At 32.1% G+C, this 144,179-nt stretch overlaps 6 protein-coding genes across 10 annotated transcripts in view; 3 read left to right on the top strand and 3 right to left on the bottom strand.

Annotated features, from left to right (window-relative positions):
* The window catches only part of LOC124365838 (cytochrome c oxidase assembly protein COX16 homolog, mitochondrial), a 7,379-nt gene extending 4,513 nt beyond the window's left edge, over positions 1–2,866 (top strand). Inside the window, exon 3 of the mRNA XM_046821893.1 lies at positions 1,653–2,866. Within this exon, the coding sequence (XP_046677849.1) occupies positions 1,653–1,718 (66 nt within the window). The 3' untranslated portion in view covers positions 1,719–2,866. The remainder of the gene's footprint in view (positions 1–1,652) is intronic.
* LOC124365836 (arrestin domain-containing protein 17-like) overlaps positions 1–38,462 on the bottom strand; it is a 39,556-nt gene extending 1,094 nt beyond the window's left edge. The window contains exons 1-7 of one of the 3 annotated variants that reach the window (XM_046821891.1): positions 38,073–38,462; positions 33,536–33,691; positions 30,574–30,782; positions 28,459–28,641; positions 27,753–27,941; positions 21,012–21,219; positions 14,897–14,981 (exon numbers count right to left, since the gene is read on the bottom strand). In XM_046821891.1, coding sequence (XP_046677847.1) covers positions 14,938–14,981; positions 21,012–21,219; positions 27,753–27,941; positions 28,459–28,641; positions 30,574–30,782; positions 33,536–33,691; positions 38,073–38,187 — 1,104 coding nt within the window. In that variant the 5' untranslated portion in view covers positions 38,188–38,462 and the 3' untranslated portion in view covers positions 14,897–14,937. Of the gene's footprint in view, positions 1–12,523; positions 14,982–19,700; positions 20,118–21,011; positions 21,220–27,752; positions 27,942–28,458; positions 28,642–30,573; positions 30,783–33,535; positions 33,692–38,072 lie in introns of those variants that run through there. The other 2 variants (XM_046821890.1, XM_046821889.1) reach the window with 2 other exon arrangements.
* Positions 38,463–38,557: 95 nt separating this feature from the next.
* LOC124365837 (phosphomevalonate kinase) lies at positions 38,558–53,967 on the top strand. The gene is made up of 4 exons (XM_046821892.1): positions 38,558–38,970; positions 43,374–43,576; positions 45,768–45,914; positions 49,295–53,967. Exons 1-4 carry the CDS (start codon positions 38,894–38,896, stop codon positions 49,438–49,440), a joined length of 573 nt encoding a protein of 190 aa, XP_046677848.1. The 5' UTR covers positions 38,558–38,893; the 3' UTR covers positions 49,441–53,967.
* A 4,649-nt stretch (positions 53,968–58,616) lies between these two features.
* Positions 58,617–99,423, bottom strand: LOC124365835. Its single transcript, XM_046821888.1, has 3 exons — positions 99,118–99,423; positions 70,183–70,340; positions 58,617–67,906 (listed from the first exon to the last, which is right to left on the bottom strand). The coding sequence occupies exons 1-3, from the start codon at positions 99,185–99,187 to the stop codon at positions 67,766–67,768; spliced, it is 369 nt and encodes a 122-aa protein (XP_046677844.1). The 5' UTR covers positions 99,188–99,423; the 3' UTR covers positions 58,617–67,765.
* On the bottom strand, positions 74,738–110,357 carry LOC124365834. Of its 2 annotated transcripts, XM_046821886.1 has the most exons (4): positions 109,289–110,357; positions 93,374–93,451; positions 89,631–89,782; positions 74,738–85,358 (listed from the first exon to the last, which is right to left on the bottom strand). In XM_046821886.1, the coding sequence occupies exons 1-4, from the start codon at positions 109,428–109,430 to the stop codon at positions 85,197–85,199; spliced, it is 534 nt and encodes a 177-aa protein (XP_046677842.1). In that variant the 5' UTR covers positions 109,431–110,357; the 3' UTR covers positions 74,738–85,196. The 2 variants fall into 2 exon arrangements, with proteins under 2 accessions (XP_046677842.1, XP_046677843.1); XM_046821887.1 differs by lacking the exon at positions 93,374–93,451 and having other exon boundaries at positions 109,289–110,350.
* LOC124365833 (centrosome-associated zinc finger protein CP190) lies at positions 100,871–138,246 on the top strand. Of its 2 annotated transcripts, none has more exons than XM_046821885.1 (8): positions 100,871–101,202; positions 113,316–113,501; positions 114,864–114,985; positions 117,409–117,517; positions 123,918–124,105; positions 125,804–125,869; positions 130,142–130,355; positions 134,631–138,246. In XM_046821885.1, the coding sequence occupies exons 2-8, from the start codon at positions 113,361–113,363 to the stop codon at positions 136,731–136,733; spliced, it is 2,943 nt and encodes a 980-aa protein (XP_046677841.1). In that variant the 5' UTR covers positions 100,871–101,202; positions 113,316–113,360; the 3' UTR covers positions 136,734–138,246. The 2 variants fall into 2 exon arrangements, with proteins under 2 accessions (XP_046677841.1, XP_046677840.1); XM_046821884.1 differs by having other exon boundaries at positions 113,310–113,501.
* The last annotated feature ends 5,933 nt before the right edge of the window (positions 138,247–144,179 follow it).

The raw sequence follows: 144,179 nt of genomic DNA, 5'->3' as shown, positions 1-144,179 counted from the left end.
AATGCACTAAAGAAATCAGTTATTTTTAAACATGTTAAGTTTTTAAAGATATCTGAGAAGATGTCATGGATGATGCAGATATGACTGATCTCCTGCGTTAATGTAAACATTGATCATATGCAGTCCATTATAATTACTGATCACCGAAAAACTGAGTGTATGATTGCTGATGAACTTGATTTATGTACACCAGGGCTGCCCAACCTACGGCCCGCGGGCCGAATCCGGCCCGCGAGTCAGTTTTATGTGGCCCGCCTTGTTGCCAAAACAACCAAATTTGTTTATAAGCATTTGAAATATTAAATAAATACAAATTTTGAGAACCAAGCAGTCCAGCCGATTTCACGTAGAACGAGCCGTATTCATTTGGTGGAGTATGAGTGTTGAAAGAAGTAAAGTAGCTGCAGACAGATTTCACTGACTACGGTGGTGGCTGCCGGCTGGCGAATAGAGCGCGCGTAAAGCACGGCACAGCGCGCGGTGCGGCGACGTAACCCCTACCCAACTCAAGGTCACCACTCGCCACGTAATTTGTATGTCCTAGTATCCTAGTAGGATTAATTAAAATCAATGTATTCAATTTATTGGTGACCTTTTTATTGTTCCCTCAGAATTAGAGCAAACATCCAAAAGTCTGGGTTTATATTTATTTCTACTAAAAGTACCTAAACACATAATATATTATAAACCTTTACCTAACAACTAATAAATAATAAGAAATTACAATAATCAGGTAACAAGGGCCAAATAACCTTAAAACTCATATTTTGCACAAGATTTCTGGAACAAACCCCGGGCAATACGTTTTGTATGGGGTTCCAAATTCCCTGGGATGTTGGCCCGCCTGGCCATAAAGGCTTTACAATGTGGCCCTTGGGTAAAAAAGGTTGGGCACCCCTGATGTACACTAAATCCTAATTGAACATTTGGGTTTGAATAACTCTGTGCTTAAGTTGCTGGAAAAAATTTGATCTGACTGAAAAATTCAGTTAAAAACCATGTTGGATTCCTATATGGAGTGGTGATCTTTGGATATAAAAAATTATTTCACAAGTATGGCCTTGAACTAAAATGACAAAACAAGGAATAAAAATAAAAAAGTGAACCACAAAAATAAATAAAAAATCAAAGTCATGCTCCTGGTTTTCTTTGACGTGCAAGATTTTGTTCACAAGTATCCCTTGAAAGACCAACAGTAAATGCTGCCTTCGATGTCTTGGTTATGAAGTACTTGAGAGATGGTGTGATGTTCAACGAATTTTGGCTCAAAGGAAAGGATGGATCTTTCACCAGTACAATACACCTGTACATTCAGCTTTGATTGTTTGCAAGTTACTGGCAAAACATCCAAACATCCATCTTTGATTATCCTCCTAATTTGCCAGATCACACATCAAACAACCTTTTCCTTTTCCAAAATGGTGATGAGAGGACAATGGGAAGATGTGGAAACACAAAAGGTATGGTAGAAGTGCATAACAACAAATGGTGAAATTATAACATTTAGTTGAAATTTTATAAAATAAAGGTTTAATGGCCTCAGTTTTTGTATTTATTGGATAGACCTCAATTTATTTTTATGAAAATTCCAGTAGGATATTTTATTTATAGAAAGAGTTTGAAGTTTTCTGATTACAACCCATAATTTTCAGCTTGACATTGACAACTGGACCAACATCAGAGGGCCTCGGCCATGGGAGGAGCAGAAGAAACAGTAGCCTAGTGCTCAATATTAAAAGGTCATTTGTAAACTACAGTAGTAAAATAAAAATAAATATTCATTTTACATCTTGAGAAGATGAAAAAATATGTTTGATTCAGACATACAGGAAGATGGAGATTTGACTTGTGAACCTAAACCGAAGAAGAAAAAGCTAACGAAACCACAAGACTCAGAAGTTATTCACTCATCTCTTGGTTATAGTTCATTTAAAGTGCCACCTCTTGTAGAATACAAGTCAATAGATGGCTATTGTGAAACTAAGCCAGGAATATCTCTGTCAGTATCTTCCGACAGTGCTATCAATGCGCCTTCTACTTCTGGTCTTAATAATTTACAAAGCATTAGCAGCCCAGTAGTTTTTAAAAGTCCAAAGACACTAGCAATAAAAAGAGTGCCCCACTCTTCTGAGTCGAAACCTTTTATGTTCTTCTCTGTTGAAGATTTGTCACTGGTGAAAAGTTTAAAGCATTGGACCAATACTAAAGTGTGTCCTGTCGGTCTTGTGATGTATAACTGCACAGACCAACAATGTTATTTGCAGAGTGTTATGGAGAAGGGGCAGTGGAGTATATTGTTGGACACTTCATTGTTACTGGAAATCCCAAATCTCGAAACACTACTGCAAATCTTCGGTACGTTAGAAGTTATCAATGGATTATCCAGAGTCAAGGTGAACTTTTACAGGAACCTCGGATCTGTTGATTTACCCTTGTTTGTTGAGTCGTACAAGCTGATGCAAAAATATGTACCTGATTTTGTTGAGACTATTGAGTGTGAGAAAGAAGCCAACTTGGACAATTCAGAATTTATAGAAACCACCAGTGAAATCAAATTAAATGACACCTTGGATGATTATAGTTTCTCTAACATCTTATAGAGAAATTGTATCTATGTAAATCTCAAAAGCTGTGTTGAATGGCAAATTAAATACTTATTATTTTATTCTTTTCCACACAATGTTTTAAGTTTCTTAATGGCAGTGAATTCTGAAAGTCATAATCTTAGAGCGATACTTTTGTCAAGATCAATCCAACTAAATTTGACTTAAGTCACATAGAGTCAAATTTAATCTTCTGGATGTGATTTGTGGTAGTACCAAATGTATTTTTATATTGTCATTGTAAATAAACATGTTATCAAATATAAGTTTGTATATTTATAACCTCTTGCTTAGTGACAATATCTATTCCTGCAAATAAATCCTTTTTACGGATTTGATTTTGTCCCTTCTAGCTGTGATTTTATATAGCCACAAAGATTTTATATAAAATTTTAAATAAATTCCTTATACGCCTGAATATATTCCAAATGGATTGAGATATCGATGTACAATCTTCACCATACTTATAAGAATACTTTTTTTGGAGGATAAAAAACATTCTGTACCCCTTCAAAGGGGGATAACTTTACATTTCCAAATTGTAGTCATTTTAAAGATCTATTCAATAGACACACAGTGACATGAATAAAACTTCAACGCAAAAGTTATTGGCAAATAACCCCTTACATTGCCACCTAGAAAAAGGCATCTCTTACCAAACCTATGCACACCACAAAAATTAGATACTATGTAAAGGGATAATCTGGGCACCTCAAAATCTTAATGAAAGATATCACGATGCAATTTGTTGCCAAATGGAAGACATTGACATCAGTTATTGATCATCAGATACTAGTTTTTTTAAATCAGTTGTATGTATTTCCATATCAATGTTCCTAGACTCCCCTATAGCTGTATATTGATAGAATTGGCCCTCATGCATTGTTTAGAATGTGATTTAATTTGATAATGAAGGTTACAAAACAGTAGTAGAACTATGAATGAAAATGTATGGGTAACCATCTAGACTAACCGAAGTGGAAAACTGATCAAACACTGATATTTTTCTGTTACTAATGGCTTCCCAGAGTAGGTCAGAAAAGAGATGGTTTATAGCACAAGATAGGTCATGCCCATAATGTAGTGAAACAAGGGTGTGTTCTTGTATATGTGGGTGGAGTCACTGGCAGTGATATTAGCATATCTGAATGTTACAATGTACAGAACTACCCCATTCCAAGCTATGACTAATTAGTACAATTTTAAAGAATCAAGTTTGTTAAATTCAATATAAAACTAATATTAAATATTCACAGGGTGTTCACAAAAGGATGTCACAAACTTCTGTGAGTGATAGTATTTATCATTTCAAATAAAAAATGTCTACATATATATATATATATATATATATATATATATATATATATATATATATATATATATATATATATATATATATATATATAGGCTAAGACACACAACATAGGCTAAGAAATGTCTTGTTTAGCCACCAGCCACCTATTCACATTTTTTATAAAAAAATTATCTCTAAAACTAGTTAACATGTTGTGTTATTTTCTTTAATATTTTCTAAATTGCATAACCTGGAAGAAGCATACATTTTGTCTTTTGATAGGTATCAGCTACACATTAGTAGAATATTACAAAATACCAACTATTTTTCAATTTTCTTAAATTTAATAAAAAAAAAAAATTATAACTAATTATTATTAATTAATTACTGTATTAATTAAATAGTAATTATTATAATGTATTTATTTATTGTTATTAATGAATTATTTATAATAATTAATTTTATTATTATTATTATTTTATTAATTATTATTTTATTTAATTATTATCCAGCAGTACTCTTTCCAATGAAATCCGTCTACGCATATACAACCACAATCACTTTTAACGATACACTTGTACAAGCGGAAGCAACAATCAACTAATACCTCTCAACTGTAACATGTTTGGCACTTCTGGCTTGTGCAACCGTATCTTTCAGATAACATTTTTTTAATTGATACAAAAAAGACAGGAACATAAAACTGCTCATAACAATAAATCCTTTTTATTTTAAACAAGCACAATACATATTAATATTAAAGGCACAAAATGCAAGTCTCTTTAATGGTTAGTATACAAAAATAACAAAACAGATCAATTAATATTGAATATCATTCTCGCCACTTATTAGTTATTGCTTACATTTGAATTTATTCAATGATATAAATGAAGGAGATTCTATTTAATTAATGATAGTTTGTCATTGATAAATAACTTAAATATTACATTTAGAAAGCATTTTCAACTGTCAGTAAAACTATCCAAAACAGGAACTTTAACTGGACGAATGATCTTATAGTTTAACATATTTTGTTATCAATATACATGAGCATCATCTGAATTTGAATGGTTTCCATACTTTATAACTCTACAGAGAGCAAACGGTAAATAAATGAATTAATATATAAGTGACAAATTCTATAATGGTAATGTATAATACAATTATCTAACAATCAGCACCACTTTTACAAAATCAGTCAAGTCTAGTCATATAGTTTACATTACAAGATATCATAACATAACATTTTCTTGTTCAAAGAGAATTACTTCTATTAAATCATACATAAAAACATAGCCTAATATCAGTGTGGATCAAGGATAATAAAAATTCAAACATTGGTGACAGCATGAAAATGGTAAATTCTTCTGATTAAAAAATTTTACACTTAGTATAAATTTGACTGAGACAAATGTGTTTTTAAACTGGAACATGACAACAATTCCTAGTTTAGGAGCAACCTCCACCATGTTTAATTACACTGGCCTGACATTTATCTTAAAATAAGTTATAATAAGCTTTTACCTGAACACAGTGGAGGAAGCAAGACCATTACTCTGTCACCATTGATAGAAGAACCCAGTAATCATTTTATACTAATAACTTTTGCTGGTCCAAAAACGATTAATAAATTAATACATAGATTGAATGAAAATTGACTCAATTTACTATGGTAGTTGCTCTGTGAAAATTATAACGGGTATTATGTTGAAAAATAAGAATCCATTTACTTTAATTAATTTTAAGTAGACTTCAACCTTGTGACTTAGTTCTTTTGTAAAAATAATAACTTACATACTCCAGTAAATGTTTAAACTGTTTTTAGTATGACAAGAACAGTAAAATTGTAAAAATTGGTTCGAAATATAAGTCTAAATTCATGATTTAATTTTATAACAATGCAAATTTCTAAGATGTGTGGATTCCTAGTTTAAGTGTATTAAGTTTAAAAAGCACTAAACAATATCCAAGACTGAAAAGCTATGCTTGGTGGCACTTTCTATCTACTTTACGTTTTAATTTGGAATGTTGAATGTTGCATGAACAACGAGACCGCAGCCTGAAACTTTTCCAACTTTCATTTCAAGGGCTCTTTGCAAGACTTGAAGTGATGTTGTGAACAAATTCATTGTTTGACATTTCCTTTTGCTAGCGTGACTGATTTATTTCTTAATGGAAACTCCTCTATCGATTTCACAAAATCTAGATGGTGTTCGTTTACATCCTTTTAAACATATTTAAGATGCCTCCATTGATTGAGTATTCCACCGACTGTGAAATACATGCTGTTGTTAATTGTTTTAGTTGCGCTAAAAGCGTAAAACCAGTTTAAAAAAATTGTTATAAAAAGTTTGCTTGTAGTTTTATACATTAAAATGTTACTTAAAAAAGTACACCTTGTAAATTTCAAGTTGGCTCTCTCCTGGAACATTATAAAAAGATAGTGAAAGTGCAGTTTATAAAAATAAACTTTTTGAGGAATTTGATGAAAAATTAAACAATTGCCTAGAAGTTGCCAGTAACAAATTCTAAGATAACTAGATCCACTACCACAGAAGTGTATGAAATGGGACCAAAACACAAAAATCACAGTTTCATCGTGTTGATTGTGGACAATTATTATTTCCACAGTAATTGAGTGGAAAGTTGTAAAAGCACCATCGTGAGTAAGATAGTGATAGTATGGTATCACAACAACAATTTTATTGTGCAATCTAATTTGTTGCCTTAAAACAATACATAACAATCCATGAACATAGAACATTGATATTATTAGGAAATTGAATCAACAGATAATATGTCTTTGTGCGGGTATTATTAAAACAGGTAAATATAATTAATACACATTGTTAAACTCATCTATAACCCAATATTATGCATATTCTATACTGTAAGACATCCAGACCCAGAGGTATCATAAGTGATCATAGTAACATCATACTTTATCGCTCTGTGAAAACACCCTTCTCAATCCACTCTGTTGTACACTGAAAATGTCACTACGTGCAACAGTGGGTAAGTGATTTGTTACAATCAATATATTGTACGTGTTAGAACAAATAATTGACTAGTACTTTCATCTTCCATTCCTAACTTGGTTATAATGTGCCGTTTTTGGGGGCACGAGCACCATTTATCTGGAGAACAAATTAAATCTGTTTAATATTGAGTAATTCAAATTGTAGAAAGTACAAACTGTATCTTACAACATTGTAACTGGTGAAGTTAGATCATTATTTACTCTGTCATTCTTGAGTGATTAGCTACCGATTGGAAAATAGGATAACAACAGAGTCAACAGAATATAGTAACTATTATACATAATACATTTAGGAAAATGTTTGTACAGATGAAGCAACATAGTGATGATCTCTCTCTGCTCCTATCATGGCTTAACTGATCATCATCTGGACCTAGGAGTCATGCTTTTTTTCCACCGCACAAAAATATTATACAGCACCAAATTCAGCAGGGAAAGTAAAGGTTATTAAGCGACAAAAATAATTTACTTCACTGTAAATATTGTAACGATTTCAGAAATATTACACATTTCCCTACTATGAGGAAGAGTGACACTCACCATAAAGTGTGTACGCAATCAACACAGTAACTAAAAATGAAATGAAGAAAAATGTGTAATACAAAGTTGTATTTAGAACTAGTTATTCAATGTGGAATATGATAATTAGAAATGATTCAGCATCAGTTCAAAAGTGGATTTATTACTTGATAGAGAGCTGAAGAGTGAGAGAGAGGACCTTAAAATGTAGAAATATACTATTTAATAAATTTATATCGACAGCATGAAATAATATTAACCCTTCGACTGCCATTCAACAGATATCTGTTGTTTATTTTCAAATGCTAAATGCTTAAATTTAAATGCTAATCAATGGATATCCACTTTTAAAAACTTTTTTTTACCAGGTACTTATCCCTTTTTTTTAGAAACGTATTATAACAACTTTGGTTTTTGTTTTTACTAACCATAAAAAATAAAAACCTTTGTTTATTGTAAATAAACTGATACCAAATATAGTTAGGTTTACAGTTTATAACAATTTATAAAAATTAATGTGTTTTTGATCATGAAACCCACGCTTTTTATATTACTTCCAGTTTTAGTGCTAAAACTAATTTATTTTCCCAAAGACATCCAAACTATACATTTTCTGAAACTAGGCTAAATTTGTCACCTATAGGCTATCTTTGAGTTTGGAATATATATATACTTAACAATATTTTCCAGGCACATCTCTCACCCTTTTTAACATGTAAAAAAGAAAAATAATTTCCTCACTCACCATAAAAAACTCAAATGAAAATATTTACCCTAGTTACTTATTACCATTGTATTACACTATGCATTGTGAACAAAAGGATACCAATTACACTTAAAAAAAATTTTTTTACAGCTTTTAGAAAGAAACCTTGCAAAACTGGAAAAACTGCTTAGATTTAAGAAAAATACCAAGGGCAGTCGGAGGGTTAAAAGTACAAAGGTTATTTCAAAGTCAACAATAAAACAATCAGTCATCCTTTACATCTTGATAACATACCTACAATATATGTGGATAAATAGTATTATTTATTTATATCAACAATTTTAAATTAAATACAGGGAAATCACAGATATAAACATAACTGGTAAGTACAAGATTAAGAAAACAGGGAAGTTCAGTCGGTACCAGAGTATTGTGGGTGTTCAACACTCTACGTGGCAAAACTATCCGTTATAATACGTGCCAAACCCTTTAGTAAATTATTATCATTAATACTTTTAATACTTGACTTACATCCTAATAATATTATCACTCCTTAGCTTCAGATTTAACAACAATAAACATAAAATTTAAACAATAAATAATAACTAGAATGTGGTAACATAATAACAATTGTCTAAATTACTGAAAAATACATTTGTCCATAAAAACGTACAACGTTATATTTAAAGCTGCAATAGTTTAGTAAACCGTATATTATAATGATTATAGTTTCAAGTAATGGGTTGTTCTCTGAAAATGCATGTCACAATTTATTATCTACCTTACTTAAAAAATTACTTATATAATTTTTAAATTCAAGATCCATGAGATAATACATAAATCTACTTAAATACAGATGATAAATGCACTAAACAAAATTATATGTATAGAGTTTTATTGGAGTTTAACTTTCAATATTTAAAAACTCATTCAGGAATGTTTTTGTATGTAATATTTACATTTGGTGCTTTAAAGTATGGTACTAGTATGTCACTTGAGAATGCGTTTTGACGTAATCAGAAAATCTTGTGATCAACAGATGTATTACTCAATTTGGTTATCAAAATATGGCACAGCAATATTTATACAAATCAAAAAGAAAGGTTTCAAGAAATCAAATTAGTAACAATGCTTTGAATCGATTTTTGTATTGAACAGATGATGGCAGCTACTGTAATTTGTCCTTTGTGTTGTTCATGTTTAATTGCCAAACCTTATATTTACAGTGTTTATTATAACAAAATGTAAAATTTATATTTTGACAGCGTAAACCTGACACCTAATTTCTGAGAACTAAAATTGTTCATACTACAAATGTTTACTACATTACTTAATTGAAATAAATCCCTTTACTTTATTTACTACCAAACGTATTTGCTGTGAAATAAAAATTGTTTAATTCTTTCCGTGTCATGCCATTTTATCTATTCCTGTGTGAACAGTGATGTGCCAATTTATTGAAAAACATATTTTTAAGAAAATTGTCACTGTACCATTGTTTTTAAAGATATCTGTAAATTTTCAATTTTCACTAATATGAAGAATAAACTGGACTAAAAAAATTATAAAACCAAAATTCTTTCACAATACCAAAATAGTTATACGAATATACAATTTATAATCTTTTCAATGCCATTATTGTAAAGAGAAGAAAAACCTCTACAAAATAAAAATATCTTGTTTTGTTCACATTTTCCAAAAAATTTAAATTTTAAAGGAAGAAACAAAATGTTACATTTTGTTGCTAGATAAAAAAAATTAATACACAAGTAATAATTTTTGGAATGTCTCCCAGTGATATAATTTTAAGCTACAACATTTTAACCAAAATGCTTCTAAAGTATACAAAATGTATATAATTTATTAATCATTGCAACTCACATTTAACTACAGAAAAGAAAACACCCTTGAGAAGACAATTGCAGGCCTAACTTCAACTTAAAAAAAGATAAAAAAAATCTTGCTCAGATTCTTTGATTATTTGGTTAATTTGTTGTTACTAATTGTCTATACCATAATGAAAACAAAATATTTCACTTGCAAAACAATGACAGAATGTTATATTACATTTGGATAATTTACCACCAACTACAATAACCATGGACACCGCCCAAAACAAAACAAACATCACAAAAAATAAGTGGCATATTGTATTGTGTGGTGTACCAGCTAGAGACAGGGAAAGAGTTAGACACAGGAGTGAAAATTTAGGAAAAAATAAAGAGGAATACATACTACAATAAATATGTAGTATGAATGTCACAGCAATCCTTGGTACTAAACGTTAAGTTTGAATTATTTTTAGAAAATTTAGATTATGTTACATAATACATTATTAATAAATAATGTAGGAAAGTAGGTTGTAGGGCAGTAAATAAAACATGAACAAATATAAAAATGTTGATTGGCACTGGTCATCTAGGCTACTAATAAATGTTTGATAATGCAAAAAACTCTTTTGGTCATTTGATACTTTAAGGTACTACATTTTTAGAGAACTACCCACACATGAACATCTGACATTAATTAATCTAACATATATCTTAGTTTTTAATAAAAGGCTTCAAATGTGTGTATATAACTGACAGGATAAGGGAAATTGACAACATGAATAAACTAGTTAAACATAAATGTTGTGTGTCAGCATCTTTCTTCCTTCATTTTAGAAATATTTTTGATTGTTACTAAAATCTTACCGACATAAATTCAAATATACTATAAAACAAGCCACAAATTACATACAACCATATTTGTTCTAATTCAATACAGTGTTTGCACAATACTAAAAGATACCACAATAGTGTTGAGAAAAAACATACTTTAAAAGAAACTAAACGTAATGATTGGAAGTAAAAGTGTTACAACAATTTTAAACTAACTTTAAAACGTATTAAAGATCCATTATAATGGTTTTAACTTAAAGAAGATAACATATAAAATTGTTAAAAAAATAAAACAGTTCTAGCAAAAATTATAATTGCATAAAATGTGTAAAACTTATATTTATGACTGAAAATCATTATTAAAATAACAAAACATACACATTAATTAGTATAAAGCACTGCATTAGTATGATTAGATTACTCCCACTAAATATAATTATAAAACACAACAAACCAAACATGCAAACCATATAAAATATTTATACACATTTGTGCTAAAAGATAAATATAAGTGTATAAAAATGAGTATTACTACTAATTTACTATCATAGATTAAAGAGTTTTGATTAAATATATATTAATAAGACAGTAAATTGTATAATATCACTGTGAGAAAGCTCATAGAAAGTCTAATATAACTAGAGTCATATAATTGGACTATACTGAGTTATCATATAATAAGAAGAACTATATAAAAAAACAATAATTAATTTCTCAGCTTTGGATTACAGAGTTTGATGAAAATATTCTTTCCTTAGTACTTTGTCATTTTAACATACTAAACTGAAAAATGGAAGGTTTTTCAGTAACCACTACTATAATATTTTATTTCAATACAACTACCTACTCAATAAATATTTAATGAATATAACTTAATCCATATATTGGTGTTAAAATACCATATTCCTTTGGTTTGAATAAAATAATTCTAGGGGTGAAATCATGATAATGGCAATATGAAAGAATATATACTTTCACTACATATCAGCTGAGTGCAGAATGTGTTCACAAAGTGTGTCACAAAACATCCTTAATATAGAGCTAAATTTCCTGTTCTTCAAACATAAAAAAGGAACATAACACAGATTTGAAAATTTTAATGAAAGTATTTTCATCCAAAACTTTTATTTAAATCTTTACCTCAACATTTACAGCTATAGTCAACTCTCGATTTTCCGAGGGCGGATCAACCGTGTTGCAGATTAATTGGAATAACAATATTTGGGGACAATAAAAAATTAATTGTACAGTCAATGCAAATTAAAACCAATTGTGCATCATTTTTAGCCTATTTAATTTCTCTTTTATTTAAATTGAGTTTTAATAACAATAATCATAAATCTATATATATATATATATATATATATATATATAGATATATATATATATAAATGAAAGTTTGTGTGTTTGTCCTTTATAGAATCGTAAACTATTTGTCTGATCATTATGAAAATTTGTATGTATAAAAATGTAGTTTTCCATGGAGAAGGTTTATATATTATGCCCATTGATCTAACTCACCACCAGGCGGTGCTGCAAAAGATACAAGTTTTAAAGTGCCTGCACGTAAAAAACTGCAATTACAAAACAATTACGTATACTAAATAGCCAAACACTATTTGAAGGCGCTAATTTATTATGTATATTTATCTTTAAAATCATTTTCTGATTGAACTTAAAGCTTAAGTGTTAGACCGCTTTGTAATAAAGTACATGTACATTTACAGTAGTTATAAACATACACTTTTGAGAGATTTTCTTGATCGTGGCAACAAGGCAAACTCTACATCAGCGTTGGAAATATAATTCACTTGAACCAGTAGTGCTTACAAGGGCAAAGGTCAAGAAAAGCGTGCGAAGCCGCGGGAAACAGCTAGTATTAAATAAAGAACGTCATGCAGCATATATAAAGAGCAGTCGTAATAACAACAAACAGACAGACACATATACCCTGTAAACTGGCTGCTGTGTCCATCTGTCCACTAGGATTAAGTGTTTTGATTGCTTCTATTTTTAGACTCCCACCTATGTTTCCCTGGAACATCCTACACCCCACATATTATTTAATTTATATTGTCGGAAACTGTTGCTGTTAGTCTTTTTCATGGGTGATCACACCAGTAATCGATTGTTTACATCAAATAAGAGGTGTTTGTAAGATTGCTGTTAATACAGTATTATCCTTTCATTCTGTGTTCTCTTTGGATAATATAAATTATACAGTATTGTAATAGATGGAAAAAAGAGGAAAGTTGTTCTCTCAATCCAACAACAAATTGAAATTGTCGAGAAAATATAAAAGGGAGAAGTGTAAAAATAGTAGCTCAAGAATACAGGATCGGTGAACAAACTGCTGAAGACATAAAAAAAAATTATCTTTTACAGTTTGCATGTTTGTGAAATAATTACCCCAAAACGTCACAGCAATAATTCAACTGATGGACCAAGGTGTAATTGAAAGTGTCAAGCGGAATCATCGCTCAAGCATTTTGATGAAATTCATTAATATTTAAAAAATGTCTAAGCCTCCTAGATGCCGTATATGAATCTGCTGCCACTTTGGACAAAATGAAAGCTTCCACAATAGCAAAATCGTGATATTTCTGAGCATGACAAATTTGCTGGCTATAATAACGATGCAATAACATCCTCAACATCTTTGGCCCAGCTAGCTAATAGTGTTCCAGGTGGAGAAAATGTTGTCAAAGCTAATGTCAGTGGATGGTAAAATATTGGCAAAGCTTGCCGACCTTTGAAAGTGTTGAAGATGATGAAATTGTGATACATGCACAGAGAATTGTTGATAGTGAAAGTGATAGGGTAGGGTGTTAGGAGGATTTCCTGGATGAGCCCAAGGTGAGCAAGGAGCAGGGATAAATCACATTGAGTGTTTGCTAGATTATTTGGAGGGGCAGGACGACAGTTTGCTTTGTGATAAACTGTTTTTACAGAAGTTACATTTGACAACAATAAGGAAGGAAGCTGCCGCAGAAACGATGATCGATTTTTTCCAACAAGTTAATACGTAATCACAACTCATCCATTAAATTGTAAATATTGTACCTTGTTTAATAATTTTCATGGGTATAACATTTTGTAACTGGTTTTATTCTCAATGAAATAGACGATATAAATGGATTACAAATGCTCGTATTAGGCAAGTTTACCCAAAAACCAATTTATTTAGCAACTAATTACTTACTAGTTCAGCATTTTTAATGACTCCCTTTGTTTTAACCATGTTTTTGTGTTAAGCTGTTGATTACAACGGATAATCGAGAGTTGACTATTTATTTTAGGATAAAATTGAAAACAGCTTTTTTAAACCTCCATTTATTACAAAGCAGAAAGATTAAAGCTGTGTTAAAGATTTAAATATATGAGACCATCACAGCAAAGTAAAGACGGAAGATTGGGTAATATTAATAATTCATTTATTATTTTGATGTTGTAAATGGACTAACTATCAGTTACAATGTTTCTTTAAAATCAGTCTCTTCTTTGCTTTTATATTTTAACAGTTTTCTCATAATTCACAAGTGCTGTCATTTCCATAACGACCCATTTAGTCATTTCGGAACATGAAATGAAGTTATAAGCAAAGTTTTATTTATTACAAGTTAGCATCTGTGATACATTATAGCACACTCCATTTAAGATGATGTGGTTTATAACAGTGTTAAGTGTTCATGTGGAAAGTAACTTTTCAATTTTGACATCTTTCCATTAACCTGGAGTTTCAAGAACTAGTGTTAAAATACTTAAAAGAAATATACTTGTGTTGAAAAATATCTAATGTGTGTTTGAATATAGAAATGTATTTTTTATCTTTTAGTACCTATTAACTTTTATGTTTTAAAGTCTTTCTTATAACATTTATACACTATTTTTTTTATACATTAGCATGCAGAACCTGTATACCGTTTAGAACAAGAGGGAAAAGATACACAGCACTTGAAAACCTAAGGAGGAGGATGAATTTATAAGTTTCTAAAGAAACAAAAAAATCCACGAAAACGATCGATTTGTAGTAGATTACAACTATAGTAGACAATGAAGTGACCACCTTACAATATTGGCAGGGCGCAGGTTACTATGGGACTACAAGCAGTTTACTTTGGCTGAGGCTCCACTGGAGAGGCATCTGGCACTGGAGCTGGAAATGAATAATATATTGTGAATATTCAAATGTTCACTGTTTGGACAGGTTGGTGTAGCTATTTTTGTTAAGTTACAGTAAATTTACCCTTTAATTTGAATGTCCTGGACTTAAACATGTTTTGCACAGGAAAACTTTTTGAGGTAACTGAAATTGACATTCCAAAGTTAAATACAATTGTAGTATCTGGGGGAATGAAAACATAAATTTATTCAGAGAAATTAAATTTTAATACTGATCTTTAAATTTTAAAGATTTAATACTGAAGAAAACTATGCAAAATAAGGCAATTACAATTAAATAATAGTTTTTAAAATCAATTTTTTTTAAGTTTCTCTGTAAATAGTTATGTTTTTACTACGTATTTAACAAATTAATTGTACGTTAAACATCAAAAAATTGTTTATCGAAAGCTCTTTTTGTGTTTTACATAGTACATCTTAAACAATACGAGAGATACAGTTATGGAATTAACTTTATTCAATTTTTCATGTCAAAAACCATTAGAAAAACTGCATTCGTCTCTAAATCCCTCTTCCCAAACTCCCAGCAAATGATCATTTATCCTTGGGTACTAAATTTTGGGTGAAATGTTTTGTTGGCCATTACTCAGTAACATTTCCGGACCTATCTTTTATGAACTTGTTTAATTATTTTTTATAGTACAATAAGCTCATAAAGTGCTGGTAACACTACCTGAATCACCTTGTATATTTGCTTAAATTACCTAAGTTAAGTGCTTGAACAATTTTTATCTGTGGAGAGTTAAATATCAATATATTAGACAGTGGAAACAAAACACATTATTTTTTAAATTCTATGAGGTCAATTGACTGTTTGTTGTTTAAATGACAAGCCTACAATAGGGCTTACTTGCATTGATAACATATTAAGCAATACTCGAAACATTTGTATATCTGTTGAAGTAGTAAAATCCCTTCTCTCGGATCATGAAGGATTGATGTTGACAGCTGAGTATACTTGAGTATACTTCTATATAGAGCAATAAAATAATTGTGTGAATGGAACTTTCTCTTATAGGCTACTGAATGATGACTGTTTACTTAGTCTTATGTATAGGTTATATAAGTTAGATTGGGTTAGATTGGCTGCAAGAATTAAACCAATTTAATGAAGGTTGAACAAGTTACAGACTATTTTATTAGTACAGTAACTGATAATTTTAATGAGTTTTGTCCAATATTAACTAACTCTAGAAACTGCAATGATCAACATGTCTTGATTAAATAAATGATTCAACTCTTTTCTTGGTGATTTAAGAAGTTTAGTTCTACTGCTTTATGATAAATCCAAAAAAGACATAACATATAAATTGAAGTATAAAACTATTAAAGACTAAAAACTTATTATAAACGGCAAATCAAATGAGCTAAATTTCAAGCCAATGAACAATTTATTATAGAAGCTAATAAAAAATGCAAAACAGCCTGGATTATCATAAACCGTGAATATGTTCGCAAAATTAAAAGAAGCTCTGAAGAAGCTCCTCTGTCACCAGATACATTAAATAAACATTTAGCAAATATAGATACTAATAACCTAAATGTAAACAAAAGCGATTGAAATGAAATAATACTTGTATGAAATCAAATCTAGTTTAAGTTATGTAGGTGTCTTTCCTTTCCATTGGACTCCTGTATCACCACATGAGGTTTTTAAGTTTGTTTTACAGTTAAGTAATTCTAAGTCCGAAGATATTTACGGCATCTTCAACTATGTAATTAAGAAGGAAACAGGATTTTTGCGGAAATTTGCCATCGTTCAATGAAACAATAAATCAGTAACACTACGTTTCTGGTATGTAATTAAGTTTTTAATTGATGTACTTCAAGTCACTCTACCTTATCTGTTTAATGGAATGTGTAATGAGGGTGTCTATCCTAACTGTCTGAAATTTTTGGTAATTGTAACTATCCATAAAAAAGGTGATGACATGTACCCAAGTAATTATTCTCCCACAGCTTTAGTACCAGTTATTTCTAAGATATTTGAAGGACTTATTAAGAATCAATTTAGTAACCACTTTACTGTAAACAATTTGTTAATTCCTGCACAATTTGGCTTTAGACCAGGCCTATCTACAGTAAAAGCTGTTGAAGATGTTGTTAATTATGTACTAAATGCGTTTGAATATAGGAAAAATATTTGTGGAGTTCTTTTAGACTTAAGCAAGGCTTTTAATATGGTTTCACGTGATATCTTGATTGAGAAATTAAGATCCTATGGTATCTGGGGGCACTGAACTAGACCTATTGCTATCTTATTTGTCAAACAGAAAATAACTTGTAAAACTTGAGGAACTCAGATCTAATCCTTTGGAGGTTAAACTGTGGGTTCCACAAGGCTCTGTCTTGGGATCCTTTCTCTTTATTGTATATATAAATGATTTGCCTGTTTTTATAACTATTAAAAGCATTCTTTATGCAGACGATATAATTCTCCTGTTAGCTCACAGAAGTTTAGCTGTTATCAATCAATTGAAGAAACCTGCACTTGAAAGATACTCATTAGCACTGTTAGAGACACAGGTTCACTATGGAATAGTGCTTGGAGGGAGGGGGGGGGGGTCGTCTTCCAACACCAAGCTAGTTTAAAAGCATAAGACTTCAAAAAGTGTTCAAGAGCCATAGATATGTTAAAATTACGTTGTTTAATGGCTTACATTTATATACAAAAGAACAAAAATTGGCCGAGTTCAAGATAAGATTACCTAAATTTCTAATCATGACTGCACCTTATCCCATTGAGGAATTCTATATACAAATAGGTAATATTATGTAAGTTGTTTTACATTACACTGTCTTATATTAGGTTTATGTTGTGTATATACCAGCAATGGCCGACAATATTTCTTTGGGCTTCCTACAAGATACTTCTTTGCCAATCACTTTGCCTGTTTTAGTTGGGATCTTTAATCAATCTCTACATTCTACACATATTTATAAATACCATAAGATTCATTAATTATATTGGCAATGTACCGAAACTTACTAATCAACATCAACACAAATATCAGAGACTAAACTATAAATTCCAAACTAATTATGGACGCACATTTAAAACAGTCTCTATACCTGCCACTCATTGTCAAAGTTATGTTAGTTAAGACTCTTGTGTTTCCCCATTTCAACTATTGTGGAATGACTGTTGAGCTGCCGAATAAGATTCAGCGAGCTGAAAACTAATGTATTAGATCTATTTTCAATCTTGGACGTGCTGAACACATTTCTCCATAGTTCCAACAATTATCTCTCCTGAAGCTTGTACAGCTTCGTGAATACCACATCCTCACTCTTTTACACTTAATCTTTAAATTAAAGTCTTTTAGTTACTTGTCCGACAATTTTAGTTTTATACCTGATATCAGTGGTTGACTCTCATGTCGACGAGCCTCTCTATTTGTTATATCTATCTAGTGTCCATAAATTTTTAATAGGTCGTTAAGCTTGCTGTTTATGGAACTCAGTCTCTGACAATATCAGTAATAACGATAGCCGTGCTTGCTTCGGGGCGATGTTCATGGAAGTGGTTGCAGGTCATGTAGGAGTGGTGGTTGATGGTGCCTGAGAGGTGGATGTGGGTGTGTGGTGTGAATGGTTGAACGAATAAGGTGTCACATTATTAATACTAAATTTGATTGACAATTTGATTAGATAATCTGAATGCATTTAGGTTTGTATTGTAATGTGTTTTGTATTTATGTTATTTCAGTATATATAGCGTAGTTTATAATGTCCTTATATATTGTTTAATATAATTGTAAGTATGATCTATAATTATTAAGGAATGTTATTGGTATTGTTTATATTTTTTCATATTATCTTGAGGCTGAGTGGAAGAGAGGGCTAAAACAGCCTGAACCTTGCCTCAAAAAAATTAAGACATATTTCATTTTCATTTATTATACTGTGTTGACTACACCTATTGTAGCTTAGTGGTTAATAAACGATTTGATTTGATTTGCATACAGTGCGAATCATGACTAGCTTAAATTCTCAATGCACTTAAAGAGACGCTTTCAGGAATTGGGCACACTATGAAGTGGTGTCTATTTACGTCACTGAGGCAATTCAAAAGGAAATCTTTCGAAGAACAGCTATATCCACAATCATGAAACAAGAATGACACTGACTTCAATTTGCCAGCCTACAGATTGGTTCTATTTGCAAAGAAGTAATTTTGTGCAGACTGGTGCCATGGTTTACAACATGCTGCCAGGAGAACTCAAAGAGTCTTGACTTTCAGGATTTGAAGAAGAAAATGTTCCACTGGCTAGTGGAAAGAACTGTTTATATGCATGAAAGAGTTTAACACAACTAATAAAAGTCCATGAATGTTTTAAATTTTAAATGCAAATAATGTAGTGACGCTATATCTGTTCTTACTGTGAATTTGCTTCTATAACTTCTACTTACTTACTCTCAGTTATAAAAATATACTTTTATTAAATTGTTTGAATATTATGTCCAACAATATTAGTGTCATGTCCTCTTTTACTTAACTAAGATATAAAGAGGCGAGAAGTGATCTGAAAAGATCTAATTTATACTAACCACACCTATAATATACAAACTACATTATAAATCACTGCAAATATAGCACCTCCAGTTAAAAGTGTAATTTTCTTCATTTTTTCTACATCTTAAATACTTCATAACTAATAGGGGAATAGATAATAAATAAACATAATCCACAATTACTTTACTAAATTTATTTACTATAATCATAATTGTACAAATGACACAAATAACTAAATAATGGTGCCCCACACCTCTACTCAGTATCGACCACACAGGAACAAATACCCCCCCACACATTAAGCGCAGCGTGCTCTGTATTGTAAAAACCAACCGTTTTGTGATACGGAAAGGTACAACAATCTATGTACAAGTAGGAGACAAACACATTTTACTTATATGGCAAGGTAAAATACTTTCATTAAATGACATTTACTCCAGTTGAGAAGGTATTCAAATGTACAAGGGGCGTGCATGTTACAAAGCGAACACATTTTCCCAAACACTTCCCTGAGATTCATATTGGCGAAGATTGTCTATCGGAACTCAGGATCAGCCTGTGGAAGTTCCTCATAAGATGAGTTCCCTCTGCGACCTTCAGCAGGAAAAAATGACATTTACTTTTCTAATCTCTTTTGCATTAAATATTGAAGAATTAGGATTTATTTTATAAACACGATGAAAAGGTTAAGCAGTAGGAAGTTATAACTTCCTTAACTTTATGACAGAACACATAATTCCACTATTTAATACGTATTACACTATTAAGTTGAATACAAATGAACCTCTATCATTCTACTACTTGACCTCATAGGTTACAACCTGTACAATGAATGACCTCTGTTCCATACCAATACGATTTAATTAATCGATTTATATATGAATGTTACATAGCCTTTTGACATAATGTCACTGACCAGAAATAAGGAGGTTATACAGAACTATAACTTGTATCTTGTGAGATTAATCACAGGGCTGGAAATAGAGGTACAAGACCAATATGATCATCGTTTTGCAACCTAAAGGCTTTGTCAATAAATTTCATAAAGCAAAATAGTTACCAACTGAAGAAAATACGTTGATTTCCATTGTTGGAGTTGTTCTCAACTGACACAACAAAAAAGTATTGTAGCTATAGCAATAAATCGACTCTTCTTGCCTGCTACACTCAGACACTGATATAATGAAACATACTTTGCACTACTATTAGTCAGATGGTTATAATTCTATGCAGTACAGTCACTCTCTGTAGGATGGATTGAGTTACAATATCAGTCAGTTGCTGAGTGTTCAAAAACTAAAATTTATTAAATGCTGTTATTAATTTGTGACTTTGCTTTTATGATAGTACAAGTAAAAAACTACAACAAATGTAAAATTGTTATATGTTATTATTGGATTATAAGGAATTATCAACAAAATATCAGAATTCAACTAAATTTTTGTAAACAATCTAATGTAACACTAAATGAGGCTAATATGTACTTACGAAGCACTGGATACATGTTGCCCTCTGTAGGGCCTGGGTTAACGTCAAAGCCTATCCCAGGCTGCTGAGCCCCAGGCTGCGGAGAAGGGGCTGAAGGGGGGGCAGCGGGGCTTGCTGCTGTGGGTGTCTGGTATACTGGCACTGTTCCCAGAAAGATAGGAACCTCACCGTAGAGGTTTGAGTGACAACCGCTCACTGCTGCTGTCACCTTCAACAATAACAATAAATTATCATTCACGAGAATATCAAACTTAAAGTCCGAATTATCTGTTTACTTGGAAACAAGATTCTTATTATCCGCTCACAGGCCTACTGAGACATGAATAACAATAATAAGAAAATTCAATTTCTCAAATTCATACAGAATAGAATACTAATCTACCTTACTTTTTTTGTTAGATCAGAAAACATGATTCCACTTTCAGCAATTAACTCACTAGGACAGAAGTGAGAGACGATAAAGCGAGGATAAGACCTCAGGATCGTACCATCCACAGAAGCTTCTATCTAAAAATTTATTAACAAAATATTGTGTTATAAAATGGTATTGAAAATTAATAATGTTCTGTATATTATCAGAAAAAAGGACTAGGTAGAATATTTTATACTATAGTTACTGGTAAATAAAAAATTTTGTTTATACAGAACTGTATGTTATGTATTACCGTTTATTTGAAACAAAGTGGTAGCAATTTTAAACCTCAGTTTACAGCTATGAAAATATAATAAAAAATGAAGTTCTGGGATAGGCCAAGCTTAGCAACACATTTTTAACCCATCTAACCCAATCTGAATTTTCCCCTTATTTAACTCTTTTTTAACTGTATGAACAATAAAAAGTATTAAATGCCCTAAAAAATACATGTATCAAACAAAACACGTAGACGTCTATTTTGACTGACTAGCACTAACTATGTAGCTGCTGTCCGTCAATCAGCTGTTTCATTAATATTTGCATGATATATGCAAGGCCTGGCTGAGTATAACACTGGGAACCATTTGGTTCTACCCACATCTAGTGTTAACCTTTACTGTACCTGAAGTGTGTACGAACAATTGATGATGGAGCACTGGTCCAGGTTACATGGTGGCATTACCGGCACAGCCAGCTGTTGAGTATAACACTGAGAACCATATGGTTCTACCACATCTAGTGTTAACTTTACTGTACCTGAAGTGTGTAGGAACAATTGATGATGGAGCACTGGTCCAGGTTACATGAGTGGCATTACCAGCACAGCCAGCTACTGGGTATGACACTGGGAACCATTTTGGTTCTACCACATCTAGTGTTAACTTTACTGTACCTGAAGTGTGTAGAGGAACAATTGATGATGGAGCACTGGTCCAGGTTACATGGTGCATTACCGGCACAGCCAGCTGTTGAGTATGACACTGGGAACTATTTGGTTCTACCCCCATCTAGTGTTAACTTTACTGTACCTGAAGTGTGTAGGAACAATTGATGATGGAGCACTGTCCAGGTTACGTGGTGGCATTACCGGCACAGCCAACTGTTGAGTATAACACTGGGAACAATTTGGTTCTACCACATCTAGTTTTAACTTTACTGTACCTGAAGTGTGTAGGAACAATTGATGATGGGAGCACTGGTCCAGGTTACGTGGTGGCATTACCGGCACAGCCAGCTACTGGGTATGACACTGGGAACCATTTGGTTCTACCTCATCTAGTGTTAAACTTTACTGTACCTGAAGTGTGTAGGAACAATTGATGATGGAGCACTGGTCCAGGTTACATGGCGGCATTACCAGCCACAGCCAGCTACTGGGTTATGACACTGGGAACCATTTGGTTCTACCACATCTAGTGTTAACTTTACTGTACCTGAAGTGTGTAGGAACAGTTGATGATGGAGCACTGGTCCAGGTTACATGGGTGACATTACCCACCGGCACAGCCAGCTGTTGAGTATGACACTGGGAAACTATTTGGTTCTACCCCATCGAGTGTTAACTTTACTGCACCTGAAGTGTGTAGGAACAATTGATGATGGAGCACTGGTCCAGGTTACGTGGTGGCATTACCGGCACAGCCAACTGTTGAGTATAACACTGGGAACAATTTGGTTCTACCACATCTAGTGTTAACTTTACTGTACCTGAAGTGTGTAGGAACAGTTGATGATGGAGCACTGGTCCAGGTTACATGGTGGCATTACCGGCACAGGCCAGCTACTGAGTATGACACTGGGAACCATTTGGTTCTACCCCATCTAGTGTTAAACTTTACTGTACCTGAAGTGTGTAGGAACAATTGATGATGGAGCACTCTGATGTGTTGTCTGCTAGTCGTAACTTGGAAATTTCAGGACCTTCCACGGCCCCTGGCTTCTAGCAATACAATGCCAGTCAGAAGGGAAAAAAACGTTCTCAAGAAGGCTGTGGAGCTTACCAATCGGGAAAAAATGAACTCGCCGAAGGGGCTACATGATGAAATTGTACAGCCTTTCTCTGTGCAAGGTAATTCTGCATCAAGTTCTGCTGTCTCTGCCTCTGTCATACCGGCTAACGCGATCAACTTGGATGGGGACAATGAAAATGAAACCGTGAATCAGGGTGTAAATAATGACTTTATTGAGGTTAGGTCCAAGAAATATAAGAAACAACAGCGTAGATCTGAGGGAAAAAAATCAATGTTTATTACGGGACGTTGCTGTGGTGTCTAATGATAAAATTGAAAGTTGTAGAAAAAACGTAAACATATGTTTGTATCTAGATTTGCTGAAGACGTGGAATGTGATGCTTTGAGACAGTATTTGAATGACTATGCTGTTTGTAACTATGAGGTTATTAAACTGAAGAATAGGTATCCTGGGTACAGTTCTTTTAAAGTTGGAGTGCCCTATCCCTTTGGGATAAAATGTATAATCCGGACTTCTGGCCTACAGGGAACGTATGTAAGCAAGTTTAGATTCTCTCGTAAAAGTTCTTTAGTGGAACCCTCTTTTTTAGAATCAGGACAGTTAACGAACCCGGGGTTATAGTCACCCAATCCTCAGTCGGCCTAGTTAATTGTCATAGGCCTAGTTTAATTGTGGTAGTGAGTGCCGCTACTCAGGTGGTTGAATCACGTTCTGAGACTGTGCTTGCGCATATTAACATGCAATGTATAAAGAACAAGGTGAAATTTACTTGAAGTTTTTAACAGTCGCATACTTTGTGACGTTCTTTGTGTCAATGAACACTGGTGCATAGAAGACGAAATACAACTTTATACACCTATGGACTATCTACTTGCGGCTAGCTTCTGTAGATCTACTCCATATGGCGGAGCTGCAATTTTTGTAAGAAGTTCATTTAAATATTCTTTTTCTGTTGTAAATATTGATTCGTTCTGTGAAGAGAAACAATTTGAAGCAGTTATGATCTCTTTTAGTGTTATTAATTTGTTGATTTTATCTGTTTATCGCAACACCTGACTCTTGTATTGTAACTTTTACTGATAGATTGTCTCAACTTCTTGAATTTGTCTGCAATAGTCCTAAGTTCTTTAAATATAAGGTCGTTATCGTTGGGGACATAAATACTGACCCCAATAGGAGTACCTTAAATACAGTTAAGTTTCTTAATGCACTAAAATCTTATGATTGTTTTTGTCTTAATCTGTCTCCCACCAGGCTGGAGTCTTGTCTGGATAATTTCATTTCCAATCTCATATACCCTTCTTTCACCCTTCTTCATATACATGTAAAACTGTTCAACCTCACATCTCCGATCACCTTGGTTTGTTGTTGAATATTGATTTATCTTATTTGTCACCGTGTACCGCTTTACCAGTGATAAGTGTGAGAAAAATGTGTATAGTTTTAGAGTTTTAAATGATGTTTAGTATTAATAGATTTAAGTACAGATAGGGTAACATTGACTGGTCTGAAGTGATAGTTTCAAATGACCTTGAAGTGGCTTTTGATTGTTTCATGCAGGTCCTTCAACATAATTTTAATGATTGTTGTCCTACTAAAACTAAAGTGGCCAAAAATACTGTAAATAATAATCGCAAACTTAAAAACTGGTATACTCCTGTTTTTAAAGCAGATTAGGCTATTTTTAGATATTAGTCATAGTAGATGTAAGAGCAATCCTGCCTTATGTGAAATCCACAGAAGGGTTAAGAAGTTCTATAGGGGAAACAAATAGATCTAGCTAAGAAAAATGCCAACGATGCTTATATCGTGGAATCACGTAACCTCTGTAAAGCTGCCTGGAATGTCATTAATCTGGAAACAGGAGGGCGTACACCTAAGAAAAACTTACAGACAGAGCTTCCTATATCTGCTAGTGATTTCAATGATTTTTTTGTAAATATTTCTAATAATGTAAAAGGTAATAATGCCGTTAACTTGAATTTAGCTGGTGCCATCGATATCTTAGAGTCTAGTGTTATAAAGAATCCTCAATTATTGCCATTTAAATGGAATTTTGTGAATTCTGATGATGTTTTTAAAACTGTTACTGGGCTCAGTAATTCAAAATCTGAAGATATTTTTGGTCTTTCCAACTTTGTGTTAAAGAAAATAATAGATGTAATCTTGTATCCCCTCACTTTTCTTATTAATTGGATACTCGCAGTGTGTTGGTGTTTTCCCACATTGTTTGAAACTTACTCTAACTGTGCCTGTATATAAAAAAGGGGGATACATCTAATATTAGTAATTATCGACCTATAGCGCTGGTTCCTGTTGTATCTAAAGTGGTCAAAAGTATCATTAAGTCTCAGATGGAATGTTATTTTGAGCAGAATCATCTGCTTCTCATCTGCCCAATTTGGTTTTAGAGAAAATCTGTCTACTGTTAAGGCTGTTGAAAGTGTTTGTATCCTTTATCTTGAATAGCTTTGAAAATAGTGAGGAAGCCAGCACTTTATTACTAGATCTAAGCAAAGCTTTCGATACTGGTGCCCCATCAGGTATTGCTTGAGAAATTGAGCTACTATGGTTTTGGAGGCAACGAGTTGTCACTGTTGTCCTCATATCTTTTAGATAGATCCCAGTTGGTCAAAGTTGGTGATCAAAGATTCTGATCTTAGAAGGGTTGAAAGTGGGGTTCCCCAGGGTTCTGTCCTGGGTCCCTTTCTGTTTATAGTTTTTATAAACGACCTTCCCAATTTTGTACCTAATAAGAGTGTTCTTTATGCCGACGACACCACACTAATGTGTTCTAATAAGCTATCTGACATTAATTCTGTAGTAATAAATTATATGAGGGAAAGGTCTTACCTCTGGTTTGATGCCAACTGCCTATATGTTAACGAGGATAAGACGGAGCATATTGTTTTTAGTTTTAAGGAAATACTCTGACAATAAAATCAATAAAGTTACTGGGAATTAATTTAGATTCTAGGCTTACTTGGAGAAGTCATACTGATGCTCTTTGTTCTCGCCTGTCTCGAGTGATTTTTTTACTGAAAAGACTTAAAATTTGTACTAGCTCAACCATAGTTCCTAAGGCATATTTTGCGTTGTTTCATTCCCACCTTTTGTATGGTGCCCTACTTTGGGGCAATTCAAGTGGTGCCAAGGAGGTTTTTTTATGTCAAAAGACGGCCTTACGTACAGTTTTTGATGTCAGTACTGTGATTCTTGGTAGGCCTATTTTTGTAGAACACGGTATACTTAACTTTGCCGTGTATTTTTATCTTTCAATGTTTGGTATATGTAAAGGAAAATCTAGATGTTTTTAACCTGAGAAGTGTCGCTCATAATTATAATACAAGGTACCAAGATCTTCTAGATTTAAAGATATGTTAGACTCACCAAAACCCAACAAATGTATTTGTATATTTGGGAAAAAAGCTCTTCAATAAGTTACCATTAGTAGGCTGTAGAGATATTACGTGTAAAGTTTTTAAAAATGTTGTTTTAAGATGGCTTAAGAAAAAAGCTTTTTTATTCTGTTGATGAGATGTTATCAGGCAGTATTGACATTGTATTTTAATTTAGTTTTTTATGTTTTCTGACATGTACTTATGACCATAAGTGCTAAAGCTAGTATTATCTAATTTCTAACTTTGTCATGGCATTTGTAATGTGGGAAAAAACAATGATACTTGATTTCTTGACACTGGGGCCATTTGGTTTACCACATCTAGTGGACGACCTGAAAAAGGAGCAGAGGCATTACTTGACACTGGGAACCATTTTGGTTCTACCACATCTAGTGTTAACTTTTACTGTACCTGAAGTGTGTAGGAACAGTTGATGATGGGAGCACTGGTCCAGGTTACATGGTGGCATTACCGGCACGGCCAGCTGCTGAGTATGACACTAGGGAACCATTTGGTTCTACCACATCTAGTGTTAACTTTACTGTACCTGAAAGTGTGTAGGAACAATTCATAATGGAGCACTGGTCCAGGTTACATGATGGCATTACCGGCACGGCCAGCTACTGAGTATGACACTAGGAAACCATTTGGTTCTACCACATCTAGTGTTAACTTTAACTGTACCTGAAGTGTGTAGGAACAATTCATATATGGAGCACTGGTCCAGGTTACATGATGGCATTACCGGCACGGCCAACTACTGGGTATGTCACTGGGAACCATTTGGTTTCTACCACATCTAGTGTTAACTTTACTGCACCTGAAGTGTGTAGGAACAATTCATAATGGAGCACTGGTCCAGGTTACATGATGGCATTACCGGCACGGCCAACTACTGGGTATGACACTGGGAACCATTTGGTTCTACCACATCTAGTGTTAACTTTACTGTACCTGAAGTGTGTAGGAACAGTTGATGATGGAGCACTGGTCCAGGTTACATGGTGGCATTACCGGCACGGCCAGCTGCTGGGTATAACATTGGGAACCATTTGGTTCCACTGCGTCTAGCGTTAACTTTACGATCTCCACTTTGTCCTCTCGTTCTTTGTTTTTGGGCTCTCGAGCTTTCCATTTAAGCACCTGCAAATTATCATCTTATTAAAGAAATGCCACAGTAACGTTATAAATATTAATACGTTCAATAATATATAATGTGATAAAACTCTGTTCTTTCAAAATGCTAAAGTCTAATTGAAGGCAAGAAAATCTTTTGGCCATCTAGATAGTAAAAAAATTAAAGATGCTGAACTACCGTTACTTATTGAATGTATAATAAATAGTGTTTTGCTTGTTTCAATTCTTCTGATTAACTCAATTTCTATTAAATTTAAATGTTCTTCCTTAATTTATATTTACCTCATTCTACCATGTATGTTTGAACTTTTTCAATTATTGTGACCTTTCCAAGTCCTTCTTCCTTGAATTGTTTGTCTTGTTTTTGAAGCAGAACTTATCTATATATGGATATGTTATTTCCTTTCACTATTTGTAGTTTCCGATGCAATTCCAAACATAAGAAAAAACCCAGTCACTTTGATAGATCATATATATATATATATATATATATATATATATATATATATGAGAGTAGACATACCTTCTCGAGTTTGACGATAACATTGTCAACACGCACATTGCTGGCATTGTCAACCTCCAGGGTGACAGGAATGTTCTGACCAGGGACAAAACCGGAGTATGGCATGTTGATGACAACAGCCAGAGGCCCAGACTTGCACCAGCAGCAACAGAAGTACTTCTCCAACTCCAGCTTCACCGGCTCCTGGAACACAAGTCATCTGGATTACTTTAAGCATAGAAAATTTGCCTTTATAAAATAATGTTGTTTACATTCTCACATATTACAACATGGGGAGGGCTAGAGCCGCCATCTCGGTATTAAAAATTTCCTACATTCAGCTATGGTAGCGTGTGTCCCTCCTACATTGATCTTTTTGACGTGTTGAAGTGTCTTCTACAATAGAAAATCCCACCATTTGGGACGTGTTTTGTGATGATTATGTTTAAATCATTCTTAGGTTAAAAAAAGCTATTAGGATTTGAAATTCGAGAATCAATTTAAAAAAAATTCGGAATCGAATTCATAAATTGTGGATTTGCCCCTCAATATCACAAACCCATTGAAATCTATCTGTAACTTTATGATAAGACTGGAATAAAGATGAGTGAAAGCCGAGCAAGGCAATAGTGTATTGATTTAAAAAAAGGCCATACCATTGTTCACAGTTATGACCATCATGACATGTAACTTATGAATTAGTGATGAAAATCAACTAAAATCCGTGAAATCATACTAGGACTATTTATCTTTTGGAATAGAAAACAATTTATTACCAGATTGAGTTTCAGAGACTCATGTGAAAAGTTGTTTAAAGGACTCAATATACATACTCTTCCTTGTCATTTTACATATTGGAAACAATATTATTTTGCAGGAGTAGCCAGAGGGACTTGGATGGGCTGGTACATGTGTATTCGCTTAGAAATCCCTATGCATCGTCTTAGCCAATTTGAGCAAAGACTGTTGATTGAGCAATTTACTATGGATTGAGACTGAACAAACCTTTTCCGGCACAAATGAAAGAAGAACATAACTATAATAGCTTTAAAAGACTTTTAATAGGATCCCCTTATATCCCCAAATATGCTATTCTGTTAGTAAGTACCTAAATTAAAAGCCCAGTAACAGTACCTAATCATTTTTATGTTAATATTTTATATTGGAAAAAATAATGTTTGTACATTAGACTTTTATTAACTGTTTTTGGTATGTACTGAAATGACATTTATCAATGACAAATTGAGTGTTTACAATAGCACTGCTACAAATAATTGTAAACCAATTTGATAATAAACGTATTTGGTAGTATTTTGGACAAGGGTGGTGAATTTCCCCAAGACCTGATAGGTTGTTTTCGGCGGTTTGTGGAACTGCTGAAATAATAGACTGATAGGCTTCACGGTGTGCTTCCGTTTTATTTAATTTATTATTAATTTATTTTAAAAATTACATCAAAGGTATCGATTTTATAGTAACTGAAGCAAGTAAACTGTGAAACAAAAAGGTAGTCGCTACTACACCAAGCTGCACGACGGTGTAAACCAGTAATTGAAATCAACAGATTTTTACAGAAACAGTATTGAAAAAGTTGTTGCATCGTGTGATAACTTCCATTATTTAAGAGGTGATTATAAGGAAAGAAATTTTAAAAATATACACTTCTAAAATGTAAATAATAAAATTTAATTTTTTAATTAGCTTCTTTTTTATTTCATAATATTTCTGAACATCCATTGTTCTTTTAAACAATAATTCAGTTAAAAATTGGCTAAATTAACAAATTATTGATAACAGAAGTGTCCTAGTAGCATTATTAAACACGTTGAAAGCATATGACTTATTCCACTTGAATCTTAAAATATTTTATTCAAAAGCCATATGTATGCATTCATGGAGCTACCAGAATCTTAATTAGGTTCTTGTTGACTTACTTATTATTTACTTTGCAGCACTTCAAATACAAGTATTGAAAGTTTTTTTACATAATAATACCTTTAAATTTCTGTGGATGGCTGTACTTCTAAAATAGTTTTGAAACCTTGAAAATTAAAATTTTGTACATAAATATTTTTTATACTAGTATATTTATCGTACTGGAATATAGGCAACTACTTAGAACCTCAAAAAGCTCACCTTCGCCTTAACATTGTAGTTGAGATCTACAGGAGTAACGACAGTGAAAACTTTTTCACAATTCTGATCAAACTTCCACGGACGATCAAGCGTGGCCCTCACTGTGTAGCGGATGTTGCCGTGCTCACCCTCAAATGATGAGGGCAGAAGAGGTGGTAGGGTCGTACTGAACGGGTAAACATGGTCTCCTGGCGGTATTTCAATTTCACCTGTCGTTAAATATCACATAAATATGTGAGTTATACGGTTATACTTTTATTGTAAGCTATATTTGGAGTCACGAAAATATGATTCTTTGACTTAAAGAAAAACTTATGTACAGTCTGGGGAAAAATTATTGTTATACAGTCAGTTGATTATTATATAAATTACCTATATTTCTATTGAACTGCACAAATTGCCCATAACTGATTACCAAAGGAAGTAAATAAAATAAGAGATAAGAAGGCTATTGTTATTTATAACATATCTCGCTTAAAACTCATGTAGTGTGATTGTACATTTAGTACAATCTTATCACTATATAAGCTGGAATATATACAGGATCTCCAATAAAGAATGCCGCAAATTTGAATGGCCATTACATAAAAATTGTTCAAGATAACTAAACAATTATTAAAACATCAAATTGAAGAGAAAAGAACAAATTTTGTTTTCATACCGTAATACGTTTGTTTCTAAGTGAACTCTATTTGTTGCTCTTCAGATATCAAAACAGTATTTGAGATTTCTTGCAAAGTGTTATGTAGCATCTCTGGTGTACAGTAGAGATCGCTTTCGAAAATCACCCATGCAGCATAAACAATGTTCTTTACATAACCTCACAAGAAAACGTCCAAAGGGGTCAAATCCATACTTCTTGGAGTATAAGGAATGTGCGCACCCCTGCCTATCCAACCTTCTAGAAACCTGTTCTCAAGTGTGTCATACATTTCCTGTAGGTAATGAGGCCCCGACCTCATCAGGTTGGCGGGTTTAATCTGATGTCTTAACTGAATATTGTAGGTGTAAAGTCTCAATGTTTTATGAATATCATCATGAACTGTCAATTTGGGTATGTTTAACTGATGACTTCGTTGGACAATCGATCATCTGGCGAATTTTGAACTCGATACATAACTCAAAACCAACGCTGCACACTATTTCAATTCTGCATTCCAAAGAACACACTATGCCTTCTCTTGCGCTCTAAACATTGTAATCGCGACTGGCACCAGGCGTATCAGTCACAATAGCGGACTGCCACTGCGCGTGCCAAGGTCAACATTTTCTCTCATGCTCTCCCAAACTTAGTTATTTCAACTTCAACTTGACGTTTAAATAGTTTAGCTACCTTGACTAGTTTTTTTAATAACGGCCATTCAAAATTCCAGCGTTCTTTTTCGGAGATTCTGTTTATTCATAAAATATGTAAAACTATTAGCCAATTAGTATAAATAAGTAAGCCCACTTATTTCAAAAATAAACTGAAAACAATCTAGTAGCCTATTTTATTTTATATTTGGGTTACAAATCCCGTCTGCAAAATATACTACATTTAGGTCATTTGGCTCTCTGTATTTTAGGCACATCTCAAAAACACTAAAAAAAATACAATTCTATGTATCAAGACATGCAAATCTCAGTACATAAGATGCCTCTAATGTAAGTTTAAAATCTACCGCCCTCAACAAAACTCACCTTCAGGCAACACCTTCCTGCTAATTTTTACATATGAACCTTCAATACATTCTAAACATTATCTTAAATTCCTCATCGTCTGCTCTTTCCACTTCTGATTACGTCCTCAAAACATTCAAACCTTGACTTGAAGAGAGTCCAGGAATGGCTCTGAAGCAATAGGGATACTCTCTTTTTGCGAGTTCATCTGCATTTTCTTGTATCCCTTTATCTTCTGAGACCCAAAACAAACCTTAACCATTTTTGGGTACCCATAACATATAGATAATGTCAAGTAGACACTGGTCGTGAACTCGCACATTGGGTTTATATACTAGTACATTCCAATCAAACTTGTCCTTCTACATTGGAGTGAAGTGGCGTGAGTTGTCAAAGTTTTTAGAGTAAAATTAAATTAGAAATATTGCAAGAACCGTCATTTTATCTATGAACACAATATTAACCCTTGCAGCAGTGTATAAGTAAGTGAATGTATAAATAGACTATAAAGCTAAATAATTTGTAATGTGGTCAAATAAAAAAATATTGATTGCAGTTTCTTTTGTTAAATAAAACAATAAATAAGCGTTGAGAAAATATACAGTAAGTTTCTTGGTTTGTTAATTAATGAGTGCTAATCTAAAGTTAGACAGCAACTATATGGCGCTTTAAAGTTTAAACAATATTTAAAAAAATTTGAAGGTATTTTTTTTATACAGAATATTTGACAAAACTGGTTTTATTGGGGTTAAAACCTCAACATAACATAACAAAATATCTCTAGAACTAACCATGAGAGGAATTTGCCTATTGAGTATGAAATCAATATCGACCTTTGAATGTATTAGATTATGAACAGTATAATAAATAGTAGTACTGATATTGTGGTTTACATAGAGAAAATTTATATAAAAAACACAGAAATACATTACAACAGTGTAAAAACTTTTTAATGGTTCAACCTATAAAAATACAACTGTGCACATCAGTTTAGGATCTGTTGTCAAAATTGTTTATGCCAACTTGAGAGAAGTCGCATTTCATCAAGATCTTTCAAGTTAAATTTTGCAGACCATTATTTTCCTAATTTAGGCCCTTAAAACAAAATGCAACATGACATGTTTATATGGGAAATTTCCACTAATGGAACTTCTTAATGAATGTCTCTGAAGAGGTTATCAATGGCACAAGAGGATCGTTTTAGGTTGCAAATAAATGTGCAATTTTTAATAAGTTGTACAATAGAAGAGAAGTTATTGAGCTGTTCCGATACTTGTCAACATCATTGTATACGATAACTCACTGTTGGGGCCTCCAGCAAGATTGTACTTGTTAGAGAAGTACTCTTCTGTGGCTGTGAAGGTGACGGTTTCATTGCCAGTGTTGCCGTCATTTCGCCTTACACTCTCAGTCTCACTCCATGAAGTTTTGGCCACTCCAAGAAATTGTATTATTATAGCTGAAAATCAAAATCAACTTAAAAGCAGTTAAGGTAATTCTTTCAACAAAATGAAAATTAGCAGGTGTAATATTTTTCTAAAAGTTTTGTAACTAAAATTTGTTTTATTACTACTAATAAGCAATAATAAAACCAACTTTGGCCTAGACCTACATATCAGAGAAACTACAATATTTATAGCTTGTCCAGACAGCAGTGAGCAACCGCTTTTGTGAAACGGAGAATAGGATTCTCCCAAGAGTTAAACTCACAACTTGAAGCCACTAGAAACAAATCCTGTCACTTTTAAGAGGAATCTCACTTAATTTCTTGATATTCATGGTCACTTTTGACTACAGTATAATGAGCGGCCACCAACACAATCGGATGATTATGAATTTTAAATCTCAGTACTTTTGAATACGACATTTAATCTATAAATAATTATAATTAATCATTGCCACCTTTCTTTATTTAGACCAGTGACATCATTACCAGCTATTATCGTTTATGTAGAAGGTTATTGACAAGAACAATGATGATGAATATGCAAATATTGGCTCAAAAGTTTGTATAAAGAAAAAATCTTTCAAAACTGTTCTTAGATGTATCTTGCAGAATATATTTATTGATGAGAAATTATGATTATTGGTGGTGATCTATTCGAGTATTTATCAAATGCTATCAAACATGTCTACCCTGTGAAGTAATAGTTAGTACTACGCGCCTCAAGAATATTTTAAATACAGTTTAATTATATTGTACAATTTAAAAAAAAACTAATTTCTTTTACATATAAAAATATAGCTTCTCAATATTAACATTTTTAAAGTCTAAAACTTAATTCAATTCCACATCATTGTTCAAAATTTATTCAAAGTAAAAACGTATTTGGAAATAAATTTCAAATTAAAATCATGTGTTCCGTTTTTGACTAATGGCGGCAAGAACAGTGATGTACGTGTCCTCTTTGTTTCACAAGCAGTCACGTTTATCCTTGAAAATAAATAAGGTAAGTAAATGTTATTCTTTTCTTGTAATTATATATTATATTTTAATTTGTAAAGTATGTTAATATTTATACATTAATTTTTAAGAGTGAAAACTAGCCAAACCATATTGTTCTTTGAAATATTTATAACGTTATTTGGTCAGAAATTTTGCATTCAGATCTTTGGATGGTCATGAATATCAATGATTCCATATCATTCAATAATCATTATCCGATTGTGTTGAGGCCGCTTATTATACTGCAGCCCCACTTTCAAATTTTTCATAATTCAGTTACTTCATGGTTATACTACGGTTTTACATTAAAAATTATTGTAATTAATAAGTTGAAATTATACGGCAAGTTAAATAAGTTGTTATATCACATTATTCTTTGGATCAAAAGCAATTGAAACATTCAATAAAAACAACTTAACTAGTGGGGTAGGGTACGATAAGCGGACCCGGTTTTTTATATCGAAGAATATAATCATCGATACCTAATATTCGCATATCGAATCATAGACTATCAATTGATATAAAAGTAATAACAATAATATGTTTTAAATTAAAATGTGAATTTAATGATGTAACAAATAATAAATGAACATGAGCAAAATCAGGGAAACTCATAACTTTAACTAAATGAAACAGAACAAGAACAATCAAACAGCAAAACCATAAATAATTAAGAAATGATAACAAACATTGGGAATAGAAAATAAATTAGAACAAAAAAATAATTATAATAGGAAACGGAAATTTGTTGAACTATCTACATGTCTTCGCCTGGGTAGCAATTTTTTACAGCTTTTAAGAAATGATTGAATGCATCCTCTTCAGAAAACCGTACCTCTCTTCTATATAAATATTCACAGAGGTGATCTGCGAGAAGGTCGGCTGGGATACCACTTCTTAGACTACGTTTTACGGCTCTCCACGAACTTTCAACTGTCTGAGTGTTGGCACCAGTTGCTGGGTTTAAAAAGTTTTCACTATGGTTCACAGTAAAATGGACAAAACCACAATCACTTAATCCAAAATATGCTTTCCACATATCTGTAACTATGGTTGTTCCAGGCTGCACGTGTTTTAGTACGAGAGGAATGAGAGTTTTTGCATCTCGTTTGTTTTCAGGACAAATCTCTATCCTATATCTACCCCCACGTTTTTGTCCTTCCGGTATAGTTTCTATTAAACCTAGAATCCAGGTTCCTTCTACCAACCTCCCTTTGTTATTTTTACGTTTACCAATTTTACACTCATCAATTTCCACCACCACTCCAGGACCTCCAAGCTTTTCTTCCCTATTAAACTTATCATCTATCCAAACAAAACACACTTCCCTGCAAAACGACAGCCAGTCATATATCGTACTTCTAGATGGACTGTGTAAATCAGAACTACACTCAAGAATTAAAAAATCGTAATTTGTCTGATTTCTGGAAAATAAGTACATTAAAGTCACAATATTGCGCAGTCCGAACTTTGACCCTTCAAAAAAACTATTTTTCAGTGCGTTTTTACTAAAGTTGTGTCCACCATTACCTTCTTTTTTGCATCTGAAGACGACCATGTTAGCTCCTCTGACAGTTACATTTGTTACCTTTCCACAAATATCACATAATGGATTCTTAGGTACTAACCCAACATTCTGAAGCCATAAAAAACATGTTTTATCGTCTTTTAAAGCAATTTCGTGAAGCTTCCTAAGATTGACAGCCATTTTTAATACACAATGTTACTTATGTGAAATTTAAAATATTACCTTAATTAATTGTATTATTTGAAAGTGTTTACAGCTGTTCATATAGATTATTTAACCCTTTTACTGCCGACGTCCGATATGTCGGACGTCGGCATTTTTGCCGAAAACGCCAACGTCCGATATGTCGGACGTCTGTTTTTTTTATTGTTACTGGCTACTGTTATGTTCAAATGCCGAAATATTCGGTATTTTGGTTGTTTAGGAGCAAAGGATAATGAAAGAAGCCATTTGAAGAACTTTGGATTTCTATTTTCGTTGTCTTTGACTAGAATTGACAAACTACCTAGACAGCTGTCAAAACCAGTTGATCGGGTTATGTTACTGAAATCTTCGTTCATTGTTGTTTACAATGTCATCGAAAGTTTTTTGAAGTGTTACTTTTGTTGATCAAGGATAAAATGAGTAAAAGAGTTACATCTAACTCTCCTGTGAGTGAGGGAACAATAATTAACAGTCTAATCGATGGTGGTGTACAAGTGCAAGACGAACTGAGTGACAATTTCCTTCAGAATTTATCAGATTCAGATGCCGAGAACGAATCTGATATTAGTGTTAGGGCTATTGATGACAATCAAAGTGATGTGGATGACACTGATGACGATCCTGACTTTATCTTACCATCAGATAATGAGGAGTTATTAGATAGTGAGGGGGGATGTGGCACAGATAAGTTTACCTTCAACTTCCACTGGTAGGCCTAGAGGAGGCCTACCAGTTTTGGGAAAATCCTCATAGTGCAGCTATGTTTCAAGGTAGCACCTTCAAATTTGGTATATGTTCTAAGCAATTGCTCTAGTTTATAATGATATAATGTTCATAATTTTAGTATAATTTTAAAAATAAATTATCAGATGCCAAACACAATTTTTATTTTTTTATTTATTTTTTATTTACATCATTTTTTAAATTAAATAATGAGTTTGTTTCAAATTAAAATGTCTTTTTATTATTTAAAAAACAGCATTTAAATGCGTGTAAATAAAATAAAAATTCATGCAAATCTAATGAAAAATAAAAAAGATACAGCATTTTTTGTAAATGAATGCATGACAGCGATTTTCCTCCTTGGCAATTTTGACTGGTACAATAAAAAAATGGCCGGCAGTAAAAGGGTTAAGTTAATTGTTAAAAATAATTAATCAGTATCGATTGATTATATCGATGGTTATGATTAAGTAATATCGTTTGCCAATTTCGATATAAAAAACCGGGTTCGCTTATTGGACCCTACCCAACTAGTGTAAGCCACTTATTAAAGTCTATTCAATAGATTAAAAAAGCTATAAATAACTTATTGTAAACTATGATTGAATGTTTTTGTATTTGATAGTTTAGGTATTTCTGATCGATAATTTGGTACTCTGATTTGGTTGTAGTGGTGGCAGCTTACTACACTGCAGCCACAGTTTATTAAATGATGGATTTAGTGATGCAATATAGTTTATTAATATTGGATTTTTTAAACAAGTTCACTTTTAATACTCAACTGTCCCATATATAACCAATAGACAGCATAATATACCAGTAGTATGCAAGTAGCTTAGTGTTCTACTTACTATACTATTCATTTTATACCACAGCATAGGCCTATATAAAAATATAATCTTATGTAGGATACACTTTTTTACATAAATCTTAACTTACCTCTAATTTTTTTAGGTTTATCCAGAGTAAATTGAAGTTTACCAGTTACATTTGTGCCAGCATAATATGCACCTGTGGGGCTGTCTAAAACTATTTGAAAGTTTGTTAGACCCATGATTTTGCAATTCAATTATTAAAACTACAAGAAAATAAGAACCAATCTAAATTAAAAACTTGAAACAAGATTTAACTGTACAAGTCAAAAATATCCTAATCAGATCTAATTGTACTTAGTAATGTATGTGAGAGAACTGACCCCCTTACTTAGGCTCTTACAATCATGTCTAAATATAAATACTGCATCACCACTTCGCTTCGCATTCGTTTTCATCCATGAGAAAGGGGTGTGGCGTATTCTAACCTATAAACTAAAACACCACACACATCTACAGTCAAGAATCATATGGTGAACAAAAAACAGAACATGAACTGATGGAAATCAGCTGATTTGCTAAAAACAGCTGTTGAAATTTGCTTCAGTTTTTTATGGAGAGTAGATTAAGCATATCGGCTTAGCAGAGTCTCAGCTGTTTAGCTGTAGAGTTTGCGTATTTACATTTCTTTCTGCAATTTGTTTGTTTGGTTAGTAGTTTAGTTTATTAAAAGTTAGGAAGTGACAAAGCTCGTGTCATATTGAAAAAAAATTGAAGTTTCTCTTGTATTATAATTAACGATCTTTGTGATACATCAGTGGAGTGACATTATTGAAGCAGTGAAACTTATGTTAGATCAGTTGATATGTTTTATAACTGATGTGGTTGAGGTTATGTCGTCATAAACACTATACATTTAGTTAGTTGATCAATCTAGTCGTGAATAAAATGCCTAATTTGATTTTACTTTTTAGTGGAAAACGAAAATCTGGAAAGGATACAGTAACAGATTTATTGTTTGATAGGTAATTTTTATCATCATTAAACTAAATCTAACCTACTCCTACTGATAGTAGCCTACCTATGTAACCATTTTCAAATGTTACAGAAGCTTGAAATTTGGCATGCCTCTAATGTTATGGCTTACCCACTAGTCGACTACCTGTTTGTTCGAAGTCTGCCCAAAGTAGGAATAGACTATCGGCCTACACTCGTTATTCGATTGCTATTATCGAATGGTTCACTTTTTTTTTATCCGAAAGATAATTCGATATTACAATTTATTTAACTCAGCATATGATTTCAACTTATTAGTTATACTTATATAGTAATTTTAATATAAACAATAAACAACAAGAAGTACTAACTAATATTTGGAGACTTTGAAAAAGGCGATGAATATGAGGAAAATATATAAGATATTTCTCACAAGTGACGAGATGTGTTTAAGTAGTTTCAACATGTGGGTTTGGCTCCTTGGAACACATGGGGAGAATTCTTTCCTCCATTTCACAAAAGCGATTACTTATTGATATCAAGCTGGGCAAGTTATAAATATTGTAAGGTTTATTTGATATCTACAGGCTAGGCCATACTTGGTTTTGTAATGTTATTGTAAAAGTTATGTATTTAAAATTGTAATGTACAAGATTTTTCTTGTTACGGTAATTTCTTATAACTTATTGTGTACGATTTTAACATACATCGAAGTTGGATAATGTATCAAATTTTTCGATAATAGCATTCGAATAAAGAGTATAGGCCGTTTATTAAAGTCTCCCCCAAAGTAGTTGACTAGTCCATTGATTTGACTAGTCGTAGTTGAACCACTAGTTATTATTAATATGAGTTAGTTCACTATTTCAATATAATGTAGCGTTTTGCTAGAGTTTATGCTTGTAACAATGACAACTATTAAATTTATTCGACTGACTACTAGTTATTTATACATTAAAGTAAACATGTAAATTTGTTCATTTACTAGTAACAAAAAGCTTCAGTTATCACAACAGTAAAGTGTAAACTAATTGACTAGTTTAATTCAGTATAAATTTAGTTGTTAATTTTTCTACATAACAAAGATAATTAACCTTTATACTTTTAGTATAACTTAGGTATTTTAAAGAAAATGCTCAAGTTTTATAACATTGTACTTGTATTTTTCAGTGTTAGATTACAAAATTCCTTTGTACTTACTTTACAGTAGGTTACATCATTGTTTGAATTATATTATTTTTATTTCATATTAGAATGTAAAAACGATATTTTATTAACAATTTTTGGGACAAGTGTATTCCTTCTATCATTTGCTACTTGTCCGGCAATCGGAAAAAGTTTCTCAGAATGGACTGGACGTTGCTGGCAAACATATTCATTTTTTGCAAGTATTATATGTCTGAAATTACATTTTTAAATTTCTCACAATAAAGGAGAGGGTTTGTTGATCTACCAGCTAAAGATAGTTCCAAATAGTGTCGAACTGTAAGAGCACTGATGAAGTTGAAGATTGATTTTATAATGATATAGTTACGTAGGATAATACGCTTCAAGAAGGATGAAACTCCAGTGTCTGGAACTAAAGTACCAAACCAACTGATGACTAGAATTATCATTGGCAACAGTAGACTTCTTTTCATGTCAAGACAAGAAAAACTTGTCGATTAGTGTAGTCAGTGTTTGAATGTAGTCAGCTAATCACTAGTCTGTTGTAAAAAGTAGTCAAGTCCCATCACTACATGCCTCTAGTTTTCTGAAATTCACTAGAGGACAAATTGCCAAAACTCTCAATATAGACATTTGGGTATGACAATTACTCTCTATGTTATTCATTGTAGAAAATATTTTTCAGACAAATTCTTGAGTTAATGTAGCCTATCTATGCTATAATGTAGAAAAACACAGTATCTGTGTGTGTGTGTGTTTTACTCAAATCACGTAAAAACTACTGGACTGATTGTACTGAAATTTTACATGGATATTCATAGGATCACTGGTAAGCATACAAGTCTATTCATATTCCAAAAATCTCTCTGGGCCACGTCTCACTGTTTTCTAAAGTTGTGAAAAATCCAGTAAGGAATACAAAATTTGTTTGCTGTAAATGTTATTAATAACTGAAAAAACCTGTTAAAATGTAATCAACTGTTCTATGTAAACATTGTTTTATGACAACACAACCATATGTTAAATTAATTTAACTAATATTATGAATTTGTCTATATTTATAGCCTTGAAAAGAAATAATAAGCTTGACAGTAACAATACTTATTTGTTTCCTCTGTAATCACTGTAGAACATAAGAGTTTATCTAGTTACAAAAATTATACTATTAACTGTATGTTTTAGTAAATATTAAATATGCAGTGCTTGGTTAGTACTGTAATACAGATATCAACGATAAAGATACTATCTAACTTTTACTATAAATCTAAAGGCTGTTGTTAAATTAAAAAGCCCATCTTAGCTTTTTTTACATTAGTAGGCTTCTCAGACTGCTTATATTTACATATCATATCTTGATCAGGGCAAGTTTGTCCCCGGGGTGAAATCCTATGCCATTACCACTCCCAGGTCCTTCCATTTGATTCAGTGCAATGCCAGTGTTGTCAAAGGTAACTGGATGAGTGATCCTTCAACACGTGATGACGGCACTTTAGAGAATCATTCATATCCATAGCATTTAGTAGACACCTTGTCACTATCGTATCCAAAAATGTTTGTACATGGTGATAATCATGCAGACAAGCCACTTCAAGTGAAACCTTGATGTCATCTGGAAATTGCAGATATTTTGGAGATCACAATGACAATATCATTCAAAAAGAGATTTAACAGGAATGAAGCCAAGTGAGATCCTTGGGGCACACTGGACAAGACTGGAATCGGTCTAAAGTGTGCGTCAGCAAACCTGATTACCTGGAGTCATCGGCTAGCTAACTCCTTATCCAATGCAAAGTAGACTGAAAATGTGATATCCTTGAATTTAGATATCAAGATGTCATTGTTGATTCTGTTGAAAGCTTTAGAGAAGTCTAGTAGGATATAGTGTATATATATAATTTTGTTACATATAACAGAGGCAATAATACCAAGAGAGGTAAGTAAAGAACAAAACTTTAAAAAATGAAAATGAAATTAAAATCTTACCTGCTGAACCTAGCACTTTATTCATTTGAGGAATTTTTGGAAAGAAGGTAAATTTGGAGTTAACTATTATATATATATATATATATATATATTATTTGACAGTATTCTTATTATGTTTTACTTGACACTATTCTTGTACATGATGTGCATTTCACGAATAAAGACTTTTTGAATCTTGAATCAATAAGAATAAAATTTGTAGAAGTAGATTAATTCCATGCGTAAACCCATGTTGCTCCGTAGCAAACATCCCAGGTCAAACTCTAATCTTGAATATTTTTGTTAGAGCAAATTGTATCTATAAAGACATGTTATTAGAAACATCAGTTCGTTTTTCGGACTTGAATATAGATGCAACATGACATGCGGAAAGACACCATTCACCATTTTGATCAATATAAGAATTTTCCTGCATTTTAAGGAAATATTTATTTATGTGATAGCTGCACTTTTGAGCATTTAATATATTTTAATTTAGATTAGGTAACTTATGATGATGGCATTGTTCATGATACCATCATATGAACAAGGGGTATGGAGAAGAAAACATAATAGAGAAATCAGGGAGCTCTACAATAGTACGGATGTAATAGGAGAAATAAAGTGCAGAAGACTCCGTTGGGCAGGCCATGTTTTAAGAAGAGAAGAGGAGTGCAAACTGAGGAGGGTAATGTACGGTAACCCAGAAGGAAGACGGCCCCGTGGGAGACCGAAAGTGAGATGGTGGAACCAGGTGAAGGCTGATATGGAGAAGATGGGCGCTTCAGAGGAAGATGCAGAGGACCGTTCAAGATGGAGGAGCTTTGTTGGTGCGGCTAAATATCACCTGCGATATAAATGGCCCTGGGAGTAAGAGTAGGTAACTTAGCCTTTTATAGTAAAAGAGGTTTTGTAAATAACTCGTATGTCGACATCTTTGTAAAACACATAAAAGAAAGCTACTTTTTATGATAAGAATTTACATGTTGACTGCGACAGACACTCTAGTGCGCTTGCTGTCATATTAAAATACTTAATTAAATTACTCTGTAATCACTGGTAAACAATATAAATTCTTATGTGTTATATGCTGATAGAAATCCCTGCACATTTGTGTACATTTACATAGTGTGTGTGAGTAACACTAGCTTCATCAATGTTTCCTTGAAGCAACACAAAATTATAAATATTTAAGCAAAAAACAGTAAGCTGTTTCACTTTCTCTTGCTATTCATAATTGACTTTTTAATGCCCGATTTTCATGAATAATAATTTATAACATTAGTTATTTGTTCAATTACAGTGTTAAAGAAGAAGCAGTTTTAATTAAAGTCTCAGCCCCTATAAAATCTTACTTTTCCAAAGTTAAGGGGCTGGATTATGACCAGCTGATGGGCACAAGCAGCTATAAAGAACAGTATCGGTTGGAAATGATCAAATGGAGTGAACAAGTAAGAAAGTCTGATTATGGTTACTTCTGTCGAGCTGCTATTGAAATGACTTGTGGTAAGTCAGTGTTTTATGTCATCGGATTGTCTACATTCTTGTTTGAGCATTAAAGTTTTGTTTAAATTTACATAAGTTATAATATTTTAATGTATAATTAAAAAAGATTTACATATATGTTTAATGTTTTGTATTATTTAATTCGTTAAATGTCATCTTTTTTTTAGAGGTTAGTGACATAAAGCAACATTTTACATGGCTCATTTTGCAGATGCATTAGTTATAATTTTAATTTAACGAAATAATTTGGTATTTGTTTGTATCAGACCAGCATGGAATCCAAAAAACCTAATTAATATCAGTTACTTACATGGAACATGCTATATTTCTTGAGCCCACAGATCAGCAAATTATCCCTTTCACTGCCGATGTCCAATTTATGTGTTGTAATGTAATATCTACTTCAAATGCTGAAATATTCAATATTTTGGCCATTTAGGAACAATAGATAGTGAAAAATGCTACTAGAAGCATTTTGGATTTAGAATTTGATAGTCTTAAATTTATTCCATGTTCTGAATCTGGAATGTTTTCCAATTGTCCCAGTCATCGTAACATTTTTTTACCTGCACATTTTTATGTAATAAAATCTTGTGATCCAATTTATTATGTCTTATTTATATTTTAAATATAACATTAAAAATTAATTATCACTTGCCGAACACCTTTTGTATGGGCATGTGTGTGTGTGCGAGAGAGTTTTTTTATACAATTTTAACATTAAATTATGAATTTGCTTTATGTACATCATGTATTTTTATGTGTGAAATAAAAAACAAAAAATGTGTGAAATAGTATTGAAATCCAAGTCGGGTGAATAGCGTGTATGTTATAAGACGGGTTAACTGCTTATAACTGGTGTTACGGGCGGAATAATGGCGGGAGCCAAATGAAACTCAAGGAGGGATGGGAGAGGGAGGCACATGACCAACCATATGATATTCAGCCTTATTGTGTCCTTTCTGTGGCTCTCCCAATACTAATCCGGTTATTTCCTAGGCGCACTATAAACGGATTTACACAAAACTTCGATTATGGGATTTTTGGTCAAGAAACCCATACCTGATATCAGTTTACCCTCATTTTCCAGGTGGGAACAACAAACAAGAGGAAAAAATAGGTTATCCTTCGACCCTAGTAATTTTTGGGTGGATTTTAATAAAATTAGTATGAAAATTAGTATAAAATTAGTATGTAGGTTTTTCTGGTCAAGAAGCACAAATTTGAAATCGGCTTTTAAGAATGCCTACACATTTCTAAGATGGTGATGTCAAAATGGCAGAAAACAAAATATATTAGTGCTAGTTATGTCAAAGTTCATTAGGGTATATTTAAGTGCTGAGTGTGTGCCTATTTTTGGTATTACCAATCTATCAATAATTACATTTGCAAAAAATGATAAATGATGTTGTTCGTTGTTTAGTTAAGTATTTCCTTAGACTTCAGTAGCTACTATTGTAAGGCGAAGCATTGCCGAAGTCAAAGTTTGTAGACCTCTCTTAGCTATGCACCTCTGATTTAATATATATTAATAGTTTTTGTGATTGAAGCACAGCTGTTTAAAATATTAAGGACATAAAATACACAACAGTTTCTTAAAAGGACACTTCTGTCTGTTTACAGAACGATTCTGGCTTACTGTCCTTGGTCAAACATGTTCTTGGAAAGTATACATGAGCCCTTTGTTATAAAAATGCAATACAGTGTTTGCCCTTGTTTCTGAACCTTGTCACTGTATTTTCCTATTCTCTAGGTTTTTAGTGAAGGAACTATATGAATTTATGTCTTATCAGTATTGTATTCTTCATTACTGCAACACAGACTCACTATACTATTGATTGTTATCTCTGATTTTGTAAAAATTGTGCTCTGTCTCAAATGCTTAATTTGTAAGTCCAATGCAATTAACCTGATGTTATTGTGCTTTACTGTTTCTCAGGTTGTAGTCTCAGACCAAATAGCTTGTTGTGCTCAGAAATTGTGCAAGCTGTTTTTGTTATCATATATAACACCAATATAAATTAAATTATATTATTTCATAACACTGTCAATTTCCCGTTAAAACTTTAGAATATTTTTTAAAACCCTCCGAGTGAATTTCAACAGTTTAATTTTTGTGAAGATATCGATTTATTGCTATTTAGCAAAAAGTGAAAAAATTGTTAATGGATACCATTTTGTATCATTTCAGCGGAAAAGAAGCCTGTATGGATCGTAAGTGACATGCGTAGACGGACTGACTTACAATGGTTCCGAGACAACTACAAGCATATAATAACGGTCAGAGTTTGCTCAAGTGAAGGACAGAGAATAAAAAGGGGATGGGTGTTCACCCCTGGTGAGTCAATGTTACCGTCAGTCTAAAATGTAGGTCTACTAACTACGTTACCATGTACTATCTTGCTGATCTGGTCAGCAATGTGGTGTGTGCTACATTCCTTACAGTTTCATATTGAAAAAGCTATTATACCTGTGTATAGTATACTAAATAAGTATCAATTAACACTGTTCAATACTTTTTTTTCATCAGTAACTACATTTTTCAAGTGTTAACTCTAGTAGTAGCAATCATTATACTTTTGTTACTAAGTTGTTAAAAGATAAATCTTTATATATATATATATTTCTTGTGTTCGTGTGTATGTGACTGAAACGACTGGATCGATTTTGATGAAATTTCGTGTGTGTGTTGATGGGGATTTGGAAAATATCCGGTCAGAAGGACCAAAAATTATGTAGGAGATCCGGCTTGGCGGGCCTCAATTATGTTCGAAGGATCAATAAAATGTCTAATATTAAACTCATACTTCGATAGCTGAGCAGGTGGAGCCCATACGTTGATTTTCTAACAATAACTATTAGTCGAATGGGAAACATAAAAATAGGAAATGAGCTCACAAAACATAGTATTAGAAAAAAGGCACACAATTAAATCAAGAATACAGGTGTTAAAATGATTTTCGTTTTCTATTAAAAATGTCCAAAAATGTCCGAATTAGTTGAGGATTTTTAAATCTTGGTTGAGAAGAAAATTGTCTTTAGTTGCGAAGGACCATGATAAGAATGATGAAACACTGTTACCTTGCACCGTCCATTGTCTGATACCTCGACACAAATGAAGTTGGGTTGATTGCAGTTCGACCTGGGTTGCTTCCAAGGAACGTTGCACTGGTGGAGTCCTTGTTGTTGGATGAAGATTCCACCTTCACTTGACACTGTTTTCGGTTCACTCACAAACGCTGAGACAAAGTTACTTTTGGCTCGTTAACAAAATAATGTCCGGCAAGGGGACTGCTAATTGCCATAGAACGGCTTACGGTTCACAAAAGACAAGACAAGGGGGCACGACCCGAACTTAGTTAAAGCTGGTGTTGACGTACAACCTAGCTGTACGGAGTCTTTAGAAGAACTGGTTGGCTCGTTAACAAAATAATGTCCGGCAAGGGGACTGCTAATGGCCATAGAACGGCTTACAGTTCACAAGAGACAAGACAAGGGGGCACGGCCCGAACTTAGTTAAAGCTGGTGTTGACGTACAACCTAGCGAGACGGAGTCTTTAGAAGAACTGGAGAGATGCCTCGGGGGGCTTCTTGTCTGCGTCCTGGACGCCTGATTGGTCGACAGAAGTCACCTCATACCACGTGACAATCGGACCACTATAGATTTTGAATGCAGGCGGTGTGTGTGTGTGTGTACAAAGATAAGTGAAAATAGATGGCTTATAATTAAAATGGTATCGAACAATGTTGGGCAAAGAGCAGTTCTAAATAACATACAACATTTTGATTATTAGTAAAAAACTATATTAATGTGTAAGTTTGATTAATTATTATAACTAATATGAAAACCTAACAGGATTCGAGAATGGTTTAGATTTGGTCCGATTTAAATAGTTTATTTAATCAATTTTTTATTTATAAATTGATGTTGATGTTAGAGTTTTTTACATTGGATCCGGCAGACTGCGCTACGAAACGTAATACAAAGTGAAATGATACTTAACAACTGTTAATACTTCCAGCTGAAGTTTATCAAAGAGGTAAAAACATTTGTTTACATTTAAAATTTAAGAAAATATTGTATTATTGTAAACTGCGTGATCAGTAGTGTAATACAGATTGCATAGACGAAGGTATTGGCTAATTTTAAATTTAGATATCACCAATGGTTAATAAACTATCTAATGCAATGGCAATACTATTAAACGCTGTTATAAAAACCACCTCATTGTACAAAGCCATGAATATTAGATTAGATAATTGAATTTGGTTAGATCGAAGATAAATGAAAAGAGCCTTTATGATCAAAATTGGTTTTCGTCTATACATTTTCTTGATCTGAGCACAATGCAAACTCCACAATAATACTGGAAATATCTTAGACAGAAAATTAATTTCAACAGGCCGAATTTAATTCTTTATAACCAGATTAGCAAAAACCATGAAAGATAGAGGCAGGAAATATGGTACATACCTTCATAATAGGCCCAAGAGGCTCACGAAGGAACAACTATCAATTATTTCAGGAATGTTTAGAATATGACAGAAAAAGAATACGTGAATATAGTGTACTGTTTTTCAACGAGAAATTGTGTGTGAAGTCGCGGGCAACTGCTAGTCATACATAAAATATAAAATCTTACATAAGCCTAAAAATGGTTGTTTTGAACATTTTAAGACACAAAGGTCCACTACTAAAGCTACATGTCCAACTTCTCATAGAACCTACATATGTCAGAACCTAAGCTTCCTAAATAGCCTGTTATATCATCCACATTATGTCACATTCACTGTGTACTAAAATGTGTTCATCCAAATGTTGGTATCGATGAATACATAAGCTTTACACAATACAAAAATGCTGACAAATTGTGTGTTCTTATGTAAAAACTGTATAAGTTGAAAAATTTCTAGGATGTTTTTAGTTTCTAAGGATTATTAAATATTATAAATATTTGACACATCAAAAGTATTATATCCTATGGTTTTGTTTTTGATTTGTATGTTGCTATTCCCAATTTTTTATGAACTGATGTACGTCTTCTAAGAAGCAACCTTCAAGAAAGTGTTTTCATGTACCTGATGCTTTGTATTCATAACATAGCTATGGTGGGAAGAGTTGATTCAATGTGAATTTTGAGTTAAGCTCCAGTTCATCTTCCTCTCACAGCAGCATCTGAAATCTGATGCTGTTGCAGACTTAACTCCTGGAATCTGAACTTAATTTAAATTATTGGGGTTTTGGAGTTCGATCTTGTCTTTAAAGACTATTCTTTCATATTTACATTTGAAGCAAAATTGCATTGAAAATCATACCAAGTAGATTCATTATTTGTAACTCGATAAAGGTGCTTCGAAGTTATAGATTTTAATCTCCTAATTCACTATTAAAAATGGATGACTTGAAATAATAACAGAAATGCTAATATTTGTCATAATAATGTGTTATAAGAACAGAAAGACATTTCTAGAACAACAACATTGGCATCCTTCCCCCTTTTTTTGTATGTCAAATAAAAAGAATAACTTGCAAAAAAGCTATAGACTATGACAATGCTGTTAAACATGTAGTCCTGTGTCGTCTGGAGGAGGAGGAATACATCCACTGATATTGTTTTGGTCAAATAAGGGAGAACTTGGGCTAGCATGTAAAAGTTTCTGTATTTACCCAAATTAAGCTGATATAAAATTAAAAATTGATTTTTTTTTATGTTTCAGGGATTGATGATCAAGAAACTGAGTGTAATCTGGATTCAGTACAAGATTGGGACATAATTATTGAGAACAATGGCAGTCTCGATGATCTACAGCCAGATATCAAGAGACTCACTGAGATAATTAGAAAGGCTGCAGCGACAATCTAACATTGCTCTAAGACAAGAGACTAAATTATCGTAAAGATACAAATGAGGTTCTCAGGTCTTATAATCAGTGGTAATTATGGAAATTCAAGATGTGCCTTTTCTTCATCAGTTCATAGTAGTTTACTTAGTAGTAGTACTTTACTTAAGAAACGTGAAGATAAATCAACCAATACAGGTAGTTATATATTCTAATATAACCTTCACTGTTAAACATTAGTTTACTAAATTAACAGTGTGTGAACCTCACTTTTTAGTTTGAGCCAAGCCAAACTTTTTGCACAAACCGCTCATATATTTTTGGGCCGAGCTTAATTTTAATGTATTAAAAATAATATTGTGGTTGGTATATCAAATAGCATATTAAATAGAGTATGATCTATCTAAAATATCAATATTGCTGAAATCCACTTTTGTAGCTGGTAAGACATTGAAAATATTTTCCTGCTTGATAAATTAACAGCTATTTAGCTTATCTATAAAAATCTATTGCAGGAATTTACGAATAATTCAGAGTTTTGCACACGCTTTTACCAGGTAGTATCAGAAAGTTCCTGAACTAGGTCTTCCATTTGAGTTGATAAGACAAACACAGTGTTTTTTCCATGACTGAAATTTTTTTTATGTCCTCAACATTGTCCAAACAAAGACCTTTCATATGCATTTCCACTTTTGGAAAGAAAGAAAAGTCGAAAGGGGCTAAATCTGGCGAGTAAGCAGGATGTGGAATGGTAGTTATGTTGTTTTTGGTCAAAACTGTGTTGATTTCATGGAAGCGTGGGCTGGAGCGATGTCGTGATGGTACGGCTAGTTTTTGTGTTTCCACAAATCAGGCCTTTTTCAATGCTCATTTTCCCTTAAACGCCTCAGAACATCACAATAAAAATCGGAGTTCACTCTAACACCAGGTGGCACGAACTCATGATGGACAATGCCTTTAATGTCAAAAGAAACCATGAGCATTGCTTTTGTCTCACTTGTCTTGCTTTTATCGGTCTTGGTGATTGTGGACGTTTCCACACTAATAACTGCTGTTTTGTTTCTGAGTCATAACTATAGAAACAAATTTCATCATCAGTTAAGATCCTGGATATAAATGTGGGGTTTACTTTCAGATGTCTATTTGAATTCACTGCACACATCAACACGTCTGATCAACAGTTAAAAGCCGAGGAACAAATTTTGCAGCAACTCGACGCATGCCTAGATATTTGGTTAAAATTTCTTGATAGCTCCATAGCTAATACTGACATTACTACATAAGTCATTTATTGTCTGACAACAATTTTCATGAATGATGTGCAGAATTTTACCAACAATTTCATCTGTTTTGCTTCTGGAAGGCCGTTCTGAATCATCTTCAATTTAAGTTCTGCCAGTTTTGACGTGTATACCACTAAAAAAACTGTGTTCTGCTCAGTGAATGTTCTTGTAAAGCTCCTTGAAACATTTCAAATGTTTCCGTTAGCGATTTCTTAAGTTTAAAGCAAAGCTTGATGCAATTGCCATTGCTCCAATTTATCAGCCATCACAGAAGACGCTACATAATGATAACACAATAACAAAGCACAACTTTTAGACAAACCCTAACCACTCACAACCACGAAGCTCAGCACAATGATTTAGCACCTATTGCGGCAGGGCTACTGGCACGCCGGCTTGTACAGTCACGTTAAAAAAAATAGTAAGTTAGATCCGGGCACTTTCTGACACCACCTCGTAAAGTATTCAGTTTAGGTTGAAATGATTTTAAAAATCTTGACCTACTCAAACCTACATTAATTCTGCAACAGACATTCGAAATGACAGGAAAGAAAATAAAAATTGTTTCCACTACAATGTTTCCTTTTTATTTTTTAATAAAATGACAATATTTTGTCTTAATTATTTTTAAATAAATCCCAGGAGGGGTTAAGTTAACCAGAAACACTTATTGTATTTCAAGATATAGGAAAATGTACTTTTCTCAATATTTTTTGCCTAGCTCAGTATTAAAGTTCCTGTTTCTGGCTAAATTCCTAAACTATTAATGAGACAATGTGAATTAATTTTTATCAATGTTGTCAAATTAATAACTGATAAGTACATTTGATAAGTTTATTTGTAGGCTATCCAGAAAGTAACAGACGTTTTGAAATTTAAAAAATTAACAAAGTAAAAATATCAATTTTTATTATTTTTATTATTTACATCTTGTAAATTGATTCCCGGAACTTAATTTTTGCTTATATTCTATATTTTTTTGTGGCATGTTACCTCTCTTGCAAAAGAAAATTTTTAGAACTTTATATACAAAAATATATTTCAAAGGTAAAATTTTCAACTCCAAAAAAAGGGGACGTGAATGGACTGTCTTTCCTTTATTTAATATTAACCTAACTGTATGTTTTTGTTGAACATATATTGCATTCAGATAAGTATCGTATGTACTGCCCCAAAAGATAATTCCATAATCAATTCTGCTCTGAATCAATGAGAAATATAGCATACGCATAACTCTTTCATTACATAACTTCCTAAGAAAATAAAAATACCTTAAAATATTATTAATTTTGTTTTTCAAATGGTTTATGTGAATTTTCCAATTAACCTCGCTATCAACAAAAATTCCTAAATACTTTATATGCGTCACTCTATCAACTACAGCACAACTATTCCCGATACATACAGTTTGAACACCTAGACACTGACTTAGCACATTTGTAATAAACTTGATTTTCGAAGTAAATATCTTTTTTGAGGCTGAAATTTATATATTTAGTTTTTTCTACACTCAGCAGCATGTGATTCATAGTAAACCACCACTGAAGTGCTTCCAAATTATTTTCCATACTGGACCTTATACTGTTCCAACTAGATTCTGAATAGCAGAGAGCTGTGTCGTCAGCAAAAGAAGTAATTTTTCCTTGTAAACTACCATTGCATAAGTCATTTATGTAGACAATGAATAATATTGCTCTCAGGACAAATCCTTGGGGTACACCTTGCTTTATTATTCCAGAGTCACTTAATACAGAATTAACTCTTACACATTGCTTCCTATCTTCCAAGTAACTCTGAAACCATTTGTATGCAATTCCACGCACTCCACATTGATGTAATTTATCCAATACAATTTTATGATTCACTGTGTCAAAAGCTTTCGTTATTTCGAGGAAAAGACCACTAATACATTTACCCTCATTCAAACCATCATTCACATCTGTCATGAAATGCAACAGTGATCTCTGTATTCATACCAGATCTAAATCCAAATTGATTATTACTAAAAAAATTTGTTATTTCAAAAAATTTCAACAATTTTTGTTTCATTAGTTTTTCAAAGATTTTTGAGAAGCATGAAAGCAAAGATATAGGACGATAATTACTGCTGTTCAAATCAGAACCTTTTTTAAATATTGGTATTACTACTGCATTTTTTAACTGCGTTGGAAAGACTCCATTGTTGAAACTCAAATTAATTATGTACAACAAGACATCCATGATTTTGGGATAGATCTTCTTAATCGTGAAGGAACTAATTCCATCCAGACCCGGTGAAGTATTATTTTTAAGTGATTTAATAACGCTCATCAGCTCATGTGGTAGAACTGAATCAATAAAAATTGAATTTACTTGGTATACTTTTGTAAAGGAATTTTTATAATGCAGTAGAGGAAAATTTTTTAATTGAGGATCGTTTAAGTTTAGTTTACTCACTATATTTAAAAAGTAATCATTGAAATAGTTTGCAACAGAAAAAGGATCAGAAATCAATGTGTGATTCATGTCTAGTGTTATAGTCTGCTTGATTTGTTTAGCTTGACCAGTCACTTCTTTCAAAACTTTCCATGTGCCCTTGGAATTTCTATTGCAATTTTCAAACTTTCGTTTATAAAAATTAATTTTTTGCTCTTTTATGTATGTATGAAGTCTATTTCTAAATTTTAAGTAATAAATTTTCAATTTGGTATTGTTTGGGTGGTTCTTAACCAGTTTAAAAATATGGTTCCTTCTCTTAATTTTTGAACAAATAAAATTAGTAATCCACGGTTTTTAAAATTTATATTGATTTATCTGTCGTAATTCCACTCTACTTTGTATTGAGAAACTTTGTAAAGTTCCTAAAAACTCATCAAACGCCAAAGACGCATTTGCCTGATTATAGACAACAGACCAGTCTGCGCTATCCAATAGCTGATCGAGCCGAGCGTAATCAGTGTGGTAGCGGGGCGAGGACAGCACAGGCTCACCACCCTCTCCCCGCGCACAGCACACCTGCACGCCCACACAGACCATGGAGTGGTCTGTGATGTCCGCGTGTATCACAGACGCGTCTACAATAATCCTGTTCTTACTGGACACTCTCATATAAGCATGATTAATGCAACTTTCAGACTGTTCTGTAATTCGTGTTGGCTCCCGTATTAAACTCTCAAACCCGTTTATAGCCATCAGAGTTTTATAACTATCTACAGATGCACAGAAATTGTCCAATATATTTATATTAATGTCTCCAATAAGTAAAAAGTTTGCCATATTTTAAAATTACAATTTGACTTATTAAATTGGTTCCTCAACTCATCGATGAAAATATCAGCTGCATTAAACACAAACCTATATACAGCAAGTAAATAAAATGTTTCTTTACAAAAAACAAAAGATATCAATAACGCATCTGCCGATTGTAACTCAAATTGGACACAATCTACATTGTTGATTAAATCGTTAATATAAACCGCCACACCTCCAGCTCTATAATTATCATTACATTGAGTTATTAAATTATAATTTGGTATTTTATAAAAGTCAACTTCGTTTGTATTTATCCATGTTTCTGATAAGATGATAATATCAGGAAAGATACAATTTGCCTGTAATTCAGATATGAAAATGTCAAAATTCTGTCTCATACTTCTAACATTTTGATGAACAACTAAAATTTTATCGTTCATTAACTAAAGAAAACAATAAAAAAGACATTTTTTACAAAAAAAAATTAAGAAAAGTTAAATTAAAACAAAACTCATAGTTATAAATGCTACATAAAATCTATAAAGTAATAATTAAGTATTTCACAAACATTTATCTATAACTTTATCAAAATATACATGTATTTATAAATCCTTGCACATTATCATATTGTTCAATTAAGCAGTTAAATGAACATTTTATGATTTCTTTACAAAAATCTACACAATCTTTTAAAATGATTTCATTGTACTTTATTATAAGATAAAAATAATTCATATTTCTATATAAAATATTTGTTAAGTGTTATGAAAATACATATGAATAAATATATAGCCAAAATAAAATATTTGTTCCACATATAGTAATATAAAAATATATAAACAAAAATCATATACAAAGATAAATAAAAATTATAAGTATCCTTCTTTCGTTTTTAGGAAAATAAAAATTACAGTTTACTTAAGTCAGCTTGGCAAGTCACCTGAATTACATTGGTTCCATCATCTTTCCTTAAAAAGATTTGGCCCCCCTCACCCAGAGGTGCTTGAAGTTCTTTTCCCTCTTGATCTGCCACGCCGCCCCCCAGTAGCCGCCTCCTCGCCGGTGTCAGGGCCTCGTTGACGTACACCATTTGGTCCATGGGCATGTTCATGTGTCTGGTAGATAGGTTTCGCTTGACACGACGCTTCCTCATGAACTCCTCCTTGTCCATGCGCCTAACAAACTTGACAATGATGCCAGGCGGGGGGCCGCTGTGACCAACTTTGTTACCAAGACGATGACAGGCGTCAATCATGGAGTCCGTAACGGTTAGGTCCAGAGCTTTTCCCACTTCCTTCACAATGCTGACGACGTCTTCGTTTGGCTGCACCGGAATTCCCTGTATTTCTATGATATTTGCCCTGGAGTATTGTTCCATATCATCAATCCTCTGTTCAAGATCAGCGACCTTCTTATTTAAACTTTTGTTTTCTTGCACCAATTCATCAATTATTTTTAAGCATTTTTCCATAAACAAATGTTGCTGCTTCATATTTTTTGTATTTTCTTCAATTTTTTCAGTTAAGAATTCATAGAATTTGTTAAAAAATGTTTCTTGGGTTTTTTGGACTTCAGCTATTTCATCGATTTTTTTCATTATATCTTTGAGTGAAAGTTTCCCTTCCTGAGCTGCGGAGTCAAACCTCAAGCTCTTTCTTCGTCTCAAAACGTCTGTTACTTTCTGGACAGCCCTCGTAGGTAGTTTTTACCAATCATCTCTGGCTGTGTTATCGAAGCCTATTACTCAGGTTAATCACAAAGTTCTTGTTCCCTATGTGTCTTCAAGATATCTTGAGAATGAATTTAACTATAAAATTTAAGTATTGTGGAAACTCCATTTCTAGATAGACCATAATTATGTTAACATAATTAACAAAGTTGATCCAATATGAATTACCATAGTAAATCAAATAAAAGAATCCTGAAGTGTGCGTTAACTTTCATTAGCTAAAGCTGTTATGATAAGATGATAATTATTGGTTACTTTTCCAAGCAATGTAATGATTAATAACAACATTGAGAAAGGAAATTCTTCCTCTTTTGTTGCTAGAAACGTATTGGTTCTAATAGTAATACTTTTTATTTCATACATTTTCTAGTAAATGCTTACTACAGATATTTTCTCACTAACTAAGACACTCAGGTTTTAGAATTGAAAGTTCCTAGAACTCGCAAAATGATTGTGGAATGCTGGAAACAGGATGACCATTTTGACTTGATTTCTGATATTTCACCAGATCTTTCAATTTTTGTAGTTTCCAGGATCCTATCCCCTCCCCCTAGGTCAAGGGTATAACCTTTAACCTATCACAAAGTTATGTTTAGTTAAGTATAAATAAACTTTCAATGTTATTGTATTAAAACTTTACTGTGCTTTGTAATTGCCAACTTGACACATTATTATTAAGTTATTAGATAATAACATAGTTTTAAATATTTTTATACTTTGTTATAGTTGTGAAATCGTTTAATAAAGTTTGTTATCAATTCATGTAATTCGTAATTAATTATTTCATTCCTGATATATCACTCAGTTTTTTTACTTTACAACATCTAGACAAAAAATATTGTTTTCTAAATTAATAACTTAAGTAAAGTCAGAATGTCAGGGTCGTGTCTTTATTTCAGTATTAACAGGTACATGAGATTGAGAACAAGTGATTGTTGTATGATGATGAGAGAGAAATTTTCAGTGGCATCGTAGTCCAGTTGATGTAGGTAGAAATTGATTTGTAATCCTGCTTTAAATCATAGAAGTACTGGGAACAAGGTTAACCTGTCATAAATGCTAGGCACTAAAATTTGATTGCTGCAAATCTGATTGATTGATCGATGCACTTGATTGATACTTTCAAATGCACTTTTTATGCATTATGCAGCTTAATTAAAAGTGAGTATTGTGTAGTGATCCGTTTCACTTGTTCATGCATTACAAAATATTGTTTTCTAAATTGATAACTTAAGTGAAGTCAGAATCTAAGGGTCCTGTCTTTATTTCAGTATCAATTCGGTATGTCTTAGGGCATAAATGAAAAAAACACACAATTTAGCAAAACTTTAAGTTCATTTGAATCTCACTAAAAATCACACATATTAAGTGTGTAAAATCACGGAAATTAAGTGCGAAGTGGTGTTGTCCAAGACGCCAGTTTAACTTCGACTGACTGACTACAGACGAACAAAGTCTCTCTAAAATATATAGCTGTCAGAGGCTACAAGTTAAAAAAAAAATCATTCTGTGACGATCTGAATTACTAAATTGTGTTTAAAATGTTAACATTTATTTTATTTTATAATATTATAATGCCTTTTTTATTGAATTCGCTTTATCAAAATATTGCATTGAGATGCTTGTTTAAGCTTCTAGAACTTTCCATCTCATAAACATTCCTGTTATAAATTGTCAAATAATAAATATTAATAATTTTAAACACCATATAATTGTAATAACCTGCCGTGTCAGCAGCAGTAATCTGCTTTGCAAATGCTTATCGGTCCAGCAAACATTATGAGATATGAACCATTTTGCTATAACACATACTGCTTGGCAACAATTAATGTGATCATTAAAATTACAGAATCACTCACTTACAGAACAATCACTTAGAAGTTGCCTAATCAGCTGGCAGCTGGAAGCAGTTCATTAAACATACCAACAACAATACAAGAAGGTAATATGTTTTTTTATTTAAAACTCAAATGTCATTTCTGTGTCATAAAAATAAAAATGTTTGTTTTCCAAAGCAAAAGTATCCCCCATTACTTAGTTACATTTCAAATATAATAATTGTAGGTAAAACATGTTTTCCACCAAAAACACTCACTTATTATCATAGTGATGAAAACCACTATTTGTTTGAAAGACTTTTTCACACTACAAAGATGTACGTTATGCATAACAAAAGAGTTTTGCAGAGTTTCAACACTGCAAATTTGATTCGAAAACTACTTACATTTTACCTTGAAATAGACAAAAAAGGGTGTATCTCAATAAAGTAGCTTTTAAGAAGAACCAAAAAAATTTGGAAAAAGCATTTCTTGACACCTCAATTTCGAAACATCTGGAGAGCCAATGGCCATGTGGTCTAACATGTTTGACCATGGATCTGGGTTAAGAGATAACACAGGTTCAAATCTTGTCTGTGACTGTAGCACTTTTTACCATCGACTCCCCCTTATTCTGTTTCATCAGATCTTCTCATAGGCCAGTAGCCCATAAGAATGGGCAGAATACGACTTAACAGGATTAACCACTCCTTAAAATAAAGAAATCTTCAAAACAGAATGTGATAGAGTTACACTGTTTTGAGAGGACAAATGAAGCAATAGATCACGAAGGACCTAGCTCAACAATATGTTTTTGAGAGATAAGGTTATTGTTGTTATATTAGCGAATTTTAAGGGGCTACAGATATAAAGAACAATTGTTGATAGTAACAGCCACCATTTTAAAAACCAAACTAGTGCTGGTTTAATGTAAAGCTAACAAACACAGAATTTCAAAAATTTCGTTATATTACAATCTCATATTTTTTTCATTTTAATTTAAAAGGGTTTTTCAAAACTATTACATCTTATTCAGTATTGGTAAATTGACAGAAATCTGTAAAACGCCCAGTTCTTGTAATTCTCTACTAATAGACTTTACACAGACAAGCTATTAGGAAATAAAATAACAACATGGATTTAATATTTAATAATAACAATTTATTACAAAAACATAATTTACAATTTAACATTTGAGAGCTGGTAATGTCTTAGAGCAAACAGTAACGTTACAATGTCAGTCTAAAATTATGGTAACTTTATTGTTGTTACGGAAGTGAGACAGTCACCAAGTCAGCCACCCCAGGATGTGTTGTAAGGTGTATCCTAGCTCATACATTCCCTTAGGTCATATTTATATAACAATTTGGTAGCGTACCTAACCCTTTGAATGCCCTTGCTTTAAGCTATAGTTGTAGGCGTTTTTGATTAAAAAAATACCTGTCATCAAAGTAGTTTCAAATTTAAAAAAATTGTCAACATATTGAATGACTGTTTTAAAACTTGACTTTTATGTTTGTTACCACACATTTAAACGTACAAAGAAATTTAAATATGTTTTTCTTGTGAAATTTAAAGTCAAACAGCATGTTGTTTGAACTATAAGTAACTGCAATAGTCCCAACGTTTTCAACACGTTAACTATTTGAATTTGCACCAATGAGGTTTACTAAGTTATATATTGTATAATTTGGTAATCAAGTCTTTTTATCAAAACATTGTTTGTTTAATTTGTTATATTACACATTTAAATGTTTACTTAGCAGTCAAGTATTTTTCAAAATAAAATCACTACATAAGTTTAAAGATTTTGTAAAAAGTTTTAAATTAACATTTAAAAAGTCTTTTAAACTAAAAAAATTGAAACAGTACTTCAAAGAAATTAATAAATTTAGTTGTTTTTCAGAGCTAAACTCAACGGCTAAAATCTACTATAAAATAATAAACTTTAAAAAATAAAAATGTTACATCACATTCCTATTAAACCTATGAATTGTTCACTAATTAGTCCCGTAGTTCCAACATATTATGGAATAAAATGTGTAGCATCAAAAGAATTAAACAACATACCACACAGATTTATTGAACTTATGAATTTTGAATATGATTATGTGTATCACGTGATAACACAAAAAATAAACAACAAAACCTATGCAGTAGTTCATTGTTTCATTCACTGCATCTTCAATTTATCTATGAGCTCTAAATAATTATACTTTTACATTGTAAAATTAATGTAGCAATGAACATATTATTATAAAACGATGCTGTAACAAACTTCATAACTGTTGGTTTGATAACACCAACAAAGAAGTACAAATTCAGGGTGGCCGCTCAAAATCTTTCAAATTCCCAGTTTTCCCAGTCTAAAGTTTGATTATCTAGTCCATTTTCAAAATTAAATAAACAACTGCAATACTGTATTTAACTCTTACGCCATATGGAAAAACAAAGGTTTATCGTAACTAGCTGTATTTACAGGAAATGCCATGAAGCTAATGTGGTCTAGTAAATTTCGTCATTAGCAATATACGAGAAATTCAATGATGACTCATCACTACCACCTATTTTAAGCTTATTAGTTTTTATCTCTGTGTCCTTCAATGTGTCAATATAACATCATGTATATCTAATAACTTTCCTTTCTGTGATAATTGGAAAATACATGTATCCAATTTGGAAAAAATAAAGAGAATGAACAATTACCAACACAGTGCTACTGTGGGGCAGATTCCAGTCCAGCACTGCGGGTCAGAGGTCTACAGTCCACAAACTCTTGGTACAAGAGAACGTTTTGTCGGTACACAAGGTACTTTTAACTTTGACCTTTTGGGAAAAACAATCATAAGATGCCATGCTGCTTCAAAGGAATTCTCAGATATTCAGGGAAATTAAATACATTTTTAAAACTACAAGTCATATCCTCTACTTTCTTTTAAATAATAGAAATGGTAGCTTATAAAATGAGCTTTGAGAATATATTCCATGTATATAAAAATGTATGGATAAATAGAATATATCCTATTTACAAAAAAAAATGTATGGATATATATATATATATATATATATATATATATATATATATATATATATATATGAATATTTGTGTACAACTACACAAAGTTCGATGCATAGATAAACACATAACGCAGCTAAGGTAGTAAGTGTTGATTCAATGCGAATGTCAAGTTTAGCTCCAGTTTACCTTCCTCTTACGTGCAGCATTTGAAGGGATCTAAAAATAGTCAGCGACGAAGAACGAAGAAGCTCAAAACGAACTCTTTGCATCGTTTTGACATCAGAGACGAGAATATATTCCATATACAGTCATAATAATGTATGGATATAAAGAATATATTCTATTTACAAAAAAAATTTATGGATATATATATATATACAGTTCAATCTAGGTAAAGAGGTATTCTCATTGTCTCATCAATTGTGCGTAACAGAAAAACACGTGCCACTGATCCGCCGCCAATTCCAGACAATAAAGTTTTTAGTGTTATATCTTATGTAACATATAATGGTGGCAAATGTCTGAAATCCTGTTATCCTATCAAATCTTCCATCGTCAATAACAAACTTTAAACAAAGAATTCAATTTTGCTCCTGCTCTTCAGCCCTCAGCTCATTCTGTCATTGCTGTGCATCATGTTGGACCCAAACGCCCCCTTCTCGCCTTTACTTATTGTCGCAAACCCATTATTTTCTTCTCCAAAAGGTGTTGTTTCAGGTCTGGTAAAAATCCAACTAACATTCTGGTGTAATAAAAAAATCTCTTATCAAACAGATAAAAAATATTCACCAAACCAATCTCTGTCTGCTTATAGGGTGAACATATTGTATGCCTGCACAATCTGTCTAACAAAAATTTTTTCAAAATGATATTTTTTACTTAAGACAGTTGGACACTTCGTTCGGAGACAAATTTTGGTTACCGCATACAACTTAAACAGAAAAACACTGATTGTATTGTATCATGGCCACTAACGCTTTGCCATTTGTATAGTGGCCAAGGCCCAAGATGATCGGCTGTCGAATGGATTGTTACATGTTTAGGGGCTTGCCATGACAAAGAGGTAGAACTAACCAAGATAAACTCCACTACACTAGTGGAGGCAACCAGCATCAGATGGGACTCAGGAAAATATTATGTTGATCTTCATTCACAGTTTCACGAACCATGTCAATAAAATGCAGTGTGTTGAAATTGATCAGATCCTGATTCAAGGAGGTGTAAAATTGTTTCTTGATTTGTTCTTAGAAATAGAAAATTGTTTTTCAGTTCTACTGGAAGATTCCCAGCTTATTCCCGGTCCATTAACCCAAAAACTGGCAACTGTATTACCTCTATTAGCAGGCCAATTTTTCACGTTTGCAAGGGTATTTTATAAAATGAATACTGAAACTCATTTGATTATGCATTGCCATACATAATTTGTTCATAAAAGTCTGCATTTTTTCTATTTATATTTGTATAAGTAAACGTTTCAGTGTTTTTTTTTTTTTTGGAATATTGTAATTTTTTAAATATTGTTTTTGGTTTTAAATCATAAAATTTTACGTAATTGTCACCATTCTGATTCTAGAGCATATATTTTTATACAGTAAAGACGAGTTCATGGGGTCACTCATTTCTTGGCTTCATCAATATGGAACAAGACTGATCTAACGTTGGCAAATAGGTTGTATTAGTCCCCAGTAACTCTGTGGTTTTTATACCACAATCTGCTAGCCTGTCTGTTCTATTCACAATATTCTTTAGCATGTAGCTTTTGGAACAAGCTTCTGTATACATAAAGCCAGTAAGTTAACACGTTCAATGCTGACCTAGTTGTAATAAAACATGCTGTGCACTGTAGTATGTTTTTATTAGAGTAAGAGATTTAAACTATTTCTTTTGAAGGAAAACAACAAAGTTATGCAATTTTACCTTTTTTTAAAAAATAAAAAAAATAATAAAACCTGATGCTTAAATGCGTCATCAGCACACAGCATTAAATAATAAAATGCTTTGTGCTCTGTGCTGAAGACGCACTTACAGTCATGCTATCAAAACATCTTATCTCAACTGTTATTATTATTCCATTGTGATACTTTGCTGCTGTCTCACCTCTCTTCAGTTTTGTTCTACTTTTTTTGGAACATCAACTCTGTGTATTTGAAGAGTTCCTGTTATGTACGTACCCTTTCCAATAAGAGCTTTTGTCAATTCGATACTATTGTAAAAGTTATCTGCATATATTGAATGCCCTTTGTTGTGCCATTCATCCATCTAATAAATTATTACTTTCTTTGAATGCCCTTCACCAGAAAGTGTGTCCATAGCACCAGTTTAAACAGCAAACTTCATCATCAGGCCATTCGGTTCCCACAGAACATACAGCTTTATGCCACATTTATGTCTCTTGTTTTTTTATGTACTATTTGAACCCTAATCAACCCTTCCATAAAACCATATATTCATCTAAAGATAACTCTTTGCAAGGGGCATAAATACAGGACATTTTGTTATTGAAATAATCTAGAGTCGGTTGATTTTTTGCAATCGGTCATCTTGGTCTTCAGATGTTAATTGTAAACATCTCAATGTAACAAAAAACCTGTCTCTTGACATGTATTTGCCGAAACAGGTATGAAACAATTTGTCTTTTATCCAATACTGTTGGAGCTGAGGTAGCTTCATGATACCAGAGTAAAATAAAAGGCCAAGGAAAGTCTTCACACAACGTAATGTCTTCCCAATGATTAATTCATTATTTCGATTTTAGATTTCCGTTCAAAAAGACGTCAACCACAAACATTAGTCTCCCTGATAATGGCATGTAAGAAGCAACCGTCAATAATAAGTTGGAAATAATCTATTGTATTTTTACCAGGCAGTGGAACTATTAATCCTGTCTGTTGGCTAAACAAACATGTCTTCATCTGAGGAACTTCTTTCCACTGTAATTCAACACAAGTTTTTTCCTACTTTGTGTTGCCAGTTGCCTTGGTGGGGGTAGGGAAGTTCGAAAGGGTAGGGGAGTTTGTGGGGATAGGGGAGGTGTGGAATCTGCAATGGTTTGAAGGCCACTAGGACTGGGCAATTCATTTTCACCCAGACAGGATGAAACATTACTTATACTTAGTGACTTATCAAGGTCATCATTAAGGTCATTACTGATATCACTGTTACTGGACTCCGTATCACTAGGTCAACTGTCACCACTACTGTACTCATCAGAATCTGATTCATAATTTGCATACCTATCTATTTCACTAAGAGTTAGGCAATCGTGATTACAAAAATCTAATGGTTTCTTATCACTCATGTTTGAAATTACAAAACGAACTAAATAAGAAACAAAGGACACTTTATCATACAATAACCCCAATACGGCACTGGCATGAACCATTAACCTTGTAATGCCCCAGCCCAAATTTACACTAGTCGACATCAACTTGACCGTTTTAAACACACGTCTAAACCAGTCCCAGCGTGTAACCAGAGGCGGATCTTGGTGAGAGAACAGCCAGCTTTTTTTGACGCACTACATTAATTAAGGACACTTAACCCTACACCAAAAAATTACCAAAATTATTCCCTCAAACCCTAGCATTGGCATACGTTACATATTTTTAGTAAATTACCCCCCCCCCCCAGCGCAGCTCGTCAAACATCCTCCCCTGACCTATCCTAACAACCTACCCACTCATCATCATTATCCTATTGGTATCCAGAAAATAATTACTACAAACACCAAACCAATAAACCAACAACATATAACTATAATATACTCATCCCCTTCGAAAAACCATGCAGATAGCCAACAGGTCACCGGACACCGTCATGCTCTGGTTTCCACCTGGACGTGACTGCGATGACTGCCCCTGCACGACTACTACTCCGGACTCCCACTTCCACTCATTACCCCTGTCGACCTTATCTTTCCGCTGCCCTTTGCCCGACCTCTCTCTCTCTCTCTCTCTCTCTCTCTCTCTCTCTCTCTCTCTCTCTCTCTCTCTCTCTCTCACAACAACTCATCAGCTGCCCCCTGTTCACTGGGTTACCCCGCCAACATAAATAACCTGTGGTGAAAATCACCACAACCTCATCAAACTAAACACAGCACCAATGATTTAGCCATAAATGGGTGTGAGCGCAATGCCACTCTTATGCATCATCAGCAGCCGGCGAGGAACCTAGATGACACACTTAAGCGTCATCCACATTGAACATGTTAAAAGAGTTCATCAATAACATAAACCCCAGTTATAGTGGTCTGCCACTCTAATAGTAAAATGGAACTGCAATACTTGGCACTCAAAGAATTAATCATTCGTTTAATAAAGTTTTGCTATGAAATAAATTTGTTCTTAAATTTAAAATTACTATTTATTTTAGAACATTTATGGTTATTCTATGGAAAGTTATGGTTTATATTTGAACTGAGACAGTTTCAACTAAATACGCCCATTGGTAGAAACACTTACAAAATTGTGTAGTGATGAATCAGCATTACAGTATTGAACATATTCAGGAAAACACAGTCTAGCCCAATAAACTCTACAACAAATATATTCGTACAGTTTTGAATAATTCTTTGAGACTTCAAATCAACGCGTACAATATTTAAGAATATTTAGTATTTATATGACACAAAATAATACAATTTTATAGAATTTTACAATGTTGTGGTGTGTCTAATGACTTTAACAATACACATTTATAACATGTGGCAAGTTCATTTTTTGTATTTATAGTTGCTCGCAAACACTTAATTTATATGGATCCAACGGGACTTAGTTTACAGACTCTTTTAAATTTTGTAGAGGTTCCCAATCATAAATTTTAATCTCTTAATTTAACATAGTGATTCTGTTTCAACATTCTATACATGAGATAGGGTGAGTATACAATGTTTTTCCATACAGTTACAGTAATGTGAAAAATGTACTTTGAAAAGGCTTCAAAGGGGATATTTATACAAAGCATTCCTAAAATGTCAAGTTTTACGTTTGTTTGCTACATTTTGAGATAATTTTAGCAATTATTAAACTAATTTTAAGAATATACAATTTTAAATATGACCCTCAAACATAAAAAAGATCATACACAGGTTACACATATAATATTTTCTATGTAATTTTGAAATATCTTTCCAGCTTTACTTAACCCCTAAAGTGCTGACCATATTTACTTGCAGAGCTACACGTTTTAAAGAATTTTGCAAGCATATGTTGAAAGTAAACAATAAATACATAAAAATTAACAAAGTGTAAGATATGATAATAGTTTTTTCTGAAATAGCTACAGAACAAGAAAATAATAATCACAATATTTACAGTTTCATGTTGAAAAGTTATTGAGTGTTTTTAGATACTTTTTTCAAATTAACACATCAAAGCACTTTACTAAACTCACTCAAATATCAATCCAAAATATACAAAATAAAAACAAATTTATTACTATCAAACATATATAAAACTTGCAATTTACTTTTTGGAAAAAAGGACAGAAACAAAAAATGGGAGGGTTTTGCACGCTGAAAAGCCCAAAAAATTTGACAAAGTTATACAATTACTTCAACAGATGAGTTTTAAGAAAGAAAAAAAAAATTGTTTGTAGATAAATTAATAGTGCCATTTTTCTTCTTTAATACTAAATAAAATTTTGTAAGAAAAATCATCAACTATGGTTATTATATTGTTTGCAGTAAACGTCAACCTAACATCCCGTTGCATGCATGATGTTAGCACTATTGCGGGTGGCTCACTGACGTCAGCACTTTCAGGGTTAAAATTTGAAGCCCTCTTCAGGCTGGTACAATTATGTACAAATTTATCTTTTTAATCTTAGAACCCTTAAACATCTTGCGAATTAAAAATATTAATATTCAGTATTAAGAGATTAAAAATAATAAACATACTTCATTCTTAAGATACTTTTCAGGTTATTAATCCATGTACACAAAAGTGATATAACAAACAATGTACCAAATAACTTGTAAAACATTTAATGTCAATATTATAACTCTGTATCGCAAGCAATTTAAAAAATAGGAGAGGCATGATTGTCACAACTGAGAAAACTCATTTTGTATTACAGTAAAACTATTTATCACAATAAATAATGAGATATATAAGACATTATCTGTTATTACAACAAAAGAGATTGTACTCATTACTTACTTTCTGTTAACTCATATAACCTTACCAGTAAGTTTAGCAACTGAAGGTGGCTTAGTTAACTGTTGGTTCTGTAGACGTCGGGCCTACATGTAATCTTACTATCATTATGATTTGTCACGACTTAAAAACTGTGAGCAAGACTAGATAGGTTACAATATAATGTATCTTAATGACAAAGCAACAATCAATTCTCAGATATTCTCGTCAGAAGGCACCATGTTGAGAAAGTGCCGGTTTGTTCCCGCCTGTTTGTTTTTTATTAGAAAACACGTGTCAAAAATTCTCTCGGTGAGTCAAAGTGCAAAAGTAAATTGAAGTGGAAATATAAAAGGTGCTTTTTCAAATTATACAAAATATTTAGAGATGAGATAAAGTAATTATTCTGCTTTAAATAAAAATATGTTAAGGTGTGTTACATTTTAAGCACAAAAGACTTTATGAATAAATAAAAACAGCCTTGTAAGGAATTCAAGACGTACCTTAAAAAATAAAAAAATTTTTTGAACATTAGCGTGAGTGTATTACAATTATTAGTTTGAAATGCAAGAAAGTGAAATATAAGTTATTTGTTGTTGCTTTGAGAAATTGAGTAACTTCTTTTCTACCTTAAGGATATTATGTTTGAAACAATCCATGACAAACCTGTTATTCTGCATTAATTGCTGTTCTATGAAGCAGGGAATGAATAATGGAAATAATGCTAAATGAAAATCGATTTCAAAGCAGTAAATAGTCATCTAATTTACTGCTTCAAAACCGAATGTTATTATTTTATATTTAAGTACAAACTATCCGTAATGTTAAGACTGTTAAGCTTTCTTTATGAGAAGCTAGGTGTTTGTAGTTATGAAGACTTTAGAAAGAGGAAAACCTGTGCAGTGGGGAAAGTGGAAAAATTACTTCTTTTAGTCTTCTATAGGAAGTTTATGTTATTAATAAGCATGCTAATTTTACTGTAGCTAACTGTGTATAAGTCAAATCGGAAGTGGCACCTAAAGATATTGTTGCTTGTGTGGTGATCGTTTCTCCTCACCCCTCCTCCCCCCACAAAAAAATTAGGCCTATTTCTGAGTTAGCTTGCTCATCAAACACATTCTCTTAATGTACAGTATCACAGCAGTAAGAGGGGCAGCACCACAAACAGTTTCAGGAGACTATGCAACGAGCCCGCAGACGAGTTTCCTGGGTTGCGTTCTTCCAGACAGTAGAACTCGCAACACTCCAAACCGTTCTCCCACTTGGCACACTTTTTCTGGGAACATACAGGACACATTTGTGAATCACGCTTCTATGAAAATTTGTTTTTTGACAGTGCTATCTATCTATCTACAAGGCTTGTTCATAGAGTAAGTTGCTTTAATAAATAAAAATTACACATAACTTTTCCAGATTGTTTTATTATATAGCCTACATTTGAAAGAATTCCTCTTAAATAATTTTTTAAACAGTTTTCATTAATTTTAATCTCATATCATATCTATGTACAAGCTTTCAATACCTAATAAATAAAATCTTTTTGCCTGCACGTACACGTAAACAATTATTGATAGCTGTGAGTGGCAACAAAGAATGACCCCACACTATTTTTGTTGTTTTTTTTTTTTTTTTTGTTTCACGTTGACATAAGAAAATCATGTTAAATCACCAGTGAGTATGTGGTGAAGAAATTCGCCACTTTCTTCATAGTACTGGGTAAGAAATTTCAGAATCTCATTCTCTTTTTAGTTCTCTTTTAGTTTATCAGTCAAGAGTTTATTTACCCATCAGGCACAACATTTACGATATCCAAGTTTATCAGCCACAATTTCATACATTAAAGTTTCTGATATCTGTGAAAAAGCTGTAAGAGATATGTGATTATGAACCTCCAATTTTTCCTAACTTTATGATTGATTTGTTCACTGATTTGTTCTGAGGTTGTCTGTGACAACAGACGGTCAGTCACTTTGCTTTTCAACATCTTCACGAAATATTGGCACCATTTTTAACTGCAGTATAGCTCTTAATCTGTTTTTTATACAATCTATGAAAATTTCCACTTATTGCATTTTATTACCCACATTAATTTAATTATGCTAAGTAATTCACAGTTAGGAGAATTGACTGCAGTAGTAGAGTCATTTTGAACATTAGAGTATAACGCTTAGAATAGCATAGCAATCTTCACTTTAACACTGCCGGAGCACACTGAACATAGCTATACATCGCCAACCAGATTGTACCGATAATACACTCATTCGGGGATCAGACTCCTCAGCAACTTTCTGTTTTTCTTTTCACATTTTTATTTGTCTACAATGACTTGTTACAAATTTTGTGGTTCGTCACTAATAATGTAAACATACAACAGTAACCTAAAACTGTTTTACAGATAAATTGTTACAAAAAAGAAAATCATTTTAATTAAATTTAACATCAGAATAAGTTAAGCTAAATACGATTACAAAAATGGAACAGATCAACACCGAAGACTGACACATCGTCAGCGAACATATTGAGATTATAACTTTCAACCATAACATGAATGTAGTTAATGTACAATATGAATAGTGAAGAAAGGTTAAACAGCCCTGAGGAACTCCGGAACTTCAATGTTCCACTGATTTGTAAGAGGATGAAAATAAGCCAGAGGAGTTATTTATCTGTACTTTTTGTCTTCCAAATACAAAAATATTGAATCCAATCGAGTGCAATTCCTCTTACTCCATAATGAGAAAGTATATCCGTAGGATTGAGGGAAGTATCTTCAAATAAACTGGAGTATCGAAGGACTCAACAGGATTTTGATGATAGAACTTTGCTGTCCTTGAGCTTTTGATTCCAAAATCTAGAGTTCTTCCTTAGACACAGAGTGCACAGCTATTGGCATCTGGGTAGCGCAATGTTTCCGTTGTAACTGGTGAATGTTGACTGAGATGCTGAGCACAAGCACACGAATGTCCCTTACTTTTTCAATAGCTCTCATATATGTAAAAAGTAAAATATATTTTGTAAATTAATAAACTTTAACACGATTCACGTACAACACCAACACTAATAATTTTTTACTCGAAAACACAGCACGTTCTGCTGCACTATTCCCTTCTGTTTGCATGAAACAAAAAACGTTCCTCAATTTAAGTTTGATGGGAGAATCAATAGAGGTGATCTTATTTATGTGGCTGCAGTTCAGCGCAAACTGAGTACCTGAACTCGACAGTGAGTGACACATGTTGTAGCAGATAAAATCCGCCATCGAATAAATACTGCACTCACCGCTGACTTGCCACTTCTCTGGCGTGAGATTGTAGGTTGAAAAAGAAATGACCCTCGTATCTGAGGACTACAGCACATTCAACCAAACTGATTATTCCAGGTAGACATTTGACTGGGTGTAATGGCAAGAAAACGGTATTGTGCACGTGTTTGAACATTTTATCATCCACCATGACAACATTACGAAACATGCTTTATGACTGTAAAATAATGTTTCTAATGTTAATTGCATTTGTGGACTAGTTTAGTCATGGTTACAGTTGGGAGACTTACCCAAGGAGGCCCTGGGCAGTAGATAGTTTTACACCACATCGGCTCACTGTGGTAGCAGACGCACATAGAACACATGTTAGGGCCGGGAATGTAGATCAGTCCGTGGGAGACATTCTTGCCGTTAAATGCCACACAGTCCGCTTCCACATTGCTGTTCTCTACAATGCAATAGAGATACAATTAACTAAATGGCACGTGGATTTATGAGCCCTGTTCAACAAATTTATCTAAACTTATATTCCTAGTATTGATGTATTCCTCTCATACACACTGTCAATTTTTAAAACTTAAAAACATGGATAAAATTAAGAACATTTTGTACAATTAAAGGATTAAAATTTTTGTATTTGCCATTGACCATAAATATACATATTTTGCTAAAAATATATACAAATAAATTCAGCATTCATAATAACACCGTTATTACAATTTTATTATATTACTCACAAAAATTCTGCAAATGTGGAGGTAGCATAGGCTACACAAACAACACATCAATAGAGAGTGTTTACTATTAATATTAAAAACAATTTAGACGGAAATATTGAAAGTAATTTTTTTGTATCCATCAACAGTGAACCTCAAGTCCTCTGATGCACAACACCGATCTTGCTGGACAATAGCTCTGCTAAGAGTTTCCATACAACATCCATGCTGGCCTTATAAGGGTTAAAGTAGTAAAGAGTGTTTGCATGGATTTTAATTATTTACATTATTTTATTATATTGACACATTAAAGCATAATCTGGAAAATTATGAGTTATGTGCTGGAATTTCTCGACCTTTAATTTTTAGATTTTGGTAGAGACCATAACACGTGAGAGATCTTACCCACTTTCTGGACATGAGAGGTTGTGCGAAGGCAATTTGCTCGCACTTACTTTTTTATTATTTGTTATTTCCTTCAATGGGAAATTTGAAATATTTAAAATAAATCTGTATTTTAAATGACTGCCTCTGAGAATATACCAATTTAAATAATGTGCAATATTTTGTAAAAACTCTGTTTATAAACACATATTAAATATATAGTACAATATGAAGTGAATTCGCATGTAAAATGTTAAAACTGCAACTGGGAAAACCCTGTTTTCGGGAGTTTTAGTTGTATTCTATATGGCAGCACCCAATATCAAATCTTTTAACACGGCCTACAATTTTTGTTAATCTGTCTTTGAAATATGCTCAAAACGTTTTGATATAAAAAGTGAAATGTCCAATTCACTTAAATAGTAAACTTTTTGAACATTTTCATGTTCCCTTATATATGTATACGTTTTGTAATCTCTGAACTATTTCTAACATTCTCATGTACAGCACCACCTGTGCACTGAGTAGTAATTGTAAAGTTTGGGTGACCCATTACAATTTTATGACAATGGGTCGTAACTTTGGTGGTTGCTCTAGTAATATTTGAGAATTTTTATTTTTCAGTAACATTTATTTTGTTCTATTATAAGGATAAAGTGAAATTTGAAAAATAAAATTAGTTAAAACTAAATCAATAAAAGTGAACATTTAAATTTGACTTTTTTAGCATTTTGTGCGATTTTGACCAAATGTAAAAAAACATTTTACTCTTTTTGATTTTACTAAAAATTAAATGACCTATATTTTGTATATTTTACTTTTTCATGTTACCAATAATAACTTCTGTACAAGTCAAAAGCATTGAACTAATTTTTAAATTTTGTTTCTATGTTTGCAAGCATGCAGAGATTACGTTTAAAAAACACATACTTATTATTTTTAAGGAAAATGTTCCTTGAAAATTCCTGAATAAAATGGCATATAATATATTACAATTATTTTATATTATATATATGATGATAAAATAAATGTAGTGAAAAATCTGACGCACAAGAAACACTGTGCCACTGATAGGAATTTGACTCCAGGATTAAGCACATAAATAAAAGATTTTTACATTTTTCTAATAAAATATAGATTATGTGTCTAATGAATGAACATGCAAAGTGGAACTAGAATGTACTATAAGTGAGTGATTGTATTCATGATTTTAAATTTTCATCTCAGGAAATATTGTCAACGATTGCAGTGATTTTAAACATTTTAAGTATTTTAATAATTAAGGGAGCAAAAGACTAAAAGATGTTGAGGTCCTGTGAAGAAGTATACGGGAAGAGGTAAGACAAGCTTCTAATATTTTAAAAATTCCGAAAAGTGGCAAACGGCCATAAGTGTGATCTCTCACGTGTAAAATTATCATTGATATTAGAAATATTATATTTTTAATTTGTCGCATTAAAAAATAGAATTACTGTAATATTTTTACTGAATTTAAAATTATTATCTTTAAAGAAGGAGTGAATCTCACTACTTAAATGTTGATTAAAGTCTTAATAAAATAATCTGTTTTGAAGAATTAATTTGTAAAATCAACGTGATTTTGTGTTTATTTAAGTAATGGCCACTTACCTCAGGAGATGCAGATTTTCCTGGCAGCTAAATTTGGTTCTTCACTCTACATATTTACATTTTCTGAATTATTTGTTGACATTTATTTAGTTTCACAGTTATTTACTATTACAAACTCCATTTGTTTACATGCAATACTATAACATAATAAAGATATAGTCATATCACCTTGAGGAAAATAAATAAAAAAAAAACAATAACTTAAACAGATTCAAAATAAATTGTTACTCTAATAATAATCTGAACCACTACTGACAACACTTTTTAAACTGTAAAAAGTGCATTGTTTAGGAAAGACAATATGTGGAAAATGTAGTATATGTGATGTTGCTTTTCGATGTACAAACACATAGGTTTCAATCACCCATTCTCCCCTTCTCCACCAATAAACAATTATTGTTTCACCCTTAGCTCTGATTTGATTTGAGCTGGTGTTTCAAACCACAAATATTGTACATGTTAGATCTTTTTGTAAAAACATCAATTAAGAGTTGTGCTGTGAAAGCAAACTGCTTATTAAATCCAATCTTATGACCTGGTACTTTTGTGTTGAACCTTTTTGGATTTATACTGCTAATTGTGGTAATTATAGAACAAGTCTCACACACAGGAAATGCTCATGAAGGCAACCACATCTACAGAATTCTGTAATCCATATAAAAACTGTTCACTGTGGATTTAATTTTTTACCCATCAGTCCATAACAATGGTTCCCTTGATTGGAATCGTTAACAGGGCACAACCTGAAATTTTAAATCCACTAAACAACTTAGAAGTGAAATTACCCGAAATCCTCAATGGAAATTTTGAACTTTTAATCTGCTCAAATTTTGGAAGTGTGAGAGGATGTTTTGATCATTGATGTTTTTTATTATTCTTGATCAGTTTTTGTTACATAATTCTCCTTTAAGTTAAAATTAGCCTACACTACGTATGTATAATCACTTAATAAAAGAAATATAAATTTTCCTAATTTTCTGTAAACTAATGGGAATCCACCAATTTGTTTCAAAGTTGACAAAGTGACAAGAAGCATAAAATTAGTAACTAATATCTTCATGTTTCTTTCTGATCTTTTTATACAAATTCATGTATAGTATTATTGATGACAGATTATTCATACATAAGAGGCATATCTGTAAACGGGTATTTACAATATTACACTTTAACCATGGAAAATAAATTAATAATAAATATTGTGACTATATGTTGTACAAAGTTCACCCTGTGTGGAGAATAATTTAATTGTAATTAACTAAGAAAATATCAAATAGAACTACAAAAATATTTGTATATTATTAAGAGTTTCATAAGTTCTGAACATTAAAAAAAATCTAACAGAACAACACTAATGTTCTGCGCCAGGCCAAGAAACACTTGAAATCTCTCATGCCAGTCCATGCAGAAAAACCATGCAGTCCGAGTCTTTCCCCTCTGTTCACTAACTACGTGCAAAACAGAAAAACATTTTCTTCCAATTATTTAGAACTATTTTCATATAATGAGAGATCGGAACTCAATAGTGATATGAAGTTGATGAGTATTGTATATACATGTATTGTACAGTTAACAATGAAAGTGATCTACAATGAGATTCAATTAATTTCAGATTATAATTTAAACTGATTGAAATACAAATTTGTATCCATTGTAAACTGAAAGAGTAATGTGTTGTAAAAATTGTATTTGGGTGTTTCCTATGTCAACTATATGATGTGTATTTATGAGGTTATCAAACAAATCTAGTAATTTAATTTTGAAAAATATGACATTTTTTAAATTTTATTTTACCATATGGCATTCCATTATGTACCACCACAAATTCTGTCAAACTCCCTTCTAAAAAGTATGATGGCAAATAACAGTAAGGGAATACCTCAAACAGGTACTTTGCCTTTTTGCTTTCATCAAAGTTTTTAACTATGCATCCACTAAACTTTATTGTTTACTAAAACAAAAGGTTATATTACCAGTGTTGATTGCTAGAAACACATCTCTAGGGTCTGAACTAAAGTGATCTCACATAATTTAGTGTACTGATTAATGCTAAAAAAAAACAACTTTAACACACATCTAATGACTATTGAACAAGTGAAAAAGGGAGTAAAATACTCTATGTTTTGTCCATTTTTATTTTCATATTTCAAGTAAAATGTACCATACATGTCAAGAGGTTAGAATAGAATACAGAACGTGAGAAAATTGTTAAAGACGGTATGATTATTATGAATTGTATTTGTGCTTATACTATGTTGATTTACTCATAAGATCATAGCAATTTACATTTATATTAGAATTTGCATTTAATTCCATGACTATAGTTCAACAAAACAATAATGTAATCACGTAATACTAAGCCAACGGTGAGTGGAGATCATTTTCTTTACATCCTTGTTACATTTTTTCAATGCAAACAATCACATCCAAGCCACAGAATTTCATGCAAATTCCCATTATTTGTATATAAATGGTCCAAAGTGATGTATTGTTGCTCTACCAAAGTAACACAAGTGTATGTCCTAAGGCACCTACTTTCAATTAATTAAAATGTACTTAAATTTACAAGTGGAAGTACACAATCTGAGATTATTGGATTTGCAGCCACTTTGGGCAGTGGAATTTAAGTTCAGATCTTCTAAAAGTTGCCAAGTCCCTTGGAAAAGATACTGATATAAATATTATTTCAAATAAACAAATAGGAAGTAGATTTAAATTTAATTTTAATTAACCCTTTAACTGCCGTGTTCCTGGATTGGCGGCGACACCTGATCATGGGGCTTAGTTACATAGTAAGACATGCCGAGAATTTTTTCCCGTTTGTATGAGTTTTTGACATAACACGTTAAACATCATGTTATTTAAGTTTAAATAAATAGAAAAAATAATTAAGATTGTTTACCAACATCTTGAGTAATGTTCACACGATTGAATTTCTAACATAAAAAAAACACCAAATAACACAATATATGAGCTGATACAACAAAAATAAAACACCTGATAATATGAAAATGAGTATACTCGGACGTGGCGGTTGTTCGCAAAAATAAAGCTTCAATATATATATCGGGTGTGGTGGTTAAAGGGTTAAATCCTTTTACATGCAATAGATAGATAATTAATTTGTTTGGGCTGTCATATTTAACCCAAAATGTTGTTATAAATTTACATATTACTTAGTTAATACTTTTTTGTTTATACTGACAATGTGCTATACATTAATATATTGTTATTTATTGCACACTATAAAATCAATAAAATTCTAAAATATTTATAATCTGTAATGGCTGTGATAAGTAACCTTTACATTTTTATTACATAATTATTAATTTTCAAGGACGATGAATAATTCTTAGTGTTTGGTGTAATTAACATAAATACTTTTAATTAACCCAAAGTTGGCTGAAAACTCAATAATATAGATTGGTTTTGAAAAACATATAACATTTTCAAAGAAGCTTATGAGATAAAACAGTTTTATCATTAAAATTACAATATTAATACCTATGTTAATATAAAACTCATGTTAAGTCACAACTCTAGCTTTATTAGATTGTGAAATCAAAAAGTAATTGAAACAGTTCTAAAAATGTTTGGTGACATTGTTAATTAATCAGTTTACTCAAACTACGTTTCCCACAGAAGAGTACTACAATGTTTTAAACAAAACTTACACAATTTATACAATAATAATTTAAATGCAATAATTATACTTTAAATTTCACAAAATAGCAATAGATGCGCTTCATTTTGTTATGCAATTTTTTTTATTTAAGAACGAAAACAAATGCAGCAATATATTTTTTTAACTAAATACATACAATAGCAATAAAAACATGTGAAAATAGTTAAAAACTTAATTGATTCTCTTTTATTATGGATATTCTAAAAAAATAATTTGAAACTTTAATTTACTGTTTTAAATTTTAACGAGTCACTGATATTGGCTAACATGCATCAGAATGGAAACAAAACATATACGTTCAAAATGGCTCACAATGATTTAATACAAAATACTTCCAAAATTTCCAGAATCTGTTTCAGTAACTTTAACATAGATTGCTACAGATTAATCTCTAGCCTAGATAAAATTTATTATTATGACATGATTCAACAGTAAGAGGCCTCTAAAGAGTGACAAATAATATCAAATGCAATTTTTACAATTATGTTATAGGTGAGTTGAAACATTTTGTATTCCTTATTTTGTTTTATTACTCATTAAAGTCATTAAAGCATGTTAAATTGAGTAGCTTATTGCCACAAAGAATTCATTAATTACAAAAAACATTACAAATAAGTCAAGGTGTATTATTAAAACTACAATGCCACAAATATCCATATCAATTCAAAAATAATCGCCACACATGAAAAAGATAAAAATTTATTTGCTTATAATTTCAAGAATTAAGGTGTAAAAAATAATTCATACTTAAACAATTACATATTATTCAGTTCGCTATTATGTTTGGGATAAATTGAGGGTTTATTTAACGGTATATTTTTAATGTACTTTAGAGAAAAATATTTCTATTCTAAAAAACTAATTACATAATAAATAAATTCATTAAAAAAAGCAATGCCTTCTGAAATTATGTTGCTTTTTTCTTTAAATGTCACTGGTATTAATCAACAATGTAATTTGATAAAAATCTTTTCTTTTTGCAGAATTATAATAAAAATATTTTTGAAGACTGAATCGTTTTTATTTCACCCTTCGCCCATTATTTAGCAATGGTCTTGCCAACCTAACTACATGCCAAACCAGGAAGTTGGCATGGAATAGATTTAGAAATAATAACAGCAGATTTAAATGTCATTGTTCCTTATCTGGTTTTAACTTTCCAACAATTATCTTTGTTAAACATCAATTGTAAGTTTTTTTTATTTTCTCAAAATCTTCTGAGCAACTGAATTGTTAAAAGCAATAATTTGCTTAGTGTAGCATTATTTGATTTTATACAAAATAAAGAATACAAAAATGTTTTACAGATTCTGTGCAAAATTCAGAATTTTTTTGCATAATCCCTTCTAAACTGCACTCTGAATAACACAACAACAATTTGTACAACACAGCACAAGACAAAAAAGGACACAGACACTTTTGCTACACTCTCTTACCTTCTCCACAGAATCCACCAATAAATAGAAAATTACTTGTTTAAAATATGATTTCTCTCTGTAAAAAGCACAATTACTATCATCTATGAAACATTTTTAATACACTATCCACCAAATCAAGGAACCAATGCCAAAAACTTAAGCTAATATGACTAGAAATTGATTGTGCAATATAAAAGAACTGACTATAATATTAAATATTTCTACTAGATAATCAATTTATAGCAATAACATTACTTTTGTCACAGCCTAACTTGTATTTTTCTTTTTCTAACCAAGGGTTAGACACTTTGTATGAAATTGATACATGATATACTTTTTTCACGCCATCTTTAAACTTTCATATTTTATATGACATTCTTCTTCCCATTGACTAATATGAAACAATTATTTAAATCTTCACATAGTAGATTTTCATAAAGTTATCCTTTAGGTACAAAGCAAATTAATTTTCTAATTTACATTGAACCCAATAAATAATAAACTAACAATTTTTTAATACTAAATTTAATTTTAAAATAATTCCTTCTTTTTACAGTAAATTCATAACACATATTATAATTTAACAGTCAGAAAAATTTAAAACATACAAAATGAAAAATATGCTTATCACTACAATTATTAGCAAATACGCTTTTGAGCATTTATGAAAGAGAAGGTCATTTACTGAGTACAAATTTTGGAACACAAAAAATAAAGATTGTAGGTTATTAAAAAGTAATAAATAAATATGAAAACAAATATGTATGAATCTGCCACACTGTAACTATTCAGGTAAGTTTTGTTGCATCAGAACAAGTATTAAAAAATATTTTAGTTTGGTTAAAAACTTTAATTTGGATGCCTACTTGTATTATGCATTACTATACATTACCATTAAATGGATATTATTTATGTACTTATTATTATCAAAGTTAAAACTCATTTGATGTGGATTTCTATAAATTATAAACTGATATAACAGTAAGGTACATTCCCCTTCAACTTAAATATTAGACTTATCCTTTTAGCTTGAAAATTAATAATTCATCTAAGCTGTTTAGCACAAGCCTCACATATATCCACTATTTCTTTCTCTGAATCAGTGTAAGAATGCAAATAAATTATTATTGAAGTATAATATGAAATTATAATTGTTTTTCATCATATATTTCATAACACAAAATAAAACTAAATTGAAATAATTTTCCATTATTGGATTATGTAAATATTTAATCTGAATATTAATTTTTAGCATGTATTCGAATAAATAATTTAAATTGTTAAATAGGTTATGAACTGTATTATAACTGTAGGGATTAAAAGTTTTATGGGAAAAAGTATTTTATATGTTTTGTAATCAAACCTTCATCACCAATAAAGTTGTAAATTGTTTCTACGCAGAAACTAAATAAACAAAAAAGTGATCTTGAAATTTTCATGGGGAATAAGTAAATTATGACTGTAACATTATATTATAAATGCTTATAGTACGGGCGTTAATGGTATTTTGAATTAAAAATTAATATATTTTTGTTTGCATAAAGACATAGTTATTACAATCAATGAAAATATGTGCAAAAGAAATTAGAATATAACATTTGTATTTAACTAGGTTATTGAAAATTGTATTATTTATCTGCAAATCTTGCCTTTCTTCATTTATTAACCTCAGGCAACTCTTTATTGTCTAGTCACTCTATCTGTCACAGTCCCGCCTATTACCTGTGAAAATAGCAAATTCACATACATAGCTAATCCGTAAAAACTGCCAAACATCATATTATGGTTAGACTAAACCATAACATAACTTTAGAGCAATTATGCCTTAATTGCAACTGGTAATACTATAACAACAAAACAAAACAATGAGTGTTTTAATATTACTTCTGCTTAAAGCCACAGCTATGAGATTGAGAAGTCTAGAAAACTACAGATTTCAGATTCAGAAATCTCATTTAACCTTTTCCAATTCCTGAACTGCTTCAAATTGTCTCTAAATACTATAATTTTACTGGGAGGAATTAAAATTAGCAATATATAGTGGCTTTAGTAATAAAGTTTATCCTTCGTTTGAAATTATTCTTGTATGTGTAGGACAATATGTTTTATCGCTTGCTTTATTCTTTCCCTTCATAATATCCTGTCACTTCACTTAAAGAAACTCAGAACATTGGTCCTTTTGCTCTGGGGTAGAACGTACATAATTAGTACTACTTGATTACGGCTATATATTACAAGAAGTACAAAAACATCTAAGTATACAGGCTAACACTACAGTACAGTGTCCATATAATCTACAGGAAAAATGCCAACCAAATTGATTATTTATATAAAATGATTTCTATCCAGATCAATATAACTGTCATATTAATGGTAGACTGATTGCATAAAATAATAACCTAACGTTAATCGATAAAATATAAGCTTGTGATCAATTCTATATAAGGAACTGTAATCAGTAAAGCTGACACCAGTAGCTTTCTTAATAAAATAAATTGTACGAAAATCAACTTTAATAATTATTTCATTAATGCTTTTAAGATGATTATTACTCTAAGACTTTACAACAAGAAAGGTATACAATTGAAAAAATGAACTGGACATATTAATCATATCGTTCCAAGATATGCAGTATTGGCATTTTTCAATAATTGAGTAATTAATTATTATCCCTACAAAGCGTACTGATGGTGGTAACAATACTAAATGACATGGTTGCAATATTGAAGTCAAAAGAGTTTGTCGTAAACAGTGTACATACTTATATTTTGATTGAATGGTTATTAAGAAATCCCCTTACATCTAAAATGTACAATAGTTATAACTTTCCAGACACGAAATACCACACAACAAAGGCTTCACAAGAGCACATGTCATTTACTTCTTAAATTTACGGGACCAAAATACTCTGATTGTTATGTACATACAAATATATAGCAGGTATCGTACACGTTCCTCACTTTCCAAATTAGACAGGGAACCAACAAACAAAAATTGAACATCTAGAGGCACATAATATCTATATAATAAATCTAGTCTAACTTACAAACACCAAAATACAAAGTTAGAACAAAACATACTGTGAAAGTGTGTTTATAAATTAGCTTGGGCGCAGGCCTCTAGACATCCTGTTAAAGATTTAATACATTTTATAAAAAAAACTAATACAAACAATTTGTATACGCATATTTTTTTAATTCACTATAGATGCATAATTTCACTTACTAAAGTATAACAATTTTTGGATTGGATATAACTGTATCGTCAATAATTCAGCTAGAATCTAAACTGGAATGTGCGCTGAGCAAGCTAAATGAACTAGAGATAATGTCTTAAATTGTGTTCACAATTTTTTATGTGTATGTTGAGACTATCAATCATGACCATTGTGGCTGACTGACCCGATATTATCGTCCTTGCTAACACTACTGAAGAATATACTGTCAGTCATGCGATTGACAGCATAGTCTTCTCCCTAAAACAGTTCTACATGGAATATAGGCTTACTGTCTTTCTGAATAGGTTTTGCAGATGACTGGAAACATTTGTTCCTCACTAAAAAAAATCTGTCTTTATCTGTTCATCATTTCAACTATCATGTTGGTGGGAAATACGTGTTATGTAGGTTAATAGAAAAGTAAAATATACGAGTCATTTCCATTATAAAATCTTAATTAAATTATTACATATTTGTGTGGCTGAATTTGTAACATGGACTAATTATACTCACATATTTTACATGAACCTATAATTATACTATGTACGCATATAATGGATGTAATAGTATGGATATTTTTAGTTTTTATCATGAATTTAAAACACTTTAAAGTACAATTTGGTATAGTTCCATAACTACATCTCCTACAAAATTCAAGTTATTGTAGTTTATTTGCAATACCAGGCAACCCATGAAATATAGGAATTGCTAGGCGATAATATGACACTGAAATCTAGGATCCAATGGATTAAATGAGACGAATAGTATTGAAATACTAATGTGTAGAGATTCATTAACAAATTTAAAAAAATAATTATGTTATATTGCATACAGATGTTCGGAATATAGTTAAGTACACTTCACAGAAAACGTGTTAGAACATCTATCTGCAGTGTTTTAGAAGTTACCTCACAAATTTGTGAATGTCTAGAGCCAGGAAACAAGCAACTTATTTATGAATAAGAATAAATAATAGAGCTAAGTAATGAACAGATTCTGTAAAGTAGAGATAATATCCCATCTAAGCGAGGCACACATTTCTTAATTGCTTACCAGATTTTAAAATACAACACTAGAGTGGTATTGTAGTGAAACTATAAACCTTATCCACAGCATATTTTACAATAATCACTAGCCCTCATCTTCATCCCCACTTGTATCACAAGAATCAACAATAAGAATACCTACAAGAAGAAGATAATACAGTATGAGCAAAGTTTAAGAGGATAATCAGATATAGACCAATTTATGTTGTCTCTACTCTAATTTGGAACACTACATTACATCTGCAACTACTCGACAATCTCTAATATGATTTAAATTCATTATGTACGTTTATACTGATTTGATACGTTTTCCATTATATATTTTTACATGATAAAACACTATATGGAGAATAGTATTCAATAATATTCTGATCTGATAATATATTTAAGGAAATACTTAGATCAACTCAACTGATAAAAATATTATTGGATTTTTAAAAATTATTCCTTATTTACATTGAATTAGTTAAAACCTAGTGGACTTGTTGCTTGGAATCAAGCTAAATGAATATTGTGTCTTTCACAACATATTTACTTAGCAAAATAAACTTCATTATGAGCTATTTACTAAATTGCTGAATATAGCTGAGAAAGAGAGGATTAGACAAGTGATGATGCCCACATTTTATCAAAGTATAATTCAGACATTTGTGAATTTTAAAATGTCTAAGTAATCAACAATTTGTACCACAGAAAAAAAACTGTGTATTTGTTTTTATTTTCTATTATAGAGTTAAAATCAATATTTAATTTTTAAACCTGACTAATTCTAAAATGATTTAGACTCTTTTTATTTTTTTATAATGTATTTTATTTTCATACTTATAACTTTTTAATTTATATACATATTTTCTAATTTTTGCTATATTAAAAAGAAGAGATTTAGCATGAATTTGCTCTTTCAGTAATCTGTACTGAAATAACGTTTCTTTGATATAAAAACATTAAATATTGTTTTAACCGTTTCACGAACTTAATAATGATAATATTACAGATTTTAGTATGCATTGTTTCAAGATTTTTAATTCAGAATTAATAGCTAATATTTAAAACTGTAGAAAGTGTAGCTATCACACGTACAGTTTTTGTTTTCACTCATCAAAATACAACACAAAGAAATAAAGTTATCTTTTTAAGCCAAAATGTTTTTCAAGTTGTTTTAAAACTTATTTTAGTATACAGACATGTAAACTATTTATGCCTTTTATTTTAAATCTTTTTTATCCAAAAATCAAGAGTTTTTTGTCTACAAAGCAACGGTTGCTCAAAAAGAACTTTAAAAATTTTGACTAAATTTTTACGATTGATAGATATTTCATTATACAATAGAATAAATTGCATACACATTTTTTGTTAAATGTAAATTACATTTTTATTTTGTGTAAAACTAAAATGAAACTATGAGGACTGAAGAATGCTTTCAACCATCCAAAACATTTCGTTACTCTGTGGTAACGTGAAATAGAAAAATAAAATAAAAAAGGGGAATTTTTATGTGAAAGTATAACACTATGTAATATATTATAACAAAACTAAGTTGAAGATGGTTCTGTAGGTTTCCAATCACAGGCAGACTATACAATTCCATTTCATTAAATCTAAAGTATTTAGATTACACACAACTATTGAGACAATTAACACAGTGTAGCCTATAACAAACGACAAATATGACAATGTTGTATTTACACACTATCCATAACTGTTAATTGACAAAATAATGGCTACAATCTTAAAGAACAATATCACAGAAAAATAAACCCGAAAATGTATAAGTAACAAATTTTGTTATACATTGATGATAAAACACCCTGGACACATGAGTACTTAATTAATTATGAAAGATGATTAATCATTACATGTAATGTACAGAAGGAAACAAGCGAACTCGTTTAAGTACATATAAATGGTTCAAAGCAGCCATTAGGCAATAAAGAATATACTACTCTATAAAGAGCGTGAATAGCAAAACTATCACGAGACCGTGGAATATCAAATGTATTTGCTCTTATCTTTTTAAGTGTTGAAAATGTGCAAATTAAATTGTGTTATGAATTTTGGAGTTTTTTTTTCAACACACCAACATTCTAAACATTCTTTATACTAAATTTGATTAAAACCAACTAATATTTACTTTCTAAGACAACAATGTGCATGTAATAATTTTCAAATGTTGTAAATAAAAAGGTTAAAAGTATTACATTTAATTTGCAAATATGACATTTAAAACATTTTAATTGAGACAAAACACGACTGTTTTTCTACCAATTATACTTTTTTTATTAAGTACAATTGTTAAAATAAATTTAATTTGTAATTAAGTTAACAAATTTAAACGTAAAATCTTTAAAGTAATTTCATGACCACAATTATTTTTGTAAAAATGGTCCCCAATGACAAGTTTTAAAAATTATAACGTCAATTATTCATATACAGGTGCAACAACATCTAAACTTTCAACATAAAAATTGCTAAGCAGCTAAATCTACTTAACTTAATAATTAAAATCTTATATGATTAACACAGCCTACTAGATCGCAGAATGACTGATGAGAAGATTTCAGTGTTCAATTTAGAAAGACTTATGTTAGTGAAGAATTTTAAAGTAAAAGACTTCATGTATAGTTATTTAAACGCTGAGGCTGGCAATCACTTTCTAATGTGGAAAATATTTATACTTCAGCAATAGTCTTTGCATGAATGTCAAAACACGTTCTGTGTTATCAATCATTATATTAAAGAACACAATAAGTAGTTAATTAAAAAATAATTTAAGTTATTACCACTACATTTCATTACATTTAGTGTATTTATCTAATTTTAAAGCTATAGGATTAAACTTTTATTGTTTGTAATTTTCTATAATTGCAGAAATTTGTCTCCTGTCTAGTCATTAATATTGCTAGTATGTCAAATAGTTTTATTTCTATTTTGGAAACCGTTCAATAGAAAAAATTTTCTTTGCTGCATTGAGAAAATATGACTGCCAGTCGTAGGTTTCAATCAGTACATACTAATCATTCTCATGTTTAACCCTTACTGTGCCAACATCATGACCTCCATCTAATGGAATTTTTACAGTCACTTGGCACTCAAAGGGTTTAAACGGTTTCTAAACATGAATCGGTTATTTAATCTGGTACAACCAAATCTCGTCAGCCACCCTGCACCGTGTTGACTAGAGGTAACTAAAGAGGTGTAAGACGTGTGATGTGTTAGAGGTGGACCAGCAGAGCTGCCAACCCCACCGCCAGGACCATTGAGATTTGCTGGGTGACGGCAGAGTTGCGCCTGCGAGATCGGAACAAGTCAGCAGGGTCATCCAGGCACTCAAAGTCACAACAGCCCTCACCCATACTCCACTTCTTGCAGCGTTTCTGTAAATGTATGGCTCAACTTCAACAATTCGACGGTACAGCTTTCATAAAAGACTACTCAACTCATTTGTTTCCATTTATACCTAGTGTCTTAAAAGTCCCACCCTTATTAACTTTCTTATGAATAGAGATGAAGTGATTTACTTTGGGGGATGCTTATATGATCAACTGAGGAGTTTTTTATGTATGAAAATTTTTTACCCTCCCCCTCCCCAAAATGGGGTATTTTGGGGGGAGGTCAACATTTTTTAAATAGGAACCCCTAGCAAGTGATGCCTTGTTTTAAAGATATTATAAAGAGAAAAAGAAGAAAAATGGTGCAAACTAGAGGTCTTTAATGCTACTATATCAAATTTGATGGCCAATTATAGTTCGAATTGTTTATAAAACCCCCTCAGTTTAAGTTACATTTCAAGTTATTGTAAGACATTATTTAGTTCATTTTTACACAATAACTGGACTGAATATGTCTCAAATACTAACTGGTAACCAATAAGAGATAATTTGGCAATACCAGCTATTGGTATTTCCAGGACATCCTAAAGAGCTTAGGTCCGACCAAACAAATGTAATAAATTCTGTGTTAATCATGGTTGCTGATGTTTTTTGATTCTTTTAGTAACTTGTTTTATGATTTTGTATCAGTTCTCAAAATAACTAGCTAGTGAATGTTTTATCTGCCTTTATTTACTACGTTTTGTTTTGTCGGTCCTAAGCTCTTTAGGATGTCCTGGAAATACCAATAGCTGGTATTACCAAATTATCTCTTATTGGTTACCAGTTAGTATGTGAGACACATTCAGTCCAGTTATTGTGTCAAAGTGGACTGAATAATGTCTTACAATAACTTTAAATGTAATTTAAACTGTGGGGGTTTTATAAACAATTCAAACTATAATTGGCCACCAAATTTGATAGAGTAGTATTAGAGACCTCTAGTTTGTACCATTCTTCATCTTCTATTTATAATATCTTTAAAATGAGGCTTCACTTGCTAGGGGTTCCTTTTTTAAAATGTTCATCTCCCCCCCAACATACCTCGTTTTGCGGGAGGGAGAGGGTCAAAACTTTTCATACATAAAAAACTCTTAAGTTGATCACATAAACATCTACCAAAGTAAATCACTCCATCTCTATTCATAAGAAAGTTAAGAGGATACTTTAAAGACACCTATTATTAATTGCTATATTTATTATAACAAAAAGTAATAGTTTCAAAATAAAGAAAAAATACCAAGTGTTTGACGAAAGCACTATTAGGATAAGATTAAAAGATGTATTGATTTTAGAATACACTTAATACAATGTTTTTGATGTTTTTTTTTCAAAATTTTAATAAAGTATACAAAGGACATTTATCCGACTTTAAGGGAAAAAGCCTATTTCGGATAGGCAAAATTCGGATGAGGTGGATCTCATTTAGAACTTGCGTTAGGTTAAAGGGCAGCACCATAATACACAAGTACAATTAATGTCAGCATTTGTATTTATAGCCTTAGAATGCAACCAATTATTAATAGAAAATAAGCTAATTACATAATATACGGTAGTAAGTCAAACTTTGTTAGGTAGAAAAGTTTAGAAAATAACACATTTGTTTGTAAAAACTTAATAATATTCCGGCATGTGCATAGAAACTTGCCGTTTCAGACAACACACTCTGTCTTCTAGCAGCAAATTTTTTCACTGCCACAACAATCATTTAGACATTTAGTAGTCAACAGTATTTATGGAATATCCTCCACTCATTCTTCCTCAGACCTGATCAATTGAATCGGTGAGATTTAAAAGGAAAACAATCCACTGAACCTAATTTTAGAAGAAACAATAAAAACTCCATAGCAACCAAACTATATCATTAAGGTAGCTATGGTGGGATGGATTTATTCAATGCGAATTTTGAATTCAGCTCCACTTCACTTTTCGCTCAGTGCAGTGTCTTAAATCTGACGCTGTCACAGACTTGACTCCTGAAATCTGGAGTCTACATCTGTCTGAAGAGATAAAAAAAATCGGTGGTAAAGAAGCTCAAAAATGAACTCTGCATTGTTTCGACATCAAAGACATCTTGACTATAAAAGCAAGTGTAATTTAGATGAAGAGGTATTCTCACTGTCTCCTGATGAGAATTGAGCACCTGATGAGACAATGAGAACACCTCTTCATCTAGATTACTATTACATGATCATATTAAAATATTCGGTAAACTAACAAATAATTATAATTCTTATAAAATACGAATTGGAGAATTTTTTTATAAAGTTTATGAAAAATTAGAAGATATAAATAAAAGATCAGTAGACAATGTTTGTGAAATTAATGGAAAAATTATAAAATGTTAGCACGATTTCAATAAATTTAAGACGATGTAGATAATTAAATAAGTTAGAAGAAAACTTTAATAGATTTAAAGAAGATTTACATAAAACTAAAATATTTGATAACAACTTTAATGGATTAGTTAAATAGATAGACTTGATTATAAAATTTCCTTTTATAAATGGCTCTCTTATATTTTGTAAAAAGTAAACAAAAATCTAAAAAATCAAATTATGTAAAATATTATGTGAACATTAATGGGGGTTAAACAATCTGGAAATTGTACTGAATGCAATACTAGAAAGAGTCAATTTATAAAAACTTGATTTGAAATTTTTCTTAATAAATAAAAATGGTGGGATATTACAGCGTTTACTATCTTTTTATCTATAATGCAACATGAAAGATTTAAGAAAGGTACATTGGGATGATATTTCTAAAAAAACATGAATTATCTGAAGATATGATGAGATTGTATATTAATAAATTAAATTGATATAACATAGCAAAGTATCAAAATTTATTGTCTGATTTTATTAAAGGAGATATATATTAGCAATTAAAAAATTATAAGTCTGTTATTCGTATTTATCAATACTTAAGTCCAGAATTTTTAAAAGAATTTAAAGATCTGGATGATTGGAATAATATTATAGATCTTAGTGATTACCCTATGGAAATTTATTGAAATATGTACCTTCCAGAATCTGATGCTGCACTAAGAGGAAAGTGAACTAGAGCTAAACTTAACATTCACATTGAATCAATCCTTCCCATCATAGCTACATTATATATAAAAATATAAATATATACTTATATAAATTTAAGTCTCCAAGTTTTATTTACAGCTTTATCAAAATATTAAATACAGTAGTTTGGTGACAGCATTTGAAATTTGTATTTTTTTAACTGTAGATAAGTTTGTATTTTATAGTCTTTTATCATAAAATCAAACAAATTTTGCCACAAAGGATAACAGTGAAATTACTCAAAAAACATAACATGAAAGCTTTTCATGTTGTTTTAGAAGATCTTCCACATTAAATTCGATTTCATTGTCTAGCTTATAAACATATGTAAACAATTTGTCACTCATACCCCTTTAAGTTCCTCAAATTGTTACTTCAATGTAACATATTTATTTACACAACCTTGGTGATTGCACACTAAAATTCAGTTTACGTACATAACAGAACGTACTCGTATTTCAAAAATTAGCTACAGCTGTTTGACATTATGACTCAATACTAAAATAGGCCTATTCAATACTAACATGAACCATTAATAGCTGTAATCTATGTAATTTACATTTAACTTCTATACAAAGGAATAATAATAGCATCGTTTAAATAATACCAATACACCAAGACGATTCACATTTTTTAAGAAATAATAATATTCAAACTATATGTTATATTCATAAAAATACAACATATAAAATAAAGTATAATAAACACATGATAATTTAAATAATACAAAACTGTATGTTACTTTTGTAAACAAATTAATTCATAATAAAAATAAACTGATAATTCGTAATAGTTATAATAAATTCATGGAACTAAAAATACATTATATAACATAACAAAATTGAAATTGAGTAAAATAAAATTGTATAGTACAAGTACACTACACTATAAAAACAAAAACATAACAAACAACAATAAATATACGTTATTCTCAAAATAATAAATCTTCAAGACTGGCTTGTACAATACAAAAACTCATCATGTAATAAAATTCAAACTGAACAAAACAAAACTGTATAATAGCAATTACAATATAAAACAACAACAACAAAAATAAAAAACAAGAGAAAGAAAACAAAATTAAATAAACAATACAAAATGTACAGTACAATTTGCTTAACAATAAAATCATTTCGAAAGAACAAGCTATGATAAAACGGTAAATATTGACGTGACCCATACTAGAGCGTAGATAAGTACTCACCCAAGGAGGCCCGTCACAGTAGATGGTCTTGCACCACTCGGGTTTGCTGTGGTAGCAGACGCACAGTGAGCACACGTTGGGTCCTGGGATGTACAGCAATCCATGGACCACCTCGTTGCCTTGGAAGTCGGTACAGTTTTCTTCCAACCCAGCTACAACGGTGCTACTCAGTCCATGCACTTACGTTATAACAGTAGAGGGTCCATAATCTGGACAATCTAACCCCACATCAGCCTCTCTATGCACCTTCATGCATTGCTGTCATAAATAGAGCACACTTCTGCCAAGCGTCTGACAACGGTCAAGGCTTTATGCACAACAAATTTAAAAAAAAATTACTGCCATTGATTTCAACGTTTTATGAGAGCAAACTGTTTGATATTATAACTATATTTTTTTAATGTTGTTGTGGTGTCTGTGCTCAGTGATCAATCAGAATGAAATACTTTGAACACAGAAATGTATTGTATATGATCATGGGATCTTTTTATTACAGACCCTGACACTGTCACATTAATGTACGCTAAATAAAAGTTGTTAAGAAATGCCCAATAACACATTTGTTTCCTAATACACTTCAAATCCTTATAAATAGTTTTAATTTTTATTATTTCTTGCTTATATTTAACTTAATTAAATTTGAAAAACCCCCATTTTTTCACACACATTTCCAAGCATAGACGACTTCATTACAAAATTATTACTGATTATTTTTTTATTTCTACTTATAGCTTGTGTCATTATATACAATATACTGTAATTTCATAATAAAATACAAAATCGTTAAAACATATTATTTTTTTGTATTCTGTATTCTTTTTATGTTCTTTTTTAAGATTTATTTTTTTTACTGGAATTATGGCAATTGGCAAGCAAATAGATTCTTTTCTATAAATAATGTAGCCTACATGACGCCTGTTTCTATCTTGATGATAGCAAATAAAGATTTCTGTATTCTGTATAGGAGTTACTGACTAGATTCAATTTGTTATGGTGATAGTTACAATTAAACAAGTGCTATTGACTTTTAACTATTTTTAAGCAGTCAGGTGTTAACAGTAAGGACTGTCCAATATTTTGCAACTAGAACGATGTTTATAGAATTTTAAGTATTCTGTTGTTTTTGTACGGCCAGTACACAATTAAATGCAATAGGTTCTTGTCTTATCAATGACAGAAAAACATTCCTTTGATTATTGTTTCTCAATGAATGACTGTACATGTTCTTTCCAAGCTTTCACTTCTCCTGTAATTTGTTGGTGTGTATCATGCCCAACCTGTTATTGTTTAACTACAAATATGCAAATTTCTATAACTATTACTTAAGTCAAGATGTTTTAAATTTGTATCTAAATCTATATTATTACATGGTAATTTGGTTAGAATTGTTTTAGTAGTTTGTAGAAGTGGCATTTTTTATGCTCAGAATTTTCAAAAATCAAAGAGGACGTAATTATTTGAATGAGATTGGATGCAGGGGAAAGATCAACAACAAACATACAGAAAGTGAAAAGTGGTTTTTGTGTTGGAAAAAAACTGTTTGGCCCTCATATTCTAAAGAAATGGTAAACCAAGCTGGCCAATGAGCTCATACAAGATATTTATAACAAATTTTATATCTCATTTTAACTAGTTTGAGTTTTTTGGGTCAGTTATCGTATCCAAAAGCCGCTTTATATTGCATAAATATATATAAACTTTAGAATATGGTTGGTTTTGGGCTCTGAAGGTTGTTTGTTAAAGATGTGCAGAAGTTTTCGGTAAGTACTAACATGAGGACAATTGCAATAGGATGATTTTCTATACAAAATCTACCTAAATCTGAATGAAGCCTGATGAAAACAGAAGGCATATCTCACACAGTCAAAAGTGTAGCAACAATTGAGTTTTGATCATTAATTGATTCTGAATCATATTTATGATCATCACAAGTGATGATAGTGAAATTGAGATGGATGACTGGATCAATTCAACTGTAAATTTAGTAACTGAGCATGATACTCATGTACTGCTTGTAATAATAGGGAACATCATTTGAAATGTCAATCATGCTTGATCACCATGAAATAATGAAGAACAAACTATTTACATAGACCTGAAGTGTATTAACACCTTCACTACAGCTTTATATACTGAGTGGTACTAAGTACTCCTGGCCACCCACTACGCACTAGGGCGTCTGTCACAGTCAATGTGTTAAACACCAAATCAATAGCCTATTTCAGAAGATATTTTTCAGCTTCTGTTTTGAAAAAAAGGAGAAGAAAAAAAACAGTAACCTTGTGACATCAGGTGTTTGCAGTAAAAAAATCTTATAGTTTACATTATTTTCATTTATACTCATGTAACTTTGTTAGTTGTAAAAAAGTACCACTTGACAGTTTTCTACTCTGTTTAATCTTTGTGTAGTTTTAAATTGTATAGATAACTTTTATGATTGAAGATACAATAAAAAATAAATGGTCTAGATTATAGACACTCTACTGTCGACGGACAAAAGGCCTATAATAAATGCCCGGATTATTCTGTATTATCGTATCAACAAAAAAGAATATGGAAATGATTGTCTGGATATAAACAGCACAAGTTTATTCCAAGCATGTACACTGTGTATACATATAGAGAGTCAGTGGGTATCTAGGTAGATAGAAGTTAACATTTGAATATCATTGAGTAACTATAGTTTTTGTATCCATGACACCCAGTGGATATTCCATGATATTCAAATTATTGGGTACCCACTGACCCACAGATTATACGGTTCTTAGCGTTTAGAGAACAGATACATAAAAGGACATACATTCCATTGAATGTATCCAGAAAAACATAATTTGTACTTACATACACTGATAAAAAACTGAATAATTTTAACATTATTTGGGAATGGTGGATTCAGATGGGTAGGGGGAAAATTTCTTTCCCTCCAATGAGCATTTAACTTTCTATCTGTTATAATTTATCATAAATTCATAGTAAGGCAACTCCGTATCTAAATACTGGATTAATGGTACAATTTTTGTATTCAGATTTGCCACTAAGAGAACAGAAACATTGTGTTTTCTTGTGAGCTTGAATATGACACTTGTAAATCTCGTATCGGATGTTTGTATTTCTTTTACATTTTTACTTGATAAGAGAGAACATACCATACTATTAGTAAAAACATTTGATTACTTGAAAAATAGAATGCTTTCACCAGTTCTCTACTATAGTTTTGAATTTTGAACTCATTGTTTGCCATCTTGAAAAAGGTTAGGGGATACAGATAAATTTAGAATAATGTATATAAATTGTACACTTTTTCTGTTTGTATGTTAAACAAATATAAAAAATATGGTATTTAAAAAAAAGATATATATATATATATATATATATATATATATATATATATAAATATATAAAAGTAAAATCTATAATACATTAATGTACATTCAGAGGATTACATGTGCTGTGAGGTAAATAGTAAAAAATATACTTTGACTTAACAATCTGTTATTATGATTTGCACTGATTAAAATTCTAATATGGGTTATGGAGGTTGTTAAAGTATAATTTTAGTTGAAGAGGTATATAAAATCATTGACTAGGTAAATAATTAGTCTACACAAAAATATTATATATAAACAGTTTGCTAATGTTAGTGTTTTAAAACAACACAATTAGATCACGAATAGGTCAAATCCATTAGTAATAATAAAACAACAACAAAAATGTGTGAGTTAGGACTGAATAAATAAACCAACCATCCGGAGGAATTTTACGAGAGCTAAATACATCCTTTTCTGTCCCAGCACTGAAATGGCGTCCAGTTTCGAGTGATACTACCAAAACAAAAGATCGCATTAATATTGAAACTTAAAAAGTGTAATAAATTGTAGAGATAGGAAGCTACAGTTAAACTTTAGGATTATACTTTTCACAGATATTAAGTTTCAATTCCCTTAGAATACAGTTCTTAATGGGCCAACAGTCTGATTTATTTACGTATAATAACAATGGCTGTTCAAAGCGAACGTTTAAGCTTTAACTAAAGGAAATAACAAGGAATCACACTTTTGTGACACTAGAAGAATTCTCAATGCAACAGGAAATGGACAACAGATTTTTTAAGACATCTTATATATATTTTATTTTTATATAATTTTATCAGAACCAGGGGTAGACAGTTCAAATAAATCTTGAAATATGAAATTACAGATACAATAAAAGTTAAAAAAAAAACAATAGTACTCGTATTTAAATAATATTTCATTGTGTCAGGAGCTTTTTGTAGTCTACATTGAATAAAGTTATGAAATTATAATAAATAAAAATTAATTGTGGAATGTTAAATGTTTTTACATTATGACTAATTTATTTTCAACTTCTATTTTGTACATTATGTAGTTAGGTTGATTTAAAATATCCTTTGTGACACATTAAGAGGAAATGTAGATTTCATATATGTGGCTGTCATCTTGAATTATCAAAAAGAGGATGCATTATTAGTTTTAAAGGTTAATTTAAACAAAACTGGTGGTATGACAACTCGTAATAGTTGGCACAAACTTATAACACTTCAAAAATGTAGGAACTCCATCATACTGAAAACTTAGAGGTGAAAATATGAAATTGTTTTTAACAACATGCACTTGGTTTGGTTGAAATCAGTTAGAACTTGTTTGTAAAAACTTTCATTAGAATAAGTGGCTGTATATTCACAAACATTGTACAGCCACTATCTTGAAACTTTGGGACACATAAAAAACATATAAGAATTTAAACATTGTTGTAAATGACAGGAGAGTATAAAAAAAATAGTTCTCTATTTTTTATCAATGCCCAATAAATGAGATACAACATTCCTTTCACAAACTTTGAACGACCACCTCCTTGAAACCTAAACATATAATTATATTAATAGCGTAAAAATACATAAGTTGTTTTGAATTACTAAACATTTCTTAAAAATGTGTCATCAATTTGGTAAAAGTTGTGAAATAGATAAGACCAAAAATGTGCACAAACACAAACTGCTGCAATCTTAAAACTTCTTATTGGGCGAGACTGACAAAAGAATGTGTAATTACTATATCTATACAAACTTTAGTTTAGATCAATTAACATTTATGGCAGCAATAATATTTCTTCAATATCAGAGAAAATGTAAAATAATCCGCCAGAAATACATGTATAAGTATTATTGCAATAAGCAAATATCTATTAAATATACCTAAAAATATTAATAACTATTTTGTGGCCCCTACCTATGTTGCAATACTATATACCACAAAATGAAAATGTTATATGGACATATTTAACTGACTTACCCACAGCTCATACTAATATTGTATCTGAGTATACTCCTATAATGTTCATGAATCTTGGATTAAGAATGTGCGCACTATGTTATTGCAAGCTTGAAAAAACTCCCAAAGTCTAGTCCTGCCTGAGTCAGCAGCAATTACTACTAAAAAGATCATATGACTGGTTAAACTATATAACTGAACAAAATTATCATTTCCATATACATCAGTTTTGGTGTTCAATGTATCAAAAGTGTGGATGGAATATGATGTGTGGATAATTTTCTAGTCTCGGTGTACGCTGATTGGTACTCGATGGTTAATCTGACCAATTGCATTGATCGCTATTGTTATTTATTATAGTACTTGAAAGGGTGAAAAACCCGTATGATTTGTATAACATTGGAAACTTAAAAAACAGCTGAATAATGTGATGCCTTTATTTATTTCTTTGTATTAATTTTACATCAATGACATTTGCTGAAAACCAGTATTGATTAGTTTATTCATCCATGCTTTGTAACTAATGTTACTTTTTTCAGCAGCACTTGGTCTTCTTAATGTAATTTTTTTAAAGTAAGTATATTGTGTTTAATGATTTATTTTTGACATATTTATAATTTGCTCAAGGATAAGTTATAGTAAAACTTTGTGTTCCCATTGATAAAAATATTATGAGTTTCACAGACCTACAATTTCCAGTGCCACATACCTACATTATCTCCGTTAAGTCATGTATTTTTTTTAAAACTACATTTTCTACATAAAAAATAAGTGTAGATTGTTTTGGCTATCTTAGAATTTATAATTTATTTAGGTAGAACTATCTATCTTCCTTAGATATATCCCCAAGTCCTTCCTACTTTTTACAAGTGGGTCATTCCAAGTCACCTAGAAGGACATTTTTTAATTAGTATTAGAAAGACACCTTGATCTCTCAGATTTTGGTGATTTTTTAAAAGGAAATTGTATCTACCAAGACTAGTGAAAATGAAAATCTTTACATTTTTCTGCCTTTTGGTTTTTGAGTTACAGGCTTTTAAAAACTCACATAAAGTAAGTTTTTGCTCATAGCTCAGTATGTTTGAAACAACGTACCTGAAAAATCTATTAATGCTAAAGAGCTCAAATTTGTGGCGTTCTCTTTCATTTGAAATGATCTTTAATTTGGTATATCACATGACTATGTTTTGTGTATTTTGAGTTTTTTTAACTCCTCCCAAAAACGGTTTTAAAAAAACTCAAAGTACGTCTCCTTAAATATTTTTTGAAAAAATTAATTTTATTCACGCTATAACTGAGTAAATATATGAACAATTTCTTAATGGGACATATATGGGTTCCTATTTAAAAAAATATTTTGTAACTGGCGTATCAAAAGTATTATTTGGAGTATTATGTACACTGGTTTGGTATCAGCAGTCATTGCTATGTACATTATGTAAGATTCTACAATCAGTTAGGTTTTATATTATCTCCCTTTGCCAGTTAATGTTATACATCCATTAGATTAATACAACTTTTAAGTGACATAGGAAAACATTTTATGTATCTTTATACTAAATGATTTATTAAAGTGCTCTCCTTGAATCTTTCAAAGCTTTTATTGCAATACAATTTTTCTGTTATAGTGAGCAATAACATTTAATTATTGAAAATATATGACCCTGCAACGCTAAATTTATACATAAACCAGCAACATTGTCAAATTAAATTAAATATTATTAATAAGACTTTTATTTAAGAATTATTTTAAAACTTGTTAAGAATTCAACTAAAAATATCTCCATATGTAAATTTAGAAGTATTAACCGAATTAGAAATAAAAAAATGATTGACAAAGGGAAATAATTTAACATCAAACTGATTGCAGAACACAGTACCTTACTTAATGTACATAGCAATGGCTGCTCACACCAAACCAGTAACAAAATATTAAAAAAATAAGAACCCATTTGCGTCCCATCTGAAATTTTACATATATCTACACAGTTATAGCGTGATATTTTTTTCAGAAAAATTTAAGGGAACACATATTTTGGGTTATGCAAAAACTGTTCTCGGGAGGAATACAAAAAACTCAAAATATAAAAAACATATTCATGTGATATATCAACCCATTTAGTATTTAAAATGGCAGAGAATGCCACAAAATTGAGCTCTTTAACTTTAACAGTTTTATAGGCACGTTGTTTAGAACATACTGAGACATGACCAAAAACTGTCTTTATGTGGGTTTTTAAAAGCCTATTACTCAAAAACCTAAAGGCAGAAAAATGTAAAATTTTGCATTGTAACTAGTCTTGATAGGTATAACTCTTCCATACAAAAAAAATCACCAAAATCTAAGAGGCCAAGGTTAAAAATTATTTTTTCATTAATTGATTTAAAATGGAATGGCTCAAGTGGCTTTTTAATTTTGATTGACAAAGAGAATTTGACATATTATATATACATAAATTACATGTTATGAAGTATTATCTGGTTAATTTTGAACAAAATTATATCAACAATATAAAAGAATTACAGTTAATAATAATTTTTACACATTTTACAAAAATGGTATGCAAATCGCCCAAAAACAGTTTGGTAGTAAGAGAAAATCAACTGCCAGGTCTATGGTTAATGAGAGTGTTACTTGTTAATTATAGAGATGCTTGTTTTTTTTTTACCAAGGCCTACCATAAAACAAAGGCCTACCATAAATTTTGATTATTTTTGGGTGTCTGCAGTGTTGTTTGGTCAAGTAACACTAATCAAGTTCGCCACTAGATGTAAGGAGGTAACGCCTAGCCAGTTTAGATCAGATAACTCTCAAAGCTGCCAGTATCCTGATTACTATCCCAATCTTGCTGCAGTTGTCATTCGCTGCAATTTATTTCACATTCCCATTTTTGATTGGTTCTAGTAATTTAATAACTTAACATTTATAAGCCTTTATGTGATCCGATCTTGAATTGAGGTACTATCTCGTGTGGTATTTTGTGCTTTTACGCCAGAAGCACGGGATGGCGCCAAACAAAGTCTGCACTTTTTGGCAGGGGCCATGTACATATGATCTGAGCATGGTAAAGTACTGATTTAAAATGCCTGGGGTCAAAAGTGCGGCTGTGATGGCGCCACGCCACATTTCTGGTGGTAAAAAGAAAAACACCCCATGAGATAGCACCTAAACTCAAGCTCAGATCTTGTAAGCGCTACTGTATAACAATTCAGACACCCATCAATAGTTTAAATTAATATTAGGGTTTACCCCAGTAAAAAACTATTTATCTTTATAATTAAAAAGTACCTAAAGCGTAATTTTGAAGTGATTTTTAGTGCTTCACAGATTAAAATGTTCATGATATAAGGCTTAACATATTTTACTTCTGACTTATATTAAACTAACTAAACTGTTTAAATTGCTTCACAAATTACTAAAACGTGTTATATGACTTTAAGTATAGTTTGTGTGAAAGTAAGTTATAGACTCAAAAGAGAAGACTAATCTTTTAGAAAGAATAGGCTTAAAGCAAGTTTGTCTATCACAAACTTTGAGTGCAGCCTCAGGAAGAAGCCAAGGTCACAGCAGACGAGTGATATAAATTTGGCAGTCGCATGTGTTGCAAAACAGCGAAAGATGCTGCTGCAGACAGAACCAATAAACAAGCTAAGCAGTTTGGCCTGTAATGTGTCTGTTATGGCTCAGCAAGTGAGGAGTTTGACATTCATTAACATCTTAAAGTATACAACACAATAGGCTACAAAGAAGTGATCAAGTCAATCTAAATTTCTCTATGGTAGAAAGTGCAAGTTTCACAGGAGGATTTGACAGATGCAATAACATAAATATTTAGAGATTTCTAATCAGTATGTAAACTCCTTGACAGGCTACAAAGCATCATACCTAGTAACTTTATTTTGATCGCCCTTTTTTTAGAAAATTCTTCAAGAGTAATGCATAATGGACTGGAATAAGTACACTTAGATTCATATCAATCTATTTTATTGTCCTAATCAAAATTTTGGCAAGTGCTTAAATTTTTCGATGGTCTGAAATTAACTGAGCTAAGTCTAATGTACCTATGAATTAAATTTTACAAAATTTAAAACAACCAAACTAAGACAAAATCATTACTTTATTGAAAAAGAGTAACCTAATGCTCTGGATGCAGTTAAGAAAATACTAAATTTATATCCATGATCCATTGTGTATTTACCTGTCAATTTCACCAACGTAAACAACGAAACCAGCAACAATAAGGAAGACAGAACGCTTGATAAATACATTATCACACTTTAAAGTTTGTCGTCTGCTGCAGTGTCGTCTGCAGTGAAATCGAATTTCAAACTGGGATGAATTAATAAAACAATGACTTGATTATGAGCCAGCTAAGAAAATTAATGTTGACATTTGTAACAGAATGTGGGATCATATATAAATGAACTAATTTTAGGATTAATCCAGGAACAGTGTTAACAGAGAAAATTAACTGCATAACGTTAAAGCACTACTGCAATGAATGAAAACTTCACCTTTTTGTTGTGCATAGTAATAGAAATATTAGCCATCAACAACAAGGAAGTTTATCATATGTATGATCATTCAAAAACACTGACATGGAATTTAGTGTGATTAGTCAGATCTTTTTTCCTTACTTATGGCTTAATCTGACTAGCTAATTTTTATTATCAAATAATGGATGCATGGTAACGTTATATAATAAATCGTGTAATGATTTTTTCTCTTTTCGACTGAAGCTGAGAAATTCAATCTAGTCCTAAAAGAGCTTTTTGCGCTGTTTCCTGAGTGGCAGTATATAGTGGATGGGTAAAGTTGAGGATTAGGATAAGCTTCCTGTGGAGATTCATGAGGAAGGATTTCGGGCATTAATTTCAGTCATGTCTACTTGGAAAAAAGGGAGGCCAACTGTGTACCAGCCTTTCCAGTCAAAGCAGGAAGGGGTGACACGACTTTGTCTATGCTTTAACACTTAGAGAGCCCCACCATTCCAACAGTCATTATCCGCACTAGTCTAAATGAATCGATCTACTCTTACGCCCACTCGAAACTGATTTTGACATTTGCGGTTAGTGAATTATTACCATTGAACATCCATAGGGTTGCCCAGAATTAAGTAGCACATCGATTTTTGCTGTAATCTGTTTAGTTTGAACTGGAAGGTATAAACCAGTTAGAATTGAACACTTCTGGGTAGAGGCGTCGCCAAGAAATTACATCGGGGGGCCATAATATGATTAGGGGATGTTAAAACCATCAGAAAAAGGATGATCCCTTGAGTGTTCACTCAAAAATTTGAAAAACATTTAATAGCTAAACATTACTTTATGCAACGATTTATTGTATGAAACCCTTTATTGATTCAAAGTTAATAATGCATACAAAAAACATTTTAAAAACAACACTTTGTCCAAATTAAAATTGCAATTCAGTTCAAACACAGTGTGGTTGGTACACAGTTGGCCTCCCTTTCTTCCAAGTAGATATGACTGAAATGAATGCCCAAAATCCTTTCTTATGAATCTCGACTAGTCCCCATGAACACTTCCCTAACCTTAACCGTCTACTATATTCCGCAACTCAGGAAACAGTGCAAACAACTCTTGTAGGACTAAGTTGAATTTCTCAGCTTCAATTGAAAAAAAAAACAAAGTCATTACATGATTTGTTATACAGTACTTGTATTATCTCTAAATATGGACTAATAATTTGTTAATGTAAAACACTTTTGCCATTAGTTTAATAAATAAAAATGGTATATTTTTATATATTTGATCTTATATAAAAACTATATCTATGTTATTTTATTTAAATATAAATGTTATAATCTTGTAGGGTGTTTATAGTTAATTATGAGTTTTTATAGTAACATAAGCTTCAAACCGTATTACTCAAATTGTCCAAAAGCCAAATTTATTCGGACATCTGCTGGCCGGGCGATAGCCGATTGTCTGTAGTGTTATGTTATCTGTGAATGGCGGTGTGAAACATATTTTGTGGATCAATAAAAGTGCATTGTTTTTTAGTATAATAGAGTTGATTACATATGAGAAGATGCTTTCGTTGTTTTGTGATTTTTGGAAGTGCTATACTAATTTTATGTTATACCATTTTATTACGGTGTATGTTACACTTGGCAGAAATTCAATTTTGTTTTCCATTTAAATGTGACAGACAAGTGCTTCTATCTTGCGGCCATAGTTAGTACTTGATGATGTTTTGTTCAATAATGTTCATTTCTGGGTCTAAGAGATGGAGCTAGGTAGATTTTGAGTTTACTCAGGTATGGTAGTATTCTTCTATTATTGTAGGCTAAGTAAGAGTTGTTTGGATACAATTATTGGGAAGCAATAATTGTAATTACGATTGTTCGAATTAAAGTATACCAAGTCACTCTTTACTGAATTGCTGCAAGAATATATTCTTTGTGACTGGCAAGGATTGACTGCCATTTTTATAAAATTGACACTTGAAAAGTCATATTATTGGGTTGACACCTTTTGCAAGTGTTATATTTTATTATAGGTTATTTGATAATTGCCTATTCTTAAATTGGATTACCCTTTTGGGCCATGGCCTTTAATTTATTATCTAAACTACTTAAAGTAATTTTGCAAAGCTTTCTGAAAAGTTATTAATTTATTTTGGCTATACCTCTTTAATATTTTGATAAAGGCTATTGCAAGGACATTATGATTTGTTTTTGTACATTATTAGTGGATTTGGTCAAAGGTGCCTTTGCTGTAGTATAATAAGTGGCCACCATGACAATCGAGTCAACTATCGATTAAAAACATCCGAAGGGTCAATCCATTTGAAGTGGTCCAATGAGGGTTGCTTGACTATTTTTTGAATACTTTCATTTTTTATATGTTTTTACCATACTCATAAGAGGTTAAAAAATGATTTGTAAGTAATTTTATCTTTTACCATTTATGCATGGTGCCCATTTTTGTTTACAAGAATCTTGTGATTTTTGGCTTTGTAGACATTAGCGTTAAATTGATTATCACTGGATTGGATTATGCTAGAGCTTCCAAACCAACACTATTCTTTTCAGAAAGATCTCTTCTACAATACTTGTTATCTTCATCATAGCCTAGTTTTAAAAGCAAATTTTAACTCCCAAAATTGTCCCCAAAGTTAGGTATTGAAAATTGGCAAATTTCACTACAGTAGGCCTAGACGCCCTCTTATCCGGCCTCGGGTCAACCGGCTGCCGCTTTAACCTGCCACAAAACAAACGATGAGTCATCGACAGTCACAACTCGAACAGCTATTTTGGGACGGTTTTGACAATGCCTGTTCAGTTGAGCAGGTGGTTCCGAACGTGATACATACAGTTAGTTGACAGTTTTAACTTGTGCAGTTTAGTGTTGTGTTGTAGTCTTTTTAGGTGTGCAGTTTTTATTAAATGAATTAACAGTTTGAATGATTATATACTTTTATTTAGTTTACAAATGAGTAAAATAAAACGTAAAAGAAATGCTTTAACTGTAAAAGAAAAGCTCGATGCGATCCAGTGAATTGACAAAGGCGAATCAGTGAAAAAGGTACGTGACGAATTTAACGTCGGGAAAGCACTGTCAATGATTGGCGGCGTAATCGCAAATCCTTACAGTAATCGCAAATCCTTACAGGATTTTTGCACTAGTGTTGTTTAAAAACGCAAATGTTTCATCGCTTCCTGTGTTTTATCGTGCCCAGAAGGCATCATGGATGGATGACATCTTTAAGGACTGGTTCGTGAATGAGTTTGTTCCATAAGTAAAAAAATATTTAAAGGAACGTAAATTACCTGAAAAGGCCATTCTAATCTTGGACAATTCTGGCACACACCCACCTGATCTTGAATGTGAAGAAGCGTCCGGTATAAAATTGGTTTTCCTTCCAGCGAGTGTCACAAGTCTCATTCAACCTATGGACCAAGGAGTCATAGAATGCTTAAAGAGACGTTATCAGCGCAAACTGCTTTCAAAAATTTTGGGGAAGATGGACTCTCGGGAATGGAACTTATATCAGCTGTTAAGCACTTAAATATTAAGGATGTTATCTACATGGTCGCAAAGGCGTATGAAGAAATGCCTAGCACAACGTTGATTAAATCTTGGCGAAAAGCCTGGCCAGACTTAGAAAATGTGGTTGCTAACCCAGCTGAAGATGAAAATGAACAGCCCATTTTAACCCTCCATCAGGCGCTTAAAGTTAGAAACACCATCAGGCGCTCACGGAGGTTTCATCCAGGTTAGCGAATAATGGATATCATAGTCGTTTAAACTGTTTCTATTTGTTTAAATATTCATACTGATTTAATTACAATGTAATATATTCATTTTTAGAAATTAAATAAAAATTACTCTCTTATGTAATGAATTTTCCAAATAAGAAATTCAAAATTAAAAAAAATGTTATTGTATAATAACATGATTTATTTTAAGGAATAATGCAATTAATTGTAAAAATGTTTAACCTACTGTAATAATATATGGAAATTAACTTAGTTTTTAACTTCTTACAAAAACAACTTACTTAAATTCTTGAGATATTATACAATTGTGATGTCAATTATTACTCTATAATCATAATTTATTCTTTACAAAAAAAATTTTTAAACACTACACAAAGTTTCAAAACATTTTCCTTCTGGTTCTTGTAATGACAATGTTCACTCCATAAACAGTACTGAAATGTTCCCTAGCACACGGGTACTGTACTGACAAGTCTCTCGTCTTCATTCTCCACTTCACAAAATTCAAATAAAATATATTGTAAAACTTAAAAAGAAACCATCACAGGTCACACATTTAGGCGCACACGGATTATTACTCCCTAAAAACTAAACGCTATAAGGCGCTCACGGAGATTTCGTCCAAGCACTACAAACACAACATCGGGCGCTCACGGAGGAATCGTCCAGTCTCGCATGGAAGTAGACCATTCCAGACAGATTTTGACAAAGATAAGCGGGAGGCTATTGTTTCGCTTCCCCGAAAGATGCTCGTGAAGTACACTGCGGGAAACGACTGCCAACATCAGAAAAGTAGTACTATTTTTAATAATAAAAAATACACGGAGGAAAACTCCGTTTAGCGCCCGATGTAGGGTTAATAATTGAAGAAGATAACAACTCAGCTCTACCTAACGACTTAAAGAAAATTGAGTACTAGTGATGTACATCTCGAAGAGAGAAATGTAAATGAATGGGTGACAGGTGACGACGATCTTGAAAAAGATTTTTTTAGTGCCGATCAAATCGTAGAAAAAGTCTTTGAGGAGGCAAGTGAACAAGGCATTCCAGAGGACTCAGATGAAGACAATAGAGCATAAAAAAAATCAGTCACGAAGGGGGGAAAAAGCACTTCAGTTGGCCGCAATGTGCTGTATATTGAGCAGCAAGACCTGTCGACAGCTAAAGATGCAATGTTTATTAAAAAGTGGAGAGACTATGCCTTCATAAAGACGATGGAGAAGAAAACACAAAAGAAAATAACAGATTTCTTTTAGTATTTACCAGATATTTAATGTACTGTTCCATTTCTGTGTCTAAAATTACCATACTTCTGAAACAAAATGTAAATTTGACTTTTATATTTTTCTTGTACAATGTAGTACAGTATTACTTTATTGTTATTATGTATTCTATATGCCACTGTTCTGTAAAATATTAAAAGTAGTTAGGTTTTTAGTAAAATAACCTTTTGAATTAAATACATATTTGTTTTTTTACTGGTACAGTATTACGTAGTTGGTACGTATACAGGTTATGTTCGTTGGATTAACCGGCCAAACCGCTTTCCGGCCGGGGGTTCGGTCCTGTAATGTCCGGTTAAGAGGGCGTCTACTGTATTTAGAAGCTTAAAAAACAAAGAAGGGATGATTTATCACAGTTCCAACTCTTTGTTCAGTTAGATAGCATAGTTTACTAATATAAAATAGAGTTTAGCCTTAAAACATGTTTCCTTAATTTTTTAAACATTTTTGAACATTGACATTTTTGAAAGTTTAAAGCTCTATATCTCTGGTGGGACATCATGATAAAAAAATCTGATTTTTGCACAGCATGAACGTATATATGGTGCTAAAGTAGTGTATATACATTTGAACTTTGATATTTGACTCTGAGCAAAGTTATGAATTTTCAAAAGTTAAGAAAAAAACAGATTTTTGCCAATGTTAATATTATGAAAATTACTTAAATATGAAGTTAGTATTGGCCTATGTTTGATGAATTGTTGGTTTAATCTAAATGCATATTCTTATATGTGTTTAAATATGAATACAATTTATAAAAAAAAACTTTTTAGCTTTTGTTCTAGTTCTTTAGACATAGTTTTAAATTGAAATTAAATTAATGAAAAAATTATTGAATTCTGAAGGAATAAGCCGAAAGTATTTATAATAATAAAATTTATTATTATAATAACTTATAATAATAAAATTTATTATTATAATAACTTATAATAATAATATATTATTATAATAAATTAATAATAATAAAAAAGCATATAATAATAATAAAAAACCATCAATAAGAATACAGAACAAAATCTATGTGATCCTCATCAGTGAGTCAGATCAGTAGACAAGTCTGCTGAGTGGACAAGTCTGCACAGCTCAGTGGACAAATCTGTACTTGATTATGAATTCCCCTCTCCAATACCAGACATATTTGCTCAGTCAGTTTAGATACTTCATAATGTGTGGTTGTGTGGGTTAAGATACTTTAAAGTTTTTTACTTTTAAGTGAGTGCAAATATTTGTTAATTAATTTAAAGTTTAGTTGAGAATTTAAAATTCAAAGTAATGTAAATATTTCCCATTTAAACTTTTATATGCATTTTTTTATTATTAAAATGGATGAACAATGCTCTATTGGAAAATTATTAAGTGAAGATTGTTACAAATCATTTTATGGTCCAGTTTCTAAAACCCTGAAACATTTAAATGAATTTGAAGAAAGTGTTCAAAATATGTTTCAATTTAGAGTAGGTTCTTCAATTTCAACAATATGTGAATACCATAAAAAGAAATACATATTAAAATACAACCATATTTTTGGTAAATACTGCTGTAATCCATTACTAGTTCACAAAAAGCCTATTTCTAAGGGCCTAAGAGAAATAAAACCTGATCACTTATCCCTGTTAAACCCAAATGATTCTGAAACAAAACTTAAAATAATCCCTGGAAAATCTCTGTGCCCGAACTGTTTTTAAAAATTAAGTACTGTTTCAAATCCAGAATCATCAGTTACTTATGAAGGCTTGGCTGATGCCTATATTCCTAATGAAGAAGCTATAAAAAAATTAGACTACGCTTGTTACAATATTAGATGTATTTCCTTCCTGCTTCTAAAATAAGAAAACTGAGTGGAAAAAGACAAGCAGTTATTGAGGGAAAAGTTAAAAAATATCAGAGAAGATAAGAAAAAATTTGGAAACATGTTTCGCATCAACACATCCTGACACTGCCAGTTCATAAAAAAAATGAAGGGTCAGAAGTATCAAACGCAGAGTATTGTGATTTGATTGAAAAACTTAAAACTAAATGTTCATTAGCATCTAAGGAAAAAGAAGTAAAAATACTAAGTTTAATACCTGACTCTTGGCCGAGACAAAAAATTCCTAGTCAGTTCAAAGTTTCGGATCGTTTAATTAAACTTACCAGAAGTTTAGTAAGAGAACAAGGTATTCTTCCAGTTTTAGGAAAAAAGAAAGGAGCAGGTGTAAGCTAAGAAACTATTGAAAAAGTGAAACAGTTTTATGAGAGTGATGAAAATAGTAGAATGTATCCAGGTAAGAAATATTGTATTAAAGTAGTTATAAATGGCACTAAACTAATTAAACAGAAACACCTAGTGTTGTCAAATCTAAATGAGCTGTATGTGGCTTTCAAGAATGCTTATCCAGACTGCAACATTGGCAGGTCCAAATTTTGTGAACTGCACCCAAAATGGTGTGTAATTGCTGGTTCTTCTGGAACGCATTCTGTATGTGTTTGCCTTTACCACCAAAATGTGAAGCTTATGATAGTTGGTAGGTACAAAATTTAATGTTGACTATAAGGACCTACTTCATTTAGTAGTTAGTCTGTAATACAAATGACTATGACTGCATGATGTCTACTTGTACGAGTTGCCCTGCTAAAGAGGTTCTTATTCAAATACTCCAAGAATCTGAAGAAGAAATGCCAGATAATGTGACATTCAAGCAGTGGGTCACAACAGACAGGGTGGAAATGGTTACAATAGTAAAGTCTCAGGAGGAGTTCTTTGAGTCATTAGGAGAAAAGTTAATGAACCTTAAAAGTCACCACTACATCTCCAAAATTCAAAGTCAATTTATGAAAGAAAAAAAGAAAGGCTTTCTGAAAATGAATGCATAGTCTTAGCTGACTTTGCAGAAAATTGTACTTTTACGATACAGGATGAAATTCAAGGGTACCACTGAGTCAACAACCAAGCAAATGTGCATCCGTTTGTGTTATATTATAAAAATGAAAACTGTGAGGTATGTAGTCGTTCCATCTGCATCCTTAGTGACTACTTGGAGCACAACACTGCAGTTGTCATACATTTCTCAATCATGTGACAAAATTTATAAAAGAAAAAATGCTTACTGTTGAGAAGCTCATCTATTTTTCTCATGGTAGTGGCAGTCAGTATGAAAATAAAAAGAATTTTTTAAACTTCTGCTACCACAAAATAGATTTTAAATTTGAAGCTGAGTGGCATTTTTGCCTCCTGCCATGGCAAAAAATGCATGTGATGGAGTAGGAGGTAGTACAGAATGGGAGGTAAGCAAAGCAAGTTTACAACGTGTTACCTCAAACCAAATCCTTACAGCCAAGGATATGTACACATTTTGCAAGGATAATATTAAAGGAATAACGTATTTCCTTGTCAAGAAAGAAGAAATAATATTACATATCGAAAGACTTCAAACCTGATTTGCCAACTGTCTGCCAATAAAAGGTACACGGGATTTAATAGCATTTCAGAAAACATAGTAAGGTGCTATGTTACTTCAGAAACAGCTATTTATGAAGATCATAAAGTATGTAAAATTGCTTCATTTACAGTAAGATTAAATGACATTATTGCCGTTGTTTATGATGAACAGTGGTGGCTTGCAGATGTTGAAAAAGTAAGTTTAGAAAACAATGATGTATTTGTGAAGATTTATGAACCAGCTTGACCACGGACATCATTTAAAAAATCAACTAGTGATACCGTTTAGATCCCACTAAAGAACGTGCTGAGAAAACTTTCAGTGGTTGAACTTACCACAGCTACTGGAAGATTGTATTCTATTTCTCAAAAGCTATATATATATATAAACAATTTAACACTACATTCTATCTTAACTTTACGTACTTTCCAATACCACCTTCATATTTAAGTAATTCGCATAATATTAACATTGACAAAAATCTGTTTTTTTCTTAACTTTTGGAAATTCATAACTTTGCCGAGTGTCAAATATAAATGTTCAAATTTATACACTACTTTAGCACCATATATATATGTACATGCTGTGCAAAAATCTGATTTTTATATCATGTCCCACCAGAGATGGGACTTTCAAAAATTTCAATTTTCAAAAATTTCTAAAAAAAAAGGAAAACGTATTTTAAGGCAAAAACTCTATTTTATATTAGTAAACTATGCTATCTACCTGAAGAAAACATTGGAACTGTAATAAATCATCCCTTCTTTGTTTTTTAAGCTTCCAAATAGTGAAATTTGACCAATTTTTAATACCTGACTTTGGGGACGATTTTGGGAGTTAAAATTTGCTTTTAGAGGTACGAAGTAAATATCAAGTATTGTAGAAGAGATCTTTCTGAAAAGAATGGTGTTAGTTTGGAAGCTCTAGCATAATTCAATCCAGTGATAATCAATTTAACGCTAATGTCTACAAAGCCAAAACTCGCAAGATTCTCGTAAATAAAAATGGGCACCATGCATAAATGGTAAAAGATAAAATTATTTAAAAATCATTTTTTAACCTCTTATGAGTATGGTAAAAACATATTAAAAAAACGAAAATATTTAAAAATAGTTAAGCAACCAATTTAACTTTTATTGGACCACTTCATATGGATTGACCCCGAACTATTCAATATAAAACCGTCTCACATGCACTTTGACATTCTGAAAGTTTCAAGCTGTGAACTTACACAGGGTTTTAAATAAAAATTTTCAAAATCGTAAAATTTTCAAAATTTCAAAAAAGTTACAATAGAATGAAAAGTACTAAAATAATGTTAATATCGCTAACAACATAGCAACATGTATACTTATTTTCTTAGTAGGGATTCTTTTGAAATTTGTAAATAAATGTGGTACCATAAGTTAATAAACTTACCTTCACGTGTGTAATTAATTAACATTGAGGAGCTGTGAAATTTCATCACGCAATGCCTGTATATATTGTAGGTACGCCCTATATTGCTGTGGTTAACTTGAAAGGCGTGAGCTTCCTCCATATGTTTTCCAAGGGGACCCATGCTTCATCTCTCTTGTTTAATCTAAATGAAGTTCTTGATCCAGACGGTTCAAAAAAATGAACATAATAATCGTTGTGTTCCAGGGTTATAGATTTTATCTTTCCAATCCACCACTGTTCATTATTATGTACAGGCAATAATATCCTCTTCCTTCAAATGGAATGAATCATTCTTTGACATCAGCATCTCGATAAATTTCAAATATTTTGATGTTCTAAAGCACTGTACTTTGTTGTCTATCACAGGTACAAATCTGTGAAAGGATCTTGTTCCAGGAATCGGTAGACATTCTTTCAATTGAACTTGTAGTTCTGAATTTTTTGCTACTTCATCTTCATTTTCTGTAAGCTTAAACAGTTTTTGTCACAGATTGAGCATAATGCTTTCCTCGTATGAGGTTCACTTTACTTTTAAGTCTGGATAATTGTGTCAAAGTTATTTCTCTTAAACTCTTTTATTTTACAGGTTTTTTTTATGATATTTTAGGGGATCACAACATATTCTGTCATAGAGATGATAATATTTGTCTAAAAATTTGATTTCATGATGCTTAGAAATATTGACTATGCTATCACTTATTCTGAATTTTAACACTTGTTGCTCACTTTCACTATATTCACTAATTACTTTGATTTCTTTAGATACATCTCCTAACTTAACACTCTTGTGACACTCTTCACTAATATATTTTCCAACACAACACTCCATACTTAAATAATTAAATGAGATATAAAATTATATTTCAGCTGAGTGGTACAACACATGTAATGAATTGAAAGATGGAATGAGAGTGACAATTTTTCACAACAGAGCAAACTACACTTGTCCAGACATGAAAGCTTCATGTCTCTGCATGAAAGTTTCATGGCCTGACACAAAAGCTATTTGTAGGCTTGTATAGCTACTTGTGACTGAATATTTCAGTTTTCAAAAATAGTTTTACGATTGAATTTTTGATAATACTGTATAGTCTTTTAGATGCACAGCCTATTGATTGACACTGAATTCAAATTATTAGGTTTTATATAGCATCTAAGAAAGTGTTTTTTTTCTTTCACTAAACCTTGAGTTTTGTTTTATTATTTACTAAGGTTGATTTCTTTAAAGATTATACCTTAGTAGGCTTATAAGTTATTATAAAAAAAAAATACAATTATGAAAAGCAAATACAAACACATTGAAAACGTATAATATTATGCTGTGTTACACTATTAGAAATACTTATTTTAGTACTTCAATCTATTATAACAAATATTGTTATTTGTCAATAAAAATCAAATACGGAGATTGCAGTAAGTTGTTCATCTTTGGATAGGTGTGTTGCAAATCCAGTGATCTAGGCCGGAACCTTTGCCTGTGTAGTAAAAGAATAATCTTCACTAAAACCCATCACAACAAATTTTTGTAAATTACAAAAAAAATTGAAATAGTTTTTTTTCTTCATATTAGTAATGCAGCCCTGAAAAGTTTAATACAAGTAAAAGGAATGCACCTCTTAATACTTTTTTCATGTTTTAAATAATGGAGATTGGGTAAAAATATGGAATGACCAAAACATAATGTACTCAAATGTTCTACAATTTATAATTCATGTAGGGAACTTCTGTAATTTATTTCCTTACCTTTATGATTTTGAAACTAACCCTAATAACATCCCTCCAAATTGTGTAACCAGATTTGCACAAAATGCACTCATTAGGGCTGAAACTCCTAATTAAGGAATAAAATACCAAGCTAATATTTCACTTAATGTAAGATATAAAATACTTAAAAAAACTACATGCATAGTTAAAGTGCATGTAGGCTATAATATTTTAATACATGTTTGAAATAGAAAATTTTTAGGCTTTTATTTTAGGCTTAATGTGTTTAGGGGCAAAATTAAAAAAATGTATACAAGATGCACCTATATAGTAGTAAACTACAGTAAAAATTTAAATTTAGGTATTTGATCCTGTACAAAGTTATAAATTTGAAAAGTTCAACAGATAATAAAAACTCCCTAAGTCTTCAAAAACCAAAACCTTGGAACATTTTACGCTTGTAGATTTAAATAATATTAGGTTTAATGTTCAAACTTAGTATTTTAGTATTCCTTTTATCTTTTAAATTATTTTTTTAGGAAAAACAAAGGATAATTTACTAATTAAAAAAAATAATTGTGATAAAAGTTTCCTCAAAATTTAAAGTATTTCACTGTTATTATTAACTTAAATAATTGTTCAGGAATCTACCTACTGATATTTTCTTAAAATATTTTTAGAATTAATCCAAAAATGATCACTAGTGGCCTCTTTAAACAATGCACTCGTGATCTTGTTGGGTGGTGAAAGTACACATAAATTCCTTAACACCTATATCTATTGTTTTTACTCTATTTACAGTTTATCCAGATCACTTGTGGTCACAATTACAGTAATCCTGATAAATAAGGTTGTAATGTACGTGTTTTTAAACTATTCCATGTATGGTTTTTAATAACTTGAGCTTGTTTTTTCTGATATAACAGTGAAGGAATAAAGTTAACTTGAATGGGTACAGACGGATAAATTAAGAAACTAGCAGCAATAATATGTTCATTATCTAATATTGCAACTCGGTTGAATAAAAAAGTTTTATCCATTTTATAAAAATGTAAAATGGTTACTACATTTTTAGACAATAGACTTTATTAATGTATTTTTAGAAAACAGTATTAGCTTCAATGATACATACAGAATTTAAGAAAAATAGATTTTGAATTTACATTATAAAATTCTCCAATAGATAATAGCAACCAACAAGCCTGTTGCTGAGCCATTTTTCCAGTGCAGGCCTGAGGACATTACTTTGTATAGTCCATAGTTCAGTGAGTAGGCCTAATTGGTTGTGTAGTTCCCTGACAATGTATGGTTTCTTTTCAAAGAAAATCATAAGACTTCCATAACATACAGCACCATAACAGTCAAAATTTTAGAGGTTTTGAAGGCCTCCCTGTAGCTATTGAGTCTTTACAGTCCCTTCCAGAGTTCTAACAGCTTTTTCTGGTCCAAGGACTCTTTGTTAGTGACAGATGTTCCATCCCAGACCATTACTTCATATTTGATATGCAATTTGAGTATTGCATGTTAGGCCGTCATCGTCAATTGTCTATTGTTGTTTGGTTATCTGTAGTATTTTTAACTTGTCTTATTGCAAAGAGACTGCTGCTAAGTTTCATGCAGAGATTATTTATTTGAGATGGCAATGCCTAGAAACTTATCTGTAGGACATATTTAAATATTTGGTAGGCGTGGGACCTGATCAAAATTCTTTCTCAAAGCTATTTGAGATATTTTGTTTGTTTGAATTAACTGTTAGATCATTATTATGTCAATATTGGTAAGCCTTGTTGTGACTTACAAATTATTTTATTTAAAACCAAAATCTCACTTATCGGTTTTTTAAGTTTACATCAAATTGAGACAGACCTCATCCATTTGTTCAGGTAAGGTCATATATAAAAAGATTGAAGAGGGCAGGCCCAAGACAGATCTATGAGATATTCCTCGAGTAACAGGTGAAAGATTTGATCTTGTTACCCTACTACTGCATTTTCATGATCGGGCTTTTGTAAAATTTAGGAAATTTCTCATTGTAATTTTGTTATTTTATTTTCATAATTGTCAATGAGTACCACTACCATTTGTACTATTGTAGTAATGGTAGTTTTGAGAACCAATGTTGGACATTGTTATTAGGTTATGTTTTGTTTAGTACTTAAAATTCTTCTTACAACAACTCTTTCAATTATGAGGGAGATAGGCATGCAATTAGTAAATTGTTTATGTGAACATAAACATCACACTAAACTAAACACAAACTCAAAAATTGTTAGCAATTAACATTTGTCTGTTTAAGATGCAGAAAAATGAGGATTTTGATCTAGAACGTCCTTAGTCAACAACTAAGATGGTGACAGAAACTAAAGAAAAGAAGAACTTAAAGCTCGGAAATTGGCAGGTGTTCTTACTGGAAAAGTTAAACCAGCTTTATACTAAGGGAGACCTGTGTGATGTCACACTCAAGTTCGGTGATAACACTTCAATTAAGGTAGGCCTGTGTGGAACATATATTTTGTTTATAAATGAATGGTTTACCTATTTTATGTGAATTTTTGTTTTAGTGCAGTGATTTTCATGCTGGAAATCACATATCCTTAAGGTATGTCTATAAGAATATGCAAGTATATCATTGGTAATGATCAAATGCAAGAAATAAATTTTAAGACTTGAAAAATGTTACTAACGTTATAATAACCAATATGATATTTCAGTAATTTGCACATGTTCTCGTGAGTTTGAAACAAATCTTGATAGAAATTCACTGACCTTAAATTTTTTTCATTTTGAGAGGAAAATATCTTATAATAGGCATGAGAACCACATGAACTGTACACTGACTGACAGTATTTATTAAAGGTATTCGAATGAGAACTATTCTCAGTAAAAGCAGGACGGTACAGAGATAGCGCACGCTGAATCTGATAACTGTAACTGTCGTTGATAAGAGTAACTGCTGAGTATCAATCACTACTTTCCAGACTGACGAGTAGAGCCGTGTAAAAATAAGACCCAGTAAAGGATTACAAGTGGAAAAGGTTAGAACCGCTGGACTATTAAGTTGGTAGTGAATTGGATTATGGGTAATGTAATGTACTGTACTGCACAGTTCTTATAACTCGTAATGTTTAGTCTAAATTTTTATTATTAAGAAGAACTAACCAGTATGAGATTTGATTTTACTTGTAGTCAGTGCTTGATTTCCAGAACTAGAAGTGGTGTAATTGTAATGTCTGGGAGGCCTGAGCGTATGGAATACATACTACAAGAAAGGGGATCCAGAAGCTCTTTTCCAGAAAACTTTAAAAATTTGAAGTCTCAAAACAGTGTTTTTATGCTTTCCAAGGTACAGGAGAAAATATTCTGTGTATACTAGAAGTGTTTAATTTTTCAGAGTTACCGGAACGCCAGTGTGGCGTATTCCACCTCAAATTGAGTACTACATACTACATACTATTTAATAAACAATTTGACTTAAAAACTATTACAATAGGAAGAAAATAGTGTTCAAGGAAGAAGTAATGGGTTTACATACATACATACATATATACATACATACATATATATATATATATATATATATATATATATATATATATATATATATATATATATATATATATAATTTAAATAGTGATTGATTAAATATGTTATACAACGTCAGTTTCCTTACATATTTTTCTCAAGAGGAAAAGTAGTGTTTTTACTTGTTCAACCATTTCATAAGCTATCAAAAATCATAAAATTATAAAGTTTTGCTCAGAATGTTTATTCTTGGCTATATGTACTTACAAATAAAACATTTGTACAGTATCAAATTTCTTACGAAAGTTTAATGACTGTGTGATTGTAGGCTCACAAGTTAGTGTTGTCTGCTTGCACGAATTTCTTCGACCATCTGCCGGCTACCTCACCTGGTATTGTGCTTCACATGCCCAAGAGCATGAAGGAACAACATGTCAGATCTATCATCAAGTGAGTTTTACCTTTGTTTATTCGTACTGAACTGTAATGTGCTGTTAGACACCCTTTATATCTTTCACCTTCTTTGTAACTTATTACCAAACACATATAAGTTTGTAGGCATTGTAGTTTGTTGTTGCAAGGCTATCTTCGTCAGACACATCACTAAAGTAAATACAACAAGACTTTTTGTATTTACTTTTCTGATGTAAATGCCTATCGAAAAGCCTCAAAAAAATAAAAGTTTTAAATATTGGGTTATGTGTTTGAATGTATATAAGTTAATAAGTAGGCAATACAAGCTCCATCTCAACACCTTCTTTATAGTTAATTAAAATTTTGTTTAGTTTGAAAATGTTTAAAGTCCGAGCCTCTTAGTTAAGTTGATATTAAACCGTAAATTTCTGCAGATCATAAGAAATGACTGTTGTGAAATAAGAGGAACCACAACTTGCACTAGAGAGTTCAAAAAACATATGTTCCATTTGGAAACAAACATCAAAATGAGATTGAAAGAAAAAATCACTACAACACTGAATAATTGAACTAGGAAATAGCATCCAATAACACGACACTGTTGATAAAATTAAATAAACATATCGACATCTGAGGTAAACGTTTTTCATAGCAGTTTTTCATCTAAACAAAAGAATTATGTCAATTTTGTACACAAAAAGATAATACAAGATAAAACAGAAATGATTATCAGTCTGACTAAGAAAACTGATGAAATGATCAAATTGTATAACAGATGGCGAGACGTTACCATGTTCTGTGTCCTGATCAAGATGGTTAGTGCTTGGAGGGTTAGCAATGTAAACTCTCGTCATTGCTCAGAAAGTTAATACAGTAAAGTTCAAGTGGGAATTCGAAGATAACTGCATAGAGAAATGGCTACGATTGTGAGGTGTTTGTAATATTACACATTGACCTTCTACTCAAATCAATAAAGGATAGTAAAACTCCTTTGTCATTACATTTGCTTCCTATCACAGCTGATATAATCCTGTAAATGAAACGGGACCTGGTTGAACTTTCCTCTGGAGTGCTGGAAGGATATGTGTTTTTATGAAGGAAAGGATTCAGTCAAGTGTTCAAACCAAAATTCTACCAATCATTTCCTAAAATCAGTAAAGATCTGTAAATTAATGTACACAAGTCTGTTCCCAAAACAAGGTAGTAAAAATTATTGAGGATATGATTGAAGACTCAAGAATAATATAGGAAAATGAATAGTCTCACACTTCTTCAGTTGGTGGAGAACCTGTCAAGAGTTTTTGATGCAGTCAGAGAATACTGAACAGCACCATCACCATCTGAGTCACCAATTGTGAAGGATGAAGACAATGTTGTCATCCAGTATCACCACAGCTGGACCATTCCTTTGCTGCTGCCTGAGATGATACCAGTATCAGATTGTGTTTAGATCTCACTGGTATCTGGAACAAAGAATACCACTTCATCGCCTCCAGCCATATTACCTACAGCTGAGATGCGAAGTTGTCCTGACCTGTATGGAGGTTTCAGCCTCTCCGGCAGTTGGCTTTGTTAGCCGCAACGAATAATGAATTCATCACAACCTGTACCCTTACATCACTATTGCCATCGGCATTGTCTGCAGCAGCAATCAAATTGGAGCCAACGTCAAGTATCACTGAACACTAATTAAATAAACAAGAAGTATATTGGAGGAGGTTCACTATTTTTGTTAAAAATATCTATCAGGATAGAATATGTGATGTAACTTCATTTAGTATGAAATTTCAATTGAAGCATGTCGAGTGTTTATTGATAATTCAGGTTGGTGGTGATTCTGAACTTCTACCAATCCAATAGCTATTACAGATTACTGAACATACCATAAATGAACTTGCCACAAAATTACTTCTTGTTATTGAATGTCGTTAATTTTTTATTTGTATTCATAATTTTACAGTGCTTAAACCTTTTTTAATAAAACTATCTATATTTATTTGTTTAAATTACTAATTTATTCTAGTTAAACCTGTAAGTTATAATGTATTGTTGTATTTATGTTTTGTATAATTATTCATTAAATTAGCAATATCTTTTCTAGACTTTTAAGCTGAACTTTGACATTGTCAATATTTGTAATTATTGTATGGCATTTGAATTTGAATGCAAAAAAACTCATCTTATGCTGGAATCCAGATGTATAATGCACAGCCTGAAGACTTGAGTAACAGCCTACAGAACCTGTACAAGGAGCTCCGGCAAATCTGGCTTCAGGAAAGTGTTTTCTACAGCCTGGGGAAGTCTTGAAAAAGAAGATATTTCTATCTTTGTTTATTAAATTTAATTAATTTTTAAGAAGAAAATTAACAATTATTCTAATCTTGATTATGAATAAAGCATTTTTCATTTCATTCAGATTTTTGACTAGTTTTTTCTCTACCATAAATTGTGTTTTTCAGCTTCATGTACACAGGAAAGCTGGAATATATGTCGGAAGACCACAAGAGTGTACTGTCGGCGGCCAAACAACTCGGGATGACTGTTCTCACCGAGTTGCTACAAGTGCAGGTATTTTTGTAGTGTAGTGCAACACGATAAGTGGTAAATGTAGGAATCCATAGTAATTACTCACAGGACTTTAATTAAAGTTAAAGGACGATTTTACCAGGCAAAGTGAAGTTCTCTTTGGAGACAATGTTAGGATTGCCCATCTTTGATCACCCAATCTCTTATTGCTATCTATTATTGCTTGGATAAGTTGTGCACTAGAGATCATTGACAATTTACATAAAATTTTATATAGGATTTTACTATTGTGAAAATTAAAATACATTTAACACTTATTATTGACAATACAATTTGAAAGCTTAAAAAATTGTGGACATTTGCCACTATTATTTTACACAAATATAATAACACTATGTTTTGTGGATTGGAATCCATCATCTTCTTTAAGTGTAAACAAATAAAAAACTAAGTTAAGCAAACTTTATTTAATTTCTTGTGTTCATCCTTGAGTTTTATACATTTAAAGAAGACTTTAGATTTCAGTTCTCAAAACATAGTGTTATGTAATCTTTTAACAATCCTTTCATTAAAATAAATTTTTTTACATCCAATTATTACAATTTTGCAACTAACAAATATTTTGTCTTTTTGAGCTGCATTAGTCTTGATTATCCAACCTAAACCGGCCGTTATTGTGAGTTATTCATTGGAGGTAGATATATGCCACTACAGACTTTTGAAGGCCTTTTTCAAATGTATTAATCTATAGTACATTATTTCTTTATAAATCGTAAGGTTTAGTCAGTATTAACAATGAAAGCACTATAAATTATCAATTTCCGCATAATTTAAACATTTCTCTAATCTATATGGGTAAAATAGTGACGTATCTTACCTAAGAACCTGCCCTAGTTCATTACAAAGCCGACAGTGGAAACCGTATCAAAATCCGTTGAGTAGTTTAAAAAATATTGATGCACAAACAAACCAATACAAAAAGCGAATTTAATTTACACTACGTATATATTGATTTATTTTGGCACATCATCAGATTCTGCTGTGTCTACCCGTGGACAAGTGATTGGCAGAACGCAAATTACCTATTGCTAAAACATTTTTTTGTAGTTCTTTGTGTACAAACAACTATTCAGAAATGTATAGTAACAAAATAGGTGATTTTAAAATAGTGTTTTACTCAAAGTTTGTATTTTCTATATCAATATTAGTCAACACCAGTCTGTTTGCTGGTTCTATGCGTGGATCTCAGTTGTTCGACGGTAAAACAGATTGCTAATTTCTGACGTATTCTCTGTAGATGTTTTTAACATAGTATTATAATAAATACAAGTATCTATCCATACATTTTTACGTAAATGAAATGTATTCTAGAAGCCTATTTCAGAGTCTTACCATTTCTATAGTATAAAAGTAGAAGTAGATGAGGATACGACTGTAATTTAAAAGATGTAAATGTTTCTCTGAACCTCTGCAAATTCCTTTAAAATAGTTGGAAATTCATGTGATTCTTTTTTTTTTTCAAAAGAATAAACCAAGTTAAAAGTAGAGTTCAGACTAAATTTTTTCATTTATATTCTGGTTATACCGAGCTATGTACCGGCAAAATCGTGGTCTTGTTCCAAAAGTTCATGCACTGTAAACCTCTGGCTCCTAAAGCTAAAATACTTACTTGGTAGTGTGTCCAGTTGATCTGAGTGATGTTGGACTTGTCAACATTCTTCTCCCAGCTTAGTGCAATGGAAGGATGGTAGGGGCTACGGTGGAACCTTGTTTAGTTTTACAAAAAAAATTGTTTAAAGTATAAAAGCAGTTTTTCAAAAAAAGCAATTTTAAACTGGATTTTAATTTCTTTGGGTCTTCCATTGATTGAATTTCAATGGGCAGTGCTTGAAAAATCTTTAAACTGTCATAATTAGACTTTTTTCATAAATGTTTAGGCTATGAGAAGTAGCAAATGTATGATGTCTGATGTTATTTGTATGGATGTTGTATACATATTGCATTGTACGAGGGTCGTCCACAAAGTAACCTCCGTTTTGGAATAAAAAATAAACCAGTTGAGATATAAAAAGTTTATTATATAAATGTTAAAACTACAGCTTTTCTCTACTTTTCTACATATTCACCATACAAATTTAAGCACTTATATCTTTTAACAGTTTTTGAAATTCCGACTTTAAAAAAATCTGCCGCCTGAGAACGTAGCCAACCTGTCAAAGCGTTTTGAAGCTCTTCATCACTCGCAAACCTCTGAGATGCAAGCCACCGCTTCATGTACGGGAAAAGATGGAAATCACTGGGAGCCAAGTCCGGGCTGTAGGGGGGGTGGTCAAAAACGTCCCATTTAAACTTTTCCAAAAGTTCTGTTGTTCTTTGAGCTGTATGAGGGCGGCCGTTGTCATGGACAAACACAACACCAGTTGTCAAAAGACCACGACGCTTGTTTTGAATCGCTCATCGTAGCCGTTTTAAGGTTTCACAGTAAGCTGTAGCTGTAATGGTCGTACCACGTTCTATAAATTCAACGAGAAAGATGCCCTTAGCATCCCAAAAAACTGTAGCCATCAATTTTCTCGCTGAAAAAGATTGGCAAGCTTTCTTTGGCTTGCTTGGCGAAGCGGTATGACCTCATTGCAGTGACTGTTGTTTTGTTTCGGCATTCACATAGGCTACCCAAGTCTCATCTCCTGTAACGATCCTGTTCAAAAATGTTTCTCCTTCAACGTCATACCGAGTAAGAAAGTCTAAGGCAGAACTCATTCTTTTCATTTTGTGATCATCGGTGAGCACTTTAGGAATCCAACGAGCACAAAACTTGTGATAGCCTAGTTTTTCTGTCACTATCTCATGCACAAGACTACGAGAAATTTCAGGAAAATGATCTGAAAGTTCCGAGATTGTGAAGCGACGGTTCTTGCGAATTTTCTCATCCACTTTGTTCACCAAGTCATCACTGACGAGAGATGGCCTACCACTCCGGTCTTCATTGTGAACGTTCGTTCTTCCATTTTTAAAAAAACGAACCCATTGACGGACTACATCTTCGCTCATAATGTTTTGGCCATACACCGCACTCAATTCACGATGAATTTCAGTTGCTGTGTAACTTTTCGACCACAGAAATCTTATTACACCACGCACTTCACACTTGGCGGGATCACGGCGCTCATGTTTTTCCGCTGTAACAAAAGAACGCACGAACGCACTATGCTCTCCCTTGCACAGATAGAAGCGTACTGAACGGCTGCGCAGGCCGATGTGAGAATGGCGGTGCTACCCCCACTATTTATCGTGCCACGCCCAAACGGCGGTTACTTTATGGACAACCCTCTTATATAAACAAAGACTTCAAAAATGTACTAGCTTGGCACTGTTAAATTCCCATATTAAAAAAATGTTTTCAATGCATCTGAAAAGGCAATTGAAAGACACATCTGAGTGCCTTCTTCTGTCAGACAAAAATTTGGTTTAATTTTGATTCAGTCGCACCCCACAATACTAGAGTAGGAAATGTGCAACTTGAACAAGCAGTGGTAGATCGGTTTCCTTAGAGCCAAATATTTAGCTCTCTGAGGCTGCGTAAGACAAAAATGCCCTTGCTAGCCTTGACTCTATCTTACACAACTGCTCACTCCAGTATAAACACTCATTCAACTTCACCCCCAGAAAGTTGACCAATTGAGTGACATCAAGCTGTGTATCATTGATGGAAAGGTTTGGTATCTTTGAACATTTTGAAAGGCTCTTTTGATTGGTTTAAATGCAGACAATTTTTACAATTATCAAGAAATTGGTTTTGAAAAATTGAGCCATGTTATTTATTTTTGTAGCATTTGCTTCGAGTGTATTAAAGTTTCTTATGCCTGCCTGGTGATGATTGTGGTGTCATAATCCATATTTATAGCCATTATTTATAAACCATATTTTTAATTTCAAAAAATTCATTGGCTATAAAATGGGTTCTCCAACAACCAGGAATTATTTTTAAATCTGTCAAAGAGCTATGAGGTAATTTGTCAACAAAATTATAAACCTTCAAAGATACCACAACATAGCTGTTAAGGGTTTTACTTAACCGACATTGTCAAATTTAAGCATCATTTTTATTAAGCGTGTTATGGCTATGAATTTCATGTTTAAATTTTAGTAAATTTGGATTTTTATGTATATAGATAACTAAATCAGAATATAAATTTATAACAGTTTGGAATCGGTAGTCCTTGTAGTATGGTTTACAATGCTCTCTAGGCTCACATTTTTAAGAGCTTTAATAGTCTTCTTATGCAGTAATAATATTTCTTCAATCCTAGAGCAGTTACTGTACAGTACTAGTCCATATCTAAAATAAGATTGGAAGAAGGCAAAATATGCAGCTGTAAAGGCCATGTCACACTGCCGTGGCGTCGCGTCCGTCCATCCATAGTATGAACGTCCGCGTATGCCGCGACGGTCTTGAATCCCGTCAAACTACCAGACACGCGTCCGCGTCCGCGGCCAACGCCACGTCTTTCTAGGAGTTGCTTATGCATTTCAACTACTTTGAATTTGTTTAGTTAAACACTGATAGTGGAATTAATAGTTTGTTATAGCTCTACAAAATTAATTTATTGTTCTGGAGCGTATTCATTAATAATTATTATTATCAAAATTATATTTTCATTATTACATGCAATACTATTTCTATTATGAACTTAGTAATTAGGGCATTCAATACTTTGATATACCTCTTTAAAACTATTGGTTTTTATATATAAGATGCACTTCAAAGGATTATTTTGTAATTTTTGTGTTGGTGTTTTCAGTTTTTTAATAAGTCTTTATGTTTTTAAAATAAGGCCTATTTAATTTTGTTATAGATCAAACATAATATGAAAAATAACAAATAAAATGATTGCATATAAACATGACACCAGAGTATTCATTAACCCTAGAACTGGCGGTCATTTCATCCTGGAGTGTCGGGCTGTTTTAGAGCTTCGCGCAAGGTTTTTTTTAAACAAATTATTAAAAATATAAAATAAAAGGAGTAGGCAGTGGCAAGAGCGCGCGGTGCCCCTGTGAGGGGGTTGGGGAGGTGCTTTATGCGCATGCGCGAGCCTTCGTAGCATCGCCGACGTCGGCCAAGGATCGCTCCAGCCGCATAGCGCAGCAGACGGTGGCCGACGCGACGAACGTTGCGCCACGTCGGTTATGTCAGTGTGACTTGTCCTATCTGACAACATGGTCAGCGATTATTTTAAAAATCCATCCGCAGATGGACGGACGCGACGCCACGGCAGTGTGACATGGCCTTAATATAATTGACTGGTATTATATTGTTCAGTCTACTTAAGAGATGAAGAACTCGTGACAGTCTGTTATTTAAGCAGTCAATGAGTGCTCCCCATGTCAAATTTTTGTTTATATTAATACAGAATAACTTAATTATGTTTGAGAAACTATCATCCAATGAATCCAAATTGTGCCTAAGATTAAATAGCATTCGTTTAGTTTTGTCCTTATTAAGCAATAGCCCATTTGCATGAATCCAATTTGAAGCATATTTTAATGTATCATTTGCCAACAATTCAAGATCATTAAAATTTTTTACTGACGTTAAAGAAGGTTGTGTTATATGCATATAACATGGTTTTCAAATTAACAGACAAAGGCAGATCATGTATATAGATTAAGAAAAGTGGGGACCCAAAATGGAGCCTTGTGGAACACCTACTCCAACAATCATAGTAATCTCACAACCATCTGGAAAGACACCTCTGTGCACTTGTCTCCCCCATCGTAGCACTGTCTTGATATTTGTTTGTTCTCATAATTTTTCTGCATTGGATACGTGTACTGTATAAACATCAAAGAAAGAAAAATTATTAGGTACACACAATGTTAGGTCTGACACATTCAAAGACACAAATACATGAACAAAGAAGCTTAAAATTGGCGTTAGTGACGAATCATCATCAAATTTCTCGCATACACTGCTAGCAAAGAAATTTGCCAGGCCACTGCAGCTTTGTGGCATTTTCTGCAAATATTGATTTGAAAATGAATTAGAGAATTTTCAGCTAAAAAAATTGGGACTTCAGAAAAAAAGGTTTTGAGTGGTTACGTATGTGCCCTGTTTTATGTAAGTGATATTGTACTCACTGTAACAAAAAATAAACAAGTGTGCAGTGACCTTGATAGTGCTGATACAAAAAAAAATACAGTACATTTTGTCCACATTGCTGAAATCAAAGAATTCCAACTGGCTAGCAAGCAAGGTCCTAAATGAATGTTTGTTACTGTTAAAGTGGTGTACAAATCAATGAGGATGATATTTTTGACTAGAATAGTGTACAAGTAAGTTGCCGACAATACATTAAAATTGTCCAACCTGTTTATACAGCCTTATACTGTATATGGGTTTTGATTCTTCAAAATAAAAATACAGAGTTTATTATTTCAGCTCCAACCAACAAAGAAGCCTGATAAGACGCCATCATATAAGAAGTACATTCAGAAACACGCTTTGTCTGCAGCCACCACTCCACCACCACAGGTCTCCAAAGTAGAGAACAGCAATCCATCACTCCCCACCCCTCCGCCTTCTCAGGAGGAGGCTGCCTCACCTTCTCTGCTGTTGCCTGGCAAGAAGTGAGTTCCATTAAAATTTAAAAAAAGTACTTATGAAGGGGTTGTGTGACAATTTTTAAATGGTAGGAGGCATATATGGCAACATATTATTTCAGATTTTATGTAAAATATCAACACAATCATAGCTTAATTATATACAGGATGTAAAAAAGTTCCACACGGGCTTGATAATTCCCAAACGACATTACAGGTAAAGCAACAAAACTTGGTACATCATTACTGCTCCTATAAATCTACTTTTTGATGTGACTATCATTTTTGTGTCATGCCAGGGTGATGATCCACAAAGAGTCGGAAGAAAATCTTAAATTAGATGATTGTCGAGTAGTACATAAAATTAAAGGTCTCTATTACAATGCCGCAAATCCGATCTGAAAAGGTCCAGTTTAAACGATTTTGCTGGTTTAAAGTTTGAAACACTTACAATGTAAGTCCTGATGTAGGTGGTTTAATATTCTTGCCTTGGCTGAAGTTGTGAAAGTTAAACTTAGTAAATCAATACTTGACTTAAGAAATAGTTTTTAAGGTAGTTATTGATTTTTCAAATACAATGGATGATGATCTAACAATTTAAAAATAATGTTCATCTTGAGCTATGATTACATTAAATTCCCCCCCTCCTAACTCCTTGTAGATTGAGATCGGATTTGCAGCATTGTACTGTAACTAAATAATATAGACCTTTAATTTGATGTACTACTCGACCTATGCTTTCATTTAAGATTTTCTTCTGACTCCTAACAGGCCATCCCCTTGACATGACAAAAAATAGTAGTTAATTCAAAAAGTAGATTTATAGATGCAGTAATGATTTACCAAGTTTTATTGTTTTACCTGTAATCGTTCGGGAATTATCAAGTCTGTGCAGAACTTATTTACACTCTGTATAATATATTATATATTATTATAGTAGCTTTTATGTTACAAGTGCTACCTGTTTTGTTAGCCTACCGCTCGCAGTTGCCTCATTTGTATCCTCGGAAAGTATAAACATTTGTGAGCCTGATAAAGTACAGTGTGAGTTCTTGCTCCTTGATCTCTGTTCGCTGTTTTAACCCATTTTCTTGGTTCAGTCTAGGCATAATATCAATGAATAATCATGATAATAATATCAGTGAAAAACAGATTCACTGCTCTCTCCATGCTTTCTGAAGTCTAAAACAATTATACATTATGTTTGGTGCATTGCTTTGTGATTCCATTTGATACGGTTAGAGGCTCATTGCGCTCGCTTGTTTCTTCAAATTATAGTTGTGGAGGGAATTGCTCCATTGAGTTAAGTTATTGCTCGTCTCTCCTGTTTTTCTTTCAATGGCTCTAAATATTCCGTCCTAAAATGACAAAGGAACCCAATATACGTTATGTGCACATATTAACAATTATTTTTGTTGTTGATTTAATTTTATGGCAATGTGAAAATAATCTCCGGAACAGAATAAGTTAGTTTGAATGTGTTACTGGTGTGATGTATAGAAAAAGTTAGATGATATTATTGTCATTGCTGTTTGTAGTATTCTCGATACATTCTCGTTTTATTGGGAACTCTAGAATATTTATGTTTTGTTTGAAACTGTCCAGCTGTTATCTGGTAATGTGTTTAACAACGAACAAAATTTCATTTTTATCTATATAGATTTCAGTATATAAATAACAAATCTTCATTATTTGTGTCAATAACTGGAATTTCTATTGTTTCAGGTTGCCATTTTGGAAGAAAAGGAGTGCGGTACAACTTCCCGATGAATTTTATCGCAATGTCAATAAGTAAGAAGTAATTACATTGTACATTCTTATTATTTTATAACAATTTATTACTAATTACTCGTTACAATAAAAAAACAATATTTAACTCTCTTAAGACCAAGCGTGTGATTTATCGCTAGTCAGACCTTACGCGAAAAAGACTAGCTGAGTGATATATTGCCGGCAGACTTTGATAATCTTTCTTAATATATATTAAAGATTTACAAGTCATAAATATATTATTTTTGTATTCTATATGTATCCCTTTACTTGTTTATTTCATCCAAAAGGCAGTCTCATATTCATGTAGGTATGTTTTCAGCTTTGTTTTTTAAGTAAACTATAAGGTTTTGTCTGTAACCATGATGAAAACTTTGTTTTAATAATTGGATTATGTATTCACAGATTATTTATTATGAAATACTAAAGCTTTTAAATTTGGTACATTATACAAAATTACATGTTAAATCAAAATATACCATTTAAAATGTATAAAATATTTTTAAATTCAGTTGTTTTTCTTATCAAACTTAAATGTTCAGATATGAAATTCATTTTTCCTACATATAAATATAATCTTTTATATGCTTAACCCTCACCGCTCGCAAGGCATGAATCAGCACGGCCACCACATAGCCACTGCAGCCTAAACGGCACAGATCGGCACGCACTGCTTTATCTACTAGAGCCGATAAGTGCTGCTCTCGAGTAGCAATAGTTTGTACTACTATGGGTTGTTTGCTATCAGGAGACCATTTACTTTACTTTTACAGTAGATTTATTCCATTATTTTGCTATTTATATTAGTTGTGCGGAAACAGTGGCGGGTTGTAGTCGTACACTTCGTGACAGTGAAATCGATGTTGTTATTAGTAGTGATTGCGACGATTCAAGTGAGTGTAGTGATGTACCAGAGCTTTGTGAAGTGGTTGGTGGCATTGAGGATGTAGTTCGGAGTGATCACAGTGGCAGGGGCAGTGACGGCGAGCCAGACAATGACCTTCACCAAGTAACTGCGCAACAAACAACCCGGCGCCCAGCTGTCCATGTGCCCCCTCCCTGGACTCGTACAATCAACTTCATTGAACCAATATATAGTAAAATAATTAATATATATAATTATAGTTAATTCCAATGACAGAACGTATGTAAGTTGAGGCACCGCGTATTTTGACCGAGCGCGACCGGCAGAGCGAATTAATTGAGGTTAGAAGCACCGTGAGCGCCTGGAAACAATGCGAGCGGGAGAGGGTTAAGTAAATATTTTTCAGTAGAATTTATCATAGGTTAAAATTAACACCTAAAACCAGAGCTTTTGAATAAATAATTATGTAGATTATTTTCCCAAAAGCATACAAAATCACACATTGTCTATGTATTCAGTTTTTAAAACATGTATCGAAATATAAAAATAAGAATTTTACACTTAAAGTTTTGTCTTGGTTCTAAAAGGGTTAAAAAGAATGTGATTTCCCTACTTCAATTTTAATATGGAATATAATATAGTTAACTTCTAGACATTAGTAAAAATTTTAAAGTAAAAGCTGTAGGAGGATAAAAATAAAATATTTATACTGAAAAAATCTCATTTTGTACCTAAAATACATTTACTTACAGAACTAAACTAGTTTGTGAATTTTTTTCCACAAATCACATAGACAATACACAAATACTAATGGTCAACTAATGTTCATCTACAGTAAATAATTTAATATCCCATTATTTGTTGCTGTTATAACATACATGTAGTAGAATAATTTTCTTCAGTATGGATAACTTTTTTAAAGTGTAATTTAGAATTGTGCACGAAAAATTAATGTCTAAAATATTTTATAAAACTACAACCAAACACATTTAACAACCATTTAAAACGTTACTACGATTATTTTAAAAATTAAGTTAAGTAAAAAAAAATTCATAATGCCATACATTTGAAAAAATTACACTTTAAAAAAGTTATCCATACTGAAGAAAATTATTCTACTACATGTATGTTATAACAGCCAACAAATAATGGGATATTAACCCTTTGAGGAGTAATGATGTCTTGGAACGTCACTACTCATTTTGGCTTGTTTTTCATTTGACGTTCTAGAACGTCATTACTATTTTGAAGTAGTTTCCCGTAATACTCAAAGGGTTAAATTATATACTGTAGATGAACTAGTTGACCATTAGTATTTGTGTATTGTCTATGTGATTTGTGGAAAAAAATTCACAAACTAGTTTAGTTCTGTAAGTAAATGTATTTTAGGTACATTTTATTTTATTTTTCTTTTAAGGACTTATAAAAGAACAAATATGAAATAATCCTATGGTTTATTATACAGGGTGTCCAAAAAGTCCCGGGTCGGTTAAATATTTTTCAAAATATTTAAAATAGAGCTACAAAACCTTACACAAAGTTACTGGACATAAAAATATATTTTATCACATATTCAGTGATCCGCTACTTCCTCAGGGGGGCGGCCCGCTAGGAGTCAGAAGAAAATCTTAAAAGTAAGCATAGGTTGATATGCATATCAAATGAAAGGTCTTTCTTAGTAGAGTACAGAGCCGTAAACCTGACCTCAAACGGATAACCGAGTAAACAATTACAGCCGTTCAAAGATTGCTAGAGTTTGGGTCCAAAAAGTCCCAGGTCAGTTAAATATTTTTCAAAATATTTAAAATAGAGCTAAAAAACCTTACACAAAGTTACTGGACATAAAAATCTATTTTGTTACATATTCAGTGATCCGCTACTTCCTCAGGGGGGCAGCCCACTAGGAGTCAGAAGAAAATCTTAAATGTAAGCATAGTTTGATATGTATATCAAATAAAAGGTCTTTATTAGTAGAGTTCAGAGCCACAAACCCGACCTCAAACGGATAACCGAGTCAAAAATGACAGCCGTTCAAAGATGGCTAGAGTTTGCAACTTAAGTTAATGTAAAAAAATACACATCTTTGAACGGCTGTAATTTTTGACTCGGTTATCCGTTTGAGGTCGGGTTTGTGGCTCTGAACTCTACTAATAAAGACCTTTTATTTGATATACATATCAACCTATGCTTACATTTACGATTTTCTTCTGACTCCTAGCGGGCCGCCCCCCTGAGGAAGTAGCGGATCACTGAATATGTGATAAAATACATTTTTATATCCAGTAACTTTGTGTGTAAGGTTTTTTAGCTCTATTTTAAATATTTTGAAAAATATTTAACCAACCCGGGACTTTTTGGACCCAAACTTTAGCCATCTTTGAACGGCTGTCATTTTTGACTCGGTTATCCGTTTGAGGTCGGGTTTGTGGCTCTGAACTCTACTAATAAAGACCTTTTATTTGATATGCATATCAACCTATGCTTATCTTTAAGATTTTCTTTTGACTCCTAGCGGGCCGCCCCCCTGAGGAAGTAGCGGATCACTGAATATGTGATAAAATAGAATTTTATGTCCAGTAACTTTGTGTAAGGTTTTGTAGCTCTATTTTAAATATTTTGAAAAATATTTAACCGACCCGGGACTTTTTGGACATCCTGTATAAGAAAGTTTACACAGTAATTATTTTGAGTTTCTATTCATACAATTAATGAGTAAAGTTGAAAAAATACAATTTTTACCGAATTACAATAATATAGTAATCAATCATTTTAATAATAGTAAAACTCAAGTAATAAATGACATTGGTTCTTAGATTTATTTTCATTTGTAAAAAACTATACATTTGTATGTACTTTAATTTTTCTAAATCAATAACACAAACTAAGTTTACAAGCAAGATCTGAATAAAGTTTTTCATTGAGCCTTTAAGTCCTGTAAAGGACCTGACCTTAATAAACTTGCACATTATTTGTCAGTATGATATTGTAGGCAGTCTCACACAGAAACATATTCTAGGTTATTAGGTCACTCTAGAAACAAAGCAGTGCCTGGTTAGGGTTCTAAGAAAGAGTGCACTTAAAGTAAATGCAGGGTAAGTACTGCTAACAATACACATGCTCTTCTCTGACACAGGTTACGTTGTCATATATTGTTATGCTCACAAAACTTAATTTTTATGTACTAAAAAATAGTATGGTATATGTTTTTTTATTAGATTACTGTATGAATAAATCCAAACAGAGTCAGATCTTAAATGTGAAACACTTCTAAAAAAAAAAATAAAATAAAATGGATTAATTGCTGTGCTTGAAGTCTTTGTTATGCCATGCAATACAGCAACAACCCATACACATGCTATACTCTGAAATATCTTACAGTAAATTTGTATCTTAAAAATAAACTCTTTGGTAACCCAGTATGTTTATAGGAAACCACCTCCTCCTCCTGTTGAGACACCAAGGCCAACAAGATTTGAGTGGCCTGAAGAGGAAATTCTGCCTGAAATCAATGTAGTCAACAGTATTTCAATGAGCTCTTTTGAAAATCTCTCCTACGACTCCAAGATCATTGTCAAACCTGCCACTGATCCTAAACCTGTTATCACTGAGGACTCCATCGACATAATGCCCACCACACCAATGGTATTTATTTTATTCTTTAATTAAAACAGACATTTTTTTCCCTCCGAGCGTCCATCATATTTCTCTAAACGTCCACCTGTTTTTGTAACTTTTGCAGTCTTTTTTTGCACGATTCATAAAAAATCTTAAGAATGGTTTAAATATAGTGTATTATACATCATCTTTCTTGGAAAGAATCACAGAATATGATTATATAAGAACAAAAATCTTTAAACAAATTTTCTTTTTTCAACAGCCTGAGAAAGGGGAAAAAATATTTTAGAAAATATTTTTTAAAATATAAAAGTATCCACATGTTATTGTTATATTACCTCTACAACAATTTCATAATAGGCAAATTATAGCAAATTTAGTCATGAACACATAAATATACAGGGTTATAGGGTTCTGTGAATATATTCATGTTATATCATAATATATTTACAACACACTGAACAATCGCGCGAGCCGCGTCCCACCCGAAATAACAGCTGGTATAAACTACGTACACTAACATCTGGTACAGACCAAGAGGTATGCAAAGACCACTAAATGTAAAGAACAATTCACAGGCTTTCGTTATATGTAATTTAGAACAATATTAAGCGAATAATAGCGCGGGTCGAATTAATTTGATTGGCAAGTGCCCGCCCGTCTTATTTTAAGACGGCGACGTTTAGTGAAAGGTGCCGTCGACTTAAAACAAGTCGGCCGACGCTCGGAGGGTTAAATATAATTTTGTAGAAGTGTAAAAACAAAATTATGCTTAATTGAAAACCTTTTGCATGAGCAGTAGTCATGGATACACTTACATCCATATTTCTATACATAAAAGTCATTACATCTTACGGCTAACCTGTCACATGGTTTTAAGTACTTTGGCTCTTAAAACCAATTTAAAAAAATCTATTTTTATCATAAATTCCTATTTTTTTTATTAAGAAATAAGAATGTATTGTGATTTAAAAAAATATATAATTGATTCCAATACACAAATTTTATCTTAAATTTGAATTCAATACAGATTTCTGTAGACATAATAACCAAAATATTATTAATAACTACATAGTAATTGAAAATTTTAGATTGGATGGAAATCAATAGCAAGCTTACCTTTACCAGACTGGAAGGTTATTCCTCTTCTTTGTCATAGAGACATTACAAAGAACATACTCTATTAAGAGGAGGAATATCCTTCCAATTTGGTAATGATAAACCTTCTCTTCCTATTCTACCTACATTATCTTGTTAAACCTGGGATTTTGCCCTTATAGTCATAAATAGTAACTAAAAATATAAGAACACTAAATTATTTTGTTTTGTTACTATTAAAACAAATCTGGCCAGAAGGAGCAGCCAGCCAAAAATTTCAAACAACTCTCAGTCATGATAAGCACTTTAATATATAATCATATATGTATTATAAAGGATATTTTGATACAACTACGTCAGTTACAGATAAATAGAAATTAAGAAACATCTGTATGTATCGTAGGAATGTGTATCAGGTCCTCTTGTCAGGTATTGTTGACTTGTATAAATAACTACTTCTAGGATGTATAGTTACTGCGGTCAATATGCGACGAATTTGTACACTGAATTTGGAACGACTGGGCCCTAATTAATTAAACGAGGTCGTGAAACGTTGATTGGAAGGTAGGCCCCTGCACCAACTGCATCTGCCCTTCTCTTCGACACATCTGAGCCAAGGCTAAATTAATATACCAAAAGGTGCTAGCTAAATTTAAAAAGTACAAATAATTAAGTACAAGGTTTGGTTAAAGCAAGAGGCTACACTGTAGGTGGTATTAAAAGATAGGTTAAGAGTTAAACTTGGTCAGGAAAAAAAATTTATTAATTTGGTTTAAAGTAAATTTTAAGCTTGAAAAACATCAACCATTTACCTATGCCTAAATAATTAGTGAGAACAAGTTACTAAAATTTAAGAAATACTGCAACTCAACATTTTGAATTATTATAGAACTAGGCTTAGATAGCAGTTGGTTGCAAGAACTGCTTGGCTCAGACCTGCACATTAGAAACATGCTACTTCGAAAAAGTATCTACATTTGAGTAAAAAAAAAACAGTAAGGAGAATTTAGAAAACTAAAAATTTAGAAAACGTCTACCCCTTAAAAAACTTAAAACTAGTCAAACGCCACAAATATAGTTTGCTGTTTTAAGGCACCTGTACAGGATTCTTATTGGCTCAATTCTGTTAGTATAAGGACGGCTTTTTTCTGTAGTAGCCTTTGCGTGTTGAATTTGAACATTCATCCCAAATAAATGCTTGCTGCCCCAGAATACATTTGTCCCAGATTTCGGGTGGCTTTCGAAGAGAGCAAGGCATGCACATCTTGTTCCTTCTGGGCTAGCATATTGCTTTGGTCTTCTTAACATGTATAAATCAGAGCTCAGTTTTTCACATAATTGGTCAATCTGGTCATTGCAGGAGAGAATTTTGTCTACGACTACTCCAAGGTTCAGCCTTTCCACCTCTGCAGTTCCAGTACTTCATCTTTTCTGTATCCTACTAGTAGCTGAGTCTTTGTATTGTTTAGTATTACTCATAGGCTTAAGTGTACTCTTTTTATCATAATTATTGCAATGTCTATTTCCGAGTGTGGGGGAGTGTATTTTTTAATAAGAGTACTGTATCATCTGCATACATTAGCACAGAGCTATAGCTGTTTGTGAAGTATTCAAGAAAGTCACTGATAAAAATTATATAAAGGGTAGGGCTCAGAACTGACCCCAGAAGGACACCTCTGTCAACTTGCAATGCTTTGGAGTCAGTTCTTTTTATCACTGCATGATCTGATGATTTTGTTTCTACTGCTTGGGTTCTGTCTGTAAATAACTCCTGCTCCTTAATCCCAAGGTCTTCTAGTTTCTTGAGGAGCAAGTCATAAACAATCAAATGCTGTAATGAGGAAAATTGCAATTGTTGTATTTCCCTTATCTAAAGTTGTCATTAAATATTCACAATGCTTGCCAGGGCTGTTGTTTTAGATCTACCAGCAACAAAACCATGTTTATCTTTGAGTAGCAGATGTATGACATTCTTTGACTTTGACTTTTGATATATTACATTCTTTTATTTTGACTTTTAATATATTACATTCTTTTATTTTGATATATATATATATAAATATGACATTCTTCGACTTTGACTTTTGATATCTGTAAAATTTGTGTCAGAAAAATTTTCTCAATAATTTTGGATACTACAGGGAGGAAAGAGATTGGCCGGTAGTTACTGTCTTAAGTTGGTTGGGTATCCTTTTTTTGAATTGTAGTTGTAGTTTGAATTAACTGTGATAGTAGGACGTTGATGCTCAAAGGGTTAAACAGACAGATGTTTCTTAAGGGTTAGTCAGCACAGGTATGTCCTTCTATTTATTGTGAATAAAGAATATTGTCTGCTTGCTTATTGTATAATAACTATTTACAATAATATATAATTCTAACCAAACACAATATTGAGATTTCCATTTTTAAGCTTTACAAATATAGTCCTTTTTAACCCATTGCGGATCACTGACGAGCTGGGCTCGTCACGCAGCGGCCGGGCCTAACGGCACGGTGACGAGCTGAGGTCGCAAAAGCGGTCTGCTTTTAAATTTCCCTCCAAATAGTTCTGTTAATGTCTGATAGATCGGGCGATCGTCTTCACTTGTCTACTAAGAGTGTTTAACAACGGTCTACGTTTAGAATTTTCAAAAGTTTTATAAATATCCTACAGATCGCAGTTGTATGTCGAAGTTGAAAAATCATTCATATGAATTTACTCTCTGCTTTTTAGCGCTTCTGATTGGGTGTTTTCCTCAGTTGTTATTATAATACTTTTGAGGTTAGTGACACAACTAAACGACGCAGACGTACATGTTGGTGGGTTTAGACTAGACAATGGCCCGGATGTTGCAATCGATTCGCCCAAGCCGCTTTATTTAGACTATGATTCAGACATCATCCCTGCCACCCCGGCACCTTGCTTGCGTGTTATCGTTTCTACATCACGGATACCCCAACAGGCCCATGTTCCATCTGAACGAATACCTTCGCAGCTGAATTTTCTAAGTATACAATAGCAAGCGATACGATGTGGCGCACCATTGCTGTTCGTGCGGCCGCTGACTGTGAATTAATTCGCGCCCGCTGGTGCCCGCGCGCCAAAACAATACGATCCGCAATGGGTTAAAGAGATAAATTTACACTTTTAAAGAATACACACCTCTCTCCATCTGTTTCCCTTTATATGTTTGTCTTACGTATAACTTTATTTGTGGTTTTTAGATACATGCCATCAAGAGGCCACGAGTGTCCGAGGTCGTGAAAGGATACGGTGATGATGATGACTATGATGACGGCCACTTTGAAACGATCCATGATTTAGATGATGACTTGGATGATGAACCATCTGTATCTGCTGAAACCAAGCCCATAACCACACCGCCCAAACCAATTCTTAAAAATCACGAGGTTTCTACCCCAACACCAGGAAAGAAAGTGAGATTTATGTTTTCAGCGGAGAATAGTCATGTCAAAAATGAGTCATGTTTATCTCAGCAAACTTCAGAAGTTTCTTTTTGCCCTTCAACCACTCCTTCTGTATCTCAGGAATCTTCCAATATGCAGACAAGCTCCAATCAGGATTCTTCGACACCTCCTGCCACAGTTATTGCACCAGGGTCTGCAAATCATGCCAAGATCATCAACGAAATTCTGAAGAAGTATCCTGATTTGATGAAAAATAACAAAAATATTAAATTAAAAATCCAATCTGGAGGTACAGTATCAAACTCTACAATGCAAAACACAGTTGTGTTAGACAAAGATGGTAAAGGGCAGAAAAAGATTCAATATGTCTATTTGAAATCTGACGTAGCTGCAGCAACCAAGAAGGATACGAAACCAGAAATCACAATGGGTCCTGAGAACAGGACTGGCCCTTGGTACTGTGTATCTTGCGGAGATGAAAGTGGCCCAAAGAACTTTGAAACTTACTACACGTATCGAAAACATTTGGAAGAGGTACACAATGAAAGAATAGACGCAAGGATCTGTGAACATTGTGGTTTTAAAGCTAGCAAACGGAATCTCCATCTGTATCACTTGTACACAAAACATCATATTCCCCCTCCAAGAAACATTAATTTTCCAAAGTGTGACCAATGTGAATATATCGCGTTAAGTGAAAGTTTATTGGTAAAACATCGAAGCAACCATACAGGAATCATGAGCAAAGAGTTTGTCTGTAGAATCTGCAACGCCGCATTTAGAAGCAGTGGGGCACTCATGGGACACATGCAGACTAATCTCCATCACGCTGTCTCTTCACCTAAGAAAGATTATGAATGTGAGTACTGTGGCAAGATATTTAACAGAAATATAAACTTGAAGGCACACATACGGACGAGTCATCAGGAAGAGAACAGAAAAATGTATGATGATGAAGACAGAATTGATGAACCTCCAGAGAAAGAAGTGGTTTCAGAACAAAGAAATCAAAATCAGAATGTCATGGAGGTTATAGAAGTACCGGTGTTCGACTCTGTTCCAGGAGGAAACAAAGCACTTTATCTTCCTCAGGGCATGACGATACTTGCAGAATCTCCAACTGTTCCGTTAATGCCTTCTTCAGAATCAGAAGCAATGAATAATGTCGCTTCAGGGATAGCGACATCAATTAATATCGCAGATAGAAATATGTCCAACGATGTGATAGTTATAGATGGGCATTCTGAAATAATCCTTCGAGGAGCACCAGCTGCCTACGTTTTGAACCAAGATGGAACCTACTCGTTGCAGGAGTACATTGTGCCAGAAATAATGGCAGACTCAGGACAAGTGTACACAACAGCGTTGGTCAGCACGGCACCAACCACAGGCATAAATTACGTCAACACCAACAACATCTCCATAGTGACGTCTGGTTCAGATCATACGTACGCTGATGGAATGAAGATCAATGGTCATGCCACTACAAATGCCCAAGTGAGTCTTGTGGCCTCGACTAGCCCAGCGGTTATTGCGTCACAAGTACAGGTACCACAGGCACAGGCTACCCAGCCAATCATCGTGCAAGATCCAATAATCATGAATGCTGACTGGGTACAGTCAATAGCCACATCCCAGCCTCAGAGTTTGCAGAAAGTTGAGATAATCTCTGCACCGGTCAGTCACGGGCAGAAGGTAGAAATCATATCGGCATCCGCCCCCCAAACAAACAACGGAGATTCAGTCCCTCCTACAAGAACGGCTCAAACTCTTGTTAGTGACTGGGGTGATATGGACGAGGATAATGAAGGGGACAGTGACCAAGGAGAGGATGAATCAGATATAAAACCGAGCAGGCCGACCATTGAACTTGACGTCTGCTCAGAAATGGACATGTGATATAGGTGGTAAATGTTGTCTTGTGTATAGTATTTTGACCGACTTTTTTCTGAATGCTTTACAATGTGTACCTTTCTTTTGTATATATTTGTACATTGTAAAAGTGGTTATTAGAGATAGTGACTAAAATAACTCCAATTGTTGTGGAAAACTGTATTAGTAGTAGTTGTATAGCTAGTATTCTCATTTCTGTTGTGTACAACAGTTAATTCTACTTTTTCTACACAAAGTATTTATTATTAATATTAGAATGCCTTGGTTTATAAACTTTTCTATAGCTTTGAGTATACAGCCATTGAGCCATTGTACTTTTTCACTTTATACTTTCAAATTTATGTTGCATGGAATGCTAAATTTGATCCAACACTAAAAAAAGAAATAATAATATTTGATATATTTAAACATTACAAGTAGAAACAGTAGCCAGTATTAAATTCTTATCTTTACTTAATGTAATATGCACTATGTACATTTTATGTTGTTATGTCATATTCCTGTTAAGTTTGTAAGTACTTTTTTCATGTAAATATTAATTTAAAGAGACATTTTACAAACTATTTTCTCTGACTTCCCTTAACCTTAGATTACTTACGTCAAATATTTGTCACGGATCTACTTGTGTTGTCAATTTGTAAACAATAGAGAAAACAATCAAAAATATGTCACACAATTACTTAGTACCGTAAAACTGACGATGTATGCTCAAGTTGACAAAGACGTGTGCGTACTCTAGCGGCGAAACTGCACAACTAACATCTGCTGTTGAAGTGGGAGGGGAATGCAAACGCACTTGTCATTTGTCAGAAATACTGATGTTGCAAATGGGGTGTCGTCATTATGACAAGATAAGTAATCTAAGGTTGAAACAGTTTCATATGAAATGCATTGATTATTTTATATTTCTTATGTATTTTACCCTTAAATTTTTATTGGTACCTGTATAAACCATATGCAAAGTGCTAAACACTATATTTATTTGAGTCTAGTAAACGGTAACTAGGGTTCAAAAATATAACTATTGAGTATTACTTTTCTCAATAATTGAATGAATTATTGAATTGTATTTATTAGCGTTTTAATAAATTCTTCTATATGTTAACAAATTAATTAAGTAATATTATCTTAATTAGTAAATAAGAGTAATGTAAAAAAGGAATGACCAACATATTCTATCCCCAATACTGTTACAGAATATAGTTTTACAACTATTGGAGTTGAAGTAAGTTCTAACATTGCCATTTTAATTACCATTGTACAAATACTGAGATATTAAGTAAATGTATATAATATTTTAAAGAATTATGTTTTCAGTTCGTTTTATAGAGTTGTATTTTTTATCATGTTGTTTTTGTATAAATATTTTGGTCAGTGACCAGCTTTGTTGTTCAAGTTTTGTACATATGAGTATTTTGTACATAACACATATCTTTTCACACATTGTAGTAAATAGCATTTTCGTGTTAGAAATCGGTTGCTTAATAATACATGATATACATTAAATGTATTGCTAGAATGTCTGATGTACATTATTTTCACCTAAAACATTTGAGTCATATCATGGATCGCATCAAGACTGTCTTTGATTTAAACTTCTTTTAACCCTTAGCGAGCCACAAATAAATAACCAAAACTACTCCTAAGAGCCATACACCTTAAAAATTAAAAAATTCCCACATACCAAAACCAATTTTTTTTTAATAATTCTTATAACATAAGAGGTAAAAAAATGACAAAATATTTTTTTTTTCACTCTTTATTGTTAATTTACAGCGAAAAAATGGTAAAATCATAATTTCACTGAAAAATATAATTTTGACATTCTATGTGTTCATATATAAAATTAACAATAGTTGAACACAATTATTCTTACATTTTACAAAAGACAAGCATATAGTAATTTGTATTTAGAGAAAATATAAAGAATATAGTAAAAATTTATATATATATATATATATATATATATATATATATATATATATACAAATTAAATAAAAGCAATGAACTAAAAAAAAAACTTGACAATAAAGCCCTACATCACGATAATAATACATAAACTACACTGCACATTGATCAAAAATATTGATTAACATCAAAATTGAAAAGATAAATACGCGGATCGAAAATGGAAGGGCGAATAAACATCTAACCTCACGGAAGACTACAGGTAAACTGAGCGCACGTCAGTAGACGTCGTTGGCTCTGCGGGAGACTATGAACGTCCGGCCGCCCGCTATTTTGTCGATCGAACAAGAGCCTTGACCTTCAAAATAGACACGAGGGGTTGTCTCTTGTTTAGATAAACCTTGTTTAACATTTTTTACTAAGTTTGTTACCCAGAAATGCTTTTAAATAATATTAAAATAAAAAATTGATTTTGCGTCAGTGGACGTCGTTGGCTTTTAGCGCTAGTTTAGGCATGACGTCTAGTAACGTCATTGGCTCGGTAAGGGTTAAGTCTTATTCTGCCTGTCCTTGTGGACTGTTGGCCTATGCGAGGTCTTCATTAACAGAATAAGGGGGAGAGTCGATACAGTACTAGGTTGATGGTACTAATAAAAAATGCAATGGTCTCAGACAGGATTTAAACCTGTGCTTCTCTAACTCAGATCCAAAGTACCACGTCAGAACGCTCAGCCATTTGCACTCCTGATTGTTATTTACTGAATAACATTTTTTTAAATATAAATTTAATTTGTAAATTGTTTTCGTTAAAGCAAATTACAAATAATTACACACAGTTGGCTTATTTAGACTTATACAAACATAGGTAAAGAAATGTCTTGTTTAGCCGCTAGCTGCATTTTATATTTTTTATAAAATAATCCTCTCTAAAAATAGTTAAGCTAAAGAAACCCAATTTGGCATCTAAGTTTGAATAGGTAAGAGGAAAATATTAAAAAATAGTTGTTATTTTATTTAATATTAACAAAATTGTAGTAAAATAATTAAGAAAAAAAACAGCATAGTTATAAAACGTTTACTAGATACTCGCCTGCCGCATGTGATGTTCGCTTAATGATATGGTTTTTATTAGCAAGGAAGCTATCAGCTGCAAAAATTCATTGACAGATTTGTGAAGTGTACGGTAATACTGTTACGAGTGAAAGCAGTGTAAGTGGGTACGACAATCCAAAGATGGCTAGATGGCTAAACATTCTTGATGAGGACTGCTCTGGTTGCCCTCTTTGGTTACAGATGATTTGGTGGTTTCAGTTGAAGCAAGGATTCATGAGAACAGGCGCTTCACAATAACAGGTCTCTCAAACAAATTTTTCTGACTGTCGAGATCAGTGCTTTAAAACAGTGTTTCTGAACACCTAAAATTTAGGAAACTCCTAACAGAAGACCACAAAAACCAAAGATTTTTTGAGTGTACGATGAAGTTCTTGACTCATCACAAAGAAGGTGATGGCTTCTTGATGTCAGATCATAACTAGAGACGAAACATGGGTTTCGCATATCACGCCCGAATCAAACAGAGCATGGAATGGAGACACTCGCCTGTAAAAGTGAAGGCCAAACAGATATTGTCCCAGTGCCATATCATGACGTCAGTGTTTTGAAATAGGCATGGTGTTTTATTGGTCTACGTAATGCAACGAGGAACCAACAGAGAATCAATGCAGAAGCACACTGCCAAACCCTGAGAAAGTTACAGGGCGATTCAAAACAAAAGACGTGGCATGCTGACAAAGTAAATTGTCCTCCATGACAATGCAACACCTCACACTGCATGTCAAACTTGTGATTTATTGGACAGTTATGGCCGGGAAGGTTTTTGACCACCCACACTACAGTCCTGATCTTGTGCCGAGCGAATACTATCTGTTACTCCACCTCAAACAACATCTTAGTGGCAATTGTTATATTGATGACGACAATGTGAAAACGGCAGTGAACTCTTGGTTGAGCAGTCTCTAAGTTTTTATGAGGAGGGTATTTTAAAATTGGCTGTAAGGTGTGATAAGTGTTTGAACAATCTAGGCAACTATGTCGAAAAATAAAGTCATGTATGTACTTTCTGAAAATAAAATTTACTTTTTTGAAATCTTTTGTTGTGTACTTATGTTCAAATGGACCTTATTTACAGAACATGCCTCTTAATTGGCCCATATGACTTGGTCTGAGACAAATCTCTTGCTTTAACACTTATTTAACCAGAGCGTTCGTCTAGTTGTCTAATCCCGTTTGTAATAAATAACTTGTAATATCACATCCACTCCTGGTAATTTAAAGAACTTAAAAGATGTTTAAAGCTAATTTAACATTTTCCTTGAATGCTGTCTAGTACTTCCCAACAGGAATTTTCATATGACAGAATAAATATCCTCAGATATTACCGGGATTTCAGATCATGGAGCACAGCTAAACTATCGTACATGCACAGGTATTCAGCAACCCCACCTGTTTCTAATTTTGAAAGAAGGCAAGAAAATAAGAAAATTTGGACTACCTGAAAGAGATATTTAAAGATCAGAAATGGGATGAAATTTGAAATACAAAAAATGTAAACACGTCCTAAATATGTTCAGTGAAATCTTTACTTCAGCAAAGAATAAAATTCGGTTTTACAAAACAATCAAAATTCAAAGGCAGAAATTTATTTACATTTTAGACTCTTCAGTATTCAATTTGAGAGTGATTTTTCAAAGCTCTTGAGCAGATGACAAAAGTTGAAGTGATACTGTTTGCATCTAAGATTGAGTAGTGGATGACTGCTTTGCAGATAATAAATACTTCACCCTGTTACACTATTTTTTTGCTAATTTTAAATGTTGTAACAGTAATGTGCAAGCTTATTCTTTGTGTCTGCTGATTTGCAATCAATAAATTTATAAGGGTAGTGGATTGCAGATAACGAAATTGTTTGGGGTTGTAAATAAAAAAGTTGCCTTAGTGGCGAAATCACTCAACCAACGCAAAATGCATGACTATACAAGTACAGTACATGCAATGTCATCATCTTGTTTTGGCCTCAGGACTGAAAAGCCCATACCTCATTAGGTGTACAATGTACACAACAGACTTATGATTAAGGTTCACTTTAGGTGAAGAAAGTTAATCATCTGGAAAACAAATTACCACAATCAATTAATTATAATTTGGTTTAATTGAACATTTGATTAGAAGTTTTGAAGCCCAATGTGAAGAAGTTCTTGGTCTATGGGAGCACATTTGAGTTGTTCAACACGTGTTTGAAATTATTATGGTGACATCATTCAATAATCAAGGTTATAGGCCCCTCTGAAAATGGCTAAAATCAACTGCATAGATACTGGCCAGATATTTGAAATTTTATACAACTGAAGTAATGTGTTGCCAGTCATATTAGGAGGTGGAGAGCAAGGCACATAACATAGTTACCTTCTCACTTGTTGAGTTCCACAGAAGATATAGACTTGTAGTTTGGAGTGTATCGATTGAAGGAAATCTAAACAAGGTCCTACAGAAAAAGTTGTATTGTTGGTAAACCTGGATTCAAGATACATGTAGAAATGCCTTTAAATGCCAACTGTTCCTGCATTTTTTATCTTTCAATTCATCATCCACATTAAATGCTCATTGAAATTCATACCAACACCAGAAAAGCAGTAACCTCACAAACTTAGCATTAAAAAAACTTTCCTATGTGGAAGCAAAATTAAGATTTGGAACTCTAATTTGTAAGTACTTTTATGTATTCACGCATATTCTGTGCTCAAATGTTCGTGAATTTGCTTTGACTCATCTTCAAGTACAAACATCCTTGTAAGTACTTAATCAGGGGTTCTCCTGTCTTTTGGAAACTCACATCTTTACAGCAGTTTCTCCAGTGGGATGTGATAACTCTTCACATGTGCTGAATCAGTACGTCAAAGAAGCACACAGCTACCTGTTTTTAGGACTTATAATAGATAAAAATTTAGCTTGGGATAAACGTGTAGGTCATGTTACTAATAAAGATGTCTCCTGATTTATATACAATGCAACAGATGGCAAAAATTAGTAATTTAAATACACTGAAATTAATATATTTCTCATTGATCCACTCACATTTAGCTTACGGAATAAGCATTTATGGAGCAACAACAATAAGCAATTTAGATAGGCTATTGGTCATACAAAAAAATCTTTGAGAGTCATGAAAAATTTAAGATAGAACTTGCAATTCTGACAGTATATGGTTTATACATACTTGAATCTATAATTCATGTAAAACAATTTTTTGATCCAATACTAAAAACTAATAAACATACATATAATACTCGTTTTAATAGACATATTGATCAACACAATCTCGAATTTTATAAAAAGAAAACTTATTACATAGATGTGAGATATTTACATAATTAACCAACAAAATTTATAATGGAAACAGATCTGTTACAAAATTAAAAAAAGAAGTAAAGGATTATTTAACTAATTTGTCTCTATATTCTTTTGTGGAATATTTCAATACAAAAACCAATTAATTCATTTAAAGAAGAATTGATAAATTGTTAAGATGTTACCATTTTTTTATTCATATTTTAAAATTAATAGTAGTATTTAGTTTTTAATGTAGTGACACTATTCTTTGTACCTTGTACATATTACGGAATAAAGTGGTTTGACTATGACTATGACTACCTACTCTTCCTTCTGCTGCTTAGTATGCATTTAAAAGGGAAGTATCTGGTTGAATGCTTCCTTCAACTGTTTCAGGATGAGCTGAACTGACAGGTCTCTTAATACCACCAAACTCATAGAACACTCAAATGTTAAGTTTAGATTCATGTTTAAAAACGTATTACAATACTACTTTTCAATTTTATGAACTTTGTAGTCCAACCTTAAAATTCATAACGTAATGTGAATTTATTATATATTTAATCATATTTTAAGAATTATTTTGAAACACCCCTCAGAAATGGATTGTCAACAAGAAGTGAAATAAATGCATGGTTAAAATACAAGAGCAGAAAGTAACAAGTTTCACTGTAATGGGAACAAGAGCTGGAGATTGAGTTGTAATTTAGTACACAACCAGTAGTGGTGTAGCTTGGTTCTTCTTGTATCCCCATTAGGTGTAGGCTGATCAATTAAAGTAGGTTCTGACATTCAAAATTCCACCTCAGTTATTAAGTAATCTGTAACTTTTTTGTTGATGAAAAAATCTAAACTAATTGGTCAACTACGAATGACTATTTACACTGAGAACATAAGGAATAAAGTGAGCCAGTGGTGCATTGTCAAAAATTGAGTGCAAAAAGGTTCAAAATGAGGATAAAAGTGGCCAATTGTTTTTTTTTTGTGTGAATGGATTGATGTCAAAAATGAATAAGAACCATCATGAACACTACTGTTTATTAATCATAAGGCTTTTATAATTTTGAATTTTCTGAAGAGGTCTTGTACAGATAAATCTTCTATTTGAAAAACAAAATATTCACGAAAATATGAAATTACAGATTATAAAGTGTTCAC

This window comes from Homalodisca vitripennis, chromosome 7 (genome assembly GCF_021130785.1).
Source record: "Homalodisca vitripennis isolate AUS2020 chromosome 7, UT_GWSS_2.1, whole genome shotgun sequence".
NCBI lineage: Eukaryota > Metazoa > Arthropoda > Insecta > Hemiptera > Cicadellidae > Homalodisca > Homalodisca vitripennis.
This window is presented reverse-complemented; position numbering and strand designations above follow the sequence as displayed.

Excerpts from the sequence above, each read along its gene's own strand:
- LOC124365837 (XM_046821892.1), top strand. The coding sequence starts at position 38,894 with ATGCCTAATTTGATTTTACTTTTTAGTGGAAAACGAAAATCTGGAAAG. Across the intron at positions 38,971-43,373 it reads ACAGATTTATTGTTTGATAG|TGTTAAAGAAGAAGCAGTTT; the intron begins GTAATTTTTATC and ends GTTCAATTACAG. Across the intron at positions 45,915-49,294 it reads GGGATGGGTGTTCACCCCTG|GGATTGATGATCAAGAAACT; the intron begins GTGAGTCAATGT and ends TTTATGTTTCAG.
- LOC124365835 (XM_046821888.1), bottom strand. The coding sequence starts at position 99,187 with ATGTATTTATCAAGCGTTCTGTCTTCCTTATTGTTGCTGGTTTCGTTG. Across the intron at positions 70,341-99,117 it reads TACGTTGGTGAAATTGACAG|AGAACAGCAATGTGGAAGCG; the intron begins GTAAATACACAA and ends ATTGCATTGTAG. Across the intron at positions 67,907-70,182 it reads ACTGCCCAGGGCCTCCTTGG|AAAAAGTGTGCCAAGTGGGA; the intron begins GTAAGTCTCCCA and ends GTATGTTCCCAG.
- LOC124365834 (XM_046821886.1), bottom strand. The coding sequence starts at position 109,430 with ATGGGTCCCCTTGGAAAACATATGGAGGAAGCTCACGCCTTTCAAGTT. Across the intron at positions 93,452-109,288 it reads AATTAATTACACACGTGAAG|TATCACTCGAAACTGGACGC; the intron begins GTAAGTTTATTA and ends TTGTTTTGGTAG. Across the intron at positions 85,359-89,630 it reads ACTGTGACGGGCCTCCTTGG|AAACGCTGCAAGAAGTGGAG; the intron begins GTGAGTACTTAT and ends ATACATTTACAG.
- LOC124365833 (XM_046821885.1), top strand. The coding sequence starts at position 113,361 with ATGGTGACAGAAACTAAAGAAAAGAAGAACTTAAAGCTCGGAAATTGG. Across the intron at positions 124,106-125,803 it reads CTGCTGTTGCCTGGCAAGAA|GTTGCCATTTTGGAAGAAAA; the intron begins GTGAGTTCCATT and ends CTATTGTTTCAG. Across the intron at positions 130,356-134,630 it reads TAATGCCCACCACACCAATG|ATACATGCCATCAAGAGGCC; the intron begins GTATTTATTTTA and ends TGTGGTTTTTAG.